This window comes from Pipistrellus kuhlii, unplaced genomic scaffold (genome assembly GCF_014108245.1).
Source record: "Pipistrellus kuhlii isolate mPipKuh1 unplaced genomic scaffold, mPipKuh1.p scaffold_m20_p_21, whole genome shotgun sequence".
NCBI lineage: Eukaryota > Metazoa > Chordata > Mammalia > Chiroptera > Vespertilionidae > Pipistrellus > Pipistrellus kuhlii.
Genome location: NW_023425520.1, coordinates 4,297,221 through 4,439,879, shown reverse-complemented (window position 1 = coordinate 4,439,879; position 142,659 = coordinate 4,297,221). Strand labels below are relative to the sequence as shown.

The following is a 142,659-nucleotide window of genomic DNA, read 5'->3' as shown; positions in this document are numbered from 1 at the left end:
ACAGTTCTCCACACCTTCACAGTTCCTGAGGTTCAGCGTGCCTTCTCTCTCCTTCCCAGATGGTAGAGCCTCCTCTCAGCCAGCCGTCAGGTGCTTCAGGGCAAGGTTTCCCCTGTTTTCCAGTTCTAAATTCAAATTTGTTGTGGTAGGCTGCATTCAGGTGTCTACTCTATGCCACCATCTTGGTTTCTCCAGATTGTTTTGTTTTTATTGTTATTATTTTTCAGGATATTTTTAATTTCTTCTTTGATCTCTTTGGTAGCCCAATCATTGTTTAATAGCATGCTGTTCGGCTTCCAAGTGTTTGAACTTTTTTGGATTTTTAAAATTGTAGTTTATTTCTAATATTATGCCATTGTGGTCTGAGAAGATGCTTGATATGATTTCAATCTTCTTGAATTTGGGGAGACTTTGCTTGTGACCCAATATGTGGTCTATTTTTGAAAATGTCCCATTTACACTTGAGAAGAACATATATTCGGTGGCTTTGGGATGAAATCTTCTGAAGAAGCCAATTAAGTTCATTTGATCTAGTGAGTCATTTAGGATTGCTGTTTCTTTGCTGATTTTTTTGTTTAGAAGATGATTCCAGTGATGTCACTGGTGTATTAAAGTCCCCTACTATGATTGTATTGTTGTAAATCTCTCCCTTGATATCTTCCAGGAGGGTTTTTTTGTTAGTTTGTTTGTTTATGTATTTGGGTGTTCCTGCATTGGGTGCATATATGTTTATCAGGGTTATATCCTCTTGTATCAATCCCTTTAGTATTATGAAGTGGCCTTCCTTTTCTCTTGTTATGGACTTCACTTTGAGGTCTATTCTGTCAGGTATGAGTATTGCTATCCCAACATTTTCTTTCATTTCCATTTGCCCAGAAGGTATTTTTTCATCCTTTCCCTTTCAGTCTGTGTGAGTCCCTTGTTCTGAGATCAGTCTCTTGCAAACAGCATATATATATATATATATATATATATATATACACACACACATATATATATATATGTGTGTGTGTGTGTGTGTGTGTGTGTGTATATATATATATATATATATATATATATATATAATGTCTTTTTATCCATTCAGCCACTTGATGTCTTTTGATTGGAGCATTTAGTCCATTATGTTTAAAGTTATTATTGATAGGTACTTGTTTGTAGCCACTTTTATTTTTTTTGTGCCTGTGTTCCTTCTTACATTTTTATTTCTTCTTTTTACACCAGTCTCTTTATTTTATTTTATTTTTTTTGAGGGTCAACTGTTTATTTATTGAAAATCCAGGTATAAGTGGACCCATGCTGTTCAAACACATGATGTTCAAGGATCAACTATAGTTTACCGTAATTTTTTTAAAAAGTAATAAATATTTTTTATTTTATTTTATTTTATTTATTTTTTTTAATATATTTTATTTATTTTTTTTGCCCCCCACCCTCCCTCCCATACATACCCTCCCTCCCCAGAGTTTTATGTCCATTGGTTGTACTTATATGCATGTATGCAAGTCCTTCGGTTGATCTATTATCTCCCCCCGATCTTCCTCCCCTCCCCACTGTAATTTGACAGTCTGCCTGTTGCTTTATTTTCTCTATATCTGTCTCTTGGTTCATCAGTTTATAATGTTCTTTATCATCCACAAATGAGTGAGGTCATGTGGTGTTTCTCTTTCATTGATTGGCTTATTTCACTCAGCATAATGTTCTCCAATTCCATCCAAGTTGCTGCAAATGATGAGAATTCCTTCTTTTTTATGGCAGCATAGTATTCCATTGTGTAGATGTACCATAGTTTTTGGATCCAATCATCTGCTGATGGGCACCTAGGCTGTTTCCAAATTCTGGCTATTGTAGATTGTGCTGCTATGAACATAGGGGTGCATATATCCTTTCTGAGTGGTGTTTCTAGTTTCTTGGAATATATTCCTAGAAGTGGGATTACTGGGTCAAATGGGAGTTCCATTTTCAGTTTTTTGAGGAAACTCCATACTGTTCTCCACAGTGCTTGCACCAGTCTGCATTCCCAACAGCAGTGCACGAGGGTTCCTTTTTCTCCGTAACCTCGCCAACACTTGTCGTTTGTTGATTTGTTGATGTTGGCCATTCTGACAGGTGTGAGATAGTACCACATTGTTGTTTTGATTTGTACCTCTCGGACAATTAGTGACTTTGAGCATGTTTTCATGTGCCTTTTGGCCTTCCTTCTGTCTTCTTTTGAAAATATTCTATTTAGGTCCATTGCCCATTTTTTAATTGGACAATTCATCTTCCTTTTATTTAGTTGTATCAGCTGTCTGTAGATGTTGGAGATTAAACCTTTATCAGTGGTATTATTTGCAAATATGTTCTCCCACACCGTGGGCTTTCTTATTGTTTTGTTGATGGTTTCTTTTGCTGTAAAAAAGCTTTTTATTTTTATGTAGTCCCATTTGTTTATTTTCTCTTTAGCTTCCATTGCCCTAGGGGCAGTATCAGTGAAGTTCTTTTGGCATACGTCTGAGGTTTTGCTGCCTGTGGATGCTTCTAGTATTTTTATGGTTTCCCGTCTGATGTTTAAGTCCTGCATCCATTTTGAGTTTATTTTTGTGAATGGTGTAAGTTGGTGATCTAGTTTCATTCTTTTGCATGTGTCTGTCCAATTTTCCCAACACCATTTATTGAAGAAACTGTCTTGACTCCATTGTATATTCGTGCCTCCTTTGTCAAATATTAATTGAGCATAGTGATTTGGGTTGATATCTGGGTTCTCGATTCGATTCCATTGATCTATATGTCTGTTCTTGTGCCAGTACCAGGCTGTTTTGAGAACAGTGGCTTTGTAATATAGTTTGAAGTCTGGTATTGAGATCCCTCCTACTTTACTCTTCTTTCTCAGGATTGCTGTGGCTATTCGGGGTCTTTTATTATTCCAGATGAACTTTTGGAGAGTTCTTTCTAGGTCAGTGAAATATGCCGTTGGTATTTTAATGGGGAGTGCATTGAACCTATAGATTGCTTTAGGAAGTATGGACATTTTGATGATGTTGATTCTACCAATACATGAACATGGTATGTTCTTCCATCTCCTTACATCTTCCTCTATCTCTTTTTTCAGTGTCGTGTAGTTTTCCGCAAATAGGTCCTTTACTTCCTTAGTTAAATTTATTCCTAGGTATCTTAATTTTTTTGGTGCGATGGTAAATGGAATTGCTTTTTTAGCCTCTGTTTCTGTAGTTTCACTGTTGGTGTATAGAAATGCCATGGATTTCTTGGCATTAATTTTGTATCCTGCTACATTGCCAAATTCATTTATTAAGTCAATTAGTTTTTTAATGGAGTCTTTTGAGTTTTTTATGTACAATATCATGTCATCTGCAAATAAGGATAATTTTACTTCTTCTTTTCTAATTTGAATGCCTTTTATTTCCTCCTCTTGTCTAATTGCAATGGCTAGTACTTCCAGTACTATGTCAAACAGGAGTGGCGAGAGTGAGCATCCCTGTCTTGTTCCTGTTCGTAGAGGGAATGGTTTTAGTTTTTGCCCATTGAGTATGATGTTGGCCGTGGGTTTATCATATATGGCTTTTATTATTTTGAGGTATGATCCTTGTACTCCCACCTTGTTACGAGTTTTTATCAGGAAAGGATGTTGGATTTTATCAAATGCTTTTTCTGCATCAATTGATATGACTATATGATTTTGATCTTTCAATTTGTTTATGTGATGTATCACGTTTATTGATTTGCGGATATTGTACCATCCTTGCATTCCTGGAATAAATCCTACTTGGTCATGGTGTATGATCTTTGTGATGTTCTTCTGGAGTCGATTTGCTAGAATTTTGTTGAGGATTTTGGCATCTATGTACATGAGGGATATTGGCCTGTAATTCTCTTTCATTGAGTTGACTTTATCTGGTTTTGGTATTAGGGTGATGCTGGCTTCATAGAAGGAGTTTGGAAGTGTTCCTTCCTCTTGTATTTTTTGGAATAGTGTGAGGAGGATAGGTTTTAGTTCTTCCTTGAATGTTTGGTAAAACTCTCCTATGAAGCCATCTGGCCCTGGGCTTTTGTTTGCTGGAAGCTTTTTGATGACTGTTTCAATTTCTTCCCAAGTCACTGGTCTATTGAGATTTTTAGATTCTTCCTGATTGAGTTTTGGAAGTTTGTATTTTTCTAAGAATATGTCAATTTCCTCCAGGTTGTTCAGTTTGTTGGAATAGAGTTGTTCGTAGTATTTTGTAACAATCCGTTGTATTTCGGTGGGGTCTGTTGTTATTTCACCTCTTTCATTTCTGATTTTGTTTATTTGGGTCCTCTCTCTTTGTTTCTTGGTTAGGCTGGCCAGAGGTCCATCTATCTTGTTTATCCTTTCAAAGAACCAGCTCTTGGTTTTGTTGATCTTATGTATTGTTTCTTTGGTCTCTATGTCGTTTATCTGTGCTCTGATTTTTGTTATTTTCTTCCTTCTGCTTACACTGGGCTTTTCTTGTTGCTCTTTTTCTAACTCTTTGAGTTGTAGAGTTAGATCATTTGTTACCCTTTTTTCTAGTTTTTTGCAATAGGCTTGTAAGGATATGAACTTCCCTCTCAAAACTGCTTTTGCTGTGTCCCATAGATTTTGGATTGTTGTGTTTTCATTGTCATTTGTTTCCAGGATGTTTTTAATTTCTTCCTTGATTTCTCTGGTAACCCAGTCCTTGTTTAATAGCATGCTGTTTAGTCTCCATGTGTTTGATTTCTTTGGATTATTTTTATTGTAGTTAATTTTCAGTTTTATGCAATTATGGTCTGAGAAGATGCTTGATATGATTTCTATCTTCTTGAATTTGAAGAGACTTTGCCTATGTCCCAAAATGTGGTCTATCTTTGAGAATGTCCCATGTGCATTTGAGAAGAATGTATATTCTGTGGCTTTGGGGTGGAATGTTCTGAAGATGTCAATTAATTCCATGTGGTCTAGTGAGTCATTTAGGATTGATATTTCTTTGCTAATTTTTTGTTTAAATGATTTGTCCAAGGGTGACAGTGGGGTATTAAAATCGCCTACCACGATTGTATTGCTATTAATCTCTCCCTTAATGTCCTCCAGCAGTTTTTTTTTTTTTTAAATGTATTTTGGTGCTCCTGTATTGGGTGCATATATATTTACCAGGGTTATTTCTTCTTGTTGGATTGTTCCCTTTAGTATTATAAAGTGGCCTTCATTATCTCTTGTTATGTCCTTCACTCTGAGATCTAATTTGTCAGATATAAGTATTGCTACCCCAGCTTTTTTTTCATTTCCATTTGCCTGGAAAATTTTTTTCCATCCCTTCACCCTCAGTCTGTGTGCATCTTTTTTTTTCTGAGGTGGGTTTCTTGTAGACAACAGATGTATGGGTCTTGTTTTCTTATCCAATCTGACACCCTATGTCTTTTGATTGGAGCATTTAATCCATTTACAGTTAAGGTTATTATTGATAGGTACTCATTTGACTCTATTTTAATTCTATACCCGTGTTCCTTCTTCACTTCCTATTTCTTTATTTTTACAGTAGATCCTTTAGCATTTCGCGCATTGCTGGTTTGGTGGAGATAAATTCCTTCAGTCTTTTTTTGTCTGTGAAGCTCCTGATTTCCCCTTCAATTTTGATTGATAGCCTTGCTGGGTACAGTATTCTTGGATTCAGACTCTTCCTTTGCATGACTTTGTATGTTTCATCCCATTCCCTTCTGACCTGATATGTTTCTGTTGAGAAATCAGTTGCTAGTCTGATGGGGGTTCCTTTGTATATAACTTTCTGTCTCTCTCTGGCTGCTTTTAAGATTCTTACTTTGTCGTTGTTGTTTGCCACTTTAATTATAATGTGCCTTGGCGTCTGTCTTCTGGGATTCATTTTGCTTGGGACTCTCCGAGCATCTTGGATTTGTGTGGGTTTTTTCTTCTCTATCTCAGGAAAGTTTTCTGTCATTATTTCTTGAAATACTTTTTCCATGTCTGCCTCAGTTTCCTTTCCTTCTGGAACCCCTATTATTCGAATATTATTTTGTTTTGTATTGTCCCAAAGCTCCCGTAGACTCTCCTCCTGCATTTTTTTTTAAACAAAACATGGATTTTTATTTTCTATGTAATATAAGGATGGCTTTTTGCTTCTGTTAAATAGAAGAAACCACCGTCAACTTGAGTTTAGGGCCCACCTTGGATGAAATCTAAATCCTTTATCATGATCCTCAAGGCTTTTCATCATTTGGCCACATTGCCTGCCATTCTTTCCCCATTCACTGTGGTCTCATCATTCCTTCATTCATTCCTTGTACACTTGCTTCATTCATTCCTTGTACACTTGCTTCAGCTTAAGGACTTTTTGCCTATGCCATTCCTTCTGTGTGAAATGCCTTTCCTACTGCTTTTCACTTTGAAGGCTCATTCTCATTATTCAGATCTCTGCTCAAATATCATATCCTTATAAAGCCTTTACTAGACCACCTTAATCAATGCTTCTGTTCCCCGAACCCACAATGCCATCTTTTGCACTAATCCGTAGTTCTCCTTCCTCTTCCTCCTGCTTTTTAATCTTTTTTTCTAGAAGCTGCTCTAATTGGGTATTTTTTTCTATCTTGTCTTCTAGCTCACTGATGCGGTCCTCTGCTTCATCTAGTCTACTCTTGATGCTTTCTATTGAGTTCTTCATGGTAGCGATGTCATTTTTCATTTCTTCTTTGTTTTTCTTCAATTCCTCATGGCTCTTCTTAAATTCCTCATGGTTCTTCCTCATTTCTTCTTGGTTATTGTCAAATTTCTCTTTCATTCTTTTTAGCCATCCTATGATCATTATTCTGAACTCTTGCTCTGGTAGGCTGCTTGCCTCTGACTTGTTTGCTTCCTTTTCTGGTGATGCCGGCTTTTCTTTTATGTGCGGGGTATATTTTTGTCTTCCCATGGTATCTCTTTTCAGGATTTCTGGTTATGTGGTGTTCCTTCTCTTGCATTGATTTAAAGGTCCAAAATACAACACTACCAGGTACAACACAAGAGGCACTTAACAGGAATATATTTACAATATTAATAACCGCTAATAAAGGTGACCACTAGAGAAAGGCAAATTAGGGGGTAGGAGAGAAGGAAGAATGGTAAAAATAAAATAAAGAAAAATTAAAGAAAATAAATAAAATCAGTAAATAAAAATAGAGGGATAAAGAGATAGAAAAAGAAGGAAAAAAGTAATGACAAAATGAAGTTGGAAAACAGGGAAAAAAGAAAAGAGAGAGAGGGAGGGAGGGAAGGAGAGAGAGAGAGAGAGATAGAGAGAGAGAGAGAGAGGGAAAGAGAGAGAAGAAGCAAACTAAAAGAGAAATGGGAAACAAACTATATATATGTGGAGAAAATTGCCATAGAACAACCACTGAACCCAGGCAATGCCAGTAACAATACTTGGATATTAATATAAACTACAATATCCACTATTATTAAGTAAGGCTATGATATACAGAAGTAAAAGAAACAAACAAAAACAGAGAATTTTTTTTAAAAAAATACAAAGCAACAATAACAACACAGGAATAAGCATAACAATTTCACTAAAAAGCATAAAAATTCACAATAATCAACCTTCACACAAACAATGAGAAAAGGATAGAGAGAACAATTTTTGTTTGTTTGTTTGTGTTTTTTTTTTTAACTAGTTATTATAGTGCAGAGAGTGGTATTTATACACTTGGATCAGGGGTTGGAACTTAGGTCTATAAGTATAGTGAGAGCTTTAGCAGGGGGTATACAGAAAGAATAGAGGAAAAACTAAAGCCGGAAAGGGATAGGATAAACCGGAGACTAAAAGGGTAAAGTTTAGTAAGAGAGTGATGGTGTAAAGATTGAGTTGAGATAGAGATGAATATTGCTATAATAGAGATTAAAATAGAATGAAGGTTACTCCCAATGTAAAATAAAGAAAAAAATAAAATGGTACTAGAGAGGAAAAAAAAAAGAAACAAAAATTGCAAAATAGCAGTAGTAATAGTGATGATAGAGACTGAAAAATGTAATAATTGAAAAGGTAAAATCAAGTAAGGAAAATAGAAAAAAATTTGTTTCTTAAGTAAAAGATGTAAAAAATGAAAATTAAATAAAAGATGTAAAAAATGAAAATAAAATAAAGAATAGTAAAATTAGCATAAAAATGTCCAGTAATGGTCATTCACTTCCTCTGTTATTGTATTTGACACGCTTGATTCTCGGACCAGAGGATCTTGCAGTTCCCAGTATTCCACTGCACCTCAGTTTTGTAAGGTAGTCCTCAATTTTAAGTAGGCTATATCTTAGTTATTTGTATCCATTTATTTTTGATTAATTAAAAGAAAAAGAAAAAGAAAAAGAAAGAAAAAAAAAGGCAGTTTGTAATTCAGCCCTTAGGTGTCAGTGTTACCGGTTTGACCTCCCAGTCTTTTTGGTTGCTCTGGCCTTCTTTCTCTATGGCTCTAGCTGGCAGAGTGCCAGCTGGCTCCCAGACTATCTCTTCTGGGTCCGATCCCTTGTTTCCAGGAAGGCACTTTCCCCCTGCAATTTCCCCGGATATGCCCAACTGGGCAGTCCTTCCCTAGTATTCAGGAGCAAGGGGGTGAAGGGGATCTGGCGCCAAGGTGTCCAGATGTTCCGCCCTCGGCGGGACAGCCGCAATTCTTAACAATCTGTCCCGTGTCCCCTGGCGTTTTAAAAAAGTCCTGCTTCTGGGGAAGATTACGCCAAACCCAGCACTGGGTGTCGCTGCAGCCTTCTTTGGGCACAGCTCAGGCGGCAGCGCAGCCAGGATACAGTGGGGGTTGGGGCATCGCGAGAGCTCTGGGGCTACCATCACTACCTGAGCCGCGGGACCCAGATCCCTCAGGCTATCCCCGCAAACTCTGACCTTTCCGTGGGTGGTTGAAGAACTCCCTTGAATCCACGTGTTTGCGCCGATTGGGGCCTGACAGCTGCTCGATGGACTCCTCCGCTGTGGGTTTTCCAGGCCTCAGAGAAGCTCCTCCTTTCCTGGTAGGTTGGCGCAGCCTTCCCTCCGAGCTTCAGGAGCGCCGCTGCGGCAGTGCTGGCTGCTTGGTCAAGAAATCCTGACCAGTGAACACTTCCTTACCTTCCTTGAGAGTTTCGCTGCCCCTTAGCTGCTAATCAACATTCCCTGAGCGACTCAGACGCTGCTTTTATCTGTTCTGGGACCGGGGTCAGAACAAGTCCGTCTGTTCAGTCGCCATCTTCAAGCTCCCTACACCAGTACCTTTAGCATTTATTGCTTTACTGGCTCAGTAGTGATAAACTCCCTTAGTCTTTTTTTTTTTTCTTTTTTTTTCTTTTTTTTGTCTTTGAAGTTCCTTATTTCCCCTTCAATTTTAAATGATAGCCTTTCTGGGTAGAGCACATGTGTCAAACACAAGGCCCGCGGGCCAAATCCGTCCCGCCAGGCCTTGCAATGTGGCCCACACCGCGCTGTCATCACTGCACTCCGCTGCGTTTCCATCACAATGACAGTTTATGACTGTTCAGTAAACCATTCAGCCCGCGATTTAGGCTGGATTTTAGATTTTGGCCCCTTCTCTGATTGAGTTCGACACCCCTAGGGTAGAGTATTCTTGGATTCAGTCCCTTGCTTTGCATCACTTTGTAAATTTCCTTCCATTCTTTTATGGCCTGATGTGTTTGTGTTGAGAAATTATTTGATAGTCTAATGGGATATCAACAATTTATGAAAGAATTATTTGATAGTCTAATGGGATATCAACAACTTATGAAAGTTGTTGTACATAACTTTCTGTCTCTCTCTTGCAGCCTTTAAGATTCTCTGTATGTCCTGAATATTTGCCATTGTAATTATGATGTGTCTTGGAGTGTGTCTTTTTGGATTCATCTTGTTTGGGACTCTCTGTGCTTGTGTGACTTTTCCCCCCCCTCACATCAGGGAAATTTTCTGACATTATTTCTCCAATTGATTTTCTAACCCTTGTTCCTCTTCCTGTTGTTCTGGTACCCCTATTATTTGTATATTGCCTCGTTTCATGTTGTCCCATAGCTCCCTTAGGTTCTTCTCCTGTTTTTTTTTTGTTTTTGTTTTTTTTTAATCAATCTTTATTGTTCATATTATTACACAGGTTCCTCGTTTCTTCCCCCCTCCACCAGGTTCCCACCCCACCCTCTGCCCCCTCATCCTCATCCATTGGTGCACAGTTTATGTTCAGTCTCTTCCTCCCTCCCTTTCCCCGATAGTAAATCCCTTTTCAGATAGCAAATCTGTTACTTAGCATTTTCTCATATCAATAATACGTCCACATGCCCAATGATACACTTCACACAAACGACATTTCCAAATAGGACAACCAGCCTCATCCAGGCCCCACCCAAGGCACTCACAGATCAACACCCCAGCACTATACTAACTCAACACATCCAGATATAAGCCTTCATCACTTGATTCAGCAGACCCTCAAGTTCCCGCAAAAGTTTCCAGCCATGTCTGAGAGGCAGCCGTGGGGCAGGGGCAGGTGAGGAGCGAGCTGTTTTGGGCCAGGCTGCTCCGGGCCTGGCCTCTGTTGCTCTGGTTCATTCCACAACCAGCTGCTCCGTGTCTGGTCACTGCCGCTCCCGACCCAGTTGCTCTGGACTTGGCTGTTGCTGCTACAGGCCTGGCCATACCCGACTCGGCTGCTCTGGGCCCAATTGCTCCGGGCCCGGCCGCTCCGGGCCTGGCTGCTCCCAGCCTGACAGCCGCTGCTCTGGGCCTGGCCGCACCTGACCCGGCTGCTCCGGGCCTGGCTGCTCCCAGCCTGGCAGCCGCTGCTTCGGGCCTGGCCGCACCCAGCCTGGCGGCTGCTCCGGGCCTGGCCGCTCCCAGCCTGGCAGCCGCTGCTCCAAGCCTGGCCGCTCCCAGCCTGGCAGCCACTGCTCTGGGCCTGGCCACAACAGACACGGCTGCTCCGGGCCTGGCCGCTCCCAACCTGGCAGTCGCTGCTCCGGGTCTGGTCACTGCCGCTTCCAACCTAGTTGCTCTGGACTTGACTGTTGTTGCTACAGGCCTGGCCACACCCGACCCAGCTGCTCCGGGCCTGGCTGCTCCCAGCCTGTCAGCCGCTGCTCTGGGCCTGACCGCACCAGACCCGGCTGCTCTGGGCCTGGCCGCTCCCAGCCTGCCAGTCGCTGCTCCGGGTCTGGTTACTGCCGCTCCCGACCTAGTTGCTCTGGACTTGGCTGTTACTGCTACAGGCCTGGCCACACCCGACCCGGCTGCTCTGGGCCCAGTTGCTCCGGGCCCGGCCGTTCCGGGCCTGGCTGCTCCCAGCCTGTCAGTCGCTGCTCCGGGCCTGGCCGCACCTGACCCGGTTGCTCCGGGCCTGGCCGCTCCCAGCCTGGCAGCCGCTGCTCCTAGCCTGGCTGCTCCCAGCTTGGCAGCCACTGCTCCGGGCCTGGTCGCACCAGACTCGGCTGCTCCAGGCCTGGCCGCTCCCAGCCTGGCAGTTGGTGCTCCGGGCCTGGCCGCACCAGACCTGGCTGCTCTGGGCCTGGTTGCCCCGGGCCCGGCTGCTCCGAGCCTGGCCGCACCCGGGCTGGATGCTTTGGGCTTGGCTTCTGCTGTTCTGGGCCTGGCTGCTCCCAACCCGGCTGCTCTGGGCCTGGCTTCTCCGGGCCCAGCCACTCCGGGTCTGGGTGTTCCTGGACTGGCCACCCTGGGCTTGGCTGCCTCTGCCTCGGGCCTGGCTGCCACTGCCCCAGGTCTGGCTTCTCCAGTGCTGGCCGTTGATGCTCTGGTTCTGGCTGCTGCTGCTCTGGGGCCTGGCCACTGCTGCTCCGGGCCCGGCTGCCACTGCCTTGTGCCTGGCCACTCTAGGCCTGGTCGCCGCTGTTCCAACATTCTGTCCCTTTTTCTTTCTTTCTTTCTTTCTTTCTTTCTTTCTTTCTTTCTTTCTTTCTTTCTAAAAAACGCATTTATGTTGCAATGTTGGCTGGTGAGTTGAGTTCTGACTTAGTCTTTGATTTTTCAAGATATTCTTTGCATTCTTTCTTAAGTAATTTTACTATCATTTGCTCTCACTTGATTTCTTCACATTGAGAACTTCTATGGTTTCTTCCTCCCTGTCCTGGAATCTCAGCAGGTTGGCCTGTGGCACCCCTTTGTTCTCCACGGGCTCCTGCGCTGCTTCAGCCTGTTGCTGGGGTTGGCGCCGCCCAGGAAGCATCCCCGTTCCTTGGCTCCGTTGCCTGCGCTCAGCGGTCGACGGCTCAGGGGCACCCCTCCCCCTGGGGGCCCCATCGCCCGGCTCCTTGCTGGCGCCCGGCTGGCCGGTGTCCAGCGGGGGCTCCTGCTCCTCGTCGCGATCCTCCAGTCTGGAGCTTTCTTTCTCTCTCCCGCTAGGGGAGTCCAGGATCAGAGTCAACAGACTATCCTCTGTGCGCAGTGTGCGCCACTCCGGGGGCTCGGCCTTTCGCCGTGCTCCCAGGACTCCACCTCACAGCCCTGTGTCCCCCTGCCTGGCCTGGGTCCCCAGGGACTGTCCCAGACCGGGGGGGGGGGGGGGGGGGGCCCGCCTTTCGCACCGTCCCCGGGATTTCGCCTCACAGCCCCGTCTCCCTGTGCCAGGGCCTGGGTCCCCAGGGACTGGCCCAGACCGGGAGTTCGGGGCGCTCCGTTCTGAGGCTCAGCGCTGCCGGAGGCTTTGTTCCTTCCGGCTAGGGTAATCCAGCATCAGAGTCTACATTCAGTCCTCTGCGCACAAAGTGCGCACGACTCCGGGGCCCCCCGCCTTTCGTTTTTCCCCTGGGATTCAGCCTCCCATCTTCCCCTGCCGGAGCCTGGGTCCCCAGAATCTGGCCCATAATGGGGCTCAGCGCTGCCGGTTCGGGGGTTCAGCCCAGGCTGGGGGTTTTATTTCCTTCCTGCTAGGGAACGCCAGGCAGCATCCAGCCCTCTCCTCCTCTCCGGCTGTGACCTCTCGGTGCGCGCGTACGTGCGAGCGCGCAGCATGTCTCCGTACCTTAGGCTTTTTTTTCAGCTCCTCTGATTTTCCTTCTGGTTTTCTCCCACCTTCCTATTGTAGAGTTTTCAGTCAGTTGACTACCTGTAGGTCTGGGTAATGTCCACTCTACATTTTAGTTGTATTCCATTGAAATTGTTGTGAGCTGCTGCGGTTAGGTGTCTACCCGAGCAGCCATCTTGGATCCTCTTCCCTTTTCGTATTCCTTCTCCTGTTTTTTAATTTTTTTCTCCAATTGCAGTTTAGTTTGGGTGTGTTTTGCTTCCCTGTCTTCTAATTCGCTAATTCGGTCCTCTGCTTCTCCTAGTCTATTGTTGAAACTTTCCATGGTGTTTTTTATTGCAGCTATATCATTCTTCTTTTCTTTTTGATTCTTTCATAAGTTGTTGATTTTTTTTCATTCATCTGTTTTATGAACTATATGACCCTTATTCTGAATTCTTTTTTTGACATATTGCATATCTCCATTTCACTTAGATGCTCTTCTGGCAATTCCTCCTTTTTTTTTTCCTTTGGGCATTGGTTGGCAAACTGCAGCTCTGTTGATTAATGAGTTTGCTGACCACTGTCTTAGAGAAAAACACTTAAAAAATATTTTAATAATGTACTGTCTTTAACCCGAAGTCAAAACTTCTGGGTAAGGGTAATGCCTTACAGCAGTGATTGGCAAACTTGTTAGTCAACATAATCAACAGAGCAGGAAACCACAGCTTGCGTGCGAGTTGCATGTGGCTCACGAGCTGCAGTTTACCAACCACTGCCTTTGGGGATTTCTTTGTTTACCTGTTTTTGTTCTCACCAATGAATCTAGATGTCGAGTCATGCAGGGGTTGCTCCTTGGGTGGCAGTGCCTCCTCCAGCTGTGGTTGCTCCTTGAGCAGTCATGGCTACGGCTGCTCCTCAGTTGGCAGCAGCTCCTTTGGTGGGTGCTGTTCACAGCAGTTGTGGCTCCTCTGCTGGTGAGAGGAGCCTGCTCACACAGCTGCTACTCTTCAGATAGGGGTGGGCTGCTCATCATACTGCTGCTCCTCAGATGGAGGTGGGATTTGCGTAGCTGATGCTCCTTGGAAAAGGGCGGACTGCTCACATGGATGTTGCTCCTTGGATGGGAGCTGGCTGTGTGTGGCTGCTGCTCCTTGGACAGGGGCAGATAGGTTGCAGGGCTGCTGCTCCTTGTTCTGGGGCAGGCTGCTCATGCAGCTGCTTCTCCTCAGAGGTGGATGGCCTGCTCACGCGGCTGCTGCTTCTTGGATGGGGGACGGGCTGCTCATGCAGCTGCTGCTCCTCAGATGTGAGTGAGCTGCATGCACGGCTGCTGCTCCTCAGATGGGGGTGGGCTGCTCACCTGACTGTTGTCGTTGGACGGGTGCAGACTGTGTGTGGCTGCTGCTTCTTGGCCTGGGGAAGGCTGTGCAGGGCTGCCGCTCCTCAGACGTGGGCAGTCTACTCTGGTGGCGGCTGCTCCTAAAATGGGGGTGGGCTTCTCGCAGAGTTGCTGTTCCTTGGATGGCAGCAGAATGCTCACACAGGTGCTGTTCCTCAGATGGGGGCAGGCTGCTTGCATGGCTGCTGCTCCTTGGATGCGGAGGGCTGCTCCTCAGATGAATGCTGGTGCACGCTGCAATGGAGCTGCTGTTCCTTGGATGGGGCGGGCTGCATGGGGCTGCCACTCCTCAGTCATGGGTGGGCTGCTTGTGTGGCTGTTGCTCCTAGGACAGGTGTGGCTGCTCGTGTGGTTGCTGCCCTTTGGATGGGGGGGGGTGGGCGGTGAGCCAATCACACAGCTGCTGCTCTTTGGACAGGGGCAGGCCACATGAGGCTGCCGCTCTTCAGCCTGGAGCAGACTGCTCGCAGGGCTGTTGCTCCTTGGGCAGGAGTGGGCTGTTCCCGTATCTACTGCTCACAGGGTCGCAGTGCCCTGGGCTAAAGCTTTGGGCCAGTCAGAGGGGAGCATGCTTTGGAACTCACAGGAGCCTGCACCTGGGGTGGCTGGAATCTCAGTGACTGTGGGACCATAGCCAAGGTAGCAGGTCCCTGGCAGGGGAGGCGGCTGAGTCCCAGGTGTTATCTGAGGGCACCCTGGGTGGAGGTGAGGCTGGCCTCCCAGTTACAGCAGCTCTACCCTTCAAAAAGTTGAGGCTTCTGAGGAAGAGCTGGCCTCCTGGGACTGTTTGCAATGGTAGTAGAGACTGACTAGTTAGGTGATCCCAGTTTGCCTGCCCTTAAAGGTCCTGTGGGATCTAACTGTGACACACACACACACATACACACACACCACATGACCATATACTCCCCCTTTGCTCCCTCACTCACTCACACTCTGTCCCTCACTGCCATCTTCTTCCTGCCTCTGTAGTTGGGTCTGAGATGTTACTGAAACCTTCATGGATGGAGTCTCCTCTTCAGGTGTCTGGTTATGTGGCTCACTCTCTAGTACATCGGCTGGACAGGATAAAATTCACCTCGACAAGACATGACACAAAGGAAACAAAACATGAATGTTTTCATGACACCGATAACCCCAATATAAGTGGTCACCAGAGAAAAGAGAATTAGGGGAAAAGAAGAGAGCACAAATGGTACTGAAGAGAGAAAAAATGGTATAAGAGATAAGAAAAGGAAGAAAAAGGAAGAAAACACCAGAGAACAAACAGGTAAACCAAAACAGGTAGACCAAAACAAAAAACAAACACCAAATACCCAATAAAAAGGGTGAGGCAGAATCTTATATACAAAAAATAAGGTTAAGAATTGGATTAATATGGGGAAGACCTTAGTTCAGTATAGCGGAAGTAAAAAGGGGATAAGTGAATAAGAAGAGAACAAGAAGAAAATAATAATAAATTTACCAAAAAAGATTCAAAAAAATGGTATAAAAATAACAAATAACAAAATAAAATAAATTAGAATGATGGAAAAACAATCCAAAAGAAATAGAAAAATAAAGAAACACACACACAAACACACACACACACACACACACACACACACACACAGAAAGAAAATAAAGCAAGGAGAAGAAGAAAAAAGGGATAACAAAATAAAAATAAAAAAATGAAAAAGTGAAGTGTTTCTTTGGCTGGCTTAAGATCCCAGTCTTCTGTACTGTCTGGGTTTCTGTTTCCTGTTGCTGGGACTGAAGGCCTCTCTTTAGGCCAGTCCCTGTGGACTCTCAGGGGCTATTCAGATTTTTTAATCCTTTGTACTATGAGGATATATTCTGGGTATGGCTGTATTGGTTGCCTGGAGACTGGAGGGATGGCCTATCTCTTCAGGAGAAAATGGCTGCCCAGGTCCCTGGCATCAGGTATGACTCAGCACCAGACTCACTGCCATTTATCCTGGACTCTCTCCTCTCCCCAGACACTCCCCAGACTCCACTAGTCCACACCTTCTCTTGTACCTCAGCCAGGGATGAGTGTCCGGATCCGAAAGGTCCTATGAACTAGGCTCACTGAAGGAAAGCAAAGGCCACAGAGAGCGGAAAGAGCTGTGCGAGCACCTCTCCTGCCAGCAATGCGCAGTCTGGGCAGCCCTTCAGGCTGCCCCCTCTGGGCTCAGTCTCTCGTGACTGTGGACCCAGATCTAGAATCCCCTGCCACCAGCAGTCCTGGGGACCTCCTTTCCACAGTCAGATGTTGTGTCTGTCCCAAGGGACATGGCTCAGTGCCATGCGGTTTCCCTCTGACCCTCTGGGCTCAGAGACCTGGCAGTTCTCTCCAGCCCAGATCCTTGATTTTATCTTCCTCCAGGTGAACTCTGCCCTTCCCGACTGCAAATGTAATGCCCAAGTGTCATAAACCCCAAAGACTACCAGGGAGCCGAATCCGATGCAATTGCAGAAAGCCTGTTTTTATTTCGCACTAGTCTGAGCTCAGTCCCACTTACACCCCCGAGGGCAGAGAGAATTTAACATATCAATGGGTTTTATAGGGGGGGGGGGTGCCACTACCTTGGCTGACCTGATTGGTTGCGTTAGGGCTAGGGTCCAGTTACCAGGAGCTGGCCCCGCCCCGCCCTGCCCTCTCACCCCGCCCTGCCCTCTCACAAAGTGTCTCACTAGCTGAGTCTCCTTCGCCAGTTTGAGGTGGATCTTATTCGTTTCAGCTGCTTATTCTATCTGCTCCAGGACAAGGCTCAGGACACATCCGTCTATTTTGCTGGCATTTTTCTAAAGCAAATCTTTGAGGTATTCCAGGGACCCATTGGAATAACCCAAAGCCATTCCCAAATTAAGAGTTTGTTTTAAAAATTTGAACCCTAGTTAGGTTGTCAAATATATTTGTCTAAAAAGATCATATATCATTATGAAACAATGTTAAATGATCTATTTACCCAGAGTGACAATAAAAGATATCAAACATAAACACTGGTTAGCTACTTGTCAGGGTCGCCAAAGGAGGAATGCATGAGGCCGAAAGGGGTAAAAGATTATGAAATTATTAGGTCATCTGGGTATCCTTAAAATGGCACTAACCCCCAAAGACTGGGAGTCAGAGGTTTTCAAAGGACTCTAGGTGGGCTTGTTCTGAGCAGGGAACTCTGTGAAAGTCGGATTCTGGGAAAGTCCAGAGGGGAGAGATAATGGTCTTAGCAAGTGGTATGTGGTCTAAGCAAATGGAATGGTCTCTGAGAAGTGGCCTAAAGGTCAGTTCCCTGGGGAGAGGGTATCAATCTAATGATTTGATCAGATTTAACATTATTGTTAGCAAAATTTTCTTTAGGATTGATATTGTTTTTTTAGTAATCAAGAACCTTATTAAGACAATATAAAACAGAAAATTACTTTAATAAAACATTGAATCTTTGTTTCTAGGAAAAACTTACAATATCTGGAGTAGAATACAAAAAACTTTTTTTTTTGTCAGTTGTATTTTTTTTTTAAATCAACCTTTATTGTTCATATTATTACAAAGGTTCCTCATTTCTTCCCCCCTCCACCAGGTTCCCACCCCACCCTCCACCCCCTCCCCATCCCCCATTGTCCTCATCCATAGGTGCACAGTTTATGTTCAGTCTCTTCCTCCCTCCCTTTCCCCGATAGTAAATCCCTTTTCAGATAGTAAATCAGTTACTTAGCATTTTCTCATATCAATAATACCTCCTCATGCCCAAAGATACACTTCACACAAAAGACATTTCCAAATAGGTCAACCAGCCTTACCCAGGCCCCACCCAAGGCACTCACAGATCAACACCCCAGCGCTATACTAACTCAACACATACAGATCTAAGCCTTCATCACTTGATTCAGCAGACCCTCAAGTTCCCACAAAAGTTTCCAGCCATGTCTGAGAGGCTGCCATGGGGCAGGGGCAGGCGAGGAGTGAGCTGTTCCGGGCCTGGCTGCTCCGGGCCTGGCCTCTGTTGCTCTGGTTCATTCCACAACCAGCTGCTCCGGGTCTGGTCACCACCGCTCCCGACCTAGTTGCTCTGAACTTGGCTGTTGCTGCTCCGGGCCTGGCTGCACCCGACCCGGCTGCTCTGGGCCCGGTTGCTCAGGGCCCGGCCGCTCCGGGCCTGGCCGCTCCCAGCCTGGCAGCTGCTGCTCCGGGCCTGGCCGCACCAGACCCAGCTGCTCCGGGCCTGGCCGCTCCCAGCCTGGCAGCTGCTGCTCCGGGCCTGGCCGCACCAGACCCGGCTGCTCCGGGCTTGGCAGCTTCCAGCCTGGCAGCTGCTGCTCCGGGCCTGGCCACACCCGACCCGGCTGCTCTGGGCCCAGCTGCTCTGGGCCCGGCTGCTCCGGGCCTGGCCACTCCCAGCCTGGCAGCCGCTGCTCCGGGCCTGGCCGCACCAGACCCGGCTGCTCCGGGCCTGGCCTCTCCCAGCCTGGCAGCTGCTGCTCCGGGCCTGGCCGCACCAGACCCGGCTTCTCTGAGCCTGGCTTCCCCGGGCCCGGCCACTCCGAGTCTGGCCGCTCCCAGCCTGGATGCTCCGGGCTTGGCTACTGCTGTTCTGGACCTGGCTGCTCCCAACCCGGCTGCTCTGGGCCCGGCTTCTCTGGGCACGGCCACTCTGGGTCTGGGTGTTCATGGACTGGCCTCCCTGGGCTTGGCTGCCTCCGCCTCAGGCCTGGCTGCCACTGCCCCAGGTCTGGCTGCTCCAGTGCTGGCTGTTGTTGCTCTGGTTCTGGCTGCTGCTGCTCTGGGGCCTGGCCGTTGCTGCTCCAGGCCCGGTTGCCATTGCTTTGTGCCTGGCCACTCTAAGCCTGGCCGCCGCTGTTCCAACATTTTGTCCTTTTTTTTTTTTATAAACGCATTTATGTTGCAATGTTGGCTGGTGAGTTGAGCTCTGACTTAGTCTTTGAATTTTCAAGATCTTCTTTGTATTCTTTCTTAAGTAATTTTACTATCTTTTGCTCTCACTTGATTTCTTTATATTGAGAACTTTGGTTTCTTCCTCCTTGTCCTGGGAGTTCAGCAGGTTGGCCTGTGGCACCCCTTTGTTCTCCGTGGGCTACCGCACTGCTCCAGCCTGTTGCCGGGGTCGGTGCTGCCCAGGAAGCAGTTCCCGGCCTTGGCTCCGTTGCCCGCGCTCAGAGGTCGATGGCTCAGGGGCACCCCCCCGCCCTGGGGGCCCCGTCGCCCGGCTCCCTGCCGGAGCCCGGCTGGCTGGTGTCCGGCAGGGGCTCCTGCTCCCTGTCGCATTCCTCCAGTCTGGAGCTTTTTTTTTTAATCTCCTTCCCACTAGGGGAGTCCAGGATCAGAGTCAACAGACTGTTCTCTGAGCGCAGTGCGCGTGTCTCTGTGGGCTCCGCTTTTCGCCACTCCCTTGGGATTCCACCTCACAGCCCCGTCTTCCCCTGCCCGAGCCTGGGTCCCCAGGGTCTGGTCCAGGACTGGGGTTCAGAGCAGTCCGGACTGAGGCTCAGCGCCGCCAGAGGCTTTGTTTCTTCAAGCTAGGGTAATCCAGCATCAGAGTCAACATTCAGTCCTCTGCGCACAATGTGCGCGCGACTCCGGGGGCTCTGCTTTTCGCTGCTCGCTTGGGATTCTGCCTCACAGTCCCGTCTCCCCTACCGGAGCCTGGGTCCCCAGGGTCTGGCTCATACCTGGGGTCAGCATTGCCGGTTCAGGGGTTTAGCCCAGGCTGGGGGTTTTATTTCCTTCCTGCTAGGGAACGCCAGGCAGCACCCAGCCCTCTCCTCCTCTCCGGCTGTGACCTCTCCGCGTGTGCGCGCATGTGGGCACACAGCATGTCTCCGTACCTTAGGCTCTTTTTCAGCTCCTCTGATTTTCCTTCTGGTTTTCTCTTTCCTTCTTGTTGTAGAATTTTCAGTCAGTCGACTACCTGTAGCTCTGGGCGATGTCCACTCTACATTTTAGTTGTATTCCATTGAAATTGTTGTGTGCTGCTGTGGTTAGGTGTCTACCCGAGTAGCCATCTTGGATCCTCCTCATGCTTATAAGATTTTTCAAGAATCTCCTAGAAAAGGCCAATAAAATAAACAAGACCTATGAAGATATGAAAAGGGGTCAACTAGAAATAAAGAATACATTCTCTGAAATAAAAAATATTATACAGAGTCCTAAAAACAGAAGGGAGGATCGCAAGAATCAAGTCAAAGATGTGGAACACAAAGAGCCAGACGACACTCCTCCACAATCCAGAAAGTTGAAGATAGTGTAAGAAACCTCTGGGAAAACTTCAAGTGAACCAACATTAGAATTATGGGGGTCCCAGAAGATGACAGAGAGCAAGACACCGAAAACATATTGAAAGAGATAGTGACAGAAAACTTCCCCCACCTGGGGATAGAAATAGACTTACAAGTCCAGGAAGCACACAGAACCCCAAACAAAAGGAATCCAAAGAGGACCACACCAAGACACATCATAATTAAAATTCTAAGAGCAAAAGACAAAGAGAGAATATTTTTAAAAAATATATATTTTATTGATTTTTTACAGAGAGGAAGGGAGAGAGATAGAGAGCTAGAAACATCGATAAGAGAGAAACATCAACCAGCTGCCTCTTGCACACCCCCTACCGGGGATGTGCCGCAACCAAGGTATATGCCCTTGACCAGAATCGAACCTGGGACCTTTCAGTTCCGCAGACCGACGCTCTATCACTGAGCCAAACCAGTTTTGGCCAAAGAGAGAATATTAAAAGCAGCAAGAGAAAAGCAGGTAGTTACCTATAAAGGAGCACCATATGATTGTCAGCTGATTTCTCAACAGAAACCATGCAGGCCAGACAGGAATAGCAAGAAATATTCAAGGTGATGAATAGCAAGAACCTACAGCCAAAAATACTCTACCCAGAAAAGCTATCACTCAGAATCGAAGGCCAGATAAAGAGCTTCACAAATAAAAAAAAAAACTAAAGGAGTTCATCACTGCCAAACCAGAATTATCGTATTTTCCGGCATATAAGACAACCCCCTAATTTTACAGTTAAAACATAGGTTTAGGCCTATATTCGCTGTATAAGACTACCCCCCACTTCAAAGAAAAGACTTACTTTGCCGTTAAGATCTGCAGGTAATTTTTGTGCAATTTTGGTCTTTTGCCCCCGATTTTTGGTTGACTTTTTTTCATTTTCAAAAGTCATCTTATACGCTGGAAAATACCTATATGAATTGCTGAAGGGGGTTCTTTAGGAAGAGGAAGAAAATAAAGATAAAAATTATGAACAACAAATAAGTAACTATCAACAAGTGAATCTAAAAAACAAGGGAAGTAAAAAACATGATGAACAATATTAACTGCTGAATATAATAGAATCAGGAGTATGGAAGGGGAGTGGACTGATGATTATCAGGGAAAAGGGGAGGTTGGGGGTGTGGGAAGAGACTGAACATAAACTGTGCACCTATGGATAAGGACAATGGAGGATGGGGAAAGGGCAGAGGGTGGGATGGGAACATTGACCTATGAAGCAGGAGGTCACAGTTAGATTCCTGATCAGGGCACTTGCCTGAGTTGTGGGCTTCATCCCCAGTAGAGGGAGTGCAGGAAGCAACCAATCAATGATTCTTTCTCATCATTGGCATTTCTGTCTCTCTTTCCCTCCCCCTTCCTCTCTGAAATCAATTAAAATATATTTTAAAACACATACAGCTCTAATAGTTTTGGCTCAGTGAATAAAGTGTTGGCCTGTGGACTGCAGGGTCCCAGGTTTGATTCCAGTCAAGGGTATTACCTTAGTTGGGGGCACAAGCCCCGTAGGGGGTATACAGGATGCAGCTGGTCGATGTTTCTCTCTCATCCAGTGTTTTTAACTCTCTATCCTCCCTTCCTCTCTGTAAAAAAAAAAAAAAAAATAAAAAATCAATAAAATATATTTAAAACACACACACACACACACACACACACACACACACACTCCCAGCAAAGAAAAGTCCTGGACTGGTTGGCTTCACAGGGGAGTTCTAGCAAACATTCAAAGAACTAATACCTATCCTCCTCAAACTACTCCAAACAATTCAAGAGGAAAGGCTTCCAAGCTCTTGTTAAGAGGCCAGCATTATCCCAATTCCACAACCAGATAAAGACACTGCCAAGAAAGAAAATTACAGGCCAATATCCCTGATGAACGTAGATGCTAAAATTCTCAACAAAATATTAGCAAATCTGATTCAATAATACATTAAAAGATCACACACCACGACCAAATAGGATATAACCCAGGGATGCAAGGCTGGTGCAATGTTAGCAAATCAATAATTGTGTTATATCACATTAACAAAATGAAGGATAAAAATTACAGATGCAGAGAAGGCATTTGATGAAATACAGCACCCATTGTTGTATTTCTCTGGGCTTTCTAGGACTTCACCGTAGCTGATTTGGTGATTGCTAGGTGGCCTACTTTGTGTAAATGTGTTGGTCTTTCTTCATGTTCGTTTGGGGTTTTATTGTTTACAAACTTTTAATTTTATTTATTTATTTATTTATTTATTTATTTATTTATTTTTGTATTGAGAAAAATAGCCGAAGCATCTTTGACAAAAGGTTCTGAACCAGGCAAAAAGAATCTGAAACATAAGCTTGGGAACACCTCTTCTTGAAGTAGGGGTCTTGAACCACCCTTTCTTTTGTGTTCTCTTCCCCTATTTCCTATTTTGGACCAGATCTTCTGTCCTTAAAACTTGACTCCTACCCTCTTCTATCTGCACCCCAAAAAGCCCATATACCTAAATGCATACACATTTAATGTGTGGGGTGTCACGCCATCTCTTAGATGATTTGTGCAAAAATCCTGAAGAAGTTAAGAATACTCCATCCCTTCTTCCCAATATCCTTGATATGTGGTTCATGTCAGCCACTCAGATTGCTATGTTTTAACCTCTAATCTAGGGGTGTCGAACTCAATCAGAGAAGGGGCCAAAATCTAAAATCCAGCCTAAATCACGGGCCGAATGGTTTTCTGAACAGTCATAAACTGTCATTGTGATGGAAACGCAGCAGAGTGCAGTGATGACAGCGCGGTGTGGGCCACATTGCAAGGCCTGGCGGGACGGATTTGGCCCGCTGGCCTTGTGTTTGACACATGTGCTCTAATCCTAGGGTAGAGAGCAGCAGTGATGGGGCCTTTCATTTTGAAAGGGGTTAGGAAACCAAAAAAAAGAGAGATGAATGTATATCCAAGTCACTCAGGGACTTTTATGCAGGTGCAAAAACTTTGTCAAAGTAGCCACAAGATTGTCTAATAGGAGACGAACGGACGGACGTAACTCCATGTTTACAGCTAGAAACCAAAGCTTTGTGTGAAATCTTGAATTTATGGGGTGGGAGGGAGGGAGGGAGTGTAGGAAAGCACGTACCTGTCTGTTCTTTCCCTGATTCCTTCTCCTCGTTTCTAAACTGCTGGGGACTGAGCGCCCTTGGGCTTTGGTGACCTCCATCACTGGGGACTGTTTATTTGATGGTTGATTTTGCTGTGCCGGGTACTTCCGCTTGCTATCATTTTGTAAAACACATGCTGACTTTTCCCCTTTCCCTCTTTTCTCTGAGAAAATAAAATGAATGAATAAAGACTTATTCCTACTGGAAAAAAAGAAAAAGAAAAAGTATGCTGGTGCAAAACCAGAGTTCAGTTCTTTTTCACTTTGTTAAAAGGAGAAAGTTTTTACTATGTTTGTTCTCCTCCAGATAAAACATTATGAAAGGTGTTCTTCCAAGAAAGCAGGGATTCTATTTAATCACGTCCTTAATTACTTAAGACAACAATTTTCTCAATCTAAAGAACTAAAGTTTTGCTAACCTGTATTTATGTTTAATACATTTTATTGTCACTTAGGGTATAAATAATTTCATATTGTTTTATGATGATACATGACTTTTTTGGTCAAGTATGTTTGACAATTTTCCAAGGGTTCAAACTTTAAAATGATAATTTTTCTTAGGCTGAAAATGGGCCCCTGAAGTCCCTCAAAGACTTGTACTCTCTTTATAAAAGAGCAATTTTAAACTAATTGGGCCTATTTGATATGCTTACATTGCATGGGAAGCTTTATCAATTTAAGAAATAATAATTATGTTATACTTATATACATATATTATTACTAAGGAGAATGTTCTAGAGATTATATAAAAACTCCAAGAATCTACAAAGTTCTGATACATGTTTATTTGTAGTTCTAATTGTTAACTTAAAATGTTGTTACAGAAAAAGACAAATTTTCTTGTCAATTTCATGATAATCAGATCTGTGTCTTTTTAAGCTTTGACACTTATATAGTCATTGTTTGACTCTGATGCTTTTACAAATATGTTTTTGTCTTCAGAAAGATCCATGGAGAAAATGAATTTATCCTAAAATATAGGTTTCTGAGAATAAGTGTTCAAACCATACCTTTAAACTGGATGAGGATTTGCAGAACTTTAAGGAATAACGGGATTCATAAAAGTGCTGGCAAATGATTGAGATAAATAAGAATTGCCTGGCTGGTGTGGGTCAGTGGTTGAGCGTCGACCTATGAACCGGAGGTCATGGTTTGACTCCTGGTCAGGGCACATGCCTGGGTTGTGGGCTCATTCCTCAGTGTGGAGTGGCAGAAGGCAGCCAATCAATGATTCTCTCTCATCATTGATGTTTCTCTCTCTGCTCTCCCTTCCTCTCTGAAATAAATAAAAATATATTTAAAAACAAAAACAAACAAAAAAAGAGACAAGCAAGAATTGATTATATGGGACTGAACGAACTGAGGGGACTATAATTTTTGTTTGCAATATTACTGATTTTAAAAGTTTTTTGTTTTTCAGATATAAGGAAACTTATTTTTATTAGGGCAATTTGATAAGTTATACCTTTGTAATTAGTACTGAAACATTTACGATTTTCTCCAAAGCCAATACCTCCAGAATTTAGAAACTCTTTTTTTTATTTTATTTTATTATATTTTATTGATTTTTTACAGAGAGGAAGAGAGAGGGATAGAGAGTTAGAAACATCAATGAGAGAGAATCATCGACCAGCTGCCTCTTGCACATCCCGTACTGGGGATGTGCCAGAATTTAGAAACTCTTGAGTGAGTATCATTTTTTTACACGACAATTATGTTTGTTTGCATAAATTCAATCAGAATCTGTTTTTTCATGACACAATCGGAAACTGGTTTTATTAACTACGTCTTTGACAGGAATGTCATGTTGGAGCGACATATGCAAAGGCTTAGATGTCACCAGAAAGCTTTAAAGAATTAAGACAGAGCAGCCCGAGTGCACCTGAACAGATGAGGCCTATTTCAGCCCTGTTCTCTACTACCACCACCTCTGTGCCAATCTACAGAGAAATCCTGCGCCCGAGAACTCTCACAGCTGACAGTGGGCCCCCTGGCAGGCTGCAGCTGTGCTAGTCAGGGTTGGAAACACACTTCCACCCCTGCCCCCAGCAGCCCCAACTGGCATACGGCCATAGCCATCCCCAATCGGGCTCAGGCTGGGCCCTCTGGGCTGGCTGGTTTCTTTGTAATCCTTAACCTGCCTGTCCCTCTCAGGGAGGAAGCAATACTCCAGCTAATGTTTGTGGGAAGACGGCCACCCTGTCCTACTCCTAGCCCAGCTTTATGGGGGGGCGGGAGGGTGGGGAATCCTGGGCCGGGCTTGCGCCCGTCCCCTTCTGCATGTCTGAGGCCACCGGCAGTTGCCGTTCCTGATCAGATTTAAAAGCCCCGTATTTATAATTTTTATACTTTGTCCAGACCCTGGCGCTTTCCTCATCCCCAGGTCTCACGGGGCAGGGGCTGTTTTTAACATGTCAGTTTGTATTAATTTTTGAACTGGTCAATAAACAATAATTTGCTAAAAATGAAATAAAATAAAATAATATAAAATAAAATAAAAATTAAGACATAGTTTGAAAACCATGGGGGAAAAACAGCTTGGTATCTTGCTTACATAATTCATAGAAGTCTTTTCAGGTAAAGAATGGGATTGCTTTTCTGGGAGATGGCAAAGGAACTACTTCAAGGCAATTTTGGGAATCCCCAAAACTTGAGAAAATTACTCAAATCTATGGGTATTGATGGCAACTATGTGGCTTAGCTTCTTAGCCTCAAAAGGCCAATTAAAGTTCAATCTGGAGAGTCCTTATGAAATTCCATCAAAACAGATTTAAGAGAGCCTATATGATCAGTTGCTATTCTTTTTTTTTTATAGTTATAGTTTTTTTTTTTTAAATATTTCATTGATTTTTTACAGAGATGAAGAGAGAGGGATAGAGAGTTAGAAACATCGATGAGAGAGAATCATCGATCAGCTGCCTCTTGCATACCCTACTGGGGATGTGCCCTCAACCATGGTACATGCCCTTGACCGGAATCGAACCCGGGGCCTTTCAGTCCACAGGCTGATGCTCTATCCACTGAGCCAAACCGGTTTTGGCAATCAGTTGCTATTCTTGTTGTATTTACACAAATCAATCAGGCCAAATTCATTGAAATTAGACATATGCAATCTTTGGTAAAAATGATGGTGATTTTTAGGGAGAGAAACCAAATTTTAATAGAAATTATAATAAATGTACACAGTTTTGGATATTAGATTCTAGTTAATTGTGACTAAAGTTATTGTTTACCTGTGTAAACTGGACTGGATCCTGAATTTTTCTAGTTTTCTTAAATATTTGGCTATAATTGTTATTGGTGCTTGGGCCCTTGGTTTCCCCAAAATAAAAATTAAGAGGACCCACCAGAGACATTTCTGGACAGATTTGATTAAGCTTATGCTTGAGCACAGGGGAGGCAGCATGGAGAAAAGAAAGGTCCTTCACAGTAACCCCTGTCTAACCTGTGAAAGGGATCAAGTGGGTGGTATGTTCCCCGATGGGAGAGAACACAAATGAATGGCTGGACTGAGCCCAGAGAACTCTTTGTTTCCTGGGATTACAGCCAGGAGCTTTTTCAAATAACCCACCAGCTTCCCAAGATTTTGTGGGCTTCTGATAGGTCCACCCCACTAGCCAGTGATCCCTTTCGACAGGCCTCTGTAGACATCTCCCTCCTGCATAGTTTTTTGTTTTTTTTTTAAAATATATTTTATTGATTGTACAGTGAGGAAGGGAGAGAGATAGAGTTAGAAACATCGATGAGAGAGTCATTGATCAGCTGCCTCTTGCACACCCCCTACTGGGGATATGCCCGCAACCAAGGTACATGCCCTTGACCGGAATCGAACCCAGGACCTTTCAATCCCCAAGCCCACGCTCTATCTATTGAGCCAAACCGGTTTCGGCCCTCCTGCATAGTTTGAATTCTAATGTGCATTCCTTACCATTTCCTATGCCTGCCCTTTTCCACCCCCAACCACCTGCACCCTTGATCTTGTACTGGAATGGGAAAGGGAAGGGTGTTAATTTCCTTGGAAGGACAATGGTGTGATTCCTGGGGCTGTAAAACTGTAGCTTACTGATAAGCAAAGAAGCTCAAGGTTCTCAGCTGACCACACCTTGCTCTCCTCCAGTTAACATTTGCCTACCTCCGGTAACAACGTTTTAAAAAGGTTTGTTGTTTTGAGCCATGTTAAAATGTGTATACCTATGTAAACCTTAATCATCAAGGATCACAGAATGGATTCTTTGACTTTGAAAAACTTTAATATTTAAGGGCATTTCTAGAGAGTCCTTATTCTAACCCAATGTTCTATTGGTAGTTTTGGAAGGATCAAAAAAAATTTTTTAGAGGTATTTTTATTGATTTCAGAGAGGAAGAGAGAGGGAGAGAGAGAAACATCAGTGATGACAGAGAATCATTGATTGGCTGCCTCCTGCACGCCCCCTACTGGGGATCGACCCTGCAACTCAGGCATGTGCCTTTGACCAGAATCGAAGCCGGGACCCTTCAGTGTGCAGGCCAATGCTCTATCCACTGAGCCAAACCAGCTAGGGTGGAAGGATCAAATTTTTATAGAAACTTAAAAGGACACAAAAAATCCCTTAACAAAGTTAAAGAGAAGTAATGTGACTCAGAAACCCACAAAAACAGCAATATGAGGCTGAAAAATGAAAGTGTCTAATTAAAAACAGACTGAACATTTTCTTCCCTCAGATGTGCTTTGGAGATACCCAGACACCTGCATGCTGTCTAATTCCTTACCCAAATTTTAGTCTCCAGTCTCACTAAGATTATATATCAGTGCAGAAGGAAATCGTAACAGTCTCCTCCACTAATACTGATGGAAAGCCTTATGGTACACACAAAGAAAAAAACTGTAGCAGACACAAAAAGGACAAAAAGAAAACAGTTCAAGTCTATCACTCCAAAAAATCCATGACATCACAAAGGAAGACAGCATGAGAGAAAGAAAGGAACAAAAAAACTACAAATAGAAAACAATTACAAAATGGTAATGCTATTACATTCCTTCTTAGTCCTTTTGCTGATCCATCTCCCTGGACAGACATGTGCATGTCCCAGTCCTCTGGGCTCTGTTGTGTCCTCTGTCTTCAGTTTCCACTGTCTCCTCCTAGAGGAACCCTCAGCACTCAGAGCCAAGTACCTCAGAAGTGCTGATGTCCCAGGATGTGGACCACTAGCCCTATAGACACCACACCCTCCAAGGCTCAATTCACCTGAGCATTTCAGTTTGGTGCCTCACTCCCCACACACAGGCTTGGGCAGAAGTAGGTTTATAGTTGTGAGTACGCGAAACACAGATGTTATTCTTATATTATTTACTAGAGGCCCATTGCATGAAGAGATTCATGCAATAGGCCTTCCTTCCCTTGGCTTCCGGCACTGGTTTTCCTCCGGCACCCGGGACCCAGGCCTTCGCTCGGGCCAGAGCCTGCCATCTTCGCTGCAGACACCGGGGTCTGCAGTCTTTTTTTTTTTTTTTTATAAATTTTTATTGTTCATATTATTACAAATGTTCCTTTCCCCCCCTTCTCACCCCACCCTCTGCCCTTTCCCCACCCCCCATTGTCCTCATCAATAGGTGCACAGTTTATGTTCAGTCTCTTCCCACATCCCCCTCTCCCCTTTTCCCCAAGAATAAACAGTTCACTCCCCTTCCATACCTCTGATTCTATTATATTCAACAGTTAATATTGTTCCTCAGATTTTTTTTTTTTTAGTTTCCTTGGTTTTTAGATTCACTTGTTGATAGTTACGTATTTGTTGTTCATAATTTTTATCTTTATTTACTTTCTCTTCTGAAAGAACCCCCTTCAGCAATTCATATAAATCTGGTTTGGTGGTGATGAACTCCTTTAGCTTTTTTTTATTAGTGAAGCTCTTTATCTGACCTTCGAATCTGAGTGATAGCTTTGCTGGATAGATTATCTTTGGCTGTAGGTTCTTGCTATTCATCACCTTAAATATTTCTTGCCATTCCCGTCTGGCCTGCATGGTTTCTGTTGAGAAATCAGCTGACAATCGTATAGGTGCTCCTTTATAGGTAACTACCTTCTTTGCTCTTGCTTCTTTAATATTCTCTCTTTGTCTTTTGCTCTTGGAATCTTAATTATGATTTGTCTTGGTGTGGTCCTCTTTGGATTCCTTTTGTTTGGAGTTCTGTGCGCTTCCTGGACTTGTAAGTCTAATTCTTTCACCAGGTGGGGAAAGTTTTCTGTCACTATTTCTTTCAGTATGTTTTCGATATCTTGCTCTCTCTCATCTTCTGGGACCCCCATAATTCTGATGTTGCTTCGCTTGAAGTTGTCCCAGAGGTTTCTTACATTATCTTCAACTTTCTGGATTCTCTGGCCTTCTTGCATCTGCGAAGGAGAGTCTTCTGGCTCTTTATGTTCCAAATCTTTGACTTGATTCTTGCGATCTTCCATTCTGTTTTTAGGACTCCATAAAATATTTTTTATTTCGGGGTCTGCAGTCTTATCTTCCCTGCGGCACTCAACTCCTGTAGATCCTTTCCCCCTACCCTGTACCCTGCCCGCCCTCCCTCTCATAGCAGACATCCTGCCCTGCCTGGCCACTCGATGCCTGGAGCAGCTGGGTGGCCGCCATCTTTGGCTTTCTAATTTGCATACTCACTCTGATTGGCTGTGGGCGTAGTCAAGGTATGGTCAATTTACATGTTTGTGTATCATTAGGTAAGATTACTGATTGTATAATTGTCCATATAAGCAACTGTAAACCTACTTTGGCCCTACCCTGTGTTATCCGTCAGCAAGTACTAACCACTCACCCTGACTGTGGCCCCAAACCTTCCTAATTTACTCCTAGCTCTGCTCACCATCCTGTTCAAGCCTACCCATCTCGCTCCCAGACCACACCAAAGGCGCCTGAAGTTCTCCTGCATGTGCATTCGTTCTGTGTGCCTGTTGGGACGCGGTCCTTCTCTCTCCATGTCCTGACACCTGGACAGGCTCACATGTACAGTGTGGACTTGCCCTAATGAAGGGTACAAAAGTCACTCCTATGATGCACACAGTAACAAAAGGAAATGGATATTCTTTGTTTTTAAAAATATATTTTATTGATTTTAGAGAGGGAGAGAAAGATAGAAACATCAATGATGAGAGAGAATCATTGATCGGCTGCCTCCTGCATGCCCCCACAACCTAGGCATGGGCCCTTGGCCAGAATTGAACCTTCAGTCCACAGGCCGACGCTCTATCCATTGAGCCAAACCAGCTAGGGTAGAAATGGATATTCTTAAAAGGAGTTTAAGTAACCTTGGGTACTACTCTTGACCCCTCTGGATGCCCTTGTTCAGGAGCAGATCAATTCCTAACTCATCCAAGTTAGGGGAAAGAAGGAAACGTGTGAGGCATATCCCCCAGTTAATCTCCTACCAGGCATGGTTCTGATGCCTTTCCTGTGCAGAGAACCACAGGGAACACAGACACCCCTCCAGGTAGAACACCAAGGGCTGCTCCTTATAAACATGCCCTGGAGGATCCACCAGGTACTTCCAGTCTTGCTGCCCTCCCCGCCTTTACACACACCTTTAATCCAAGAATGTGCACAGAAAATACACATCTGATCCTATCAGTTCTCTGCCTAAAGCTTTTTGGAGATGTCTCTCACTCACAACATGAAACCCATGCTCCCTACAGTATCCTGTGTGATCTTCTCCCACCTGCCCTTGTGACCTCTTCACACCTCGTTCACACCAGGTGACCCCTAGCTTTGCTCAAACAAGCCCAGCTCCTACCCCCTGAGGCCATAGTTCCTGTGGTGCTCTCTGAGGACTCCTCTACCGGGCTCTCTGCACCAAGGACAGTGGCTCTCTGCATGAAGGTCACCTTACTAACAGGCCTCTCTCCCACCCATCACTCAGTTATCCTCATGGTTCCTATCTCACCTTATGCCCTCCACTAGCAGTTGTATGGCACAAAGAATACATCTAATAAATACCTATGGATAAAGAACCAGGAGCTGCAGGATTCAGAGGGCCAAAAAGACCAAGAGACAAGAGGTGGAGACCAGTCTTAGAATATACCTGCTGGACAGCACTTGCCTGAGAAGCTGCCCTTCCATTCTTGTTGGGCAGCTAGTGGCTGGTGAACTCTGTCCTGCCCTGTGGTCATGGCTGAGGCAGCCAGGACCTGTGTTACAAAGCAGGGACAGCACGAGTGGCTTCCAGACTCTTACCCTTCCCAGGACGTTTCCCATTTTGTGGAGGTTATCCAATTTGTTGGTATATTTTTTTTTATTTGTACTTCCTTATAATCTTTAATTTCTATAAGATTGTTTATAATGTGCCCTCTTTCATTTCTGATGTTAGTTATTTGAGTCTTCTTTAGTTTTAAATTTTCTTTTTTAAAAATATATTTTATTGATTTTACACAGAGAGGAATTGAGAGGGACAGAGAGTTAGAAACGTCGATGAGAGAGAAACACCGACCAGCTGCCTCTTGCACAACCCCCACTGGGGATGTGCCCACAACCAAAGTACATGACCTTGACCGGAATCGAACCCAGGACGTTTCAGTCGGCAGGCCAACGCTTTATCCACTGAGCCAAACCAGTCCTGGCTAGTTTTAAATTTTCATCTTGGAGATTTGCCAATTTTGTTTGATCTTTTTGAGGAATGAATTCTTAGTTTCCTTGATTTTTTTCTATTATTTTTCAATTCCCTTGTTTGTTCATCTCTACTATTATCTCTAGTATTTCCTTTCTTTTGCTAGATTTGGGTTTAGTTTGTTCTTTTTATAATTTCTTTAGATGTAAAATTACCTTGTTGATTTGAGATCTTTTCTGTTTTAAAGTAAGCATTTCAAGCTATAAATTTCCCCTCTGGCACTGCCTTCACTGCATTCCATAAGTATTAATATGTTATGTTTTCTTAATTTTCACTGACTCAAGATATTTTCTTATTTCCCATGTAGTTTCTTCTTTGAGCTATTGTTTAAGAGTTGCTTTATAGCCACTATTTGTAGATTTCCCACCCCCAGTTTTTCTTCAGCTACTGAATTCTAATTGCATTTTATTGGGATTAAAAAAATCTATAATAATAAAAGCCTACGTGACCATTGCAAATGAAGGGATGACCAAACAGGCTGCTTGGGGTAACCAGGCCGGCAAGGAATTAGTGAAGGGCGACCAAACGACTGAGCAGCAGGCTGCGTGGGGCGACTGGACCCACAGGGGGCAATTGGGGGTGACCAGGCCGTTGGGGGAGGAAGCAGTGGGGGTTACCAGGCCAGCAGGGGTAGCAGTTAGGGGCAACCAGGCCAGTGTGCAGGGCAATTAGGAGCAATCAGGCAGGCAGGCATGTGAGCAGTTAAAAGCCAGTGGTCGTTCCCAGATTATGAGAGGAATGTACTGTACTGGATTGGAGAGGGTGCAGGCTGGCTGAGGGGACCCCTCCCCACCCAGTGCACAGATTTCATGCACCAGGCCTCTAGTAATTTGTATAATTCCAATTTTTTAAACTTATTAAGACTTATTTTGTGACCTAATATATGGTCTATTTTGGAGACTATTCCATGTACACTTTAGAAAAATGAGTATTCTGCTATTGTATGCTAAAGTTGACTGTATATGTCTATGTTTAATTGGCTTATATTTTTGTTCAAGTCCTATATTTCCTTATTGATCTCTGGTCTGGTTGTTCCATCCATTATTGACAGTGGAATATTGAAGTCTCCTGGCAGTACTGAAGATCTCCTTCTTCAATTCTGTGAATGTTTGCTTTATATATTTAGGAACTCTGATGTTGAGTGCATATATGTTGATAATTGTTATATATTCATGGTAAATTGACCCTTTATCAGTACATAAAGTCCTACTTTGCCTCTTGTAACAGTTTTTTAGTTAAAGTCTATTTTGTATGGTATTAATATAGCTACCTCTGGACACAGAAACCAAAGCAGGAATTTCAGAGCTGCACCAGATTAAATGGAAAGAAGCCATTTTAAGAAAACTTGTGCCAGGACTGGCCAGCAGACCTTAAGCAACGAATGAATAGATTACTCTGACACACATTGCTATGAAAGAGAGCCTAAGGGGCTGGTTGGCATCAAAACAGCCCCGTTCACCTGCCTCCTTAGGCTTTTATTGTATCAATAGCTTGAACTCAAATTAACCTCTAGATATTATAAGCAGGCTAAGCATCCTTGAGAAAGCACATGCTTCTACAAGGTCAGGTCGAAAAGACTAAGCATAGAGATTCCAGCAAAACACCTGGGGGCTCGGACTTGTTTGGCAAAGTCAAGGCAGGGGCTGCCGCCTTCAGCAAGGTCATCCTAAGAGGCCCCTGGCTTTTCAGAGACTCCTCCTTACAGATTTTCCAACAAAGTCCTGTGCCTACCCACAAATTTGTACATTAATCTCACTATTTTAACTCCCCCCTTAACTGGCATAATGGCTTTGCTCCTTCAAAAGCTTGCATAGTCAGAAGTCTCAGTGTCACCTGCAGATCATTTGAGGTACTTTTTACACTTGGAAGCATTTTCCTATATTCTGCTCTTTGCTCTGAAAGTATGGTTCTGAAAGAACGGGGGAAACACAGTGTGTCTCACCATTTGGGAATACTTCAGTGCTTCAGACAGACTTGAATGCAGGAGAGATGTTTCCAGCTCAGAGCCTCACTCCTCAACAAAAGCACTTGGTCCATCCTCAGAAATTCACATTGCTCACCGCCTCTGATAGCATGGCAGTCCTGACCCCCAAGGCTCTCCTCTGTGGTCCTATGGATCTCAGGGCCCACCTCCCAACCAGCCCCTTGCCCAGGCCTCCTTGACACCACAGGACACCCCAGCAAAATGCTTTTCTATAAGAGCAAAGAACAGATACATAGTCTTGCCCTGATCCACTGTGGAAGCAGACTTTCTTCTTATTGATTCTTTCAAATAGGCAAGTACTTTGGTGCTATTGTGAAGCATGAGGTTGGCCTCACTCCAATCAATTTTCATTTCCAATGATAAGGTCTCATTTTGTGAATTTACATGTACATCAACCACAGGTTTATTCACCCGGGAAAGTGCATCTGGTAGGCGAGGGCTCTCCTGTGTTCAAAGGCTACACAGTACCGTGTCCGAGTCCTCTCCCTGCACTTTTGTGAGGCAGGTGCTCAGAGTCTCTCTTCCGCCCCACGCTGGGTTCTCTGATGCAGGGAGCCCGAGGACATGCCTGTCTTAGTCCGTGGAAGGTCTTCAGTTGATCTCCATATGAACCTATTTGAGAATGACTCAGTGGTGACAAGCCACTCATAAGGGATCGAGGGCGACTTTACTTATGGATCCAGTATTTACAAAGCCCTCCCAGGAAAGCCAGCCTAGAGGGAACCTGGCATACAAGATCCCAGTCCTAGGTGGTCACGCAAGTCATTTGCTGGCAGGTCAGGAACCTCAGCAACTTTTGGGTTGGATGTTGAGTATCATGGAAGACGCAATACATAGAGGTAGGGGACAGTTAGGCCAATAGAAGATGAGCGGTGTACAGGTCAGCCCTTTGCAGAAGACCACATAGGAGTAGGTGGTGGCCAGGCGCGAGAGCCAGACAGCTAGACCCCCCAGCTCGCCACCCACCTGCCAAGCACCCACAGGCCACAGACACAGCCCTCTGGTTCTCTGAAGTCCGCTCATACCCTCTCTAGGGCATCCTAGGCCTTTTTCAGGACCATTGGCCCGCTGGACTTGCTGAAGGAGCGATGAGGCAGTGACTAGGTTGGGTTACAATGTGGGAAGCACCTCCGAGGTTATATATTTTTAAGAAGTCATAGGAGATCAGTAACAATTTAAAAAAAAATTATTGAGATAGATTTGTTGTTCCACTTATTTATACATTCATTGGCTGCTTTTACATGTACCCCCATGAGGGAATGGAACCTGCAACCTTGGCATATTGGGACCATGTTCCAACCGACTGAGCTACCTGGCCAGGGCATCAACTTGAACTTATTCAGTCTTCTCATCTGAGACCATTCAGCTTTGGCCGGATCCTGTAATCTTGGATGTAAACCAGGAGTCCTGGTTCTAATATGATTAAACATCACCCAGCTGCGTGAACTGCGGCTGCCGCCTCCCCTCTTGGGTCTCTATGGTAAAGGACAGAATCTCTCACACTGCATAACTCAACATCTGTGCCAGCGTTTACTCATATATGCAGTAAACGGCTCACTTGAGGATTCCACTTCAGCTCTGACAACTGTATACTCATATATAATCATCACCCAATCAGGACAGAAAGTTTCCACCCCCCCAGAAAATCCCCTTTGCCCCTTCTAGTCAATTCCCATTCATCCCTATAAGAGACAGTCACTTCCTCACAGGCTTTTAGTAAAACTCAACAGAGGAATATATATATGAGGGCACCTTGGAAAATCTAAATTAAAGGCTTATCCCAGAATGTGAAGGTGTTATGACTAACAATAATGTGCCATATTAGTAGTCTAAGTAAAACATCATCTAGTCCCAATGAAGCTGAAAAGGCACTTAGCAAAATTAAATACCTATTCTCATCCTCTCCCCTCCCACCCTCATTTTTAAACAAGAAGTTTATTTAAATAACAAGATGCCTGATTTGAAAGGAGGACTATTGAGGCTTTATTTCTTTTAGAGTAATTTATTCCTATTAAAAGAGAGATTACCCTACATATAAGCTAATTACAAAAAAGTTGTAACATTGTCCCTAGTTTACAATGATAAATGAAAAAAAACATAACTTGCTGGAACATAAAAATAAATGTTGAATGGGCATTGGTGCCAAGCAAGACACCACTTAGTAAACTAATGAAAGCCTGTTGTGAATGGCAGGGTTTGCAAATGAGGCAAACATCTTCAGACCAAAGAATGTCTTGGTCTGAAGGAACAGAGTTCTGGAGTAAAGTCGGAGCTCCCTTTTTACTGGACACCTCCTGTCCGCTACTGGAACATTACCAATTCTATCTTCATTCATTTCCAATGGTGCAGATGTGTGTGTTTCACTGAGTGGTTACCTGTCAAATTGGAATCTGACCTGCCTCATTTGCAAACCCTGACATTCACAACAGGCTTTCATTAGTTTACTAAGTGGTGTCTTGCATGGTACCACAGAACTATCCTATTCTGCCACTTTCAAATTAATATGAGAGTTGTTCTCAGTTTTGACTTTTTTCTTGGACTTTTATTGGCCATGGAAAGTGCTGGAGTCTCATTAACTGTCACTTCACAAAAAAAGGTACCAGATTCACACCAATCAAGCACAGAAGCAGCACCAGGAATGGCAGAAGAAAGAGGTGGCAGCACTTATTCTTAAAACAGATCAGAATAGGGGGATGCATACATCATGATAAAATTTTCTGTTGAAAAACAAGAGCCAGAGTCATTAATAATGGTGAAAGGCCTTCCCAATGAAACCAAATCAAAACCAAAATGCCTACCTTCTCAAACCATCATTGAACATTGTACTAAAAGTTCTAGCATATGCAATAAGACATGAAACAAAAATAAAAGGCAACATCCTTCCAGTCAAGATGGCAGAGTAGGTAAATGTGGTACTCGAATCCTCCCACATCCACATCAAAATTACAACTAAACTACAGAACCACTATCATTCAGAACCACCTGAAATCTGGCTGAATAAAAAAGTTATACAACTAGGACATTAAAGAAGCCACCTCAAGACTGGTAGAAGAAGTGCAAATGCTAGACAAGCTGGTCCCACACCCAAGTGTGAAGGATAAAAATTGGGAGGGATTTACCAGCTGCTGAGGTTCCCTCTGAGGATCCATCAACCTGGTTCACACTGTTTGCTCTGCCTTGGTGACTCCCTGAGGTTCCACTTCACCCAACTTTTAAGTCCACCCAGTGGCTTTTCCATATGAATGGCTTCAGATTTTTCCTAAAATCTCCTAAGTAAGCAGCATCGGGCTTCAGTAAGCCCTGCACTTCTTGCTAAAGTGACCCCACATCTGGTACACATAGTGGCAGCCCACCATGGTTCACAGGTTGGCCTTGCCTGGGCACCTCCAAACCAGCACAAGTAGCAACCATCTGCAGACCACTTTGTAGCTCTTGCTGAGTGGCTGTGGGAAGAACATAAGTGGCAATTGACCTTGGTCTGCACCTCCCAAGAGGCCTCGGAGCCAGCATATGGATGGACAGCTTCAGACCATTTTAAAGCACCACTACCTAACCAACTCCACAAGCAACATACTCAAGGGGCAGACTCAGTGGGCACCAGAGCCCCACTGATGTAAGTCCTGCTCTGTGGGGTGAGTCCCTGCACAGTTGATTCTCCAAAGTAGTTGGAGATCAGTGGTCCATGATCCCAATCTTTGCAGTCAATTGGCTTGGGGGTAAATCACTCTCATTGACATACCAACAGCAATCAAGACTCAATTACAAGAAGCAGGTGTACAGAGCTCACACAGGTGGTGCACCTCAAGTGCCAGCTTGTGTGATCGGGGAAGGCTGTGCCACTGGACCTACAGAACACTTACTGCATTAGGCCACTCTACCAAACTTGGCTCTACCTAATACGTAGAAACAAGCACAGGAAGGCTGCCAAAGTGAAGAGATAAACATGTTCCAAATGAAAGAACAGAACAAAGCTCCAGAAAAAGAACTAAACAAAATGGAGACAAGCAATCCACTAAATGTAAAGTTCAAAAGACTGCACATGTAAGGATGCATGATTAACTTAGGTGAAGAGTAGGGGAACTTAGAACTTCAACAAGAGACAGGAAACAGGAAAACACAGGTAGAAAACATAAAAGAGAACCAGTCAGAAACGAAGGCCACACTAACTGAAATGGAGAATCTATAATAATAAAAGAGTGTTGGCCGAAACCGGTTTGGCTCAGTGGATAGAGCATCGGTCTGCGGACTGAAAGGTCCCAGGTTCGATTCCAGTCAAGGGCATGTACATTGGTTGTGGACACATCCCCAGTAGGGGGTGTGCAGGAGGCAGCTGGTCGATGGTTCTCTCTCATCGATGTTTTTAGCTATTTCTCTCTATTCCTCTCTGTAAAAAAAATCAATAAAATATATTAAAAAAAATAATAAAAGTGTGTTATGCTAATTAGACCAGACGTCCTCCCGGACGTTCTTCCGGGGCTGCTGCTGTGAGCGCTGGAGTGGCAGCCGGGGCTGCTGCCTCGGCCCTCGGAGCTTCCTGCACGAATTTCGTGCATCCGGGCTCTAGTACGTAATTCATAGGGAATCATCAGTGGAGTAGATGGAGCCAAGGATCAAGTCAGAGGTTTGGAAGATAAGGAAGCAAAACACACCTGATCAGAACAGGCAAGGATCCCAGACTAACTGTAATGTGGCCTCTAAAACAGAAAAAAATTAGAGGAAAAACTAGTGGAATCCTAGGAGAGTCTGTGGTTCAGTTAATAGCATTAACAACAACAACAAAGGAAAACTAATTATATAAATGTTAATATCTTAGTTTTGGCGATGTTCCATGGTTATTATGTAAGATGTTTATATTAGGGAAAGCTGGGTGAAGAGTACAGGAGAATCCTCTGTACTGTCTTTTCAACTGTTTGAATTAAATTTTAAATTATTCCAAAATAAAAAATTTTTGAAAAATAAAATAAAAGGCAAGACTCTTGGAAGGGAGAAAGTAAAATAATCACAATTTCCCCCTCCGATATGATTGCATAGTTTAAAAATTCTAAGGTTTAAACTACAATAAATAAAATAAATTTATGTCTGGATAATGTTTGAAACCCTTAGCAGAAACAGCCAGTTAAAAATACATTTACTAGAGGATCTAATTCATCAGGGTTACAGAATAGTACAAAGAATTCACCTTGATAAGAAATACAAATATTATAATTTATGTGAAGAAAATCACACATTTTAATTGAATTGTAATAAAATGCTTGGATCGATATCTTCTTTGATAAGAAAAATATTGAAAAGAAACCTCTCAATTCTTCCTCTCTGACAGCAATGAAACTGCTCCTCATTGGTACTATTGTGCAAAGGCCTCTGCTCTCGATAATCTAAATTTAAGATTGTCCTAGAACAATAGCAGATTAAAGCATGGTGGCAGAGGGATTCTTAGAAGAAAGCCCAGAAAGTGTGGAGAATGGACAAAAGGGATGAACTTCCCTGCTTGGCCACACCTGACTTGTATCAGATAGAAATCTTTTTTCACCCTATCTTGTTCAATGGTGCTGCAACAGACAGGAATTGAAAAATTTGGAAAATCCAAAGATGGCTTTTTTATTGCCACCTCCTTGACCAGCTAGCTACCTTATATGGAGAGCCTGCTTGTTGGGGCATCTTGATGGAGCAGGACAGCTCTGTTCCCACAGGCAAAGGGAGCTCTCCGTGTTCCCAATGACCATGGGTAGCATCCAGGACCCTCCCTGGCACCGTGTGCATGTTCTGAGCGACAGAACTAATATGATCCTTCTTTCATTCATTCAGTTCAACAGGCAACGTTTACCACATACACGGGTTGTCAGGCGCTGGGCAAGGTTCTGTCCTTAGAACCCTGAATAAGGAAATGAAACCACAGGGGACTCCTCCCACACAGAGGGGACAGTTTTCTATGCAGAAGGGTGCAGCCTGGGCCCCATTGTCTGGGTGAACTTTTCAGTGATTTACCACCGTGGAGAGAAAAAAACAGAATTTGGGATAAGAAGAGGTTTACACTGGAGTTCGATGATTGAAAGGTAGGAACCTCAGCTGAGCAAGTGTCCTTGTCCTTTGGGGCCTTAGCTTCCTGCATTTGCAATAATGGGCTGCTAATGCCTCCTCACTGAGCTGATACAGGAACCCAATAAGACACTGATGTAACGCCTCTACACCAGTGCCACGTAAATATTAGGTGTCCAGCCGAAACCGGTTTGGCTCAATGGATAGAGCGTCGGTCTGCGGACTGAAAGGTCCCAGGTTCAATTCCAGTCAAGGACATGTATATTGGTTGCGGGCACATCCCCAGTAGGGGGTGTGCAAGAGGAAGCTGATCGATGATTCTCTCTCATGGATGTTTCTAACTCTCTATTCCTCTCTCTTCCTCTCTGTAAAAAATCGTCTATGGCGATTTTTTTTTGCCGTCATACCATTAGTCAAGGGGATTTTGAACATGCGTAGGAAACATGCACACAGGTATTTTCCAAATCCTTCAATACCTGTCTGTTGTAGCGAAAAGGATTTCTATTATAGCTGGTACAAGTCCGGTGTGGCTAAGAGAAAAAGGCTCTGGGCAGCCCTCCTTAACCCTCCTTTCGCAGCCAGGTTCCCAGGAAAGCGAGAGCTCAGAATTAGCCGTTCAACGACCAAAGACTTCCCTTGGACAGGATGCGAAAAGTTGGGGGAACTTCAGATATAAATAATGTCAAATGTCTCACTTTTTTTCATGGCAACTATCTAAATACAAATGGCCTAAAGCAGGAAGCAGCACAGAGTAAGGCACAAGTAGGAAGGGGACAATCTTGCCTAGCCCTTGCCTCCCATTTGCAGCCGCCAACTCTGGCCACCTTCACCGAGGGCCTTCATAATTAGAAATAACAGCACTTGGGAAGCCTAAATGGACTCAGTGAAGAAAAAATACATTGGGCTCGCCGCGTCGCCCGGAGCTTCGCCACCAGCTGCTCTTTTACTCTCCCTTCTCTCTCCTCCTCTCAGGGCTGCAGCCTGGGGAGGCAGAGCGGGAAGCCAGGACCCTGTTCCGCAGCAGGTTGACAGCCCTCGATTACCACAACCCTGCCGGCATCAACTGCAAAGATGAAACAGAATTTTAGAAACTTTATTGTTTGGCTTGAAACCAGAAAATCAGACGCTACAAGATTGAAGACAGAGGTAATTTAAGAAACATCCACAGCAATGACTGGCTCAAGTTCTTTGAAAAGTATCTCACAGATGTTAGCTGTCCTTTCAGGATTCAAGATCGACAAGAAGCAATTGACTGGCTTCTTGGTTTAGCCGTTAGACTTGAATATGGAGATAACGCTGAAAAATATAAAGACTCAGTATCTGATAATACAAAAAATGCTGACAGTGCAGCTAAAAATGCAGAGCCATTGATCAATTTGGATGTTAATAATCCTGATTTTAAGGCTGGTGTAATGGCTTTGGCTAACCTTCTTCAGATTCAACGTCATGATGATTATCTGGTAATGCTTAAGGCAATTTGCATTTTGGTCCAGGAACACCTGACACAGGATGCAGTTGCTAAAGCAAATCAAGCAAAAGAGGGGTTGCCTGTTGCTTTAGACAAGCATATTCTTGGTTTTGACACAGAAGATGCAGTTGTTTTTTTTTAATATATATTTTATTGATTTTTTACAGAGAGGAAAGGAGAGATAGAGAGTTAGAAACATCGATGAGAGAGAAGCATTGATTAGCTGCCCACACTGGGGATGTCCCTGCAACCAAGGTACATGCCCTTGACAGGAATCGTGCCTGGGACCTTTCAGTCCGCAGTCTGATATCCACTGAGCCAAACTGGTTTCAGCAAGATGCAGTTCTTAATGAAGCTACTCAAATTCTTCGATTGCTGCATATAGAAGAGCTCAGAGAGCTACAGACAAAAATTAATGAAGCCATAGTAGCTGTTCAGGCAATTATTGCTGATCCAAAGACAGACCAGACTGGGGAAAGTTGGAAGATGAACCTTTTAGGATTTTAGCCTCTCACCTATTTAGTACAGTTGGGAACCATGCACACCATGGTATGTGTTTCAAAATCACACATCACATTTTCAAGGGAAGAATCCTGGAAAATCGACTATGTTGTAGAAATTTAAAAAAAAAAAAAATATATATATATATATTTTTAATATACTTTATTGATTTTGTACAGAGAGGAAGGGAGAGAGACAGAGAGTTAGAAACATCGATGAGAGAGTCATCGATCAGCTGCCTCTTGCACACCCCCTACTGGGGATATGCCCGCAACCAAAGTACATGCCCTTGACCGGAATCGAACCCGGGTCCCTTCAGTCCCCAAGCTGACGCTCTATCCATTGAGCCAAACCGGTCTTGGCTAAATATATTTTTTTATTGATTTTTTACAGAGAGGAAGGGAGAGGGATAGAGAGTTAGAAACATCGATGAAAGAGAACCATCGACCTCCTGCACACCTCCCATGGGGGATGTGTCCACAACCAAGGTACATGCCCTTGACTGGAATGGAACCCGGGACCCTTGAGTCCGCAGGCCAACGCTCTATCCACTGAGCCAAACCGGTTTTGGCTGTTGTAGAGATTTATCATCATTGCTTTTTCTTTAATAAAATTTGGGAAAGCAAAAGAAGAAGAAAGAAAGAAAGAAAGAAAGAAAGAAAGAAAGAAAGAAAGAAAGAAAGAAAGAAAGAAAGAAAGAAAGAAAGAAAGAAAGAAAGAAAGAAAGAAAGAAAGAAAGAAAGAAAGAAAGAAAGAAAGAAAGAAAGAAAGAAAGAAAGAAAGAAAAGAAAGGAAGAAAGAAAGAAAGAAAGAAAGAAGAAAGAAAGAAAGAAAGAAAGAAAGAAAGAAAGAAAGAAAGAAAGAAAGAAAGAAAGAAAGAAAGAAACATTGGGACAAAATTATGTTTCTATAAGATTAAGATTTATAGAAAAATTAATGATCACACTCTTTGTATTAAAAAACAACAACAACAAAGAGAGCCCTACCCAGTTGTTCAGTGGTTAGAGCATTGGCCCACACACCAAAGGGTCACAGGTTTGATTCCCGATCAAGGGAATATACCTCAGTTATGGGCTTGATCTCTGGCACAAGTGGGAGACAACTAATCAATGACTCTCTCTCTCTCTCTCTCTCTCTCTCTCTCTCTCTCTCTCTCCACCTCCCTTCCACTCTATCTAAAAGCAATGGAAAAATATCATTGGGTATAGATCAAAATAAATAAATAAAAGCAAAAAGACACATGAAGTCAAAAAACAAACAAAAAAACTGGGGTGAGGGTGGGTTAAGAATGTTAAGAGAATTGTCCAGTCTGCAAAAACATATACAGTCTGCAAAGGAAAAAAAGAAAAAAAAAGAAAATAGAAAGCCATAAATGTTTGTGTCAAGTGACTAGTATATTTCCAAGGAAGGACAAAACTTAGGGGATGATATGGAATAAAGAAAAAACTCTAATGTAATTGCAATAAGGATGGCAGAGAAGAAAAAAGAGGACATTCCCTTCAATGTGAGGCCTGGGACACAAGGAATGAGCCCAAAATAGCAGCCACTGGCTGGATTGGAGGTCAGGGAAAGAAAGAGTCTTCATATAAAAAAAAAAAAAAGGAGAGAAAAAGCTAAGGATGGAGAGGCTGGTAGAGGTGAGGTTACAGGAGGCAAAGACCAGCAAGTGAAGGCTTTCCTCTGTTGTAATATAAACAAGAACGTGTTAGAAAGATGTAATGTACTTCACAGTTTTAAACTCTCTTTCCATATGTTGCTACATTTGGGCAAGAAACCATTTCTGTGTGTCTCCTCAAACTAGAGATGCAACCATTAGAAAAGAATTTGCTACAGGGAGGAAAAGTGGTTGATCAAAATTTGGGGGGGCCCTTGACCGCATTTGTAATTATTTTATGTTTTAGGCAAAATTATTAAGACATTAAAGTCTACTCTATTATTTTCTACAGCTGTTGGTACGCCTGAAAAAATTTACAACATAAAAGAAAGATAGGAAGAAAGGGAGGGCGAGGGTACAGTCGCCTTATCATGCAGACAGTTGACAAGATGTCTCAGATGCCATCCTTCATACCAACAGGGATTTGGATCTGTGTGGTTAATGTCTTGATGGACCTTTAATAAGCCAGTACACCTGTAATAAGCCACCTCACACCTATCAGAATAGTTACCATCCACAAATCAACAAATGACAAGTGCTGGTAAGGATGTGGAGAAAAGGGAACTCTAGGACACTGCTGGCGGGAATGCAGACTGGTGTAGCCATTATGGAAAACAGTATGGAGTTTTCTCAAGAAATGAAATATGAAACTGCTATTTGACCCAGTGATCCCGCTTCTAGGAATATATCCTAAGAAACCCTAAACACCAATCAGAAAAAAGTGTTTGCACTCCTATGTTCATAGCAGTAAAATTTACAATAGCTAAACTCTGGTAACTGCCCAAGTGCCCATATGCAGATGAGTGGATAAAAAAGCGGTGGTACATTTACACCATGGAATGCTATGCAGCATTAAAAAAAAAAAAAATAAAAGAAGGATCTCTTAACCCTTTGAGTCAGCCTGGTAGAGACCTGGAGAATATTATGCTAATTGAAATAAGCCAGTTGGTCAGAGAAAGACAAGTATCACACAATCTAAGTCATATGTGGAATCTAATGAACAAAATAACTGATGGACAAAATAGATCAAGAGACATGGAAGCTTAGAACAGACTGCAGGAGAAAAAGGGAAGGGATCAACAAAAGACACAGACACATCGATACCGGTTTGGCTCAGTGGATAGAGCAGTGTTTTTCAACCTTTTTTGGGCAAAGGCACACTTGTTTCATGAAAAAAATCACGAGGCACACCACCATTAGAAAATGTTAAAAAATTTAACTCTGTGCCTATATTGACTATATATAAAGTAATTCTCTTGAATAGGAATCAAATAAACACAAAGAAAGTATTTTATAATTACTTTATTATGAAATATTAAGTAAACAAAATAGTGAAAAATTATAAAATTCTTGTCTTGTCTGCACCTACGGCACACCAGGCAACATCTCGCGGCACACTAGTGTGCCGCGGAACAGCGGTTGAAAAACGCTGGGATAGAGCATTGGCCTGCGGACTGAAAGGTCCTGGGTTCGATTCCATCAAGGGCATGTACCTTGGTTGTGGGCACATCCCCAGTAGGGGGTGTGCAGGAGGCAGCTGGCCAATGTTTCTCTCTCATCAATGTTTCTAGCTCTCTATCTCTCTCCCTTCCTCTCGGTAAAAAAATCAATAAAATATATATATAAAAAAAAAAAGAGAGAGAGACACAGACAATAGGGTGGTGAAGGTCTTGGGGGGGGGGCTGCTAGAAGGAGTCAATGGGGGGGGCATATGAAATACTTTCAACAATAAAGATTAAAAAGAAAAGAATCTAACAGGAAAAGAAAATTCAGAAGAGAGGCTGCAGTGGAGGGAACAGTAGGGTAGAGATGAGAGAGCATGAGCACCTGAGACCACAAGCCACAGGATGGATCTGGACTTTCCAGGGCAGGTGAGGTTGTGATGGGGGAGATGTGGAAGCCTCCTGGCGACCTGAATGCAGGTGCCCTGGCCGTCACGTGACCTCTGTGTCCTGCGTTCTGTCCACTCTTGGTCACTGGGGTTTTGCTCTGAGGTGCTAAGATCGAGCCCGTGGCCCAGAAACCTCCTCCTGCTGGACTGAGCTGCAAAGTGACTCTGGGTGCGGGAGGCCGGAGTACCGGTGCCTGAGCGGGAGATGGGGCGGGCACGGGGGTGAGGGGGAGGCGGGAGTGGAAGCTGAGAGTGGGCAGGAGGCCACTGCCTGGAAGGAGGGGGGCATTAGCCCTGGGCAGGGGGCGGGTCAGCACAGGTCCCAGGTGCTCCTTAAAAGGCAATAATATCCTGGTCACAGCCCAGGGCACAGCATCAGGATTGGTACCCCTTTTCTCACCCCACTTTGAATTAACCCCACCCCCGCTGGTGGCCAACGCCTAAGGAAATGAGTCAGTCAGCTCCGCTCCTGTTGCTTCATTTTATATCCAGCGATAGCTTAAGTCGGAGGTCAGATACAGCGCCCCGCTATGCCTTCGCCCCTCCCCTGAAATACGCAGAAGACCCGCGATCAGAAGACCCCTTCGCCCCCTCCCCTGAAGCACGCAGAAGACCCGCGATCAGAAGACCCTCGATCGCTGGGCGGCGGGGACCCGGGCGCCGGCCGACCGCACGTGGCCAGACCGCCGCCCGCCGCCACCGCCGCCCGCCGCCCGCCGCGATGTCCCCGCGCCGGCCCGGGCCCTGGGCGCCCGGCGCCCGGATCCTTGCGCTGGCCCTGCTGTGTCTCCTGCGGCCGGTGAGTGCCCTCACCCTCTCCTGGCGGGTGGGGGCGGGGCCCAAGGAGGCAAAACGGGGTCCGTGGCCCTTGGGGGGCATGCCCGGGCTTGCCCAGGCCGACAACGCCGGGCAGAGTCTGGAGAAGCGGGTGTGGGTGGGGGGCGGCCGAGCGGAGAGGGAGAACCGGCGCTGCTCCGGGTCGCCCGGAAGGATGAGTGATTTCAGGGGGAAATTCAAAAGTTCCCCAAAGTTGGAAACTCCCGGAGTTTTCTTTCCTTTCTTTTTCCTTCTTCTTCTTCGTTTTATTTATTTATTTTTATATTTTATTTATTCATTTTTTTTTTATGTTCACCTTGTAAGACTTAGCTGTGGCCGATCGGTCTCTTCCGAACCGACCTTGTTTGCTCCCCTCCTCCCCCGCACCCGCGCCGCGGGAGGCCGCGGCTGGAAAAACGTCACCCCGGGGCCAAGTCCAGATTCCTTCGGTTAAAAAAAAAAAAAGGCACAAACACCAAACCACTGATTACAGGTATCACAGGAAAGTTTCGATTTTATTTTAAAAAAGTAATCCAAAATCCAGAGAAGCGATATCTATGGTCACAACGTCATTTTCGTTTCCTGGAAATGGTGGGGCTTCACCTGTGTTAGACCAAGTGAAAAAAAAACAACCCACGAACCTTCTGAACGTGCAGGTTTGGGGAATGGGAGACCTCGGCCTCTGGCATCCCCACCTCCTTTTCGGATCCCTCTGGAGTGTTGCGGTTTGCTCCGGAGGACGAGTGCACGCAGCCTTCTCTTACGCCTTCTCACACCAGCATCCTGTTTGATTGTGGGGTAAAGCAGACGTGAGTGGACCAGTGCACTTGGCTGTGGACTCTTACGAATATCTCTCAAAATCTGTTTATGATTTTGCCAATCCCAACAGTGTGGTGGTCTGTTGTCTGGCCCGTATGCCCCCGGGCACCTCGTATGGCAGTGGTTCTCAACCTTCCTAATGTCCCGCCCCTTCTAAGATAGTTCCTCATGTTGTGGTGACCCCCAACCATAACATTACTTTCGTTGTGACTTCATAACTGTAATTTCGCTATTGTTTATGAATCGTAATGTAAATATTTGTGTTTTCCGGTGGTCTCAGGCTTTACAGCAGCGGTTCTAGCAGGGTCGCCTGAGACCATCGGAAAACACAGATATTTACATCACGATTCATTAACAGTAGCGAAATTACGGTTATGACGTCGCAACGAAAATAATGTGATGGTTGGGGTCGCCACAACATGAGGAACTGTATTAAAGGATCACGGCATTGGAAAGGTAGGGAACCACTGTTGCATAGCATAAATCCTTAGAAGTGAACTTGCTTTGTTGGGGGCTTCATTTTATACTTTTGTTTAGGTAATAACAAATTGTTCTCCAGAAGAGTTGATAGATTTTTTCCCTCAAACCAAGAGTCCACAGTTTTTCTGTTTCCCTACAGCTTTGCTACACTGAATTTCAATTCTTTGTAAAAAACGGAATACCATAGTGTTGTGTGTGTGTGTTTTGTCTTTTTTTCTTTCATAATTGAGATGTTTGTTTTAGGATGAGTACACAGACATTTCAATTCCTACACAGTTCTTAGCATACGTCCACAAATGTAACTTCATGTAGTTGTGATTCTTTTCTGAAGTTATTCCAGTGGCTTCTAGCATCAAATGTGGGGCTAATTTTCCTTAGTAGAGTGTCTACCAAGATCTTTAAATGCTGATTCCCTATTAGGTCAGTCCCACTAATTCACAACATAATATCATCTATGCTACATAATCAAATTTTCATTCTTTCACTGCACATAAAGTTACTAGGAAAACTGGAGTAAGTGTGTTGTACTGATTAGGGGCAGGAGCGTCTGAAGCGCAGGGGGGAGCTGTGCTGCAGGGGCCCCAGGAGCAAGTGATGCAGTGGTGGCCCCGCAGCGGCACAAGCCTGGCACGTCCAAATGCTTTCAGCCGTCCCTCTGGGGCAGTGTTTCCCAAACTTTTGACATATTTGTACCCCTTCTATAATTTTCATTGAGTACCCCTCGTACTCATGAGAACATAGAATTAGACGCAGCTAAGCACGGTGCAGTGCATATCCCCACCAAACTCTTCCCATACCCCTGGGAGGACGCGCACCACACTTTGGGAAACACTGTTCTGGGGGGACACCGAGGCCTCAGTCCCTGTCTTGGCCCACACTCCCTTTGCCAGGGCGGGAAGAGAAGCCTGGCAACACCTTCCAGGTAAGGGTGGGGGTGGGGGCGGGCGGCAGGAAAAGGCACTGAGCAGCTTTGGGCAAGCCTGTGTCCTGCACTCAGCTGTGTTCCCACGATTCCCTGTAATTTTTCTAACAGCCTGGGAGACAGGGACGTCTTTCTCTGGTGAACACAGGAAGAAAATGAGTCTGAAGGAAACATTTTTATTATTCTTTCTGGCCTGATTTCCTTTATAAAAGCAGCCACCTTGGACCTTTACTTTTTGGGGGGAATGTCTGCTTTTGTTGTGTTCTGGTCACAGTTAAGAAACTGCTTATTCATAGGATCTGCCGATATTTTGCTTTTACATTTTATGCCTGGGCTACATTTGCCTTATTTGAGAGCTCAGTTCATTAACTACGTTAGACTAGGCCTGTTCTGGGAAAAACAAAATGGCTGCTGGCCAGGTGCACGCACACTGGCCTGTGCCCAGACGGGACAAGGAAGTTAAGGGAAACGAAAGTGAGAGCCATAGAGAGCTCTGTTACTAATCCTAGAGAGCACTGTTACTAACCATAGAGTTTTTCCGGTAGCGATCCCGCCTCCTCTCGCCTCCTCTCGCGATCACTGAAGAGTGCGAGAACTTTCGGAAGCCCTATCTCTTCCCTGGATCTATCTTTAGATCCAGGAAGGAGCTAGGTACCTTCTTTAGGACTGGTTATGTTTTCTTAAGGTTCCAGTCAGATTTTACCAGCTCCCCCGTGTTGATCCAGAACATTCTCTGAAAGCTGATCAGCAGTCAGGTCTTCCAACCTCAGCGGCTTCTTTGCCTCTCTCCTGGGTGTTGCCTCTTCCCCCGGAGAGGAAGTGCGCCAGAGGAGAGGAAGTGCGTGTGTTCCGTCCAGGGTTGGAACAGGCTACAGGTGCAGATTGTAATAAGAATTAAAAATAGCATTAGGACATCGTAATAACCGAGTCTATATGAACTTAAACTAGGAGCTCAAACCTGTAGGTAAATGAAACAAAGACCATTATTATCTTGGATTGATCAAAGTTTTTTTAAAATTGATTTTTAGAGAGAAAGGAAGAGAGCAAGAGAGAAACATTGATCTGGAAGAAAAACACTGATTCCTTGCCTCCCATTCACGTCCGACTGGGGATCAAACCCACCAGCTTTTGGTATAAAGGACACTGCCTCCTGCACCCTCCACACCAGGGATTGGGGATCAAGCCCACAACCCAGGCATGTGCCTTGACCTCTGGTTCATAGGTCAACGCTCAACCACTGAGCTATGAACCAATTCTTAACCTCCCCCCCCCCTCCTTTCCACAATAGCTTAGGAAATGTAAACAAGGGCAAATCCCTTTTAAGAAAAAGAGAAACATTTAGATTCAGTCATTCTGATAATATGTTTCCTTCGGAAATCACCTACATTAGTTTTTGACAGCAGTTTCAGATCATCAGCTCAGTTTCAGATCAGACTGAAGAACATTCCAGTGGGTCGGTGCCTTTTTTAGGTCTGACTCATATCCAGCCTACCTCCCGGAGTTTAGCAGCACCCAGCTTAGTCAGCAGTACTTCGCAAGGGCCCTTTCAACAAGGCTGGAGGGAATCTATTTTGAGGTGTTTCTTTCAGTAAAAAACAAACTCCAGGTTGTTGAGTGTGGATTTTTGAGTTTTTCATTTCCTTGGAGGGTACTGTGAAAAGATTGCCCTCCAAGGAAATGATTATTTTCAACAGAAGCAATTAAGCCTTTACTACATTGGAATATATTTCCTTTGTATTAAAATATGTTTCCTTTATATTGATATATTTCCTTTACCATCTGTGGCTCCAAAGAAGCAGGAGCCAAACGCATCAGGTGTCCTGTAATTATCTCTAAAAGAGAAAGATTCTGTATCCCAAAAGGGCTATACCCGAGATTTAAAATGGCTAGTGGCAATGCTTTTGGCTAAGGTATTTGAAGAGTTTCTACAAGTTCTGCCAAATGAATCTTTTTTTTTTTTTTTAATGGGGATGGAGCCTACAATCTGGGCATGTACCCGATCTCGAATTGAACCCATGATCTCTCAGTGTATGGGACGACACTCAACCAACTGAGCCACACCTTCAGGGCTACCAGTTGGATCCTAATCATGCCGTTAGTGCGTTTGACTAACCCTGAGAATTGAGGATGGGAAGCCCAGTGAAAATGCTGTGGAACCAGCCGAAGAGCACAGACTTGTTGTAGCACTTGACCAATAAAATGGGTTCTTGGATCCCTGAAGTTCAAGAGGAGTCCTCCAAGTAGGAATAGTCTTCTCTAACAGGACTTTAGCCACGGCAAAGGCATTTGCTTGTCTGCCAGGGCAAGCTTCAGTCCGGTGAGAAAACATACAAATCATCACTAAAACCCACGAGATGGGGAAGCTGTATGAAATCTATTTGCCAAACCTCAAAAGGTCCATTCGGCCATCTCAATAGACTTCCCTGGGCTGTGCTTTGACCCTGAAGGTGAAGGCACTTTTTGCGGCCTTGTTAATATTTCCCCACCAATATTTGTTCACGAATGCTATCATTTTGTCATGGACCCATGGTTGAATGCGTGTAGAGTAGTCAGGAGCAGACATTTTAGAGTTCCTGGTAGGACTGGGTTGTTATTTAGTGCGAACCAGAGCTCTCTTACTAAACCAGCAATTGTTTGATTGGAAATCATGTTTTACCTTTTTTTTTTTTTTTTTTTTTAATATATTTTATTGATTTTTTACAGAGAGGAAGAGAGAAGGATAGAGAGTTAGAAACATCGATGAGAGAGAATCATTGATCAGCTGCCTCTTGCACAACCCCCCTGGGGACGTGCCTGCAATCAAGGTACATGCCCTTGACCGGAATTGAACCTGGGACCCTTCAGGCCAAAGGCTGCCGTTGCTCTATCCACTGAGCCAAACTGGTTTTGGCTGTTTTACCTTTTTTTGAAGCCAATTGTTGGGATTCTCTGGCCAGTTTTTCTAAGTTTTCAACTGGGGAAACATCTCTGAGGTTTGACTGCTGCTGACACCTTTAAGGGCGGCATTCTTAGCAGAAATGTCAGCAAGGTGGTTTCGTTTAGCTTTAGCTTCCCCAACGTCAAGTTTAGAATGCCGTAGACTCTTAATCACCTGGTTTCCCTGAGCCACTGGGACCATACTACAGTCACTGCTAACTATATAGCATCTTAGGGGTCTATGGTGACCCCGTGTCTTTGAGTGAGTAACCCAAGGGCATCCCCATCCTTCTCATGCACAAAACTGAAAGGGGGCCCTGGCAGAGTAGCTTAGTTGGTTGGAGCATCATCCCACGCACTAAAAAAAAAGTTATGGGTTCGATTCCTGGTTAGGGCACATATCTGGGTTGTAGGTTCGATCCCCAATTAGTGCACGTACGGGAGGCAACTGATTGATGTTTTCCTCTCACATGGATGCCTCTCTCTCTCTCTCTCTCCCTCTCTCTCTCTCTCTCTCTCTCCCTCACTCCCTCCCTCCCTCCCTCCCTTCCTCCCTTCCTTTCTCCTTCCCTCCCTAAAAATTAATAAAAATGTATTCTTGGATGAGGATTTAAAAAAATGAAAAAGGGAATCTGATAGTTAGGATGCCCAAGGGCAAGACCCACTAGGCTGCCAGAAAGTAAATGTGTCCTGACTTCCTGCCAGTGCTCACCAGGAAATAAAAGATATAGTGACTGTGTGAGTCAGTGTGGGGCTTACTGTAAGTTGTCACAGGTTTGTGGGAGGCGCACCCCTCACCAGAGCGTGAACACCCAATCATCACGCTTATCAACTACAAAAGGATCAACAACGGGGAGCCACTTAAGAGACCTAAACAAAAAGGAATAGGTTCGGAGATATGAGCCTGTTGAGTTTATTTGAAATCTCCACTGTTTGAACTGTTTTATTACTTCAAGGCAGGCCTGTTTTATGACAGTGGGTTGAGCAACAAGTGCAGCACCGATGCCAATTTGAAGAGAAATTTCTCCAAGCTGATGAGGAGGAAGGATTGGGAAAGTCCCTGTCATACCTCAGAGCACCATCACTGGCAGAATCATGAAAAGGCTGGCTGGCTGTGTTACCGCATTAAAGGGGTCTATTTGCCAGCATGCATCAAAGCCCAATAAGACGCAAACAAGTGGTTACCAACGTGGGGCACATGCCCCCCAGGGGGCAATCTGATTTTTTAAGGGAGGCAATACAGGAATGAGTTAATAACTGATTTATTATTATTTTTTTTACATTTCTTGTGGTTCTAGGGGCCTCATATACAGTATGTAAATATACAGTATAGTGACATTTAGGCATTTCAGTTCCCTATTATATATTTGCTATTTTTTCATATCCCTTCATATTATTATTATTTTAAAACGGTTTCTTAGTGGTTTCTTTCTCAGTACTTCAACTGTCCTTTCATCCTTTTATTTTTCTCTTTCATGGATGCCATGTCCTTTGGAAGCTTGTTTAGACCAAGTTAATGGCCTTCTAGGCTTCCTCCACGTGAATAGGAGTTCACTTTTGAATAATGAGTATTATATGTTACAGGGGGGCATCAGGATTTTAGAGATGCTTAGGTGGGGCATGGACAAAAAAAAAAAATGGTTGGGAACCATTGGTTTACAGCAAAGAAAGCAAAGATTTATTTTCAAGACGTGACCCTCACCTGGAGACACATGCGCTAATGTTCAAAGACCTGGCTCTCCAATGGCTTCCAGGGGATGGGTTGTATAGGGGGGAAATCATCAGTCATGTGACCAAGGGAGTTGGGGTCATGGTGTCTACTACTTGATTGGTGCAGGGGAGGCGGTTGTTGATCAGTGCATCTGGTGCTGATGTCAGCATGACGTTGCTTCTTCCGGTTTTGCTGCTTCTTCTGGTTTTGTGAAACACAGCCAGGCCCAGTTGAGATGAAACACAACTGAGGCCTAGATGTTATCTCTAGTTTGAAGGAAACTCTGTCTCTGGGGTGCACAGACCCAAGGCTTTGTTCCTAAGATTATTTCATGTTGATCAAAACTTCATTGTCCTGAGAACTTAATGATTTAGGGAGTAGACATGCAAGGGAGAAGGAAGCAGGTGATTTAGGATGCTGGATGAGTCAAAAGGAAGAAGAGAAGGAGGAGAGAGCAGGGGGAGTGGGGAGAGAAACATCGATTGGAGAGAGAGACACACATATTGACTGGTTGCATTCTGACCAGGGCATGGGATTAAGCCTGCAACTGAGGTGTGTGCCCTTGACCAAGAATTGAACCCATGCCGAAACCAGCTTTGCTCAGTGGATAGAGCATTGGTCTGCGGACTGAAAAGTCCCAGGTTCGATTCCGGTCCAAGGACATGTACATTGGTTGCAGGCACATCCCTGGTAGGGGGTGTGCAGGAGGCAGCTGGTCTGTTTCTCTCATCGATGTTTCTGGCTTTCTATCCCTCTCCCTTCCTCTCCGTAAAAAAATCAATAAAATTATTGATGCTTCAGTCCCTGAGCCGATGCTATAACCACTTAGTAAACTGGCCAGGGCAAACCAACACTTTTAAAGATAATTGTTTTCCCAAGGGAATGTTGATTAAATATGTGAGCCCGGACAGACATGGCCTGAGCAGCATTGAGCATGTGTGATTAGGCTGCATTGTTACGCCCAGATTTTGTGATACCCACAGACCACCAGGGTGCCGAGTTCAATGCAATTGCAGAAAGCCTGAATTCCATGCTAGCATGGACTCTGTCCCACTCACCCCGACAGTGTGGCAGAAGAGAGGATAAGCTTCCAAAGGTCAAGGGGTTTTATAGGGTAGTGATGTCACTGCTTTGGCTGATCCTGATTGGTTGGGTGAGGGCTAGAATCCAGTTACACAAAATGGAGGATAGCTCAGCCCTGCCCCACAGCACAAAATGGAGTCAGGAGTTAGCCCTGCCCCGCCCTGCCCTCTCAGCATCAAAAAAGGAAAGTGTGGATTGCATTAGGTTGCATCAGCCTGAAAGAGAAAACTGTGGCTCTGCCGGTCACAATAGCACTGGCAGATGATTAGATGGGTGTGGTGGTAAGAGGAAGCACGCGAAGTCTAGTTTTCCTGACTGAGAGTTGGTAGCGTCATTAAACAAAATCAAAGAGGAAATGCGGAGAGGAAATAAATAAGACTCCATCCTCCCTAACCAAAGGTATTTAAAAGCACAGTTTACATCTGTCCTCAACAAACAGAGCCAGTAGCTTAAATTACCTTGGTCAGGGAGTTAGATAACAGGGACCCAATTTGGTGCTATTAGTGCCAGGCAAACCCAAGAAAGGACAAAGTCGCCCTAGCTGGTTTGGCTCAATGGATAGAGTGTTGGCTTGGAGACTTAAGAGTCCTGAATTCAATTCCAGTCCAAGGTACATGGCCAGGTTGTGGGCTTAATCCCTAGTAGGGGGCGTGCAGGAGGCAGCCAGTTGATGATTCTCTATCATCATTGATGTTTCTGTCTCTCTCTCTTCTTCTCCCTTTCTCTCTGGAATTAACAAAATACATTTAAAGAAAGGGGGGCGGGGGGAGCCAATGTTAAAATATGTACACAGATAATCATTAAAAAAAAAAAATAGCCGAAACTGGTTTGGCTCAATGGATAGAGCATCGGCTTGGGGACTGAAGGGACCCGGGTTCGATTCCAGTCAAGGGCATGTACCTTGGTTGTGGGCATATCCCCCCCCGATAGGGGATGTGCAAGAGGCAGCTGATTGATGACTTTCTCTCATCGATGTTTCTAGCTATCTATCTCCCTTCCTCTCTGTACAAAATCAATAAAATATATTTTTTTAAAAAATATATATATAGGCAAAGTTTAACAAAACTACCTGTTCATCATATTGTTATAAGAGTAAAAAACTGGATAATCTGGAAATGAAATAACTGGGAAATGATTGTAAAAATTATGAGCTATATGACAAAGTACTATGTTTCTATTTAAAATGGTGTTTATAAAGTTTTTTTTTTTTTTTTTAACAATTTAGGAAAATGTTTATGATGTCATCTTAGGAATACAATGACCAATTAAATATTCACCTACAAAAAAAAAAAAAAAAAAAAAAAAAGAATGGACAGTCAGGGAAATAAATAATAAAGAAAAATCCAAGGTAGAGGTGAAGCTGACCAAAAAATGATCCCAAACCCCACTATAAACTCATTTTGATTTATCAACATACTAGAGGACTGGTGCATGAATTGATGCACCAGTGGGGTCCCTTGGCCTGGCCTTCGGGGATCGGACTGAAACCAGTTCTCTGACATCGCCTGAGCAGTCCCAGATTGTGAGAGGGTGCAGGCCAGGCCATGGGACCCTACTGGTGTGTGATCAAAGCCAGGGAGGGACCATGGGAGGGCTCCAGGGCATGTCCAGCCCTTCTTGGTTAGTCCGGATCTGCCAGACCCCAGCAGCAAGCTAACCTACTGGTCAGAGCATCTGCCCCCTGGTGGTCAATGCATGTCATAGCAACTGGTCAACTGGGAGACTGTCTGCCCCCTGGTGGTCAGTGCATGTCATAGCAAGCAATTGAATAACCTTAGCATATCATTAGCATATTATGCCTTGATTGGTTGAATGGGTGACTGGACACTTAGCATTTTAAGCTTTTATTAAGCTAATGAATATTCTGATTGAGACCCACAATTTCCACCTTTAGAAAACAAATAAAAACCCTTAGGACAGAGGCCCCAGTGTGCGCTCTCCCGTGAGCACCCTCCCTTTCCTTGATAACCTACTTTTACTTTCTCATAAGCTCTGAGGACCCTCCTCTTGTCTCACGTTTCTAAAGAGACAAAGCAGCTCCACCGAGGCTCAATCCTATTCCTGTGATTTTGCTTCTTGTATCCTAAACACTTCTTTTGTCTTACTGTCCCAAGCTTTAATAAACATACTCTCAAAATCACCCCAATTCATGTCTTGAATTTTTTCTTGCACAAAGTCAAGAACCCACACATTCCAAGATGTGTGGTCCCTGCCTGATCCCTTTCCAGGAACAAGTAGACCTAGACTATACAAAATGCTAAATAAAGATTTCAAAATGAAGACCATAGAAGCATGAATCTTAAGAAAAAAGAAATATCATTGGAAATATAAAAAAGATGTGGCTAATGTAAAGGATTGTTATTTCCCCTTAATTTTCTGAAATTGTACACTATCAAAAATTATACATCATTTGGGAGGTTTATAAACTACTAGAGGCCCGGTGCATGAAATTCGTGCAGGGGTAGGTGTTGTCCCTCAGCCCAGCCTGCACCCTTTTCAATTTGGGACCCCTTGAGGGATGTCCAACTGCCTGTTTAGGCCCGATCCCAGTAGGATCAGGCCTAAACAGGCAGTTGGACATCCCTCTAACAACTGCTAGCTCCCAACTGCTCACCTGCCTGTCTTCCTGATTGTCCCTAACCGCTTCTGCCTGCCAGCCTAATCACCCCCTAACCACTCCCCTGCCAGCCTGATTGATGCCCAACCAAATGAGCCACACCAGCTAGGGCTTAAACATTATTTAAAAAGAATTATTTTTCTTTTTAATTGATTTGAGGGAGAGAGAGAGAGAGAGAGAGATTTGTTGCCTCAACCATTCATGTATTCGTTGGTTGATTTTTGTATGTTTCTCTTGTATGTGATTCTCTCTCATTACTGATGTTTCTCTCTCTCTCTCCCTCTCCCTTCTTCTTTGAAATCAACAAAGAAAAACACGCTTCTCCAGCTATCTTTTAAAATATATATATATATTTTATTGGTTTTTTACAGAGAGGAAGGGAGAGGGATAGAGAGCTAGAAACATCAATGTGAGAGAAACATCAATCAGCTGCCTCTTGTGGGGATGTGCCCGCAACCAAGGTACATGCCCTTGACGGGAATCGAACCTGGGACCTTTCAGTCTGTAGGCCAACGCTCTATCCATTGAACCAAACCAGTTTCGGCTTCTCCAGCTATCTTAACAGGACAAAGAATATTGCCAGATATAGAGACTTTTTGTAGTGTTAAAGGATTAATTTATTAAGAAGTCAGAATAATTATCAATGTGTATATACCTAATAATAGAACTTCAAAATACATGAAGCAAAAATCTACAGGATTTAATGGAAATTATAACAAACCTTCCTCGGTAGTTGATAAAAATGTTTAGATGAATACAGCAACTCAGTAGAGGTATAACCTGAACACTATGAACCACTTTGATTTAATTGTCATTCATAGAAAAGGCTCAACATCTACTGAAGCTCAGTCCATATTGGAAAAATTATGATCACCTCTTGGGATGGTGTGGCAGATTAGGATTGCCTAGGAAAAGGCCCAAGGGGATGTTCTGTGGGCCTGCTGTGTTCTATGACCTAGACCAGCGGTTTTTGGAGACCTGTGGGTCGCGACCCCTTTGGGAGTCCAATGACCCTTTCACAGGGGTCGCCTAAGACCATCTGTAAACAGGTATTTATATTACGATTCATTAACAGTAGCAAAATTACAGTTACGAAGTAGCAACGAAAATAATTTTATGGTTGGGGGTCACCACAAGATGAGGAACTGTATTAAAGGGTCGCGGCATTAGGAAAGTTGAGAACCACTGATCTAGACAGAGGATTTGGGTTACATACCTGTATTAATTAATAAATTCATTGAATTATACACTTAAGAAATACGCATTTCATTGTGGGTGTTCATTGTACATGTCTGTAAATTTTACTGAGTGTGTAAACATTTTCTAATAAAATGATGAGGGGAAGAATTGATGAGAACAGAGCCAGTAAAAACAGGAAGACATACCACTGAGAGCAGAGAAAGGAGCCCGCACCAGGGAATGCGGGGCCTGGGAAAAGAAGGGCTGAGGGACGCAGGTGAGCTTACCTGTCATCAAACATGAGACCAGCCAGTTTGGCTCAGACCAGTCTGGCTCAGTGGACAGAGCGTCGGACTGCAGACTGAGGGGTCCCAGGTTCGATTCTGGTCAAAGGCATGTATAATACATTGGTTGCGGGCACATCCCTGGTGGAGGGTGTGCAGGAGACAGCTGGTCAATGTTTCTCTCTCATCGATGTTTCTAGCTCTCTGTCCTTCTCCCTTCCTCTCTGTAAAAAATCAATAAAATATATTAAACACACACACACACACACACACACACACACACACAAAAAAAAAACCACACAAAAAAACACAACACGAGACCGACTTTTCTGCGAAGAAGGCTGCGTTTTATCTCGTTTAGATACAGTCAACAATAGTTTTTATTCTGACTTTCTTTTCCTAACTTTATATTCTAAAAGACTCAAAATTACGGAAAAGTTGCAAAAACTATACAAAAATCTCCCTGAATCATCTGAAAACCAGTTGCTAACTGTATGTTCTCTACAAACAAGAACACGCTCCCCCATAAACACAATCCTCAAGTCAGAACATTAACACCAATAATTTACTGCTCATTTGCAAATTCCATTCAAATCCCTTCAATTCTTGTGTCATTTATAGCTCAAATTGTGATGCAACTCACTACATTGTCACTTTTCTAAGACTTTGGTATTTAATGGGACTCTGAGGGTTCCTTTAAGGACAGTTTGTAAGGCCCATTTTTTTTCAATTGTAGTAAAATAACATAACACATAAAATGTACCATCTTAATTATTTTTATCACATAGTTAAGTAGTGTTAACATTGCTGTGAAACCAATCTCGAGAACTACTTCCATTTTGCAAAACTGAAACTCCATTAAACAACTTCCAATTCCCTCCTCTCAACCCAGCCTCTGGCAACCACCATTCTTTTGTGTTTATATAGCCTGAAATGGAATTGCTGAGTCATATGGTAATCTTATTTTTAATTTTTTGAGAAACCACCCTGCTGTTTTCCATAGGAGTTTCATCCTTTTACATTTCCATCAAGAGTGCACAGGTCTTCTAGTTTCTCCTTGCCAACTCTTAGTTTCTTGCCTTTTCTTTTCTTTTTTAATAGTTGGCACCCTAATAAGTGTGAGGTGGTATCTCACTGTGGTTTTAATTACATTGGAGGTCTTTGTAGATCTTGTTATTGATTTCCAATGCATTACCACTGAGATCAGAGAATATACATGATATACTTTAACTCTTTTTACGTTTATTTGGAATCAAAAAGTACCACGTTCACCAGAAAAGGATGTGTCTTCTGTAGACGTTGCACATCTGTTATGTGAATGTCAGTCCAGACAAGATGACTGACAGTGTTCAAATCTCTTAGGATTTTACTATTTTTATCAGGTCATTCCATTGATTGTTGAAAAAAGGGTGTTATACATTCATTTTAACTCCATTTTTGCTTCATGTGTTTTGAAGCTTTTTTGTGGGCACGTATACATTTATAATTATTATGATTCTCTGATGCATTAAACCTTTCACACAGAAAAAGATCCTTCTTAAACCAACTTCATGTGACATTAAAATAGCATAGCAGTTTTCTTAGGCTTACTATTTGTATGATATATATCCTTTTTCCATCCCTTTGCGTTCAGTATATCTGTGTCTTTCTTTCTTTCGTTCTTTCTTTCTTTCTTTCTTTCTTTCTTTCTTTCTTTCTTTCTTTCTTTCTTTCCTTCCTTCCTTCCTTCCTTCCTTCCTTCCTTCCTTCCTTCCTTCCTTCCTTTCTTTCTTTCTTTCTTTCTTTCTTTCTTTCTTTCTTTCTTTCTTTCTTTCTTTCTTTCTTTCTTTCTTTCTTTTAAATATATTTTTTATTGATTTTTTACAGAGAGGAAGGGAGAGAGATAGAGAGCCAAAAACGTCGATGAGAGAGAAACATCAACCAGCCGCCTCCTGCACATCCCCTACCGGGGATGTGCCCACAGCCAACGTACATGCCCTTGACCGGAATCGAACCCGGGACCTTTCAGTCCGCAGACCGACGCTCTACCACTGAGCCAAACCGGTTTCAGCTGTGTCTTGCTTTCTTAAATGGCATCTCTAATAGACAGTATGTAATTGGGTCTGTTCTTCATCCATTTGAACCATTTCTATCATTGAATTGAAGTGTTTTGAGGATTTACTGGTGTGGTTGCCATGGTGCTTACCACTTATGATTAATGTTGTTTGCACATGTGGAATAAATATATTTTGTTCTAGTATAAGATAAAACAATACTGGAAACTTCTTCAGGAATGAGTTACTTGCTAGTCCCAAGGGCTAAGGGACAAACATGACACAGAAGAAGGAGAGTACCATGGGAGAGCTGGAAGAAAGGTCCAGTTCTTTCTGCTTTAGGTAGTTGGGGTGACGAGAATGTGAGAGGGGTCCTGGGCTGGAGGAGAGTCAGGAAGCCACTGACGCCTATCCCTGCTTTGTCCCCAACAGGTTCCAGTTGCCTCACCCACACTAACAAAGCTGGACAGAGTTCGCCAGCAACCAGCTGCCAGCCTCACAGGGAAGTGTCCACCAGGTACATTCTAACACTGAACTCCAGCCCTTACCCGACTTGTCTCCAGGTGTGCCCAGCCCTCTGATTTCCGAAGTTCCTGGTTCCTTATCTATGGGTATTTATTTATTAGATGGTTCCTGTGTGCCTTGCTCTGTACTGCTGGAGGGCAGGAGGCCCATGCCCTCCGGAGCTGTTCTTCTGAGATGGTATCAGACAGACAATTGAAGGTGACAGAGAGACAGATAGGAACCATGAGGATAATTGAGTGATGGGTGGGACAGAGACTGAGTTGGTGAGGCGTCTGAGGATGTGACCTTGATGCAGAGAGCCATGCACAGTGGTCCTGAGAGGGCACCCCAGCAGCTATGGTCCCAGGGGCGGGGGAGAGCTTGTTTGTGTAAAGCTGAAGGCCAGCCTGGGTGAGTGTGGGGTGAGTTTAAGGTAAAGAGGTCACAAGGGCAGATGAGAGCAGACACTGGACACTACTGAACACTGGAGAGAGCATGTTTCACTTTTTGAGTGAGGTATTCAAGAAAGTAAAGTATCTCAATATTTTGTATTGATTAAATGTTGAATTGATACTATGTTGAATGTTAGGTTAAAAAATGCATAATTAAAATGAATTGGACCCCTCCCCCCCTTTTTTTAAAATTAAATTTATCGAGGTGACATTGGTTAATATGATCATACAGGTTTCAGGTGTGAGTTTCTATGTTACAAGATCCGTATATTGCACTATGTGCCCACCACCCAAAGTCAAATCTTCTCCCTTCACCATATATCAGGACCCCTTTCATCCCCACTCCCCTTTCCCTCTGGAAACTACCACACTGCTCTTTGTGTTCACGTGTTTCAATTTTATATTTTACGTATGAGTGAAATCATATGGTTTTTAGCTTTTTCTGACTGACTAGCAGTCCTGGATTGTGAGAGGGATGTCCCACTGTCCATTTAGGCCCAATCTCAGTAGGATCGGGCCTAAACGGGCAGTTGGACATCCCCCAAGAGGTCCCAGATTGGAGAGAATGCAGGCTGGTCTGAAGAACACCCCCTTTGTGCATAAATTTTGTGCACCAGGTCTCGTGTGTGTGTGTGTGTGTGTGTGTGTGTGTGTGTGTGTGTGTGTATTAGAGGCCGTGTGCATGAATTCATGCATGGGTGGGGTCCAGCGAGCCTGGCCAGGGGGAGGGACCATGGGCGGTTGGCTGGCCTGCCTGCTGGTCAAACTCCTAGGTGAGGGACAATTTGCATATTAGCCTTTTATTATATAGGATATACACTGAGTGGCCAGATTATTTTGCATTCAGAAATCATAATGCCACTCAATGTATATATTTTTAACCTAAAATATCCATGTTAGGAATCGAGTCTAGTGAGGCATGTACCCTCACAAGGAATGGAACCGTGACCTCCTGGTTCATAGCTCAATGCTCAAACACTGAGCCATGTCGACCAGGCTCTTTTTACTCTTTTAACACGGCAACCATGAATTTGAATTTCATGTGGGGCTTGTAATACATTCCTGTTGGCAGTGCTGGTCTAAGATGTGAGTGGATTTTCCTGTTTGGATTCCACTGATGGCGGAAAGAGGCATCCCTTAGCCACCTCTGCCGGCCCCCAGGAGCCCTGTGGTCATTAACTCACCAGATTCTCTCTCTGTTCCCAGGATCCTATCTCTCTGAATATACTGGAGCTTGTATAGAATGCACTGAAGGAGAGGATTTCACCAGTCATCACAACAGCTTCTACTCTTGCCGACCCTGCTCTCATTGCCCTCCAGGTAGAGATGTGGACCTCATGCCTACCGTTAGCGCGCCGGGCAAAGAGATGATAATTGCATGGAACAGGGGATCATAAACCTAATTGCCAGCCCACCGTGACCTTCATCATATCCCGTTTCATGATATGACTTAGGCCAATAAAATAAAATGAAGACAAAATTATTTTTATAATGCATGCCACCCAGGAGGGGCATCTTTTAAACCATCAGATGAAAGTGGTGGGAAAATAACCTGCCACTCAAAGGGAGGACTCTGGCCACACCCTGAAAGGGGTGGCTGAGTGGAAAAGCACCGGTTTGGAGCCGAGATAAGGGACTTGTCCTGGCCAGACCCCTCTGCGCCCTGTGCGCCCTGGCAGGCGCTCCGTCTTCCTCAGCCACCGCGGCCTAAGGCCCCTCTGCAGGGTTAAGTCTGCGGAAGTCACCCAAGGGTTCCTCCGCACCCAGGGTTTCTCAGGTTACACACGACGCTTCTTCTTTTTTTTCCTTTCTTTTTTTTTTTTTTTTTTTTTAATATATTTTATTGATTTTTTTACAGAGAGGAAGAGAGGGATAGAGAGTTAGAAACATCAATGAGAGAGAACCATCAATCAACTGCCTCCTGCACAGCCCCCACTGGGGATGTGCCCGCAACCAAGGTATATGCCCTTGACTGGAATCGAACCCTGGACCCTTCAGTTCGCAGGCCTACGCTCTATCCACTGAGCCAAACCGGTTTCGGCCACCCGACCCTTCTTAATCACCCTGTGAGCCAAAAGATATTTCCTCCCAATCCTGATATATTAATAGTAAGTAAAGAATCATGGTCATCATGGTCATCATTTTATGCACGCGGCTGTGGCGGGCAGGTGACCAGTGGCGGTCCTTTTTGCACCTCACAGATATTGCTGCAGAAACTAACCCTCAAATCTATGGCCCACTGAGTGAAGCCGAGTGTGTGTGTGTGTGTGTGTGTGTGTGTGTGTGTTGGGGGGTTGGGGGGTGAAAAATGGTTTGAGGACACGTGACGGAAACATAACCCCCAAATCTTACCCTTTATTTCAGATAAAGTAGAAACAGCTCCGTGTACCAGGACCAAGGACACCCAGTGTCAGTGCAAGAATGGCACTTACGAGGATAAGGATTCTCCTGAGTTCTGCCTACCGTGCAGCCATCGGTAAGACATGGAGGCCTGCCTTGGCCATCTGCGTGGCTTCACGCCCCTCCCCCCCCTTCCCATCCCTCCTTTCCACTGGGCACAGGAGGCCGCTAATCAGGCCTATGAGCCTGTCAGTGGCCCATGCAAAGCTATAGATTTTCTTACTACCAGAAGGAAGGAATTGTGTACCCTGCAGACATACTTGCCATCATCTTTATAGAAATTCAATCACAAAAAGTTTTTGCTTTTTTTAAATTTTTTTGTTGTGTTTGTTTTTTGGTGCCGGCATGAGCCCATGAACACATACGCGTCCACAGCCAAGTCATAATGAACCGAGCCTATAGCTCCTTCAGGGGTGCCAGCTCCACCACCTTCTCCCAGGGCCCTGTTTTCCCTGTTATTGGGATTTAGGGGCCAATAGTAATGTGCTCTTTTACAGTGTGGCTGTGCTTGGTGGGGACAGTCAACAGGTGGAGGACAAGAGGGTCCTTGTATTGAGGGTTGACTAGAGAATGAGGCTCAGCTTGTGGCTGGAGTGAGCTGCTGCCTCACTCGTGCTCCCCCTGCAGGTCAGGGGAGCTCAGTGTAGGCCTTGTAGAGAAGGTCCAGCTCCTGTGGGCTCAGCTCTGAACACTTAACTGGAGCCCTTGAGGGCAGAAGGTGGCATCAGGTCCCTCCTGAACCTGGCAAAGGGGTGAGAGGGCCCATCGGGCAGACAGGAGAAGGCTGTTCTTTTTCCACTCTCTCTCCCGTCAGGGGACACTGGGTGCGGGGTTGCTCCTTCTTTCTCTTCCTCTTACCGCGCAGAACCCCTTCATATCCTCCTTGTGTTTGAACCCAGGTGCCCTGATGGCAAGGTCAAGGCCAAGGCCTGTGGCCCCTGGAACGACCTTGAGTGTGTGGACCAACGATCAGGTACCCAGGCCTATGGGGAGGCCCCAGTTCCTGGAGAGCCAGTGACCAGCAGCCTGGAGGCACCCACTGCTCCCTCTCTCTCCTCAGGCATACCATGGTGGATAATCTTTCTTATCTGCATCTCGGTGCTTATAGTCCTGGCGCTGATTGGACTATATTGTTGCAAGAGATATAACCTAGGTGAGGTTGGTGGGAGCGATGGGCGGTGCTGGCACTCTCTGCTGTTCCCTCACTTCCTGCCCCTCCGCCTTCCAAACCTCTGGGTCTTTCTGGCCTGGCTGTGATCTTGTTCGCAGGGATCACCCCTCTACCTCCCACCTCTGGAGGACTGAGATCATATCAGTCCCCCTCTCTTGGGGCTGATGATCACCTCCTCTCCCTACCAAGTCTGGGAGGGCAGGCCAGGTCTTCACGTCCACAGGGCCCCCAGCCGAGGCAGAGGGGTGGTCAGAGCCTCCACTGGGTGAGAAGAGTCAGGAGGAGAAGGTCAGGGGTGGGCTGTGGTACAGCTTTGGTCAGAGAGAACCCAACAGAGGTTTGCTATGTGCTTACTTTTACTTCTTTCCCTCATTTCTTCCCCTTCCTGAGGTTGTCCCAGAGTTGGATTGCCCTTCCCTGTCACCAGACCCAAGGCACCTTGTCAGTGTCTGAGCCCCAGCCCATGCCCTTCCCAGCAGGGCGACCCTGCAGAGAGGGTCTGCCCACGCTAAGACAGATACTCTTCTCTTCTAGGTTCCGGAGTGGCCACCAAGATCACGCGCAGAGTGAGTGGGTTTCTCCAGGCCCCGAGGAACTGCTTCCTGCCCAGAATAGGGCCTGGGTGGGCGTGGCCCAGTTTGTCCCGTGCTGCTATCCCCGCTCTCTAAACTTTAGAGTCTAAAGCAACCCTGTCTTTCTCGCTGCTCTTGACGCCCAGACCCACAGCCCTGCACTCTGGGCTGTGGGGGTGTCAGGCAGGTGTGCTGAACCCTCTTAGCACAGCACCAGGGTCCTGGTGCTAACAACAAAGTCCTGGAGGTGCTGAGCCTCTGCCAACCTGAGGGGAGGGGAACATAGGAGGGGATGGGCAGCAGAAGCTACGTGTCCCCTGAGACCCTTCATGGAGCCTGGGGGCGGACTCCTGAGTCAGCTCTTTCCTTCCCAAGGGCTGGTTTTGGCGCTCACAAACCACAGGAGATACTGAGGCTCTGGACAATGCCCACAACCAGGCCATAAACAACAGAGATTCGCTGTCCTCTGAGCAGGAACAGGAAGAGCTGGTACAGCCCACAGAAGAAGCACAGCATCTACTGGTGAGTGGGGGCGGCCATTCCAGGCCCTGGCCTTTGTGCTGGCCCAGGACTGTGTTAGAAACAGGGAAAGGCCAGTGCTGGTCAGGACTGCTGTCCTGGGGAAGGATGGTTCAGGACTGCACTGCAGGGAGCTGTTAGCTCTGTGGAATGGCTGGGTGTTCTTATCTGTCCAGATGTTACAATATCCCAGAGTCCGGAACAGGCAGGCACAGGATGACTGACTGAATGAGGGCTGCAGATAGTCCTCTGTGTCGTTGTAAAATAACTTAGTAAGCTTTTCCTTGTAACAATAGGAATATTAGACTTATTACAAAATTTTTATTACATTGAACCTATCTCTATATATAAAAGCCTAAGCGACCAGTCGCTATGATGTGCCCTGACCACGAGGAGGCAGACACTCAGTGCACAGGAAAGGCTCCCTCATGTCTGGATGGGGCTGAAAACAGCTCTCTGACATCCCCCGAGGGGTCATGGATTTTGAGAGGGTGCAGGCCAGGCCAAGGGACCCCACCGGTGCACGAATCCATGCACTGGGCCTCTAGTATGAGAATAAATCTTAGTCAAGATATCTAATCCTATTTGTATGGTGGCATTTAGAAATAGAATTTCTGGGCCCACACACGTGCATACAGTTTGGGTTCAAATCAGTTCATGAGTTTTAATATGACATTGAGTGGTAAACCTGTAGAAATAATTAATTTTTATTCCTCAGAAGCTTAGGAAGTCATTCCCCTTAACATAAGATGAAATTCACTAATTTTTTAGAGTTTTAAAATTTATGATCATTTTTAGCATATAGCATTGTTATCTAAATGGAATTGGTCTTGTGACCTGCTGTGACAGGCAGAGTGTGAATTGTTCTGAGTCATTCATTGTCTCTTTCCTCCAACCCCATTGCAGCAGATTCTCTCATTTCCCTTGGCTTTTGGTTCCTCCTTTATCAGATGTGAAATGTTTACAAAGACTTTCCTGTTTCCTTTGTTTCTTTCCTCCAATTACAGTATGCTCTTTTTAACATTTTTAAAAAAATTGATTTTAGAGAGAGGAAGGGAGAGGGATAGAGAGACATAAACATCAATGATGAGAGAAACATTGATAGGTTGCCTCTTGGGATCAAGGTCACAACCCCAGACATGTGAATTTTACATCATAAGATCTCTTGTTCATGGATCAACACTCAACCACTGAGTCACACCAGCCGGGCTACAGTATGCTCTTTTTAAATATATATATATATATATATTTAAATACATTTTTATTGATTTCAGAGAGGAAAGGAGAGGGAAAGAGAGATAGAAACATCAATGATGAGAGATTCATTGATTGCCTGCCTCTTGCACGCCCCCCATTGGGGGTCAAGCTCACAACCCAGCATGTGTCCTTGACCGGAATCGAACCTGGACCTTTCAGTCCACAAGTCGATGCTCTATCCACTGAGCCAAACCGGCCAGGGCACAGTATGCTCTTTTAAAATAAAGTAAAAAAGGAAACAAACAAACCAAAAAGGCCAATAACCCCTCGATCTTGATTAATCACTTTCACATTTTTTTAAAGTAGTGCTTATCCACTGTGAGAAAAAGTAAATCATACAGAAAGGTTCTCAGGGAGAAACCTCCTGCAGTCTTCCTTCCGCCCCCCTACTGTTTTATTTCCGATAATCATGAGAGACATTCTTTTCCCCCCGATGATTTTATTTTGAAACTTTTATTATTTTTTTTAATTAAAATTTTTTATTGTTTAAAGTACTGCATATGTCTCCTTTCCCCCCATTGATCTCTCCCTGGCCATTCCCACCCCCCCCCCCCCCCCACTCGTGCCCTAACACCCCTCTCCCTACTGTGTCCATGGGTTATGCTTATATGAAGGCATACAGTCCTTTGGTTGATCTCCTACCCCTCCTCACCACACCCCCTTGCCCCTGCCTTCCCTCTGAGGATAGATGGTCTGTTCGAACTTCTATGTCTCTGGATCTATTTTTGTTCATCAGCTTATGTTCATTATATTCCACAAATGAATGATATTTATCTTTCTCCGACTGGTGAGAAAATTCTTTGCTGAAATCTTTATGCATATGCTATCTATATACAATATTCTACCAAATGAAACTTTTTAATATCCGAGAGTGCTCATACCTATTCCTTACCTTGCTGAAATATGTTATTTTACGCATATAAAATTTAGAATTATTTTATAAGATTTTCTCCACCCAATCTCCATAGAAGTCATTGGACCTTTAAAAAAATATATTACCTTACATTAATTCAGGAAGAATTGAGATCTTTCAACATTCAATATTTTTCTTATCAAGGAAGATAGCATTTCAGATCAGGGGCTTTATTATGACTCAGTTAAGATTTACGTTTTTCTTCTGATTCATTCCTGTTTCTACTAAAAGCTGTTTCTTTGTATCTTATGTGTTTTTCGACCCTTACTGGTTGGATCCCGTTGCAATTCTGTTTTCTAATTTATTGTTTCTAGTATGTTTATTAACATTCACCAAGATATGCATTTATTTATTTATTTATTATTTATTTTTATCTCAGAGAGGAAGGGAGAGGGAGAGAGAGAGAAATGTCAATGACGAGAGAGAATCATTGATCTGCTGCCTCCTGCACACCCCACACTGGGGACCGAGCCCGCACCCCAGGCACGTGCCCTGACCGAGCATCGAACTGTGACCTCCCGGTTCATAGGTAGATGCTCAACCCCTGAGCCATGCCAGCGGGGCACACATGTATCTTTTTAGTATTGTAGCTTGTACCTTAGGGTTTTAAAAATTTATAATCATGTCTACAATCATGAGTATTTCTGCGCCTCCCACAAGTCCTGCCTCCTTTGTTTCCAGAACTGACAATGTTCACAGGTGCTTAGAGAAGGCGCGTGTCCGATCCTGACTGGATTTCACTGGGAAGGCCTTCAATACTTCACCTCAAGGAACGATGTTGACTCTTGTTTTCATATAGAAAATCTTATTATGGATGCAGCCCCCTATTTTAAAAAATATATATTTTATTGATTTTTTTAACAGAGAGGAAGAGAGAGGGATAGAGAGTTAGAAACATCGATGAGAGAGAATCATCGATCAGCTGCCTCCTGCACACCCTCCACTGGGGATGTGCCTGCAACCAAGGTATGTGCCCCTGACAGGAATCGAACCCGGCACCCTTCAGTCCGCAGGCTGACGCTCTATCCACTGAGCCAAACCGGTTTCGGCCCAGCCCCCTATTTTTGAGATGTTTTTTAAAATCAAAATTCATGTTTAATTTTACAAAATGCCTTTTCAGTCTCCATGGAGACAATCTATTAGTTTCATTTTCTTATTTAGATTATCAGTATGGTACAGTATTAGTGATCAAAGCACCTCCAGCTTTGTGGAAGAAGTCTTACATAGATTTTGCAAAGTGTCCTCATATATATTCTTTTTAAAAAATATATATTTTTTCATTTATTTCAGAGAGGAATGGAGAAGGAGAGATAGAAACATCAATGATGAGAATCATTGATAGGCTGCCTCCTGCACGCCCCCTACTGGGGATCAAGCCCGCAACCCGGTCATGTGCCCTTGACCAGAATCAAACCCTCTCAGTTCGCAGACCGATGCTCTATTCTAGGGGTGTCGAACACAATCAGAGAAGGGGCCAAAATCTAAAATCCTGCCTAAATCGCGGGCCAAATGGTTTACTGAACAGTCATAAACTGTCATTGTGATGGAAACGCAGCGGAGTGCAGTGATGACAGCGCGGTGCGGGCCACATTGCAAGGCCTGGCGGGACGGATTTGGCCCGCGGGCCTTGTGTTTGACACATGTGCTCTATCCACTGAGCAAAACTGGCTAGGGCTATATTCTTCATTTCAGTCACATGCATGCCTGGGAGGGAGTGATTGTCTCCTGATGGGGTGGGTGGGAACGGACTAGAAAAGCAGGAGGCAGCTGTGCAGGGCGCTGGGAATTTCCATGTGTTGAGTGGGTGATGGTTGCTCAGGTGTGTACAGTTGTCAGAGCTGGAACTGACACTTAAGGGGTGAGCGCTGCCCCAGGGGGCGGGGCCTGCAGGGAGCACACAAGGACACAGGCTGAGAGGCACAGCAGGGAGGTTCCTCTTTGTCTCTACAGAGACCGGGAAGGAGGGGCTGCCCCAGCTCACACAGCTGGCTGATGGTCAGTCTCACTCCTGGAATCCAGGACTCCTGACTAGAACCCAGGGGGTTTTCCACTCTATTTTACAGGGTCGGGCAGGCCCAGATGGGTCTCCGATGACAAGGAAGCTGCTGGTTCCAGCGAACAACGAGAACCCCATAGAAAGTGAGTGATTTGTTCCCCAACAGAGGAACAGTGTCCTAACTGCTGTCCCTGTAGCTGTCACGGCAGTACAGAGCCAGGGACGCTGGAAACCGGGGGGGCCTATGCTGATTGTCACTGGGCCATTAGGACAGTAAATCCCCTCCCCTCCTCTCTCCCTCCACACCCTTCTTCCCACTGCACCCCATCCCATCTCATCACAGCGATGTTCCTTACAGCCCTGTCCTTCTCTCCACCACCTTCCCCCTTCCCTGGCTGCTCAGGGCCAGGCTCACCGCGCTGAGGGCACCTAAGGGGCTGGCACTGTCCAGCAGGCCCAGGGGGCTACCGAGCAGCTGACCTCTGGCGAGGCCAGATTTAAAGAGCTGTAATTATAAACCACAGCTCAGGCTTTCCATACTAGAACAAAAAAGGGGATATAAAATATTCCCTGGTAATTTTTTTTTTTTTTTTGGTTATTGGTTGCCTGTAAAGATAATATTTTGTAAGTATTGAATTAGTACCAGATAGTATTAAAATTAATATTGCCTGTTCCTTTTTATCTTCTCCAATCTAGCTATTAGAAAAACATAAATAAGTGGTCCTGGCTCGCCTCATATTTCCGTGGGTCCGTGGTGTGCAGTGCGTTCCACGCACGTCTCATTGCACCCTCAGCACAGGCCCATGAAACGGGTGGAGTTTGCTCTGCTTCCGGGTTAGATTCTTGCTCAGAGTCTGCTTGTCCCCGTCTTACTCTGCCAGTTCGGTGGGTGAGGCGAGCTGGGTGTGGAGCCCGCGGTCATCCCCCTCCAAGCTTATTGATTTCAGAGAGGAAGGGAGAGGGGTAGAGATAGAAGGGACAGGCGCAGATGTGGCAGCCCCGGACCTTACGCTCAGGAGAAGTGCAGGCTCCCTCCTCTGAGGGCCTGCTGCACTACAGTCTGTCCCACTCTCTGTCTCCCACCACATACTCCTCTTTCCCTCTATCCATGATGTCCATCTCCCCTCCCAGGTGGCTATCAGCCTTCCCTTAAAGCAGAATTCTCTTGTCGATCTTGACTCCGAAGTGCCATGGCCACAAGTGAGGCCCAGACTGGCCTGATTCTAGTACTGTTTACTGATGGGGAGCAGGTAAGGGATGAAGAGCAACAGGTAACCAGCAGGAGGCACTCCAGTATACAGTTCCCCTTTTTGTTGTTAATCCTCACAGGAGGGTATTTTTCCCATTGATTTTAGACTCTAAAATTTAGATGGAAGGAAGAGGAGACAGAGAGAGAGAAACATTGATGTGAGAGAGACTATCAATTGGCTGCCTCCTACATGCGTCCTGACCAGAGCCTGGGATTGAGCCCACAACAAAAATACATGTCCTTGACTGTAATCGCACCCAAGACCCTTCCCTTTGTGGGCTGACACTCTAACCACCAGCTAGGTCTATATCTGCCCTTTTTGCTGGTTTTCCTCTGCCTCACCAGACTGTCTCTGTGGCTTTTCCCCATTTAGCCCTGAGGGAGAGCTTCTTGGTCTTCTCAGAGTTCGTGCCCTTGCGTCGCCAGAAGCGATTCATGAAGTTGGTGGGCCTCACAGAAAATGATATCTACATCGCCCAAAACCAAGAGTCGCACCCCCGGGATGCCTTGTATGAAATGCTGAACATCTGGCTCTACATCAACGGGAAGGCTGCCTCCGTCAACACCCTACTGAAGTCCTTGGAAGATATGAAGGAAATGCATGTGAAGGAGATGATTGAGGAGCGCCTGCTGAGGTCCGGAAAGTATGTCTATGAAGGAGGTGAAGCAGGTTCTGCTGTTTCCAGTGAAAACGATGACCTTCGGAGACCAGAGGTTTCCTAGTTTACCTTTTCTCCTGAAGGGGAAATAAGACTGGACACTACATGCCTGGCCAGTGCGGCTCAGTGGTTGAGCATCCACGTATGAATCAGAAGGTTGCGGTTCCATTCCCTGGCAGGGCACATGCCCGGATTGCAGGCTGGATCCCCAGTGGGGGCTGTGTGGGAGGCAGCTGCTCCATGATTCTCTCTTACCACTGAGGTTTCTATCTCTACCCCTCTCCCTTCCTCTCTGAAATCAATAAGCTTGGAGAAATTTCTCTTCAAATTGGTTCATAGGCCAATGCTCAACCTCTGAGCCACACCAGCAGGGCCTGGCATTTTTTCATTCTAATAGACTTGCACTTTTTTTTTTACTTGTTACTTAATGTTTTGTATAATTCACAAAACATTTGTGTTGTTATATGTCCAAGTTTTTGCCTAACTGTGATAGGGCTCTATTTTATTTTTGAAAACATGTTTTTCTATTATTATTGTATTATTTTTTGTGAACTTATTTTTGCCCTATCCTGTATATATTTATATGGTTACCAGATTGATCCCATGCATTAACCTAAATGGGAGAAGGGAACAAAAGTGCACAAGAATCACCGCACGTCTGGGGATGGTGCTCCCGGCTCCCTGCTCCCTCAGGTGCACTTTGAACTTGTCCAGCATTAGGTGACTGGCCATTTCTGCAGCAGGATGGGGAACGTCCGGCCCTCGGGCCCTGCAAGGCCGGCAAAACCATTTGGTCTGGCCCTGCCAACGGTAACCACAAGTAGAACTTGAAATTTAAGAAATCTAGCTTTTTCATAGCAATATACATTTATATTTAGTGGATCATAATAATAATGTAAATTTTTAGGGACAAGCAAGAATGTCCATTATGGGACGTTCATAAAATATACTTTAAGTGCCCTGCGAAGGTTCTAGAACATCTTAAGTGCTGTAGGCATTTGGATGATAGAACTCAAGAACTGGAAATTTTGTCCAGGACAGTATCTAGTACATGACGGGATAGACATGTATGCTTCCCGTCAGCTGCCCCTGGCCCGTCTGCCAGTATGGCGGGGACTCCTAGGACAGGCAGCGCAGGCAGCCTGGGAGTGCGGCTGTGAAAGTGTTAACACACTGTGGCTAAACTACTGCGATCAGGGATGATGAGGCGGGGTGCGATGAGACGATTCCTCGCGACGTGGGTGACCTTGCCTCGGATAATTGGCAACGATGTTGTCGACTTCCTTGCCGACACAGATGACATCTCCAACCTTTATCCACATGTCTACCATCAACAATTCTCAAAAAAAACACACCCAAAACTGAATCTCGGGGGAAGACTAAGGAGATTACTATACAAAGAAAAGATCTCTAGAGCCAATGATACAAATGCCGGATATGTTTCAAATCCAAGATGCAAGATTAGAAACAGCGATCAAAGCAAAATCATTGCGTTGCTGACGACACACCCACTGGGTAGTTATTACAACTTAAGGACGTGACGTCCTACAAATGGCGACTACAAAGAAAACAAATGTTAACGCAGAGTGTTACGACAGCGGACATAAGAGGTGCTGTCCAGCGGGCCGTTTTCGCTGGTGGGATAACTGCAGCGTTGGACCTGCCAGAGGAACTGCTGTCAGTGGAAGCCACGCAGGGCGCTACACGAGGGGAGGACTTGTGCGAGAGACTGTTTTAGCAATGAAAAGTTTTAAGCTGACATTTGAAAAGTTAAGTGGCCTCCCTATCGATGTAGGAGCTACAGCCATGGCTGGCTCCCAAAAAGGGAGAATTGGCATCTGTCAAGAAAGAATTGAACTGTCTCAGTCTTGATCCAAGTGGCTTAATTATAAGCCACTGACTGCATCCGACACCAAGAGTCTCTGCACAGTGGGTGCGGCTCAACAACGATATGTCAACTGCAGTGTCATGCATACGTGTTGTCAAAAGCAGAGAGTTTAGCCCTGGCCAGTTTTCCTCAGTGATTAGCACATCGGCACGCTGAGGGAACGGTCAAGGTTCGATTCCCAGTCAAGAGCATGTATCTCAGTTGCAGTTTCGTTCTTTTTTCTTTAATCCTCACCTGAGGATAGTTTTCCATTGATTTTTAGGGAAAGTGGGAAAGAGGGAGAGACAAAAGAAAAATATCGATGTGAGAGAAACACATTGATTGCTTTCGCCCAAACCTGCATGCGCCCAAACCAGGCCCGGACCAGGGAGGAGCCTGCAATTAGGTATGTGCCCTTGACCGGAATCAAACCCAGGACCCTTTGGTCCACAGGCCATCATTCTACCCACTGAGCAAAACAGGCTAAGGCCCTTAGTTGCAGTTTCAATTCCTGGTCCCAGTCAGGGTGCAAGAGAGAGATAACCAATAGTTGTATGTCTCTCCTCCTTCACCCCTCATTTCCACTCTCTAAAAAAAAAAAATCAATTAAAAAAAATATATATACATACATACATACATACATACACACATACACACACACACACATATATATATATATATATATATATATATATATCTTCTCTCCATGGGTGAGGATTTTAAAAAGCAAAGCAATAAATAAATAAATAAATAGCAGAGGGTTAAACAGCTGCCAGTTTAAGGAGTTACTAAATGACCTTGACTCTGAGTACGGTGACCTTGTTTATCACTGTGAAGTGTGGCGGCTGAGTCCCATGAGGTTTTATGAACTGCGGGAAGTCAGGCAGTTCTGTTCCCAACCTCGATCCTTGTCTTCTCATATATATGAATTTATTCGAGAGACCTTCACTGTGCTGTGAAAAGCCAATGTATTAAAGCGATGAAACCACGTGCCTTTCTTAAAGAAGCAAAGCAAGCAAACCTATGCATCTGGCTTAAGAAGAGCCAATCTGAAGAGCCGGTTGGGTGGGGGTCCGAGGCGCTATATATACAGCCTCCTGTTTATAGGTCTCAGAACTCCTTTGCGGATTGTTTTGGTACGGATTCATTCCTGAGGCCCTTTTTCCTTTGCTGTGACCTGCCCAGAATTCATTTCTTTTTAACCATTTGCTCTGCTGTCCTTGGCTGGGGAAGAAATTTCTTATTAGTTACAAGCTGCCGATTGCCCACACTGTATGGCCTTGTTTTAACTTTCCTGTCTCAGTTTCCCACCTGGAACCCTGTAACAGTTCTTTTCAAAACTTACCATTGCCCAGAGCTGACGTCACGCCAGACGAACAGGATGGAAATGTGAAAAAGCAGTTGCGAGGAGCAACATCATCAAGACCAGCAACACACCTCGCCCAAGAGAAGCAGAGCTAGCCATTACGTTAGGGAGCTTTGTTAAATGACCAAGGGTAGCAGGCTAATTTTTAAGTTGATAATTTTGTTCGGCTCGAGAATGATGTTCTAAATATCCACGTGGCCCTTGGCAGAAAAAAACAAAACAAAACACGTTCCCCACCCTTGCTCTAGACTCTAGACCACTCTTTTCCATGTGATAGCTGTTTGAATATTTATAGATAGATTTTAGTAAGTGAGAAGTGGTACGGCCCTGTGCGGGCCGTTCCTGAACTGGGCATCCTTTCCCTCATCTTCGGATGTGGGTGAGGAGGGTAGGAGATGTGCCCGGTACCTTCTACATCAGGGGTCCTCAAACTTTTTAAAGTGGGGGCCAGATCACGGTCCCTCAGAGAGCTGGAGGGCCGGAGTATATGAACTACTAATTCCTACTGTAACACCTCGGCTGCGCTCACTGCCCAAAAAACCTGGCGGGCCGGATCACATCATGTGCCATTTTCCATCATATTGGGGACGTTCAGCCCTAGCGTGCTCACTTGACCGTGAGGGGACAGGCTCACACTGTCTGCCCTGGTCTCAGAGAGAAGTAGATGGTGCTAATATTTGATAGCAGCATTAACGAGGCTCTCTCCCTCCTCCCCCCTATTTGGTTATTTATTGAAGCCTTTATTAGTCTGTAAACGTGAACTGCACCCATCATTTCGCCCGTGGTGCTATGCGGCAGGCCAGGTACCTCCTGCCTCTGCTGTCCTGTGTGGGATGCTCTGCCCGGGTATCATCAGATGATGTGAATAACTTAGTTTCAATCAGGTTCCAGTGTGAATGTGTCCTCCTTAATTGTATGATTGTCCTGTTTATTTAAAAGGTCAGCATGAATGAGAGCTTGACATTGTCTTTTTTTATGTCCAGTCCAAATAGCACCTTGCACTTCCTAGACACTCAGTGTTAATTAGCAGTTGGGTAGTTTTTCATGCTTCTCTCCAGTGAAAAGTGCCCCCTTTGACGTTTGTTGGGAATAGCAATAATAATGCAAGGGAAACTATGAAGTACAAAATATTCATGTATTTATGAATCCATGACCAAATTAAATATGAAACCTTATATAAAAAGAGTGTGGGTTTGTTGTTTCCTCCGCGTCCGTCCTCCCATTCTCTGGAACGCTGAGTGACGTGAGGAGTACTGGGCTGTCCTGTCCATTCTTGCTGTGGGACTCGCTCCTTCCTTTCCCTGGATGCTTTCACTGGCCCCACATGGCCGGGTTCCTGCTCTGACTCTGAATTTTCAAGTGTCAGGGCCACGGGGACTGGAATTGTAGCCCCTTCTTTATGCCCTTACTCCCGGGAGAGGGGAGCACCAGGCCTGACCCGGCCCCCCAACCTCCAGCCTCCTCAGGTGGTGTCTCTGGCTTACACCTGGGCCTCCTGGGTCCCTGGTACAGACCAGCTCTGACAGAGCAGTCAGGAGGGGTGGCGAGTCCCTGAGGGGTCAGCTGGTCCTGGTTGCTGTGAGGAGTCCGTGGTGCCTCTCCTGTGAGCTTCCTGCACCTCCTGGGCCACCTTCCCTTGCTCCCCCACTGGCCAGGGCTGTCCTGTAGGCTCATGGGCTCCCATTTCCCCTCCTCGTGGACTTTAGGCCTTGGCTCTCATTCTCACCTGCAGTTCCTGGGACACCCTGTGGCTCCTGTTTCCTTCCCCAGAGCTCTTCCCACCAGACATTAACCTACCCTGCCCCTCCCATTGCTCCCCAGCCTCCCCCGAGACCACAGACTGGCCAGCAGAGGGCAGCACGCAACCGGCATACCCAGCAGCCACCCTGAGGGGAGGTAGCCAGGGCCTTGGAGAAGTCTGGGGCTCAGACAGCATAGGTCATGCAGCTCTAGCCACCTCTTGCTTCTTCTTCAGACAGACTTAACCTGAAATCTTTAGGTCTTGGCACCACTAAGTAGTTACAAAGGCTTCCTTTGTGTCAAGTTTGTTCTCTCCCAGACCTGAAGCCTGACTCGGTGGTGGAAGCCAGTCCCTCCTCAGGCCAGGCTCCACCCTCATCAGAGAGACTCTGTCTTCTGTCTAGAAAGGATGTGCGAGTGAAATAGGACCCTTGCGACCCAGCTTCTCCCCGGAGGGGCTGCAAGCGCTGTCCTCATCCCTGTCTCATCCCGCCTCTTCTCTGGACCGACTTTGGAGCTGCTCCTGCTCCATCCTCCCTATTTCCCTTTATCCCAAACCAGCACTGAGGAAGGTCCTGTCCTAGGACACTTCATCACCGAGATTCCTGTTCCCAAGTCAGTGACCTTTTTCCTGGCCCTTGACCCCTACCCCAACCCTATTTTCAAAACACATTCTGCGGGGTCACCTCTGAAGGTGAGGAGGATAACCTGCCGCTCGTGATGGGCAACAGTAACCATCCAAGGCCATGGTCAAACCCTGAGGCCACCCTTCCCTCCCTACCCTCCCTCCCCCCAACCACGGGTCCCCAATGCCTACCGCTGGAGGCCTGGGATTGGTGCTGCCCCAGAGACTCCGGCAGCCAGCAAAAGCCCTTTCCTCAGGACTGGAAACACTTTCTATAGTCTAAGCCTTTGCCTCGTCAATGCGGGGGCCTGTTTGGTTTTATAAAATGTAAGCCCTACAGGGTCTTTTTCTGTCCTTCCTTGGAGGGAACAGAGGCTAGAGTGTTTCTGTTGGTGGTGATTGTTTGTTGCTTTTTCTTTTTTTCTTTTTTGCTAATTTTTGTCCCACCCTGCAAGAAGCCATGCTAACTAGAGGAGCCCAGGATCGCCGCGTCCAGACCCCTTCACCCCCTTCCTTCTTCCCCCGTTCTAGCTGTTTGCTTTGGATCCCATCTCGGAGTGTGAAGGAGAGTGGAGGGAGACGTTTCTCGTTGCACCGGGAGACCCTGCTTCCAGGCCCGGAGCTCTGAACAACTCCACACCCCTTTCCCAGGCCGGATGCTGGCGGCTGGGAGGCAGGCCGGCACCCCGGGAGGGGTGGCCTCCGGCAGCTGCACCCAGGAAATGGAAGCCTTGAGCGGGGCCCTGAAGGCTTGTCTACCCTGACTTCTCCAGTGAGGGTCTGAGTTGGCTCCGTGTGGAAATGCCCACAAAACATTTGCAACCCCCAAGTCCACTGGTAGAAAAATATGGGCCAAGAGAGGCAGGACCTCCCTGGGCACCGTGCTCACCGGGAGGGGGCTGCCTCCACAGACCACAACTCTCACGGCTGGACTCTAGGGTTGTCCAACCCAGAGACACGATGCCGGCACTCTCAGGAGCTGCCCCCAGCTCCCACCTCCCAGGAGCTGTCCCCTGTCCCGATTCACAACTGGGGACCTCCAAAGGGGGCCCCCGTTCTGACCCACGGGGCCCGGCTCCTCTCTGGCTGAGCTGTTGGCTGGGGAGAACAGCCCCACCTTTAGGGTCCTGGTTAGGTGGGTCCCCCGGTCCCTGGGAGGTGGAGGGGGCGATGCAGAGAGCGGAGGGGCAAGGGCAGGTGGGCACAAGAGCAGCAGAGTCGGAAGAGGGCGGCAGCATCTCAGACCACGGCGGAGGAGGAAGAGGGGGACGCGGAGGAGGCCGCAGGGGAGGACGGGGAGGAGGGGCTGTTCCAGAACAGCCACCGCCGCTTGGGCTGCCGCTTCAGGTGGAGATAGTCCTCCTTCTCACGCTCCTTCCGGGCCCGCTGGTAGTGGTCTTCCTCCTTCAGGTACCACACGGGCGGCCAGCGGTGCTTCTCAAAATACTCCTGGTTTTCTGGAGCAGAACGCAGGAGGGTTTGGTTAGAGGGAAGGCAGAAAGGGCGAGAGGAAATCCTGGGATGTGACGGGTGTCCAGGGACCTGCACCTCCGACCCTGATGCCTCAGGGACCTGTCAGCCAGGAGCACACGCCAGGCCCTGGGCCACGAGGGGAAGCCCCTGCCTTCACAGAGCCCCCTGCCCAGCCGCAGAGCTCCCTAAAGGAGCCCCAGGGGAAGGACTCAACGGCTGCTTCCTGTGCCTTGGGGATAGAACAGGCTGGGACGAAGGACGAGACAGGGAGCAGGTGCAGCACGGCGGGGCTGAGGTAGCAGCCTCTGGTGGGGCTGAGGCTCTGAGCTGAAGCGGCCATGGGACGCAGGAGGGTCAGCCCGAGAAGGCGTGGCTGAGAGGTAAGGACTGATTCCGAAAGGCTAGGGGGCCAGGGGAAGGATGGAATCAGGGGAGTGATGTGATTGGGGCTGCGCTTTAGAAAGAAAAAAACGCTCCAAGGGGGAAAGGGAGAGCTTGGGGTGAGAGACGGGCGCAGAGACAACCTGGGAGCAGGGAGGGGGGCCCAGCAGAGCGGAGGTTGCCCAGTGCGGACCTCCAGGTCACCGAGTGGCAGGAACTCCGGGAGGCCAGGGGCACCTCTCCCAGGTGCCCGTGCAGTTCCAGTTGGGCCCCAGGACCTGACACATACACGACGCAGAGGCTGAGTCCCAGGGCCTCAGAGGCCACCCGGATCTGTGCTTCCGAGCCATTCCTACCTTGTGAAACCAGTGCAGCATCATGAGCAGAATTACAAACAATAAGCGAGGGGTCAGCAGGCCCTGCCGGGGAAGCTCACCTGGGGACATGGCCTTCATGTCTCGCGGGAACTTGCGGCACACGTTGTTGTAGTTGGTGCAGATGTGGTGGAGACACCAGTCCGCCAACTGGTATGCACAGTGGAACTGGGGAAACACAGAAGAGCACTGTGCTGGGACCCAGGGCGGAGTCAGCACGGGCAGCTCAGATGCTGTCAGAGCAGAACCGTCAGTGCAGGTGGCAAAGGTCCTGCAGTGAGTGGGAAAGCCCACCTGGGGAGGCACACCACTCACGCTCTTGGCATCAGCATCATCACCACCACCACCACCATCACCTTCACCACCATCACCACCTCTACCACCTCGCCTCTGTCCTTGCCAGCATCCATGGAAATCCCTGGCCCTACATTGTGGCTTCCTACTGTGTCCGCCTCCTCAGATCTCACTCTGGGCGCTGTTCTCTCTTCCCCACCCAGGGCCAAAGCAGTCTACACTAAGGTGCTGACGACTAGGCTTAGAGCTCACGAATCTGCTCCAACTCCAGAACTGATCGTTAGTGCTAGAAGGACCGGCGTGGGGGGATGCTGCTAGTTTGTACGGGAATAAGGAGGTGGGCAGTTAATTTTAGAAGGGAGTCCTGCATGTCCTTTAACTGGCATCAGACAGGCAGCAGCCATGTCTACCCAGGAGGCTGGGGTTTGCTTCCCTACCCGATGGCTGCCTGAAGTCTCAGCCCCTTGTTCCCATGCTCCCATGCCAGCTCTCCTCCTGGCAGGTCAGGGTGCATCCTCTGGCCAGGAGGCGGAGAGGGACCCGCACACTCAGGGAACTGAGTCTGACAATGGGTTCCCCTCCTACCTGCCACCCCTTAGCCCCTCCCCTTGCACGGCCAATGGGCAGACAGAGCCCAGGGTTGAGCCTGTTGGAGAGACCCCTTCCCTGGCCATCCTACCTGAGCCAGTTCCAGGAACACAAGGACGTCCCCATCGATGTCCACCATCATCTGCGTGGCTTCCATCAGCCCGGTCACGGTGTACTGCTCTGTGACACACACAGCCGGGGATCAGCCGGAGAAGCACATGAGTGGCCATGTGCTCACTTATACCCCCCAGCAGGGGCCTACTGCCAGGCAGAGAGAGAACAAGGCCAAGGGCAAGTCCCAACAGGCCCAGGAAAGGCTGCAGGCGATTAGAGTCATCGGCTCCCACCAACGAGGTAACCGGAATTGGAGCAAGACTAGCCCAGCAGAGTGGGGTGGGATCCGAAGGAGGATGTTAGTATTGTCTAAGAGGATTTTTTTCAAGCTACATATGCTGCTTCAAATAGTCTGATACATGTAGGAGGAAAGCCCCTGCTGGAATCAGCCAGTGCCACTGCCAGGGGAGGGTATGAAGTCAGGTTTGCTGAGAACTATGAGTTAGAACTCCAGATTAAACCTAGCTGCTGGTAGTAACTTAAATTTTAGAACAAAACGTGTATTAGCATTGCATTTTAAGTTACTGCTTATACTGAAAAAGTAAACACTTTTAGTTTATACTGAATTTTAATAGTATCAGTATAAACTTCTGAGGTATTTTATCTTTAAAAATATATTTCCCAGCTCAGTCCTAGCAAAATGGAAACGACCTAGTGGCAACAGCCCTCGCCGCAGCAAAGAGCATTCCTGGTGCCCAGGCTGCAGCCCCGAATGCCATTTCTGGCTCTCGGGAACCAGGATCTCATAGAGAAATGGCTAATTCAGGGTCCGGAGCAAGAAATGAACACAAGGATCCTGGAACATCTCATTCCATAGAACCAGAAGCACAGCAACTCTGGAGACAACCTGAAGAGACTTGTACTGGTTAAAGTTTCAGTACAGTGTTTGAGCTTCAATAAGGATAAAAGCAAACATTTGAAACGAATCAAGTATGTTCAATCTAAGGGTTCATAATAATACTTAAAAAAAACCAAACATCTAATTGGTCACCCTCAAAGGATGAAAGGATAGGAAACAAATTTATCTTGAAATCTGGATAAAAGGAAAGAATCAAGCAGTCACCTCCTCTCCTATGTGAATTACACCACTGGTTAACTAACCAGTAGGTGAGGAGTTTTTCTCTTTTTAGAAATAGTCCAACAGATAAACAAAGGAGGAATGATTGAATTGGAGCACTACCATTTCACATCTAATAAATGAACGGGTCCAGGCAATGATACTCAATGGCTGGTAACATCACGGCAAGAGAGAAAAGCACAGAAACAAACTATGAAGTTGTCTTAGCCAAAGAAAACTGAATGTGAATGTGATCTGGCCTCTGTGTCTAATAACCAGTCTGTGGGAAGAACGGTGCTACATAGAAATACAATCAACTACATATCTACATTTTCTAGATCAATGGGCGTTTTCCAACAAATAATTGCAAGGGGAAATGTTTCTCTTTCTCTCTTTTTTTATCCTCACCTGAGGATATATTTTTGTTGATTTTAGAGAGAAAGGAAGGGAGAGGGAGAAAAAGAAAAACAGCAATAGGTTGCCTCTCATATGCACCCTGACCGGGGAAGGAACCTGCAACCTAAGTACGTGCTCTCACTGGAAATTGAACCTGTGGCACGGGATGATGTTCCAACCAACTGAGCACATTGGCCAAGGAGGGAATATATTTTTTATTAACAAGGTACCTATAGATGAAAAACCATGCTACAGTGATTAAGGATGTACACTTGGACGCTAAAACCATGAAGAAGACCAAGGAAGTGAGGCCATAAAAAGCACCTCCCAGAAGAGTAATGGGCAAAGAGGTAACTCCTGGGGAGGAGGGAAGGACTGTGATTGGGCGGGACGGCTGGAAGACTTCTAGTGTGGCTGGAAGCTTCTAGCTCCTGATATGGGTCATTATAATAATTCATCAAGCTGAACATATGTGTATTTGTGTTATCTATAATGATAAAAGGGTCTTCCGGACATCATTCCGACATCCTTCCTGATGAAGCCGGGGCTGGAGGGAAGCCAGCCTGGGTCCCGGGTTTCGAAGGGAAGCTGGTGCCAGCAGCTGGGGAAAGGAAGGCCTACTCTTGCACCAATTTTCGTGCATCGGGCCTCTAGTATTTAATAAAGATGGTTTAAGTTTGAATTTATAACTTCAGAGAAAGCATATCTCACAAAACATAAAGCATCACCAGCTATACCATACCCGGCATTTTCTGCTGATCCTTGACAAGGTATACACATTACATTTTTGTACATGATTTCTAGCGTGCATAGACCACTTATTTCATGGGAAAAGTCACTCAAGGTTATTTTCTATGAGCCTTTTTGTGCATCACTGCCATTTAACATCTTTAATGGCTCCCTGGTGAAAATTACCCATGTGTGCTTAACCAGTAGTGCCTATTTGACTTGTCTCTGATTGCCCGCCATGATGAAACAAACTTACAGAAGCATCTTTATATACGTTTTTCCTTTGAGTCATTTCTTTGGAGAGAGTCTTTCTAAAGTTGAATTACTTGCCCGGCTGGTGTGGCTCAGTGGTTGAGCGTTGACCTATGAACCAGGAGGTCATGGATCTATTCCCAGTCAGGGCACACGCCCGGGATTGCAGGTTTGATTCCCAGGAGGGGGTATACAGGAGGCAGCTGATCAATGATTCTCTTTCGTGAATGTTTCTATCTCTCTCTCCTCTCCCTTTATCTCTGAAATCAATAAAAATACTAAATAAATAAAAATAAATAAAGTTGAATTACTTGGCCCAAGGATGTGGACAGCCTATGTGCTCTGGGGAGACCGCACCACTTTTCGTGGACGCCATGCTGCTACAGCGGTGATCTTCAGAAGCCTCCTCTTGCTCCCTGCCCTTACGCCCTCTGTGTCCCCTGCTGGGGCCCCTGGACGCTCTCTGCAGCTCAGCCCTTACCATTCCGGTCTGATCAATGATTTCTGCCGTCTTCCTATGACCAAGCCTACCTTATGACCATTGCTCATTATAGGTTGATGCTTCCCTCGTATCTGAGACCCAGATTAGATTGTCTGCCCAGGGCCCCAGCTGCTCTGACCCTGAGATCTTCCCTGAATCTCGACCCAATGTCAGAGGCCCTGCCCTCTGCCCACCTGCCGACCAGCCAAGAATATAACCCCGATATCATCATCAGTCTAGGTACCAATGCCAACACCAATACCACACAGATCCCAATTCCAACATCACCAGGAGCTGTCTGTCTGCCTGCATTGCTGGCCCTGACTCTCATGGTCTGCCACTTGGCTTTCCTCTCGCCTCAGTTCTTGTTCCCTGAGGGCCTCTAAGGCTGGTGCCTTCCAAAAGCTAAGCTCCAGCCCTGGCGGGGTGGCTTAGTTGGTGGGAGTGTCTTCCCATACACCAAAAGGATGCAAGTTTGATTCCTGGTCAGGCACATACCTGGGCTGTGGGTTTGATCCACAGTCAGAGTGCATATGAGAGGCAACCGATTGATATTTCTCTCTCGCTTTAAAATCACTAAAAAAAAAAATAAAAAAAAAATAAAATTGTTGGGTGAGGATTAAATAACAATAAACAAACAAACAAACAAACAAAATAAAAGTTGGCTCCAGTTCTCACAGTTTTTTCAGTGAATTAGGAGTGCCAGGTCAATGCTCATTGTCTATTTTTGGAAGAAGAAAGAAAATACAGGTGGAAGAGAAAAGGGAGAAGAAGAGAAAGGAAAGAATACAGAATAAACTAAGCAGATTTATGTGACCAAACGAGACAAAGGAGAGGGAGGAGAAGCAAAGGGTGGAAATGTGGAATCCTATTCTCTCTGACCCTCAGACTCTCCTGAGGGAGCCACGCTGAGCGGAGCATCAGGCACTGGTTTTGTTGGGCGGGAATCGCCTTTGGATACGACCTACCCGTGACTCCATCGAGCATCTTTCGCACACTCACTTCTTCACAGCTGTGTCCTCGCCCAACCTCCATACATGTCAGCATGCTTCCTTTAGGTAAGTGGGTCCCTCAGTGCTAGGCTAGTGGTAGCGGTGTATCCCCGAGGAGGACACAGGCGAGAGGCCAGCACTGCTGGCGGGCGCCCCGCCTCCCCCACCCTCCCAGAGAGGTCTGCCCACTCGTCAGTCACCTGTGAGGGCCACCAGGTGCGGCAGGCAGAGGCGGTTGGCCAGGATGATGAGCTTCATGTCGTCCAGGTCGGGGCTGGAGGTGAACATGCCGGTGTACAGGTACTCCAGCACCGCCCGCATGCAGCTCCTGCTCGTGTGCGGGAACACTACCTGGGCAGGAGGAAGCCGCCGCAGTGAGGTGAGGTCGGCCTCAGGAAGAGTCCCTCAGTTCGGAGAAACGCAGAAGGCCCCGCCCCACAGGGCCAGTCTCCCCCACACGGGGAGCCACCCCTGTGCAGCCCCTGTACCTGCCGAGGAGCCCCCAAAGGCCTGTCTCCCAGAGAGACAGCCTGTGCTAAGGCCATCGGCTGGCCGCACCAGGGAGCAGAGCTCTACCAGCTTTTAAAAGGCCCTGGTTCTCTGCAAGAGGCAGCTGATCGATGATTCTCTCTCATTGATGTTTCTAATTCTCTATCCCTCTCCCTTCCTCTCTGTAAAAAATCAATAAAATATATTAGAAAAAAAAAAGGGGGGGGGGCGCTGTTTCTCCCTGACACCTTCCCAAAAGCATCCTGGCTTAGAGGATGCGGGAGGCAGTCCTCAGGTCACCTATACCCACAGCCTGACTCCTCCCAGCCCTGCCAGCAGCAGAGCAAGTGGGGTGTGGACAAGCAAGCCAACATCAGCTGGCTTCTCGAAGCTGCTACTTTGGGCCTCCGGGATCTGCTCCGAGCAGTGCTGCTTCAACAACTGCTTTCTCTTGAGACTGGAGTCTTAGGCTGCGCTGGGGACTGGCTAGAGCTTTGCAGCTGCTCCTATGGTAACTGAGAAGTGCTCAGGACTGGCTGGCCCTGGGGCTTCCGAGTCCCTAGTCCCTCACTTAGCAGATCCCAACCCCACGCCTACTTCAAGGATCAGAGAGACCCACTCAAATCTCAGCCTCGGCTTAGCTTCTCTTCCGAAAGGACTTCCTTCCCGGAAATCCTAGGAAACTCCTATTCCGTGTGGCAGGGGCCGTGCTGCATTGCTGTCAGTCCAGTTTTCCCTCAGGCACTTGGCTGAGGGGGCGCCTGGCCGAAGCAGAGCCCCAGTCCCTGCACTCAAGCCCTCCCAGACCAGTTGGGAAGCCGTGTGTGCACACTCAGCACTTTTCGCAGCTGCATAGAGGAGCACTTTGTTAACTGCAAGGCTGCGTTAATGAATAATTAATGTAAGAGAAGTTCGGGGAAGATGGAGAACACCGAGGCTACGGCCCAGGCTACTCTGCTGAGCCGGGAGAAAGCAAAGAACAGACCTGAGAGCGTGTCTCTGAGGACACACTGACGGCCCCTCCCAACTCTGCTGACTCTCTGTCCTAAGGTGAGCCGGGGTGGCAGCGATCAAAGGGAAAGGGATTGCTGTGAAGCCTTTTTTATTTCCTGTATTTTGATGCTGTGGCTCCTGCAGCCTTGCTGAGCCAGAGGGCCTGTCCTGCCCAAGGCTAGCCAGCTCCTACAGGCAGTAAGGGAACTCCTTTTGAATGCAAACCAAACAATCCAGAATCCCCAACACCCTGTCCCCCCTTCCCCCACCTCCTTGATCAGCTAGAACCCCTAGCCACTAGCCACTTGCCCTAATGGCCCTTAAGAGCCAGGCACAGAAGCCTAGGACAGCCCCTATGCCCTGGAGCCTGCTACATTAACCGAGCTAGCCGATCAGAGAGCTTACCCTGCCTCTCCTCTCCCTCCTTCCTAGGAAACCACAATAAAGGCCACTGCCCACAGCTTCCCTTGCTCTCCGTCTCCTGACCAACCCTGGTGCCTCCACATGCGCTCCACCCCCAACCCTTCATGTGCGTGCATTCTCTAATTAGATCTGAGCGTGTAAAAACATATCTTCTCAATGGCCGTCTCCTCCTGATCTGTTACGTTCGCCATGCCTCAATGAATAAAACTTACATTTGAAAACAGCGATGAGGTCAGCCGGGAACACACTGACCTTTTTTTTTCCAGTTGCTTCTTATGCGTCAGGGAGAAAGGTACACTGAAGAGTCAGAGGTTCTACATTCAAGTTCTAGCCTCTCCTTTCTGCGTAGACAACTTTGCATGTCATTAACTTCTGGGGCCCTCGCTTCCCTTCTGTATAAAAGCGGGAATGCTGAGCCACGTACAAGAGGCACGGGTGAGGCGATCTGAGATACTGTGTTGAGAGTGCTTTCTAAACTACAAAGTCAAGATGTTCCTATGATTCTTCCATCCTGACCTCTTGTAAATCCTTGGCGATGGGCACCACCTCATAAACGTCCCCCCCAGGCCCATCACACAGTGGGTGCGGAGGAAAGCACCACGACATGGCTCATCTCGGGTGCGAAGCAGCCTTACCTCCCTGGTGGAACTCTCCACAAACGGCCCCCCGAACATGGCAGCCATCCAGTCGCAGCTGGAAATCAACAGGGGCTTGTGGGCGCTGATGGTGCCGTCATCCAGGATGAAGGTCACGTCTGCCCAGGAGGAGACGAAGCATCACGTGAGGATGCAGTGAAAGCACCTGGGGCAGCCCACCCCGAGGGCCAACCCTGCCCCCAGGCAACACGCCTCCTTCTGAAGCCACAGCCGGGACGCGCCACGTGGCCCCACGCCCAGGCTCCAGGCAGAACCAGCGCCTCTCGGGGGCATCAGCAGCTGAGGGCTCACCGGGGCCCCCGGCTCCTCGGAAGGCTACCGAGAGGGCACCCCTCTGCCTTCTGGCCACAAGTTCCCTACCTGAGAAGGTGCCCTTGGCCAAGCACTCCTTCACCCGGTTGGTGCGGCGGACGTGGAAGGCCTTGGTGATCTCCTGGTTCATGAAGGCCTCGTTGTTGAGGATGTTGGCCACCATCATGCGCAGGTCGAAGACCTCCAGCAGCTCAGCAATGTGGGCGATGTGCATGAGGTCCCGCTCCTTCTCGTCCAGCTCCCCCGTGTACAGGTACTTGAGAACGGCCCGGAAAGGCCCCGGCTGGATGGAGCTGTCCATTTTGACCACCACCATCAGTCTGGATTTGTAGGTCAGCGGGTCTTCCGCCATCTCCTCCTGGATGCTCAGGAAAGCCCGGCTCCAGGAGGACAGCACGCGGCCTCTCCCCGGCAGGTACCCTGTCCCGTTGCCCCGTAAGATGCCGTCGCTGGTGGAGGCCCGGAGCCCGGCAGGGCCCGAGCCCGCCCCGTCCTCCACGCTCTCGCACACATCGAAGCTGGCGGCCCGCAGCAGGAAGTCCCGGCCGTGGTGGTGATGGTGATGGTGGTGGTGTGGATCGGGGTGAACCCGGGGGTCCTCTGGGCGGGGGCCCCCCGGCCCCGAGGGGCCCCCCAGCTCCCCGTCGCTCAGGTCCATGAGGAACAGGTCGTAGAACTTGGAGGAGGACGTGGAGAGGTAGATCTTGTGGGCGAAGATGCGCACCCGCTCCTGCAGCACCAGGATGACGTCCGCGCACAGCGGGTCCTCCAGGAGGTGGGCGGGGCACTCCTCGCTGCTGGAGGGGGGGTCGGGCACCACGATGATGGGGGGCGGCGGCTTGGGGGGCAGGAAGGGCGCCTGCAGCAGGGGCCGCTGCACATTGCGGAGGTGGGACTTCCAGAACTGCAGGTGGCGGCGGGAGATGAGGGCCGCGCGGATGGCGTTGTCGAAGACGTCCTTGATGCCGAACTGGGCCACCACGCTGGTCTCGTAGTAGGGGATGCCCAGCTCCTTGGCCACCTCCCTCCCCTTCTCGGGGGGGAGAATCTCATTGGGCTTGATGGGCCTGGACGTTCAAGAAGGTAAAGCAAAGCCATGTTGGGGAGGATGGCAGACGGGGAGAGGCAGGTCCCTAGGGCCTGTCTGTTCTTCACCAGGCTTGGTGGGGGGTGAGGAGGGGAGGGAGAGCCTCTCTCTGGCCTCACCCCTGCCCTGTCAGTCCTAATGAATCTCTGCCCTTTCTCCTTTGTCTGACCAAATCCTGCCGGTCCTCAAGGCCTGCCTCCAGGTCCCTCTTTTCCAGCACCTGTCAGGCCCCGGCGATTTCCCGCTCAGAGCAGTGTTAGCACTACCTCTCCCTCCGGCCATCAGCATGCGATTTTCCACACTGGCTTCTAACGTGTTCTCATATTGACACATTGCGGATCAGCCGTTCTACTGCTAGCTTTACCCAGCAACCAGGTACGTGTCTACTGAACAAGTACAAAGGACATTTCACATACATGCTAAAGGCACGCTTTAAAATGAAATGCCCACTGCGTTCTGAAGTTATTTACTACCTGTTCTTACAAGCCGTTATCTTTTTAAAGAAGTCTCGCGTGATTGGCCACAAGCCTTAGAACAGAAAACGCGAGAATTCTGGTGATCCGTCCGCAATGTGTTAAGTCCATCTCCCAGCAAGATAAGTTCCTTCCACGAAAAAAACTACTTCTCTCCTTCTCTCCTCATGCTGCTCAGTAGAGCAAACACAGTGTGTAAGAGGTGGACGGATAGACGAGTGAATGAAAGACAGCACACTTGGCTCCCTACACGGACTTGCTTCAAACAAAGGGAGAGATGTACAGCTAAGTGAATTCCCTCGGGATTCGGCAGGGAGCCATGGAGACACAACCTCCCGCTGTCTCCCTCATTGCCCCCTCCTGGCACCAGCCTCCCTACCTAGCCAAGGGCCGCCTGGCCCTGTTGACAGCCTCCAGGTCGGCGTAGCGCAGGTCCAGCTGGCAGCCCACCAAGATGACAGGTGCCCGGGGGCAGAAGTGCTTGATCTCTGGGTACCACATGGTCTTGACATGGTGAAGGGAATTAGGGTTGGCGATGGAGAAGCACAGAACCACCACGTCGGACCTGGGGGTGGGAGAGGGAGGTCTGGGGCAGAGAAAGCTGGCAGAGTCCCTGCCCCTGGAACCAGGGAGAACAGGCACACCCTCCCAGCCCTGCATGGCAGTCCCCCATCTGTCATGTGACCTGTGCACACAATCTTTCCCAAAATGTATAATAATAGTTCCTCTAATTTATATAGCTCTAATTAAGTGTTTTAGAGCTTTCGTTTTGACCTACTGGCTCCCTTGTCTTTGGTACCTAGAGACTGAGAAAAACCATCTCTGAACATCTCCTCTGATTGACCTAAGTCGCAGAGCTAGTCGGCAGAGGGGCCGGTACTGAAACCAGGCCTCCTGCCCCCAAACCCACTCCTCACACCTCCCGGCTGCTCCCCGTGAGGACCCACCAGGCCTGTCTGCACTACTCCTTCTTCCCAGTCTGACTACATTGAGTGGCCAGATTATGATGATCTCTGAACGCATAATGATCTGGCCACTCAGTATATATTAGAGGCCCAGCACATGAATTCGTGCATGGGTGGGGTCCGGCCAGCCTGGCCAGGGGGAGGGGACATGGGCAGTTGGCTGGCCTGCCTGCTGGTCGAACTCCTGGTCAAGGGGACAATTTGCATGTTAGCTTTTTATTATATAGGATGTACACTGAGTGGCCAGATTATTACGCGTTCAGAGATCATCATCATCTGGCCACTCAGTGTACATCAGAGCTTCTCAGCGTTGGGGCGAGCGGGGGAAGCCCGCCCCGGGCTCCTCCGGCAGCAGAGGCCTCCTACCTCCCATAAGCGAAGCGGCGGTCTTTGTGGTGGTCTCCGAAGGTGTCCCAGAGGCGCAGGGAGACGCTGACGTCGTCTACCACATCTCGGGAGCGCTCCAGAACCTGTGGGGGAGGGAGAGTGCAATGGGCGTCGAAGGCGGGAGTCCTTGGGGCCCGCGTGCCAGCTCAGGGTGGTGCCAGCTCACCCCGGAGGGTCCCGGGCAGCATTGGGGGGGGGGGTGAAGGGCAGAGTGAGCACACCCCATGTGCCCCACACAACCTTTCTATCCAGGTGCCTTCTCTACAGACTCAGTAACAAAGGGCACCTCCGTGCCGCCCAGGGGGAAAGAGAGGCTAAGCGGGCATGGGGGTTCCCAGCGCCACCTGCAGACCACCTGTCTGCCAGCCTCTGACCTTCTGGTATCAGCCAGCACTTTTCTTATCTCAGCTTTCACCCCTGCAAACCCTGCCCCACCCCGCCCGCTAGGGCTCCCCCTTCCTGGGACTGGGATTGCACCAGACGCTGTGCCCTGGCATCAGCTCAGCCATGCTAAACACTACCCCACACTGGGGTAGACTCCCCTCAGCCCTCCGTCCAGGGCTCCTTCCCTCTTCAGCTGCCCCACCCTCCCCCATGGGGCTTCCGTGAGCTCAGCACAGGCCAGGCCTGGAGACGCCAAGCAATGGTTTGGGAAGAAGCCCGGGGGCCTGGTGTGGACCCCTGCCCAGCGGCCTTGCAGCCTTACCTCCTGGCATACCCGATACTGGTCGATGGCCCACACCGTGGGCACATGGGTGGCGAGCAGCTGGTACTGGGTGAGGGTGGCATTGCAGGCCCGGGCACAGATGAGCCTGGTCTTGCCCACGGCGTTGTCCCCCACCACAACGCACTTGATGGTCTCTACGTTTGGCCTTTCATAATCCATGTCAGAAGCCATTAATTGGGACCTGAGGGAGAGGAGAGAAGGGGTCGAGGCGGCTTCGCACACCAGGTCCCACGGGGCCGGGGCCGGGGCAGGCAGCTCTCCTCGGTCGGGGCGCCCCTGTGCCAGCCGCTGAGCCGAGAGGAGAAAGGAGTGGGCAGCTCTCTGGGCAGCAGAGCCCACTCAGGCTGAGAGGAGCCTTTCCACGGGAGGAGCCACGTGTCTCCCTCTGCTGGCCGCCATCCTCCCCGTGGGCTTCTGGATGGAGGCGGCCTGGGAGGGAACTGGGGCGGAGCAGTCCCGGCTCCCGCAGAGGGAGGAGAGCCCGCCCGGGAGGCTCACTCATCGTCCACGCTCCGGCCAGCACAGCACCAAACAGCTGAGGGAAGCCGAGTCAGGGCCAGGGCCCACCCCTTCCCAGCACGCCCCAGGGCAGGGCCACTTTAAAGTTTAATGGACTTGTCAGGGCGGGAGGCTGCGCCCCTGGCCTCCACCTCCTCCTCTCTCCATCTCCGGTGGTGGATTTCCAAGCCCCCAGCTCCCTCTAGGGCGGCGCCGGAGCTTCCCTCCCAACTGGCCGGGTGGGAGGCTTCTGGACGCACCTGCGCAGCCCACGGGCCTCCCGGCCCCCTGTGGGTCTGTCACGTGGCCTGCGTGGCTGGCCCACTCAGCGGCAGGCCCAGTTTGGAGATGGAGGTAATGGGTAGCCAGGGGCCAAGGACGATACTCTCCATGGCCAGTAGGCCTTGCCATCCCCTACCCAGGCCTGCCCTGCACACATCCTCCAGCCAGCCTCCGAGAGAGCGAGCTACACCCCCTCTTGTACCTCCCATTCCTAGGGAGAGGGGTTCTCAGGCTAGGAGTCCCTGTCCCTTCGTCCCCCCCTCTTCCCCCCGCCAACAGACTCCTGACTCTCCTAGGAGACTCCCTAACTTAGCTCTGATGGCTATGGGGCTGCTGGGGAGAGGGCGCACAGGGTCAGAAATGGCCTGGGTTTCTGGTGAATGCTCGCTTCCGTTTCCTCCTGTGTTGGGCGGAGAGGGCTGGGTGTGTCCACCCTCAGAGGGGATGGCTCAAATGAACAAACAGAAGGACCCCTACAATGCACATGTCATGTTAGGGTTTAAAAAGCTGTCACCAGGAGGGGCCCTCAGCGGGAGGGGGCTGTCGCCGGCAGCCTATCAGCCGGCACCACCCTCTCAGAAGCTGGGCCAAAGCAGGCATCATTTGGAGGCGTGACCACCAGGCCTTGGTTTGGGCAGCATCGTTGGTCTGGCCCTGCTCACACGGCCTGTGTGAATGAAACCCGCTGGGGGCTGGAGCAACTTGGAGAGAACCTTCCGAGCTCAGAGGAGTCTGGAGGCTGTCCAGGTGCCCTCACTGCTGAGCCACCCAGTCCGAGCGCCAGGCCACCAGCGGCCGGCCCAGGGGCGCCATTCCTGCCGGGCTGTAACTGGATGCCAGCCTGCAGGAATGCAGAGTCAAAATATCCAAGTAACGATGGCAACTGGGGTGTGCGCAAGTGGATGCATCTCGGCGACCTAAGCAAAAAGTGCAGCAAGCACTTCTCAATGAGACACGTGCCTCCTCCTTGGAATTTTACAGGATCTGGAGCCGGGACAGCAGGGTCTCCATGCAGGCCCTTCCTCAGTGTCCATCTTCCTCTCCCTCCTCCATCCCACCCTCACCTTCCCCAGGGGGCAACCTTTACTGTAACCACCACGCCGCCTCCTCCCTGCTCTCCCTCCTTCCCAGCCACTGAGGACCAGGAACCCTGCTTTGACCGCTCCTGGACTCAAGCAGGCAGCTGGGAGGCTGTGCTGGAGCCGGGAGGGATCATCTGGGTTGTGGTTTCTGTTTCAATTGAAGAACAAAACAGACAGAACCCCAAATACAAACATAGACACAGCTGTAGGAGAGAAAGGAAAACATTCTAGCCAGGAGAACTTCTTTCTCAAATTTAGATGCTAGGGCGGGCGGGGGGTGGGGAGTGGGGCAGTGTGAGGAGGCACGGAGAAGGAGGGTCAGCTCTTAAGTCCAGGAGCATCCTGATGGCAGGGAGGATGCCAGAACAGCAGAGCAGTGCCGGTCCAAGATCGGCAAGTTTACGATAAAGCACTCAGGCACAAGCGCATCCGTCAGCAAGGCGGCATGGCTTCCGAAGGAGGTGGTGCTGATGCTGCGGCCTCCAGCTCGCATCCCCACAGGTCATCGTCCTGCTCTTTGTCCCAACGTTATATCCATCCCCTCGAGCCCTGGTTTCCCTTTTCAGACCATCCTGACCATGAAGAGCCTCACCGTCTGCCATGGGAAAGGAGTGTGCTCTTTACAGAAATGGAGCTGCGAGTCAGAAACACTTGCGTCCCAATCGCCTTACGCCTGCGGGGTCACGTAGGGACAGCCGCCCCAGTAGGAGAGCGCCTCGCGCTGGGCTGTGGGTTCGGACACCAGACCCCGCTGGCTGCTGCTCAGACTGGACAGCCCCCTCTTCACCCTTCCTCCCCCTGCTCCTCCTTCATGTCCTCCCTATTTCCATCCTTCCCACCCACTCCACCCCTGTCCCTGCTGCCCGCCTGGCAAACTTCTTTGTCCTGTCTAGGAAAGGGCAAACCACTTCACTTCTCCGGGTGCGTCAGTCTGCCCTGCTGGAAAATGGGTATGAGGGCTCTGGGCGCAAGTCTCCCAAGCCTTGGTGAATTTGTGCCAGTAGAGGCTGGGCCGAAAGAAGGCCCTTGCCTTCTTATGTAACGTGGGATTATATAAGACTAGATTACATATCTATATGTGTAATTATATCGCGCTTTAAGATATAGCCTGGCCCAATGGAGCCAGCAGAACGCTTAGTTTCACCGGGCCTGCCTGAAACAGATCCTGCTGCACTGCAGCCGGCCCGCCACCAGCCACAATGCAACTTTCACTCTAAAATATTGTTACTTTTATTGTGTCACTGATGATGGGTGACGCTATAGCCCACTCAATGAGCTCCTCAATTTCCCGTTTCCTTCTGGCACTCTCTCCTTCAATGACTCTTAACTTTTCTGCACAATTGCCTCATCCCCAGGCCTTCCGAGAATCCTGAATAACCTCCGTGAACGACAGCTCCCATGCCACCCTGGCCTGGCATCACAACACGCAATTCCCTCCTCTCCCGGTGGTCCCAGTCACCCAGATGCTCCCTCCGCACCCGGTCCCATGATCCCTGCTCCCTTTCCAGAAACAGCCTCCTGCCCACTGCGCTCCCAGCTCTTGGTACTCAGGGCAAACCAAAAGGCAAGGTGCGCTCAGATGATCTACAACCCTCCTCCCTGAACCCCAATCCCACCCCCACACCCCTACAAACACACTCTGCAGAGCCCGGAGAAGCCCCCCTTTCCCGTCCACAGCTGAGGGAGGCTTGTTCATCTGCGGCTGCCCTAGTCTGGTTGTCAAGGAAACTACAGAATCTCCCTGGGAGCCTGGCTGGTCTCCTAGCAACCAATATCCCACACCTCGCATCTTACCAAATGGGTAAGGCAGGAATATCCTAAAAATGAAGGTAAAGATAAAAGAGGAGGGATGGGAGGGGTGGATTGGGGAGAGATGAGCAGAGAGGGGGGCCTTCAAATGAAAGGAGGCTGCGACCAGAGCCTCTGACATTGTAACATGAGGGAAAACAGAGAGATGAGTCCCTGGAAGATCCAGCGGTCAGCAAGGCCCAAAGGGATCTTGAATGACCATCTTAACAGAAACGCAAAGCCTAACACAGACCAATCCTTCTCAGACACCAACGACCAGTGCTGGAGATTTCTCCCAGGAGTTTGCCAGAACTCAGATGCACAGACTGCAATGTGTCGGGTTGAAAAAATACATACATTTCTGGAACGACAAGCAAAGCACCCAGATTCCATTGGTTTTTAACGGAAACATGTCCACCACTCTGGACCTTCTTTCCTGACACACGCACACACATACAGAATAAAAATAAAAATAATAAATATAAAGCGGGCAGGGGACACACCAAGGCAATCAAGCTCTCTTCCTTTCCCCAGAAAAAAAAAAAAAAAAAAAAAAGGAAAAGATCAGTCCCTTGCCGCCTGAGACCCCAGCAGCTGCCACGATAGCCCCGGGGAGAGTGGGAGCCGCCGAGGGGGAGTCAGGAGGGGCGCAGACCCGGCCCGGAGGGCGCAGCGGCGCGTTCCCAGAAGCTGTTTGCAACCCGGCCATAACAGGAATTAATCATTTACTTACACCACTACATGTGACGGGGTGATTTCTAGTGTAAGGAACACATCGCTTCCTGCTAAGCACGCTCATCTTAGTGAAATGTCTGGGGTCACTCCGCGCGTGCAAGTTAGGGCGATGCCGGCGCCGCCGAGCTGCTGCCGGAGCTGCTGCCGGGGCTGCCGCCGCTGCTACAGGCCCGGGCCCTGGCGCGTCAGATCAGAAACTCCGCCCGGCAGCCGGGGCCGGACGGCGGCCCGGGAGCGGCCGCGCGCGCCACTGCAGCCCTCGCCCCTTCCGGATCAGCATCGCCCCGCGCCCCGGGCGCCCAATGTCATGGAGGAGACGCCGGAGCCGGGCTGCGCGCGGCCGCTCCCACCTCGGGCGGCCGGGCCGGGCCGCGCCGCCGCCGCGGGTCCTCGGGCCGCGCAGGCTGGAGCGGCGATGGGGCGAGGCCGCCGCTGCTCCGCTCCGCCCCGCCCGCTCCGAAGGTGCCCGGGACCGCTGGCGACCTCCTTCTTTCATTCACAAAAAAAAGGAAAGGGGAAAAAGACAGAGAGAGAGACTCCGGAGGAAAAAAAAAAAAAAACAACGGGGAGGGGAGTGATGAATTGCACAAGAAGGCTGGGTGACAGACTCCGCCCACCACAGCGCGTGGTTGGTGAAAAGGAGTTTGGGGGGCGGGGAAAGAGGGGGATTGGGAGCCCCGGCGGCCCCGCCCACAGCGCACTCCCTCCCTCCCTCCCTCCCTCCCTTCCTCCCTCCCTCTCTCCTTTCCTGCCCTCCTCCCTCCCTCCCCGTACCTCTCCTCTGGGAGTGGCAGGGCGCAGGTAGTCTAGGCTTGCTCCAAGTGCCAGGTTGCGTCCCTCTACCTGGTGAGGCTAAAAACCCCTCTGGTCTCCCAAGGGATTGGCCCCCTTCCCTCCGGGAAGCTGAGAAAGAATTCCAGGAGCCATCCTAGTGAGTCCGTCCTGGAAGAGATGCGAATTAGAGGAGGGGAACTCGACATTTTTTCCCTGTCCTTTATTTTATTTTTAAAAATATATATATTTTATTGATTTTTTTACAGAGAGGAAGGAAGAGGGATAGAGAGCTAGAAACATCGATGAGAGAGAAACATCGACCAGCTGCCCCGTGCACACCCCCTTCTGGGGATGGGCCTGCAACCAATGTACATGCCCTTGACTGGAATCGAACCTGGGACCCTTCAGTCCACAGACCTATGCTCTATCCACTGAGCCAAACTGGTTTCACCTTTTCCCTGTCCTTTAACCCAGCCCCCCACTGCTTGCCCACGAGGCGACGGAGACAGCGTTTCTGCCATTTCTGCCGATGCGGGCATTTTCCTGGCACCGAGTGTCTTCTCTCCATCACCACCCGGCAGCGGCAGCCTGGGCCTGGGACTGGGTGGGTCCCAGTGCCCCCTGCACCTGTTTCCCCCCCTAAGCCGTCTCCCCCTCTCTGTCCTCCTGCAATTTCTACTTCCTACTTCCATACTATTGCCGCCAGGAGTTCTCCAATATCTTTGACCTCTGAGAAAAATACCTCGAAGACACTAGTCCTGGAAGATGGTACCTAAGATGCCTCGGGCTCTCTGTATCAAAGTACTCCTCTGTAAAATGGAGATAACGTCTGTAAGATGAGGGGTCCTCAGAGGAAGTTTCCATGTTCGAGGCTAGTTTGCCTATCATGATGCTGACTGCTAATCATTACAGAAGTTAGCTCAGTCTGGTGTTCTCGGTCTTGCCGTTTACCTCCGGATACTTTTCAAAGCCCAGAGGGGCATGCCTTTCACTTAGCCCCCTCCATCACACCTCCAACGCATGCTCCAAAAAAAATGCAAATCCACTCTCATACTACTTTATGCAAAATATGATTAGGAAGAAAATCCATTGCTGTTGCCCCACCCCCATTCAAAAAAAAGCCAAATTTAAAAATGAATTTTGCCCCATCTGAAGCATGTTCCCCAATGGGTATAATTGGAAGTTGCCCCTCAAGGTGCTCATGGTAAACATGCTTCCCCTGCCTCCTTTGGAACCTAGCCGGAGCTGAAGAAGAGGTGGAGGATGAGTGAGGACGAGCTACTTCACACTTCTTTACAGTGTGGACTCACTTTCCATAAAACAGAGAACAGTGTCTTGAATACATGCTTAGGAGAGGAAACAACCACATACTTGTTTGAGGTTGAAGAGCCTCAACCCATAATCTCTGGCTGCTGGAAGTCTCTTCTTGGTGGTACCACGTGTGAGTGTGTGTGTGGGGGAGGGGGGTAAGGGGGGGGGGGCAGAGCGCCTTCCACCAACACCCTGTTCCACTCACCAGCTCGAGTGCCAGCCTATTGCCCTCACCTTTCACAGGTCAGGCAGCAGGCACAGCCCCGGACAGCGCAGACCAGGAAAACAGATGCCCTCTACCCAAAGCCACGGGACTACTGGGCCTGCAACCATGGAGCCAGGACCCTCTGGCGTTTTCCTTGTAGAAAATGCCATAGTGTTCAACAGGCTGGACTGTGGGGGTTCAGAGGGATAAGTTTGGCTGAGTGAAATTGCACCCCCTGCCCACACTCTGTAAACTGTCTTGGGCAGAGCCAGGTGCTCTGCTGGGGGGTGGGGGGTGGGTGGGAGGGAAGTGTCACCTTGATTCCCAGCCCTGCTTTCTGCCCACAATCCCCTTTCAGTTTTTCTTCAAAACAAAGTCCTTCCGGCCTACATCACCTCTCAGACATTCCCAGTCACAGCCCCTCTCGGCCCTCTCCCAGAGTCACAGTCCCCCCAAGTACACTCCTCCTCAAAAACCAGTTATCTCCCTCCACCCCTGGCCCTCCAGTCTTTCTCACTGTTGAACCATCACATCCATGGCCCACCCTGGCCTGTCTGGGGGCCTCTGCACACCTCCCTCGGGCCAGTCTACGAAGACCCTGCCTGGCGTTTCTCCCTCCAGGCACCAGCTCCCAGCATTTTCCTCACCCCAGGGCGATGGAAGATTCTGGATGCGAGGGGCAGATCACCAGCTAGCTCCAGCCCTCAGCCCCTGCTTCATTTGTGGCTGATGTCAGGTCTCCTAACCCAGGCCTGGCCTTCAACTAACTCACCCCTCCTGCCAATTTATGACAGTCTCAGAACCTTGGCTTCCGGGCCAAGGATCTGCCTGCCACATTTGCTCCATCTTTGTCCAGCCATCCAATACCAGACTTCTGGAAAACAAGAACATTCCCCGAGGCTGGATCCCTCACCAGCAACCAAGGAGTTATCAGAGCCCTGTCCCAGTCCCCAGTTTCCAGCCTTCAGCAGTGGGTCATGGCGCAGGTAGTTCCCCCCACCCCCTTCCCACCTCAGCTGCAGAGTCCATTTTCCTTGCTTCAGGCTACTTCTCAAGTCAGGCCTGGTGGGAGGCTTCTTCAGTCTCCTGGCCTCTTTCTCTGCCTCCTCTCATCTTCTGTTATTCATGCACGCACACCCCCACACACCAGCCTCCTCGCCCATTTCCTTAGAGGGCTGCAGAATCAGCTGTTGATTCTCCCACTAGCTAGCTGTCCTTCCACTGGTGGGCCTGGGCAGTGCTCTGCCATGGCCTGGCTTACTCACCCCAGGGTGGGCACAGGGGTGGGGGGTGGGCAATGTGTGGCTGCAGCCTGGGGGGTAGGGGCTATTGCAGCTTAGAAGCAGGAGTCTAGTTTCCCACCTCACTTCCATCTCTTCACTCATCAAAGCCCTCTTGTGATGCCTCCTTCTCGTGAACCTGTCCCCACATTTGTTTCATCTTTGTCCAGCCCTCCAATGCCATATAGCTAGGTCACCACCTATCTCTATCCCTAGAACCACCCTCCTTAGGACATCACGTGGCTGCCATCTTCCTGAAGCTGGAGGCCCAGTCTGGGGAAAGAACTCTCCATCCTGGTTCTCAGAAAGGTGCCTACACAGCAGGCTCTCAGCACCCAGCCCTCCTGTCCCCGTGTCACTGCAGATCCTTCCCCAGGGCCAAGCTCCCTATGCCCCCCTCCAGCCTGCCTGTTCCATTTGCTTCACAGGCAGCTCCAGCCCTTCACCTATTTGCAGGCTCTTAACCTCTTTTCTCTCCGCTCCTCTCCTGGACGAAGCCTACCCCACAGGCTTTGTGATGTGAGCTCTATCCCCGCCCCCAGTGTGCAGAGTCTGGGGCACGTGGCATTGCCGCCCTGTGCTTGGGGCAAAGTTCAGAACCAGCTGAGAGCAAAAGCAGAGGCCTCTCAGCATGCTGAGGCCCAGCAGGAGGAAGGCATCAAACCAAAAGCTGGGAGTCTCTCAGCCCCCATGCCCAGGGCTCAGCGGCATGGCCAGGTCTCCCCAAAGGGATGGAACCCTCCTGGATTTTTGCTCCAACAGTTCCCTCTGCCTGAACACTCTTCTGCTTCCCACCTCCTGGGCCTGGATAATGCTTAGTCATCCTTCACATCTCGGCTGAGATGTCACTTCCTCTAGAAAGTCTTCTCTGAATACCCCCTATAAATTCTGGGTTCTCTGCTCTTTCCCTGTGCTCCCCTAATAATACCAGTCTCACTGCCCTATCACCCTTCTCTAGGGTCTTCCCCTCCCCCTCAGTACTGAGAACACTTTAGGAAGGGACTATGCTTATTCAAAAGAGTATCCTTCAGGCTGATCTGGCAGCAAGCACTCAGTAGGTGCTCAGTAAACGCCTGATGGCTGAATGAATGAGGTGGGAAAACTTGATGGGGAGGGAATTCGCACCACCCAATGGCTATTCACATGTTGTCCAGAGACGTCTTTCACGGACTATACTGATCTTTTCTTTGGGTTGTCATTGATCTGTGCTTCCTCCAGGCTCCTGATTGGGCTGGGCCGAAGGGGATGGGACAGGGCAGGGGAGGACAGTGGAGGAGGAATGAGCTCCCTGTGAGTTACCCAACGAGGCACAACCATGTTGGTCAGCCCAAATGGAGGGTCTTCCTCAGAGCAAGAGCATGGCTCCTGCTGGCCAGGCCCAGTGGGCTGAGACACTCACCTGGGGCTAAGACAAAGGTCACCCCGGGGGTCTAGGGCTACTCCAGGGACAGGAACTGGGGTCATGGTCCATGCCATGCTGTGGGGCATTTACGCATTCTGAACTGGCTTGGTGATTTGGAAAGAGTGGTCCAATGCCCACAGGAGGCCTGAGGATTCTGTCCTCAGGCAGCTGTGTGATGTCAGACAATTCCCTCTCCTCTCTGGGCCTCACCTTCCTCTTGTACAAGAACAGGTGACCTCCAAGATTCATTCCAGCACTGACACCCAAAATAGCTCCCTAGCATGGGGGCCCTGTATTTTATCAGCCATCCTTTTCATTAGAGCAGCTCCTGACCCAAATCGGGACTCAGCAAAGTATCAGCTGATGGCTACCGAGGCTGAGAATGGAAGAAGGGCGTATTGGGGGGAGGAGGGATGGACTGAAAGAGAACCTGATTCTGCAACCATCCCTACTTTCAGTTTCCTTAAATGGTCACTCACAACATGGGGACTAGTTCAAGCCAAAGGAAATTCTAGAATTTCAGGAGAGATGGGGAATAATCAAGGATAGGCATGGAGAAGCCAGCCTGACCCCTCTGGGGCAGTTGGCACTGGGTTGTTAGAGGGTGATGAAAGGGCGTCTCTGTCACAACCCCCCAGGAGCAGGATGGTGACAAGCCAGAAGAAAGCCAAGGGAACAAAGACCCCCCAAATGTGGGCAGAAATGTGGGCAATAGCAGCCCTGCTAGTCTCTGCCACAAGGAACTGGCTGTGCAATGTTGGGCAATGACCTTGCCTCTCTGATCTTCCATTGGGGATGACAATGTGACTTGCCCAACGCTAGGGGGTGGCTAAATGGCCTTCTTACGGCACCTTCCAGAGCTGAGATCAGATGAGACTGTGCGATCCTTCTAACTCCCCTTCCACTCCTGCCTGCTTCTCCCCGCACAGACCCATGCTTAGCACCCACGTGTAAAGCGGGCCCCAACCCTATTTGTGTCTGTGCCACCTGGGCTGCCTAAGGGGAGCAGATGGCACAGAAGACACGGGCAAAACTGGGGTGGGAATTTCTGAGTGTCGAACTAAGCGGGGTTGGAAAATCTACGCCGACGCTGGCGCTGGAGCCCAGGAGATCTCCTGGGAAGTAAACAAACAGGGTGAGGCAGTCAAAGGAACACGGTGAGACTCCTGCTTGGGATCCTCAAAGCCCAGCTGGCCCCTTGCAGACCTGGGGCCACTGTGGGCCAGCAAGGCTGCTCCAGCCAGGAAGTGAAGAATCCACTCCCCGTCTGTCTGGCCGGAGCCTCCACTGGTAGACATAGGGCCCCTCTGCCCACTCACCCACACTCCTCTACCCTGGCCTTGGCTCCCAGGAGCCACCGCTGGCGGAGGCCTCCGCATACTCCATAGACTGCTCCTCTGAAGCAGGAAAACGTGAGCGCTCGGTTTATGTCTTTAAAGCACATGTGTCAAACACAAGGCCCGCGGGCCAAATCCGTCCCGCCAGGCCTTGCAATGTGGCCTGCACCGCGCTGTCATCACTGCACTCCGCTGCGTTTCCATCACAATGACAGTTTATGACTGTTCAGTAAACCATTCGGCCCGAGATTTAGGCTGGATTTTAGATTTTGGCCCCTTCTCTGATTGAGTTCGACACCCCTACTTTAAAGAGCTGAAACGTCACCATCACGAATGCCCTGGGGGAACACGTGGCCCACCGAGTCTGGGATGTGGCTTTCTTAGGACTGGACACTGGAAATCACCACCAGGTAGGCCTTCAGCAGAAAGAAGCCAGATGGTGTTCCTGCTTCTGCCTTCTTTTATAAGCAGAAAAGTGACACGAGGGAGGGGCAACTAAACCTTCACTTTATGCAAGCTGCAGACCTAGCGGGCAGGCCGAGCCATACAGAGCGGGGAGGAGGAGCTCCGAGGAGGCTGATCACCCCAAAATAGACTTGGGTTTTATTTTCACAACTTTTTCATGAGGCATTGGCATCTTGTGGCATGGAAAAAAAATAGCCCGAACCGTCAACAAATAAAGATTATAAAAAGCCCCAACTGTTCCCCGTGAGTTTCCACGTGGCCGCGGTGCTCTAGAGGGGGCTGGGAGGTGGGCGGGGGAGGGGGCAGAGGAGGTGTGTGTCCAGGAGTCGAAAGTCTCCTCTCTTCTAACCCATCCTGCCCCTCAGAAGCTGGTCCCCCGCAGCTCCCAGGGCTAAGGACTGATGTTAAGAGTGGGAAGGTCTGTGTTGCCCCCCAGAGGTGGCTGGCTGCGTGTGGATTGCTGTTTACTGCTCCAGGATGAGGAATGCGTGGCACAGGAGGGGCCGTCTTAAAAACACGCCCGGCGGCAATGAGGCCGCTTTAAATAAGGCCGCCCCACTGCGTGGACACGGCTTGTTTAGTAAACACTTAGAGGGCGCAGTGCTCTGGCCAAGGTCAGCTTACCCTGAACTTGAGCCTCCCCCTGGGCATTGCTGTGCGTCAGTAACCAGAGCTGAGTTGGGGGGGGGGGGGGTGTGCAGCTGCTTTTGATCCAGATGAAAGGCTTTTGTGGGTGATGCCAGGGAGGGACCTGGTCCTCACCTGCACCCTGATTTCCCCTTGCGGGGCTCCAGGCCAGACCCATTCCTGTACCCTCGGCCCCAAGCCGGGAGCCTTCCTGGAACTGGGACCCCAACATCACAAGGAAGAGAATGTAAAAGACGCTGGAGTGGAGTCTGGAACTGGGTTCCTGGTTCCTCGGGGTCCTGAGGACAGTCAGGAGGTTATCTGGGGAGCCTCCAGCCTCTAGCCCTGACTTTTATAACCAGAGGAGAGGAACGCTGATAGGAGTGATACACTGTGCTCCCCACAAAGTCTGGGATCCGTCAGGGACCCACTCCACCTGCCTTTACAGGCCCCCTTTCTTGTCTCCTCTCCTCCTCACCTCTCCTTCTCCCTTCTTTGTCTCTCCAAGTCTCTCCTCTCCTTCCCTTCCCTCCCAGGCAGAGATTTCTGTAAAAGCACACGCATGTGGCTCTGGTCATAGAGAGGAGGGTGGCAAGCAGGCAGACAGCCAGAACGCTGGGGGCGCTGATGCGCCTCAGGCAACCCTAGACGGGTAGGCGGGCGGAGAATGCTGACCAGACGTTTCCTAAGTTGCTGGCAGAGGAGAGGGGCCTATAGGGCCACTGCATTGTCTCTGGCTTCTCTGACTGAAAGCTCTCTCAGGCTCCAGCAGGAGACCCCAGGAAAACGGCAGTCCCTCCCAGGGACATGGCTGAGAGGAGGGAAGGGCTGTGCAGAGGGGCCCATGTCCCTGGGCCCAGCAGAAGCTCGCTCTGCAGGGCCTGGCCATTCGCAGTTTCCCGGGCCCTGGGGCATGGCATAAAACGAGCTGGGGAGAAGCCTGGCAGATCAGACCCCAGGGAGCCACCACGGGGACACAGAGGGCCAGGGAGCCGGTGCGCAGAGGTGGAAGCTTCCGAGGAACAGGTCAGCTCCTTCCACCGCTCGTGGCTCAGGTCCCTGGGCAGAGAGGCAGGGGTGGCGGGTTGCTGCTACCCAGCTTCTTGCAAATGCGGTCCAGGTTTCCACCAAGGCCTCAACTTAGTCTGGGAGTCTGGGCTAAGGGGTTCTGAAAGTTCCTGGTCGCCTGCCTTTCTCCCAACCTGCCCTTTCCTTCCTCCTAGGGGGCGCCCGAGAGCGCCCTGGGAGCCTGAGCTGTGGGTGGAGGCCAGGCCTGCAGAGGCCCCACTAGGAGACTCTTGTGCTGCCAGCTCCACACGCCACGGGGAAGCCACGGGGTGGCCGAGTGGCTCCACGCCCCTGAGCTTACAGGGCTCCAGCCGCCATTCACACGTGCATCGCCGAGGACCTGGGCCAAGGTACGTGGGGGTTTCAGTCCAGTTTTGTTCCTGACCTAGTCAGACCTGTCCAGGCGCTGTCAGGTTGTCAGTCCTGGCCACACTCTGCTCCTGGGCCTGCCGAGAGTGCAGCAGGCAGAGCAGTGGCCCACTGACAGCCCTGCCAGGTGACCCAAGTCAGACCACTTGTCCCGGGGCCTCTGGGAAAAAATGGACTCGTTTGCTCATTCATTCGTTTTTCTTTTCTTCCCTTTATCACATGCCTGTTAACATAATGCAGACAGATCACAAGAATTCTCACTTCATATTACACTGTTTTACAAAGTATCATACTTTAAAAAGGTATTAGCTTATAAGAACATCTATCTATATGGATATAAAACCCTAATATGCAAAAAGACCAAACAACCAGTAGCTATGACGTGCGCTGACCACCAGGGGCGCATGCGGAATGTGGTGAGCTCTGGCAGCAGGCCGCAGAGCATGGCATATGGTGGGCATTGGCCTCGGTGGTAGGATGGTGCAGCAGGTGAGTGGGGGCGCCAGACCAAGGCAGGGTGCCAGTCGCTGTCATTGGGGCTTGCCTCTGGTGGTTACTGAAAATTCTTTGCTCCCACATGCCGTAATCCCACATGGCGTTTGCACCTGTTGCCAGCACCGACCCCGCTCACACCTGCTGCTGGTGCTGGCCCAATGGGTCCCCATCTGTGCCATCAGCACATGGGAGCAGTGGAGGTAGGAGAGGGACTGCTGGCAGACAGGAGACCAGAGGCTGTGGCAGGAGGGACCAAGCAGGGGTGTGGAGGATAGGCCGAGATCCATCCCTGTGCCCATAAAACCCTCGTGGCTCACAGTTTCTTTCAAGGTGCACGAATTTGTGCACTGGGCCTCTACTGTAATAAAATAACTTCAAAATGCAATGGGTATTTAATTTTAAAGCATGCCTTTAACATTCAGGTAAAACGTTTTTTGTACTCGTTCAATAGAAACTTATTTGGCCACTGGGTAGAGCTAGCAATAAAACTACTGGTCCGCAGTGTGTTAAGTTCCACCTCATGCCAGACACTGTGCTAGAGACCAGTCATCAAGGAGCTTAAGTTGAATCATAATGATAATGATGATGATGATTAGAATAATCATTATTATTTATGGAGAGTGTTGCATGCCCAGTATTGGACGATTCGAACCACTGCATTTAAACTTCCTGACAATCCTATGCCGAGGTGCCATCCCCAGTTGGTGGATGAGGACATTGAAGCTTCAAGAAGGGATGTGAGCCACCAGGTTTGCAAAGTGGGCAGCCACAGAGCCAGATTCTAATCTGGCAGCTGGCTCAGAGCCGCTCAGAGGAAACTGATGCGCCTGATTTTGAAGCATTAACGTGTTGTTCATAATTCATAGAAAAACAGCCCTCCTTCCTTACAGATGAGAAACCTGAGGCCCAGAGCAGAAAACAGCCAGGCAAAGCCACACAGGAAGTGCGGGCTCCGTCAGGCCCGTGCCTAGGCCCCTGTGCCAGACTTTCTCTCTGGGTTTCAGTTTTCTCATGCTTGAAACTAGCGGGTTCTGTGGGACGATCCCCCCCAGTTTTGAAATTCTGACTGTGTGATGCTGTTGTCTGATGTCACGGTCTGCCTTCAGGGAGAGTCAACAGGAGACTCATGGCTGCATGGACACAGAGAGCAGAGAAACAGGAATGGACAAGCAGACTTGTCTCAAAGCCCTGTCCCAGCCCACACCCACCACAATCCTTGCCCCATAGGGAATCAGAATGTGGAAATGTTTTCATGCCTCAAGGCATGGGCTTCTAACTCAGCTGACAGAATATCTAATCTATAATAATAAAAGTGTAATATGCTAAGTAGACCGGACGTCCTTCGGGACAACCTTTTGGACAACTTTCTGGACAAAGCTGAGGCTGTGAGGGGAGCCTGGGTCCCAGGTTTCAGAGAGAAGCTTGTGCCGTCAGCAGGGAAAGGAAGGCCTACTCTTGCATGAATTTTGTGCACTGAGCCTCTAGTACATATACTAGTATAATATGTACACATGTGCATGTTATATATAATATGAATATCTATCTATCTATCTATCTATCTATCTATCTATCTATCTATCTCTATCCCTGACAGGTCTTAAAGATGGAGATGAGAACATATGTCTTAGAGGCAGGGGCACAGGGAGAAGACATAAAATTACTGGAACTTAGAGTCCAGGCAAAGGTTAACTGTAAACGTGGTCAACTGAATCCTCAAATGGTCACCTCACACAGTCCCTTTCAGCCAGGCTGACACTTCTGGGAGAGCTACACCCTTCTCTCCCTTTGCCAAGGCCCAGGCTGCCCACCTCTCCACCTCAGCCTCTGGTCTGACTTACCCCAGCCTAGCAGAGACACCCTCAGGTCCCAGTAAGCCTTGGTCTCAGCCTGGTCCCTTCCTAAAACAAAGGGAGCTTCCTCGCTTACCTACTCCTTTGCAAGGAGTGACGGCAGGCTGGCCGGGGATCTCTGCGGCACAGAGCAAGCCTGACAGTTCCCGGCAGGTGTGACTAGAAAGAGGGACAAACTGGGTGGGCTGGGGCAAGAGAGGGCACGTATCAGGGCTCAGTTTCTTTTTGGAGAAATAGATCCCACTGCCTGAAGGATAGGAGCGCTCCAGAGTCGGCGGGGGGAGCTATTAAGGGGCACAAAGGCCAGATGAGGATAACAGGAGAGTGGAGGTCCCTGGTATTGGCAGCTGCCCTTCAGGTTGGGGAGGGGCTGAAGACAGAGTGGGCATGAGGGCCAAGGTGGCCAGAATTACAGGCTCTTATGGCCCTTCACCCTGGCCAGTGGCCACGGGGATTGAAAGGACGAAATGGGTTGAGGAATGGGGTGCTTCCTCTCACTGCTTCCCCCTCTCTTCTGGCCAGATTCTGAAGGAAAATAGAAGCCAGGACATCTGTAGACACCCCCTCCCCCCCATACTCCCATGTCAGGTGGAGTCCCCTCTTCCTGTCCTGGGACGGGCTACAGTCTTGGGGCTGCTGCTCCTTCCCTAACCTAGTCACCCCTTGTTTTGCCCTCACATCTCCCTCCTTCCTAGGAGCTTGCATTCTGGCAACTGCCCACTGTACTTACTGAGTGCTGGGGGTGACCAGGTCAGGCAGCTGGGGCAGCTGAGGGGGCTCAGAGAACCATCTCTTGACCCAGCACAGAGAAAAGGCTGGGGGTGATCTCAGGTCTAGTCGTTCACCTTTGCTGCCTCTCCTTTGGGACCTGCTGGCCTGTCATGATCCCCCACCCAGAAACAGTGTCCTGGGCCAGGTCCGAGGGAGTGAATGCCTGAGGAAACAATACACGGATTTTAGGGGCTGGGATCCAAAGCCGGCCTATGGGGGGCCAGGTGGGGGGCATGATTACTGTACCCAGGAGTGGGACCCACAGGCTGGCCTCCTGGTCAGTTCCCTCTCCATCCAAGGCTGTGCACAGCCACCTGGAGGTCAGATTATCATCTTTGGACAGGTGCTCATTCTTGGAATGGCCCCACCACTTATTCCTCCCCACCCCTCACCCCTACACACTTGGGTCTGGCATCAGGCTCTCTGTCTGACTTCTGCCCTGGCCTCTCCAGCCCTGGCGACTCACACACACAGCTTTGGATTTCAAGCAGGGCTCTTCTGACGCACATCTTGAAAGCCTGGCCTGGAGCCAGGGAACAGCACTGTTGCTTCCACCCCACGGTGACTAGGGCTGGCCCCTGGGCTAGGGGCTCCCTAGCGTGTGGAGAGGGGAAGCAGGCTGAGCCCACAAGGTTGGTGTGCGGGGGCAGCTGCGGGACAGGCTGCGCTCTTCCTGCGTCTGCTCACGGCAGCAGGCAGCAAACGGAGGGTGGGAAAGCTGCGGCTTGCAGGAAAACCATGACCACTGAGCAGCGGAGTTCAAATCCAAGACAGGCTCTTGTGCTTTTAGGATGGATCTCTGGACTTCAGTGTTCCCTTTTGTGAGTTTCAAAGGCTTGCCGGCCCCTGATTTTGAATGTTAAGAATGGCAGCCTCAGTACTGGGTTGATGAAGTTTCTGTATCACTCCGATCAGCCTGAGCCCTGTTATCTCCCCCTTTGAATATTAGCGAGGACTGGCCCCAGGCGAGACTGTGGAGAAGAAGAGGGAGGGTAGTCAGGACGGTGCCTGGGCTGGGAACTGAAGACCTGGATTTACTTCCAGGTCTGCCATCACCCCACTTTCTCCCCATCAGGTCCCTCAGCAGTGAAAGGGGAGCAGATGCCCGCAGCCTGACAGCACTCACCTCCCGCAGGCAGCTCAAAGGGGCCCCCTGTCCTGTGTGTTTCTCCTACCTCCACTCCTCCAGCAGGCCACTGCTCTTTCCACCCCTTCACTGGAGTGTCCTTGACCTCTGACCTCTCCACACTGCCCAGGGCTCAGGACCCACAGCTCACCCTGCCCCTCCCAGCTGCGTGGCTGAGAAGTAAAAGGCTGTGTGCCAGCTGGCTCGACGGACCCCTGCCAGTGCACAAAAGGGGCGGAGCCATGGGAGATCCTCAGAGGATTCTGGAAGCAAAGTCCAGCCCCAAAGAGTGACTTTAGGGAGAGGACCCGTCGGCCAGGTCAGGGAGTTGGCCTGTCAGTGAAGGTGACGCCCTGAGGTCTCGCCGCTGTCTCGTCTTTGGTAGGGAGATCTGGGGTGTGGGGCATGAGGGAAGCATGCTTTCAGCACTCATCTCATCGCCCGCCTCTTACACATGTGGGGACCAGGGTCATTTGGGAAGATGCAGAAGAGTAAAGGGTGAGGGTAAGGAAATAAGTCTGTGCCTTGATACCCACACCAATGATCATATATATATATATATATATATATATATATATATGTATGTATATATATATATATATATATATATATATATTATTTCAAATTAAAAGCACCTTTAATAAGACATCATGACTGGATGGGCTTAGGAGTTTGGAATCCCAAGTCAGACTGTCAGAGTTCAAGTCAAAGGGACTCCCACTTAACAGGTTAGGATAAGCTGCCTGTTTCCTTTTGTAGCCATTGACGTTTTTGATAATGTACTACGTACTAGTATATGGTACAGTAAAATGTTACCTATATCTAACCTATAAAACATGCTAAGGACCCAAACAAAAGTGACCCTTTATTCAACTTAAAAATTATAATATAACCAAGGCACTGCGTGGTTGAAGCTACATGTGCATAGTCCCCCATCCCCACCTCCTACCTCTCCAGCAGAGGGACCCCTATTCAGCCTCCTGTTTATTTCCTTGATGATTTAATATTGTCTATATCTCCATCTGTAATTGATTTTTTATCAATTGGGGGTTTTTGCTTTTAAGAAAAAGAAAACACAGCATTTTCTTTTAGGAATATTTCCCTGGTTCTATAATTCACAGAATTTCATTAATAAATATTATTAAGAACTGCAACAAACTTGGAAAATATGAAAAAATTAAAAAACGACTACAATTTTCATCACCAATAGATAGAAATAGCTAAAATACGTAATCATTATTTTATGTGTATACCACTATATATATAGGGTTTTATTCTTTTATATATATATTTTTTTTCTGATCATATAATTCCATAGTAGAACATTTAGACAGTAGAACATAAAGAAAAAATATTGTGTTTCGCCCTGCTCTGAATGTTCCGTGTGCCTCCCAATATTCTAACTGGTTATTCAGGAGCAAACTTCTCCACAGGTAAGAAGATTCCAGATCATGTCCATCACCTTGGCCAGTGGAAAGGCTTTCTGGCCATATCTTTGGTCAGGAAGAGACTTATATACACCTGCTGGAATAAGCATATCATGGAGGGGTACTGTCTACAACTGTCAACAATGCAACCTAATTCCAAATGACCCCAATTCAACTTCCAGAAAAAACGATCGTGCTATTGAATATTTAGTGGAACCATCCAAGGTACACAAAATCCGTGAAATGATCAATAAGTCATGCCTCTACCAAAAACCTTGTTCCCTTAGGTAGAAAATAAAAGCTGCTTTCCCCCACATTTCGTTCATACTCTCTGTGGCCCAACCATCAACCTCAGAGTTCAGTTCTTTTTAGCAAAACTATTTGAACTCTGTTTCACGGGATGGGTGTACAAGTTGTCTACATATTGGTGCCAACACCTGCACGTTGTCTATATTCCCACTCATGCATGAGGCAGGAAGAGTCAAACAACCCCCCCCCCACCCCCCCCAAACTGAGGCCAGAAGGCATCTCACAATTGCAGGCCACTGTCCGTACCAGTGGACTGGAGTTTGCACAAAATCAAAAGTCTAGTTTGTTAGGTAGTTTCACCTGGAATATAAGAAGGACTTGGGGGCCCTAACTGGTTTGGCTCAGTGGATAGCGCATCAGCCTGCGGACTGAAAGGTCCCAGGTTCGATTCCCATCAAGGGCATGTACCTTGGTTGCGGGCACATCCCCTGGGTGCAGTAGGCAGTTGATTGATGTTTCTAACTCTCTATCCCTCTCCCTTCCTCTCTGTAAAAAATAAATAAAATAATATTTTTAAAAAAGAAGGACTTGGGAATCAGGGAGTGACAGGAAGGGCTGTGCCAGCTGGGGGAGAAATTCTAAAACAGATATTGCCATCTTGGCCAAGCCTTCCGTGGCCTGCATGCTGGCACAGCGGTGATGGCCAAGCCGGTGGCCTTTGAACTTCCTGCACCCGGGTAGGTGGGATGGTGAGAGGACAGGACCAGAGGTCACGGGAGCATGAGGAGGCTTCTCTTCTCCAGTTCTGTTGACGAAGTAAATGCCTGGCCAGGCCCCAGCACTTAGTCTCTCCAGGGACAGACACCCCCATTTATAGGCCAGGACCTTTTTAAAAATATATATATTTTATTGATTTTTTACAGAGAGGAAGAGAGAGGGACAGAGAGTTAAAAACATCAATGGAAGAGAGAGGGACATCGATGATAGAGAATCATCCATCAGCTGCCTCTTGCACACTTCCTACTGGGGATGTGCCCCCAACCAAGATACATGCCCTTGACTGGAATCAAACCTGGGACCCTTCAGTCTGCAGGCTGACGCTCTATCCACTGAGCCAGGGCCTTTGAGAGCCAGTGGGGAGGCCTGGGTCACAGGAGGCGCCGTGCACCTGAGTGGATGTGGTGTGGGTATGGCCGCCTGAGTTGAGCAGCTTGGTGCCGCTGCGGCTGGAGCTCAGCTGACTGGGCCCAGGGCCAAGCTTAGGCCTGGCCTCCTCTGGAAAAGCTGGCACTTTCCTGTGAGGGTGTGCCAGCCGGGGCGGGCACTGCTCATTCTGCAGCCTCTGTAAAGCAGATGGAGTTGCTTGAGGGGCAGGTAGGAGGAGGCAGGAGCTGTGGATGGGATGTACCTGCTATCTCTTATGCCTTTTACCCTCCCTCCCCTCCCCCACCCAAATCCTGGAAGGAGGAGCCTGCATCAGCCATGGCTGTGAATTCCTGGCAGAGGCTGCAGTGGTGACTGATTCAAATGAATCTGGTTAGGGGAAGACTCAGCTCTCAGCACCAGCCTACTAGGACCCATCTCCAGGGGTCTGTCCTAGGGAGGAGAGCATCTCAGGGCTCCATCTAACTGAAGAAGAGGGGGAGGGATGTCTATTGGCCATTTTATGTCCTCTTTGGAGGTCACTGCAGTCTTAGAGGCTCCTGAGCTCAGGGTAGCTCCTCCAGACTTGCCCCAGGCTCTGCTTCAGTCATCTCAGTCATAAACCGCAGCACAGGTTGAAAAACAACAGTCACAAAACCAGAATGAGAGACATTTCATTTATACCAGCAGGTGCATCAACTCCAGTCAACAGACACTCATGGAACTAGTTACAGCCTGCACTGTTTATTTTACCATAGGAAGTGAGATGGTAAGAAAAAAAATAGATTCTGACAAGCAGATCTTGTATATATCCTGCAGTAGAATTCAGGAAAATGCTTATAAATCGGTAAGTCGTTTAAAATCGGAAAAGTGGTGAATAGCTTCCTTTGCTTTAATCTACAAACAGATGATGTGTCCCCCTTGAAAGAAGGAGAAGCTTAAAGCCACTGAGTGGTTTCCTTTTATTGGCTCTGGTGAAAAGAGAAGGTTAAATATAGGAGAGCTGAACAATTTTTTAAAATGTTGTTTTGGGGTCATAGCTATGGAGTGAGATGCACTCAATGTAATTAAGTTGAATTATAAAGTAGTAATTTGGCATTTCTACAGTGTTTGAGACTTCACACAAACGTGTCAGAAGATTAGATTCCTTGGAATTTAGAGGTCCAATTTTCAATATCCACAGAGTTTGTTTTTTAAGAAAACTTGGTGTTGGACATTAGTTCCAACTTTTACTTTGAAGATAGATAGGATAACAATCAAAATTGTCCTGATCAAATGAGTTCTTATTTATCTTCTCACTGGTAAGATAAATACACAATTTTTCACTGTCCTAAAAAATATTCTAATGTAACAATTGAGTATTTAAAATCTGGAGGACTTTAATTTACAAGTAATTTTTTTAAGCAAATAAAAATAGGCAAAGAACATGCAAATATTTACTTTAGAAAACAAAATAAATATGGAAGCAAACTTTTTAAAATTTCTTTTTTAACTACAGTTGACATACAATATTATATTAGTTTCAGGTGTACAATATAGCAATTAGATATTTATATACCTCACTAGGTGGTCACCCCAATAAATCTAGTACCATCTGATACCATATATATAGTTATTACAATATTATTGACTATATTTCTGATTCTGTACTTTATATCCCCTACATTGTTTTCATAACTGACTATTTGTACTTCTTAATCCTTTTTATGTTTTCACCCATTCTTTCAACTCCCCACCCATCTGGTGACCATTAATTTGTTCCCTTTGTTCATGATTTGTTTCTGTGTATTTGTTTATTTTTTAAACTTTCACATATAAGGAAAATCATATGGTATTTGTTTTTCCCTGTCTGACTTATTTCACTTAGCATACTATGCTCTAGGTCCATCATGATGTCACAAATTACAATATTTCACTTTTTTAAATGCCTGAGTAATATTCCATTGTATATATGTACCACATCTTCTTTATCCAGTCATCTATTGATATACATCTATTGATGTACTATCTTGGCTAGTGCAAATAATGCTGCAATGAACAGAGGGGCACATACAATTCACTTTTTGTATTCATGTTTTAGATTTCTTCAAATAAACCCCCAGAGTGGAATTGCTTTTGTTCTATTTTTAATTTTTTGAGGAAAATCCACACTGTTTTCCATAGTGGCTGCACAAATTTACAATCCCACCAACAGTGTACAAGGGTTCCCTTTTCTCTACATTGTTGCCAACACTCGTTGTTTATTGATATACTAGAGGCCTGTTACATGAAAATTCGTGCAAGAGTAGGTCTCCCTTCTCCCAGCTGCAGGCACTGGCTTCCCTCCGGCCCCTGGGACCAGAGTTTCCTCCTCTGGCCTCCGGCCGGCTTCCCAGGGGCTGCCCGCAGGCACCTGCGACTTGGATGGCTTCCCTCCGACCTCGGCTTTGTCAGGAAGGACGTCTGGAATGACATCCAGAAGTTGTCCAGTCTAATTAGCATATTACCCTTTTATTATAGATTGATGACAGCCATTATATCAGGGGTTAGGTGATATCTGATTGTGGTTTTAACTTGTATTGATTTCCTTGACGATTAACAATGTTGAGCTTTTTTTCATGTCTGTTGGCCATCTTATGTCTTCTTTGGAAAAATGTTTATTCAGGTCTTCTGCCCATTTTTTAATCAAATTTTTTTATTTTATACGTTGTGGTATGAGTTTTTTATATATTTTGGCTATTAACCCCTTATTGGTTGTGTCACTGGTGAACATCTCCCATTTGGTAGGTTGTCTTTTGCATTGTTGATGTGGCAATTATTTTCAGTTCTTCTGTTTCCATGTTATATGCTTTTAATACATTTAAATTTTTAAAATTTATTTATCAACTAGAGACCCAGCACATGAATTTGCACTGGTGGGGTTCCTTGCCTTGGCTGGCAATCGGGGCTGATTGGGGCTGGCTACCAGAGGGAGGGACCTCGAGAGGTTGGGTGGCTGCGGGAGGTTGGCTGTGGGAGCGCACAGACCACCTGGAGGAAGCTCCTGCATGAAGTGTCTGCCCCCTGGGGGGTCAGTGTATGTCATAGCGACATGTCAATTGGTCGTTTGGTCAACCAGTCATAATGGTTGCTTAGGCTTATATATATAGATATTAAAAGACATATTTTCTTTTGTTTCTTCTAGCCTCATGGTGTATGATATATATATGTTTAATCTTTTTATTGTAAATATTTGTAAACATACCGAAAAATTGAACAAAAAACTTCAATAAATGCTCACATTCCCATTACCTCAATTAACAATTGTTAGCATTTTTCTTAATAGTAAATGCTTTTTTTAGGCCAGAACTTTTCAAAATAACTTGTTTGAAATATTTCATGGAATTAACCAATTCTCCTAGCACCAACCTGCAATTTGCTTCTTTCTTTGCAAATTTGTTCTTTCAACTAGTGTTTATTGAGCACCTACTAGTGCTGAGTACTGAGATTATGGGGTGAAAGTCATTTTCCTATGACAATATCTCTTTTATTGAGATTTTTTCCCATTCTATTTATTTATTTATTTGTTTGTTTATTTAATATATATGGTTTTATTGATTTCAGAGAGAGGGAGAGGGAGAGAGATAGAAACATCAGTGATGAGAGAGAATCATTGATTGGCTGCCTCCTGTATACCACACAGGATCGAGCCTGCAACCCAGGCATGTGCCCTGACCAGGAATTAAACCTTGACCTCCTGGTTCAAAGGTCAACACTCAATCATTGAGCCGCACCGACGGGGCTCCATTATTTTTCTTTTGGCATCTTGTTGGGTAGAAAATTATATTGCATTTTCTTTATTCCTTGATGAAGCAAAATGGATTTTTCCTCCCAAATTTTTCAATTGCCTCTGTTTGACTTCACTTCCACAGTCCTTTTCTTTGGTCCTTTGGTGCTGGCTTCTTTACTTCTGAGCATTCCTACCCCTGGAGAGAGGAGGCCCTACTCAAGTATTTTCTGCTGGGGTGTCCTGGGAGACAGTGTGCTCGAAGACTGGGAGCTGAGCTGGGTGTTGACAGCCCTTGTCTGTGGCAGTCTCAGTCTTAGTCCATGGAGGTTTACAGCTTCTACTGGGGGAGATGGGACATCCAAGATTTGGCATGCCACAGAGAATGGGAAGAAACAAGAGACAAGAGGAAGGAAAGGCTCACCCAGCTGGAATGACATGTTGGAATTCAAGCCTCCTCATGCTGTTTCACCTTCTTGTCCTAAACCACCCTTTGCTGTATCCCCAGATCACTCCACACACCCTGTGCCTTACCACGTGTGCTCCTCCTCCTCAGAGCTGTGTTCCTGCCTGGAATGTGCTATCCATTCTTTCCTCCATCCTCATTTTGCCACCCCTCAAAGCCAATCTCAAGTTTTTAAATTTCCTCTCGTTTGGCTCACACCCCCTTGTCTGGCTCTCCTCAGCCTCCGTAGCCCTCGGCTCTCTGTCCCTCTCCCTCCTCACCAATGACAGCTACCAACACCAGCCACCAACTCTCCCAGGGCGTCCCCTCCCTGCTTCTTCAGGTGCTCCCAGCCAGCACTGGCAGGAGTCACGTGATGGCTTCGGTGTGCAGGGGAGTCTCCGCATCTGGAGGGGGGGTCCTCCACCAACTTGATGACAAGGGTTTTGGCAGCAGGAACCCGGCTGTCTGTGGCACGGCACCAGGCCATGACTCCTTTCCAGCAGTGCTAAGGAAATGCAACATCAGCATTTTCCCAGCTGGCTGGAGGAGTCTCCACCATGGTCCGTTGTACCTTAAGGTAGCAATAACGTGGGGCTTGTGGACGTGCCAGGCCAGTAGCTGCATCCACGGGAGAGGCTGGTTTGGGTGTGGGGCAGGTGTGCCGTTCTGCTCTGAAACGTTTGAAAGCGCCATCTCACTGGGACAGCTGTTTGGAGACAGGGACTTGGACTCTCAGGAGAGAGGAGGCATCAGAGATGTAGGTTTTGGGGTCAGCAGCACTGGGCAAAGGTTTAGACTCTGAAATCAGACCTCTGTTTCCTGGGAGACGATTAGAAGAGGCTCAGGAGAGAAAACTGTGCTCCAGGAGACACCCCCCATTGACGAGGGACGAGTGGGGTGCTTAGTGGGTAATTTCTGTTGTCCTTTTATCCACGGCCCTCAAAGTGGTACCTGTTTGTGCACAGATGGCTCCCAGCAGCCCTTTCTCTCCCCCTGCTGGTCATATGATTTAATTATTAACTCAGGAAAGAGCATTCCGGATGGAGGGGGATTAAAACTCTGCTAACATTTCACAGGCCCGGACTCTTCCTGGCTTGCCCTGGTGGATTCTGGGCCTACAGGGACCCTACATTTCTCGCAGACCAGTGCTGCAGAGACCCCTGGGAGAGGCAAATCAGAATTGTGGAACAGGAAGGGGCCTGGTCCTGGGCTAGTTCCAGGTAGACTGTCCAAGCCTCTCATTTTCTGTCACTTGATGCCCTGGTGAGGCCCCTGGGCCACTTGAGCCTCAGCTCCCGAGCTCTGAGCACCTGCTTGTCTGGTTTTCTCACCCGTGACACTGAAAAAGCACCAAGAGCGAGCAGGCCACGCTGCACCCTGCAACTTGCCTCTGCCTTGTGACTGTGCTTAATATAGGTCAAATGAAAACAGCTCCCAAAATAGACGTTCTCTGAGAAGCAGCTGGCTTGTGAGCCACTCCGCAGAAAGGGAAGAGGTGTGGGTGACGGAGTGGAGTTCTCCTCAGGTGTTACATAACCTGGGCTGGAGAACTCGGGCCAAATATCTGCAGAGAGAACGTGAGCCCGCCCCTGCCCCCGCCTCCCACCTGCACCCCTGGCCCGGGAAGCAGCCCCAACCACGCACATCACAAACTCACAAAGAGTCGGTTCTGCCCTGAGCAGCAAGGTCACCCCTCAAAGCATCACTCCTGGGAGCTCGTGGTACACGGGAGTGATCACATGACTCCCCCCAGAGCTGGCTGGAACTGCCAGTCATGAGGTGGCTCCCCTGGGAGGCCTGGTGCACGGGGTGGGTTTCATCTGACCGCAGTGGTGGGAGGTGGAAGGGGTGGAGAGAAGTGGTGGCTTTGTGACTGAGGGGGATAACAACACCGAAGGGAGCAGGGTAAACCTGCCACGGGCCCCTCTTCCTGCAGCCTCTTCCCCACTGTCCTCACAGGAGCCAGCAGTGGGCCCAGCACTCCCCATAGTGGCTTCTTCTTTTTTCCAATTTTTCCCCTCAGCTAGGAGGAGGGGGGATTTCTATAACCAAAGAGAGTTGCTTCCCCCAGTATTTATTTTTACACTCACTCTATGACAATATAGTAAGGCCTGCTGGTGAAGGGAGGCAGGTAGAGGATCACGATTTCCCTAGAGAAGGGACTTGAGAAGGAGCAGGAAGTTGAAAGGGGCTAGCCAGGCAGGGGGAAGAAATAAAGACAGAGGAAGCCCAGGCAGAGCACACAACATATGCACAAAGGCCCAGAGGCGACAGGGAGAGCTCACCGCCATGAGAAGCTACAGCCACTGCAGAGGGACTGCTGACAGACAGGCAGAGAGAGATGAAGCAGGCGGGGGGCGGGGGGGGGGGGGGGGGAATGAAGCCACGTGGGGAAGGGCCTCGTGGGGGAGGAAGTGTGGACCTCATCCTGACTGAACTGGGAGGCTGATAACGCAGGGGCTTCTCGAACATAGGAGCACGCTGGAACAGCAGATCGCTGGGCCTCACTTCGCATGTGCTGAACCAGAGACTCAGAGGTGAGTCCTGCAGCCTGTGTTTTCATAAGCCCCCTCCACATGCTTCCTGTTCATGCTCAAGTTTGAGAACAGCTGAGCAAAGAGTGGCGTCAATAGTAGAAGTGAGACTGTGAGTAGAGGTTGAACTTCCAAGGAGTTTAGCTGTGAAGGGGAGAGGTTGGTGATGGTCAGTGAGGCATGGCGGTAACAGACTAAGACATTAAATCAGTTCCCTGGGAAACAGATGCCAGGTGGAGGTCTGCAGGCAGGAAGTGTTGGGGGATGCTGCCAAGAGTCCGGGCAACATGCCAGAATGGAGAAAGAAGTTGGACTGTGACACAGGGATACACAGGCCTCAGCAATGCTCTGGGAGAGATGATGGCTCTTCAGAGTTACCCCAGAATCCAGGCAAAGGGGGCTGGGCCTTTACAACATGTATTAATCATACCATTTTATTGCCTGATGTTTTGATCTCCGGGCCTTGCTGATCCTAGAGAGACCGCCCCTCCCCGGCCTAGCAGTTTCCAAGAGATAGAAAGGAACTCTCCTGTGAGCAGAACTTTCATTTACAAATCCATCAGTCCAGAGTCCACACCCCTCACACTCAAGGGGCACTTTCCCTGGGAGCCACTGTCCACCTGTTCCAATCACCCCAGGGTCAGGCACCAGACTAGCTTACACTAACCTGCTTACTCTGCCTTGCCTTGCTTTCCCCATGGAAACCATAATAGAAGTTCCTGTCCACATTTCCCCCTCATTCCCTCTGCCTGTGACCAAATCAGGTGCTTCCCTGTGTGGCCCTGCGTGATGTGCTGTGCATTCTGTTTCTAGGGATCTGTGAGTATAAGCTTCTTCCTTCATGGCAGTCATCTCCAGGTCTGCATGTCTTACTATACCCGTTTAAAACAAATCTTGAGCACCCTTACAATGGGTGTCACCTTGAGCAAGGCAGCTCTCATGGGCAATTCCAGAGCGGGACTGAGCTGAGAGCTGTGGGCAGCTGACACTCCTAGCAGCTTGGAGAATGAATGCCTCAGTCCAGAAGGGGTCTGAGGTTATGAATCGCAGCAGCCACTACAGAGGGATGTTAAGGTGGAAGAGACTTAACCATACTTAAGTGCTGGTAGAAAGTTGGAAGGGAGAGATTAAGGACATGGGAAAGGATAGAAGCAACTGATGGGCTGAGAGAGAGGACTGAAGTATAGTCGTGTGTTGCTTAACAACAGGGATACATTCTGAAAGATTCATCCTTAGGTGATTTCATCATTGTGCAAACATCACAGAGTGCACTTGCCCAAACCTAGATGGTAGAGCCCATGGCCCACCTAGGCTATATGACCTAGGAGTCATACTATCTCATTTCTTGTTATCTTTGCAAATATTTTTTTGGGAAACAAGGCTGCCTTGGGCCTATTCAAAGGTTATTTTGCCTTTTTTCTACATTCCAAGGTTTGAGGTACAAGACACGCAGGGCAGTCCCTCTGGCATGGCAGCTCTGGCTCCATTTAAAAGTAGCTCTATTGCCCTAGCCAGTTTGGCTCAGTGGATAGAGTGTTGACCTGTGGACCAAAGGGTCCCAAGTTTGATTCTGGTCAGGGGCACATACCTCAGTTGCAGGCTCCTCACCGGACCCTGGCCAGGGTGCATGCAGGAGACAACCAAAAGATGTGTTACTCTCACATTGATATTTCTCTCTGTCTTTCCCTCTTCTTCATCTCTCTCTAAAATCAATGGGAGAATATCCTTGGGTGAAGATAAAATTAAATAAATTGATAAATTAGTTAATTAATTTAAGTAGCTCTATTTAGGGAGATCCAAGATGGCGTCAGAGCAGGTAGAAGCTACATTCATCTCCTCCCAGAGCCAAACTAGAATTAGAACTAAATAGTAGACTAATCAACCTGAACAACCAACTGAACACTAGCTGAAGACAAGTCTTTTAACCAAATATTTACATTGAGACTGCTCTGAACAGGGTGGCAAGGGCCAGTCACAAGCAACATCTTACATTGGCTGGCTTCAGAATTACTCCCAAGAGGACCAGAACCAACACACAGTGGCCAGCTTCAGACAATAGCAAAGCAGGTATAAGTGGCATACCAAAGGGAGATCTTGGCAGGTACCAAACCCTGTTGAGGTGAATTCCATTTCATGTGGTCAGCACCAGCACAATAGTTCACATGCTGTGGTCATGGTTGAGCTTCACAGTCAGCCAGCCTCAGTATTGATTTCATGAATTTTCATGAATGAATGGGCCAATAGCAATCAAGATTCAATTACAACACAAGGGCTCATATAATCCATGCAAAGAACATTACTGGAATGCCCAGATAGGGTGTTTAAGGAGATTTCACCACTGGATCCCACAGAACACTGACTATATAAAGACTTGGAGTCATAGCAGGTCTATTTGATACATAGAAACAAACACAAAGAGTCAGCTAAACTGTGGAGACAAAAAAAAAAAATAAAAAATAAAAAATAAAATAAAAAAAAAGCCCTAAATAAGAGAACAGGAGAAATCTCCAGAAAAAGAGCTATGTGAAATAGAGGCAAGCAATTTATCAGATACAGAGTCCAAAGTAATGGTTATAAGGATGCTCAATAACATTAAAAGGGACATAGAAACCATAAAAAAGTCACAAATGAATAATGAAATATCTGAAATGAAGAATACACCGGAAGGAATAAACAGTAGGTTGGATGAAGTAGAGCAGTGTTTCCCAAACTTTTGACATATTTATACCCCTTCTATAATTTTCATTGAGTACCCCTCATACTCATGAGAATGTAGAATTAGGCACAGCTAAGCATGGTGCAGTGCATACCCCCACCAAACTCTTCCCATACCCCTGAGGGTACGCATACCACACTTTGGGAAACACCGAAGTAGAGGATTGAATCAGCAATCTGGAAGATAAGATAGAAAAAAGCACTCAATAAGAGCAGCAAAACATTTTTTAAAAAAAAAAAAATTAGGACCTTTTAAGGGATCTTTGGAACAACATGAAGTATAACAGCATTTACATTATAGGGGTACCAGAAAGAGAAGAGAAAGAGAAAGATATTGAGAACTTGTTTGAAGAAATACTGACTGAAAACTTTCCTAACCTGGTGAAAGAAAAAGACATAAAAGTCTAGGAAATGCAGAGTCCCAAACAAGAGGCCACACAAAGACACATCATAGTTAAAATGGCAAATGTTAAATATAAAGAGAGAATCTTAAGAGCAGCAAGAGAAAGCCTGTTAGTTACTGACAAGCAAGCTCCCATAAGACTGTCAACTGATTTCTCAAGAGAAATATTTCATGACAGAAAAGACTGGCATAAAATATACAAAGTAATGAAAAGCAAAGACCTACAACCAAGACTACTTTAGCCAGCAAGGCTATCATTTAAAATTGGAAGAAAAAGAGCCAAAATCGGTTTGGCTCAGTGGTAGAGCATCGGTCTGCGGACTGAAAGGTCCCAGGTTCGATTCCGGTCAAGGGAATGTATATTGGTTGCAGGCACATCCCCGGTGGAGGGTGTGCAAGAGGCAGCTGGTCGATGTTTCTCTCTCATCGACGTTTCTAGCTCTCTATCTCTCTCCCTTCCTCTCTGTAAAAATTCAATAAAATATATTTTTTAAAATTGGAAGAGAAAGAAAGAGTTTCTCAGATAAGAAAAAGCTAAAGAAATTTGTTATCACCAAATCAGTACAAGAAATGTCAAGGGCCTGCTTTAAAGAGGAGGAGGAGGAGGAGGAGGAGGAGGAGGAGGAGGAGGAGGAGGAGGAGGAAGAGGAGGAGGAGAAGGAGGAGGAGGAGAAGGAAGAGAATGGAAAAAACAAAACAAAAAAAAAACCAGAGGAACATAGTTAAAATAATAAAATGGCAATAAATATTTATCTATCATCACTTTAAATGTAAATGTCATAAATGCTCCAAGGGAAGACTCCCAAGCTTATTTTCTGAGGCCAATATTATCCTAATTCCAAAGCCAGATGAAGACACTACAAAGAAAGAAAATTATAGGTCAATATCATCGATGAACATATATGCTAAAATCCTCAACAGAATACTAACAAACTGAATCATTAAAAAGATCATACACCATGATCAAATGGGATTTATTCCAGGGATGCAAGGTTGATACAATATCCACAAATCAATAAGTATGATACATCACATAAACAAAATGAAGGATAAAAACTACACGATGATATCAATAGATGCAGGAAAAGCATTTGATAAAATTCAGCACCCATTTGTGATAAAAATTCTCAGCAAAATGGGAATAGTGTGAACATACCTCAACATAATAAAGGCTATATATGACAAACCCACAGCCAATATCATTCTCAATGGGCAAAAATTATAATCATTTCTCTTAAGATTGGAAACAAGACAGGGATACTGATTTCACCATTTTTATTCAACATTAGAGGCCCAGTGCATAAAATTTGTGCTCTGGTAGGGAGTGGGAGACTCTCAGCCGGGATTGTGAGAAGGTGCAGGCCAGGCCAAGGGGCCCCACTGATGCATGATTGGGGCTGCGGAGGGATGTGGGAGGTGGGCCAGCCAGGGAGGGACCTTTGGAGAGCTCCAGGGTGTGTCTGGCCCATCTTGCTCAGTCCCAATTGGCCAGACCCCAGCAGCAAGCTAACTTACAGTTGGAGTGTTTGCCTTCTGGTGGTCAGTGCATAGCATAGTGAGCGGCTGAGTGGCCTTAGCATATTATTAGCATACAAATTTGGTTGAATAGACTACCAATGACTGGACACTTAACATATTAGGCTTTTATTATATAGAATAATACTGGAAGTCATAGTGACAGCAATCAGATATGAAGAAAAATAAAAAGCATTCAAATTAGAAAAGTAAAACTGTCCTTATTTGCAGATGTCATGATATTGTACATAGAGAACCCTAAAGACTCCACCAAAAAACTACTAGAACTGATAAGTGAATTCAGTAAAGTAGCAGGATACAAAATAAATGTCCAGAAATCAATTGCATTTTTTATACACTAATAATGAACTAACAGAAAGGGCAACTAAAAAAATAATCACATTCACAATTGCTTCAAAAAGAATAAAATACCTAGGAATAACTTTAGCCAAGGATGTAAAACACCTATACTCAGAAAAATCATAAAACTCTAAAGAAAGGAATTGAAGAAGATGCAAATAAGTGGAAGCATATACTGTGGTCATGTATAGGAAGAATTAACGTCATTATAATGTCTACACTAACAAAAGAAATCTATAGATTCAACTCAATTCCTATTAGGTTATGAATGGTGTACTTTACAGAACTAAAACAATATATTCCAAAAAAATGTATATAGAACCATAAAAGTCCTGAAATAGCCACAGCAATCTTGAGGAAGAAGAACGAAGTTGGAGGAATCACTCTATTGGATATCAAACTATCCTACAATACCATAGTAATCAAAACATCCTGGTACTGGCATAAAAACAGACATATAGATCAATGTAACAGAATAGAGGGCCCAGAAGTAAACCTACACTTTTATAGTCCATTAATATGTATCAAAGGAGGCAAAACTATACAATGGGGTAAAGTCTGTTTAATAAGTGGTGTTGAAAATTTTGCAAGAAACAAAATTTGTGTCATCACACACAATAATAAACTCAAAATGGATTGAAGACTTAAATGTAAGAATGAAAACCATGAAAACCCTAGAGGAAAACATAAGCAGTGAAATCTTGGGCATTTCTCATAGCAATATTTTTGCAGAGATATCTCCTTGGACAAGGGAAACAAAACAAAAAATAAACCAATGGGACTAAGTCAACCTAAAAAGGTTTTGTTCAGCAAAGGAAAGCATCAACAAACCGAGAAGATAACCCACTGAATGGGAGAACATATTCACCAGTGACACATCTAATAAGGGGTTCATATCCAAAATTTATAAAGAACTTATACACCTCCACACCAAAAAAAAAAAAAAAAAAAAAAAAAAAAAAAAAAAAAAAATCCAACAAAAAAAATGGGTAAAGGAACTGAATAGACACTTTTTTACGATACGTTTTTTGTTTGTTTGTTTTTTATGTATTTTATTGATTTTGTACAGAGAGGAAGGGAGAGAGATAGAGAGCTAGAAACATCGATGAGAGAGAGTCATCGATCAGTTGCCTCCTGCACACCCCCCACTGGGAATGTGCCCGCAACCAAGGTACACGCCCTTGACCGGAATCGAACCCGGGACCCTTCAGTCCCCAAGCCGACGCTCTATCCATTGAGCCAAACCGGTCCCGGCAATAGACACTTTTTTAAAGAGGACATATACTAGTAGATGTCCAATAGATAGATGAAAACATCACTAATCCCCAGGGAAAGGCAAATTAAAACCACAATGAGGTACCATCACACACCTGTCAGAATGGCTATCATCAATAAATCAACAAACAAGTGTTGGCGAGGATGTGGAGAAAAGGGGACCCTTGGGCACTGTTGGTGGGTATGCAGATTGGTGCACCCGCTGTGGAAAGCAGTATGGCATTACCTCAAGAAATGAAAAATGGGACTGCCTTATGACACAGTGATGCCATCTCTGGGAATTTATCGGAAGAAATCCAAAACAGTGATTCAAAAGAACATATTTACCCTTATGTCCATTGCCGCCTTATTTACTAGTACAATAGCCAGTGGAAGAGCCCAAGTGAGTAGGTGAGTGGATAAGAAAGCTGTGGTACATTGACACGGTGGCGCACTATTCGGCTGTAAAAAAAAAAGAAAGAAAGCTTACCCTTATCGACCGCATGGATGGACCAGGAGAACATTATGCCAAGTGAACTAAACCAGTCAGAGGAAGGCAAATACCATAGGATTCCACTCAGATGTGGGATTTAAAGAACAAAATGAACTAACAACCAGAATAGAGACAGACTCGTAGATAGAGAGCAGCCTGGCAGCTGTCAGGGGGTGGGATGGGGGACTGCATTGTGGGAGTGGAGGAACTGATGAGAGAGAGAGGGGAAAAAAAAAAAAAACCCTCATGGACATGGACAACAGTGGATGGAGGAGGGCTGGGGAAGGTGGATGTACACAAATGGGACATAAATGGTATTGTCAGGAGACTTGGTTTGGGCTGGTGAACACACAACACACACAACACACAACACAGATGATGTGTTGTGCACCTAAAGCCTGTATAACTTTGTTAACCAGTGTCAGCCCAATTAATTCAATAAAAAGGAAAATAAAGTGGCTGTTTCTATTTCTGTTTGCAAGCCTGTTGCTCCTAAGCTACAAGCCTGTAGAGGGTGTGACTGTACAAAACAACCGGATAGTAAACCAAGCACAGGAGAAAAGATTTCAGTTGAGAGATTGTAGCTGCTGGTTTGGAACCTGCTCCTTGTGCTTCGTTCTGTGATGTTCTACTGGACATCTCTGAACCCCTTGGGTCCACTCTACCTTTTCCTGCTTTGCTGTCTGCCCTGGAGGATGTCTGTGGAGCAGTGTTGGCCTCTGGCTTCTAGATGGGTGTGGTGAGGAGAAACCCTGCAGGAGATCAGAGGATGGAGGACGGTGAGGGTAGTTATCTCAGGCAGCCTCCCTGTGGGGTCATCTTGGGCTATCTGTGGTCCCCTATTAAAGGTCCCTGCTCCTCTCTGAGTAGGCTTCTCTGCAGGATTATCTTCCAGTTTCTTCAACCTTCCCCCCGCCCCCCAACATCCCCCCTCCACATACACTCCCCGCAGTTTCTTTTAATAGCTTTCTCCCCCAAGGCTCAGATTGCAATGTATTGAGGGAGGTACATGGGCTGCAAAAATGCAAGAGGGCATGCTCTCTCACTTGCACAACCCTGAGGGTGAATGCTCCCTGGAATTTTGCATCAGAGCTGTCTCACTCACTCACCCTAGTCCCTGCCCTCCTCTCCCTGCAACCTCTGAGGACTGTGATGCTGCTGCTACTAGCACTAGGTTATTGCTGCCCCTTATGTTTCCCTCTGCACTCTGCCCTTAGCTTTGTAAGTAGCCCTTTTATTAATCCCTTCTAGATTTCTTCCCATTTGAGTGTGCCATGAAGTTTCCCTTGGGGCCCTGACTGCTATGATTGTGTGTATCTTCCTATACCATTAAGTATTTTTATAGTATTATTATTTGTTAATCCTCACCTGAGGACATTTTTTCCATCAATTTTTAGAGACAGTGGAAGAAAGGGGGAGAGACAGAGAGAAAATCAATGTGAGAGAGACACATCAGCTGGTTGCCTCCTTCACACACCCCAGCCAGATTGAACCTGCAGCCCTGGTACATGCCCTTGACTGGAATCGAACCTGCGACCCTTCAGTCCTAGGGCCTAGCCATTGAATAAAATCAGCTAGGGCTCATTACTAGAGGCCCAATGCATGAAAATTCGTGCAAGAGTAGATCTTCCTTCTCCTGGCTGCTGGCACCAGCTTCCCTCTGGCTCCTGGGACCAGGTTTTCCCTCCTCTGGCCACCCGCAGGCACCTGCAACTTGGGCTGACTTCCCTCCAGCCCTGGCTTGGTCAGGAAGGATGTCTGGAATGACGTCTGGAAGATGTCTGGTCTAATTAGCATATTAACCTTTTATTGCTATAGATTATTTTTAAAATATATTTTTAAAATTAATTTTAGAGAGGAAGGGAGGGGGAGAGATAGAAATATCAATGATGAGAGAGAATCATTGATCAGTTGCCTCCTGCATGGCCCCCACTGGGGACTGAGCCCACAACCTGAGCATGTGTCCTGACTGGGAGTTGAACTATGACCTCCTGGTTCATAAGTTGATGCTCAAATACTGAGCTATGATGGCTGGGTTTTATATTTTTATTATTATTATTTTTTAAAATATATTTTTATTGATTTTTTACAGAGAGGAAAGGAGAGGGATAGAGAGTTAGAAACATCGATGAGAGATCAGCTGCCTCCTGCACATCCCCCACTGGGGATGCACCCACAACCAAGGTGCCCTTGACCGGAATCGAACCTGAGACCTTTCAGTCCGCAGGCTGACGCTCTATTTACTGAGCCAAACCGGTTTCGGCGGTTTTATATTATTTTTAATGGTGCATTTTCTACATTTTTAGCTGTGGTTTCTCCTGTATAAAATACTATTGCTTAAAAAGTCTTATTTCTTCTCATTAGACTTATTTGGTTTCCTGATGTTTACTATTATAAATTACTTGAGGCCTGGCACACAAAATTCAGACCCAGGTAAGCCTGGCCTGTGATCAGGGCCGATCTTCCCTGGCTGCTGGCAGCTGGCCCTGCCCTCCACCACTGCCAGTCACCCTCTGTGTGTGAGGCAACCAGTGGGGTGATTGGGGCCCTAGCACTGCCCACATCTGCCACCACCCACACCTGGTTTTCCTTTTTCCATCAGGTGTTCAGGGCCTGCAAGCTGAGGGCTGCTCCTGCATTGAGTGTCTGCCCCCTGGTGGTCAGTGCACGTCATAGCCAACTGGCCATTTCACCATCAGGTCGAATTGCATGTTATGCTTTTATATATATAGCATAGAGGCCTGATGCATGAAATTCATGCAAGAAGTTCAGCCCTCACAGCCCTGGCTTCATTGGAAGGTCATCTGGACGGTTGTTCTGCTGTTTGGTCTAATTAGCATAGTATGCTATTATTATTATAGATACCACAAATATGTGGGCATTTTCTTAAGTTCTGGGTTAAATTGTATACACATTAAAAAAATATATATTTTATTGATTTTTTACAGAGAGGAAGGGAGAGAGATAGAGAGTTAGAAACATGGATGACAGAGAAACATCAGTCAGCTGCCTCCTTCTCACCCCCTACTGGGGATGTGCCCACAACCATGGTACATGCCCTTGACCAGAATTGAACCTGGGACCCTTCAGTCTGTAGGCTGATGCTCTATCCACTGAGCCAAACTGGTTTTGGCAAATTGTATACACATTTTTAAAGCTTTGACTATGCATTATGTGTCAAAATGTACCTAGTTTCAATTTGCATTCTTTGATTGCTAATAAGCTGGAATATTGGTGTAGTCATATTTTTATTTCTTCTTTTGTGAATTGTTTGTTCATGTAAAATGATATTTTTTCATATTAATATGCAATGAATCTCTATATATTAATCTTTTGTCATCTATTGTGAATATCATTTCCTAGTTTATTGCTTGACTCTTGCTTATTGGTATTTGATAAGAAACATTCATTGTTTTCTTTTTGGTTTCTTTCTTTGCTTTTAATTTAGCAAGGCCTTTCCCTCCTCAATATCATATGAATATTTTATATTATTCTTCTCTTTTTTTTTTTAAATAGTTTTGTATTTTTTGTTTTACTACTTGAGCTGTTGGAATTTTTTTGAATAGTCAGTTGTCCTAGCCTTTAAACCCCAATTTTATCTTAGAGTAAATATTTACTCATAATTGTATTTGTTCCTGGACTGCCAATTATGTTTGATGGGCTGCCAATTCTGTTTCACTGAGCTGTTCATTCTTGTGACAGGACTATGTTTTCATTATTGTAGCTTTGAAAATTAGGACATGCTCTTCTCCCCTTCACACCCCATTAACTTCCTTTTTAAAAAAATGTCTGGACTATTCAGCTACAATGATTTTTCCAAATGATGTTTATAAGAATGCAAAGATGTTTAGACTTATTTTGTAAACTTTCACTGAAAACTCAAACATTTTTATTGGAATTACTTGATACCTATAAATATATTTAAAGAGAAATGACATTTTTACATTAGACTATTTTAACTAGGTATATTGGTACTCCTTCATTGATCATTGATTCAGCTTTTTTTTTTTTTTTTTTAAACATCAAGACTTCTGCCCTAGCCAGTTTGGCCCAGTGGATAGAGTGTTGGCCTGCAGACCAAAGGGTCCCGGGTTCAATTCCAGTCAAGGGCATGAACCTTGGTTGCAGTTTCCTCCCTGGCCCCGGCCCTGGTCAGAGCTCATGCAGGAACCAATCGATGTGTTTCTCTCACATCAGTGTTTCTCTCTGTCTTTCCCTCTCTCTTCCCCTCTCCCAAAAATCAATGGAAAAATATCCTGGGGTGAGGATTAACAAAAACAAACAAATAAACAAAAAACATCAAGACTTCTTTAATATTAAAATTTTATCATTTTCTCTATATATATTTATGATTTAATGTAGCTCTCATTTAATTAGTTTAGAAAGAGCTTCCTGTTTTAAGTTGACTTAGATGTGTTTTTATGTTGTCTTTTTAATTGAAAATTTTACTTGTTTAGATTATGGTAAATCTGGAACCATAAAAATGATCATTTAAAACCATTTTAAGTGTATAATTCAGCAGCATTAAGTACATTCACATTATTGTGCAACTATCATCACCATCCATCCCCAGAACACTTCTCATCTTGCAAAACTGAAACTCCCAATTAACCAATAACTCCCCATTCTCCCCTCTCCTGGCAACCAGCATCCTCAGTGAATTTGACTACTTAGTCTAAGTACTTCATGATATGTCTCTTCAAGTTTCTGCTTTCAGTAATTTTTATTATATATACAGAAGTGGAATTGTTAGATCATATAATGACTAGAAGCCCAATGCACAAAATTCATGCAGGAGTACACCTTCCTTCCCCCAGCTGCTGGCACTGCCTTCCCTCTGGCACCCAGGACCCGGGCTTCCCTCGAAGCCCCGGCTTCGTCCCGAAGGTCATCAGGCCTGATTAGTGAATTATGCTTTTATTATTACAGATTTCATTTTTAATTTTTTGAGGAATCTTTATACTGTTTTGGTTTTGTTTTTAAAGAAAATTGAATGTATTTAAGGAAGGGAAATGGGGGATGGGATATCCAAAGGGAAGGGCTGCACAGCACCCAGTCAAGGGGCCATCGGGTTGATGGTGGCAGCCTCCAGGAGCTGCAGTTTCATCCTTATAGGCAATCACTGGTGAGAAACTTGTCCTCAGTGGATCTGGGGCTGAGCTGGTGAGCTTAGAATGTGGACGAAATGCAGGTGTGTGATCAGGTGCCTTCAGGTCAGTTTCCATTCCTTTTGTGGTCTGACTCCTGGTAACATTTAAAAAAATAAAATGTTTTATTGGTTTTCCGCCACCATGTTTAATCTCTATACTGTTTTTCATAAGGTCCACACCATTTGACATTTCCATTGCACTGAAGTTCCAATTTCTCCACATCCTTGCCAATACTTGTTATTTTCTGTTTGATAGTAGCCATCCTAATGGATGTGAGGTAGTATCATATTGTAGTTTTGACTTGCATTTCTCTAGTGAACCAAAGATGTTGAGCATCTTTTCATGTATTTATTGGCCACATGTATATCTTCTTTGAAAAAAAATGTCTACTCTAGTCTTGGGCTCACTTTTGAATCATGTTTTTCATTTTTTGTTGTTATTGCTATTAAGTTTTAGTAGTTCTTTATATTTTCTAGATAGTAAGCCCTTATTATATATGCAATTTATAAATATTTTGTCATGTTCTGTGAGTTCTCTTTTTTATTTTGTTGACAATAAAAATGTCCCCTAATGCACAAAAGTTTTTTTCATTTCCAGGAAGTTCAATTTCTCTATTTTTTCAGTTGCTTGTGTCTTTGGTGTCATATCTAAGAATTCATTAACAAATCCAATGTCCTGAAGAATTGCCCCATATTTTCTTCTAGAATTTTATAATTTTAGCTCTTACATTAAGATCTTTGATCCATGTTTAGTTAATTTTTGTTCATATTAGCTAAGAGTCCAGCATCATTCTTTTGTTCATTTGTATAAATATCCAGTTTTCCCAGTACCATTTGTTGAAAAGGCTGTTCTTTCTCCATTCAGTGGTCTTAGCACCTTGTAGAAAATTATTTTATCATATTTGCAAGGTTGTTTTCTCAGCTCTCTATTCTATTCCTCTGGTCTATATGTCTGTCTTTATGTATGCCACACTGTTCTGATTACCACAGCTTTGTAATAACTTTTAAAATAAGGAATGTGATTCCTCTAACTTTGTTCTTCTTTTTCAAGATTGTTTTAGCTTTTTAGGGTCCCTTGAGATTTCATATTAATTTTAATAGATTTTTCTATTTTCTCTAAAACTATTATTGGAGTTTTGAAAGGGATTGGATTGAATCTGTAGATTACTTTGGATAATGATGGCACCTTAACAACATTGTCTTCCAATCTAATAAGGCCATTCCATTATAATGTGCTTTTATGTTAAGAATGTATACTAGAAATTATCAAACAGCCTTTTGGCATTGAGATCATTTTAAAGGGATAATTACGTTAATAGATATATTAATATTCAACTTACCCCTATATTCCTTGGGTAAAACCAACTTGGTCATGGCCTACTATTCTTTTGTCATGTTGCTGGATTTGACTTGCTAGGATATTTAGGATTTTTCTTTTCTATTCATCAAAAGGTTGGTAACTACTCCCCTTTTTACTTTGGGAAGTTTTGCTATCACATTTATGCTAGCTTTAAAAATGTATTAGGAAACTTTTTATATATTTTTCTAATGGTAATATTTTTTATGGCATGGGGAATATTTGTACCCATTATGATTTAATAGCAGGTATGAACTTCACACAGGTTCAGAGATACAGATATGTAACTGTCTTTATTTCTCTACTAGAGGCCAGGTGCACAAAATTCATGCACTTGGGCTGGGGAAGTGGGGGGAGGTCCTCAGCCTGGCCTGAGCCCTCTCGCAGTCTGGGAGCCCTCAGGAAATGTCCAACTGCCATGGAGGTGGGAGAGGCTCCTGTCGCTACCACTGTGCTCACCAGACATGAGCCCAGCTTCTGGCTGAGTGGCATTCTCCCTGTGGGAGCACACTGACCACCAGGGGGCAGCTCCTGCATTGAGCATCTGCCCCTGGTGATCAGTGCACATCATAATGACAGGTCATTCTGCCCTTCAGTTTATTTGCATATTAACCTTTTATTGTATAGGATAACAGAATCTTAGTTCTGCTAATGAAAGAAAACATACATCTTGCCACTTTTGTACCAAAAATATGTCAATCCAGAGAATAAACAAGTAAATCTAGTATTCGCCCCTCTTTCCTCTCTCTTCCCTATGGTGATCTGAATTTCAGAGGTTTACTTGTCTTTCTAGCCTGAGGAGAGTTGTTTGGCGTTTGTGCCAGCTCCTGTCTCTGAGTCCTGTTGCCGTTGTCGTGTGCCCAGCCCAGTTGTAGAGTCAGATTGGCAAAGGGCCAGTGAACACTGCGGATCCTTGTCCTGATGACATCATTCCAGGTTTGTCCACCTGCCTACTCACTACTTCTCTTTACCCCTATGGCTTGGATGCTTTCCAACTGCCCAGGATTTAGGGAGCAAGTAAGGCTTCCGTTCACCCGGACAACCCCCTCAACCATTTGATTTACCACCCAGTTCCTCCAAGGCTTGAAGGCTCATGGAAAGCCAGCCCGTGGGCCTTGCTGCTCTGGGACTCCTTTAACACTAGCAAGGGTTTCTCTCACTCTGCCCTCCGTTTCAACCAGGAGAGAGCTGGGTGCTGAGCACTCTTAGAGACTCTTGGTTTGCTCTCTCCCAATACCACCTTCAAATCTCCTTTCTGCCAGCTGCTTACCCGCATTCATTTTGGGATGAGAAAACTGTCCTTCTGTGATCATAAACTATATTCTCTTTTGTTTCATTAATGGCCATTGATTTTCAAAGACAAGTTTTTTTTAAATACAAAACAAAATAAAAATATTTCCCCCCTCAAAAATATGGCTCTTAAAGACCAAGTGTTTCTGGCATTCAGGCGCTGTCTTTTCAATAAGGTAAAATGTGCTTTGAAACTCAAAGCTGAGCAAGAACTTTCTGTTCCCCTGTCCTTACTGTAGTCATAAAGTGGTGAGCGCCTTTGAGTTAAGGATGGGTGATGAGCTGCTGGTGAAATAGGAGAAACCAGGAGCTACTTAAAAATATATATATTTTTTAATTGATTTTTTAACAGAGAGGAAGGGAGAGTTAGAAACATCGATGAGAGAGAAACATCGATCAGCTGCCTCCTGCACACCTCCTACTGGGGATGTGTCTGCAACCAAGGTACATGCCCTTGACTGGTATTGAACCTGGGACTCTTCAGTCCGCAGGCCAATGCTCTATCCACTGAGCCAAACAGGTCAGGGCCAGGAGCTACTTTTATAGATAGATAGATAGATAGATAGATAGATAGATATCAGAAAGGGAGAGAGTGAGGGAGAGAGTTAGAAACATCAATGATGAGAGAAAATCATCGATTGGCTGTCTCCTGCATACCCCACACTGGGGATCAAACCCAAAACCCAGGCATGTTCCCTTGACCAGAATCGAACCCAGGACTCTGAAAGTCTGCAAGCCAATGCTCTATCACCTGAGCTAAACCAAGTAGGGCCCAGGAGCTACTTTAATGAAACAAAAAATTATTGTTAAATAAAAATATCCTGCTGTTTTAGAAATTATTTTCTCATAAAATCCTCTAGGTCTAGTACATGTCCAGAAGGTAATTATTCTTTGATAACATTTGCAAAATTTTCATTGTTATTTATCTCTTTGCATTTTAAAAAAATAAATTTAAATACCTTATATATTCTGAAAAGCTATCCATTTTACCAGTACATTCAAGTTGGTTAGCATAGTCTTATACAAGGTACTCATACTTTCAAAAATACCTTTCCTCCTACAATGATATCCCTTTCCTTACATTATTGGACGTTTTTCTCTTTGACCCACATCTGTCAAGGTTTACTTTCAGAAAATAATGTCCTTCTAACTAGGGTAAGCAGAAAGGAAACTATGTCAGTGTGGAAAATAACTTACAGAATTGTTGGGAAGACTGAAGAAACAGACAAGGCGAAACTGTCAAAGACAGCTTCCCACGGCACATGCAGACACTTAGGGATTCCTTACTTGGTATATATTCACTCCGCGCCCCCCGCCCCATCCCACCTTTTAGCTCTTTGCAAAAATCATCTCAATGATGTTTCACAAAACACCACGGGGTAGAGTAAAAACAAAAACAAAGACCATGACCACATACAGGCCAAGCACCAGGACCTGACATCATTCTCAAAGTGCAAGGTAACCACGAGTCAAAGCAGAGTTGGAATGAGCCACTAGGGTTTTTTTAAAACTTTACTTTTATGGTTGACACTATTACAGATGTCCCCCTGTCTCCTTTGCCTATCTCCACCGAATCCTCACCCACTCCTTCCCTTTAGCCATCACCACGCTGTTGTCTGTGTCTGTGGGTTAGGCATATATGATCTTTCGGCTAATCCCTTCACCCTTTTTCATTCTGTCCCTCCTTCTCCCTTCCCCTCTGACAGTTGCCAGTCTATTCCATGTGTCCATGCTGCTGTTTCTATTTTATTCATCAGTTTATTTTCATTAGACTCCACATTTAATTGAGGTCATATGATATTTGTCTTTCTCTGACTGGCTTATTTCACCTAGCATAATAATCAATGAACCACGAGTTCTTGGTGGCCATTGCAAGTAACTACCTAAGACCCTCTTCCAAGAAACTTGAATTGTGCACATCTATGGGTCAGTCTGGTGTCCTGAGGAATCTGGGCCTGAAGTCAGAGTGGGACACAGTTGGTTGTGAGGGAATGTCTGGCCTACACCATGTCTCTGGATTGCTTTGAATGGTTTGAGGGGCTGGTGCTCATCGGAAAGACACTGGAGAGGCATCTGGAGTGAACACCTGAGAGACTTGGACTCCAGCCTCTTCCTGTGGTTTTCCTTTCCTTTCTGCGGGCTTGTTAGTCTCCTAATCTAATGTGTAAGAGCTCTTCATGAATTTTGTATATGGAGGTGTTATTGGCTATATGTGGGGTCTCTTGATGAAAAAAAAATTTGTTTTCTTTTAAAAATAGTTAACTCAACCTTTTGTCATAAAGCTTGTGTCTTTTCTATCATATTTCCTTCCCTAGCTTGTTTTTGGTTAAAAAGATACTTTCCTGTATTTTCCTCTATTTCTATTTTAATGTTTTATTTTTTCCCCCCATTGATTTTTAGAGGGAGTGGAAGGAAGGGAGGGAGAAATAGAGAGAGAGGGAGGAGGAGGAGAAAAAGAGAGAGAGGGAGGAGGAGGAGAAAAAGAGAGAGAGAGAGGCCTATGTGTGTGTGTGTGAGAGAGAGAGAGATCTATGTGAAAGAGCCACATCAATTGGTTGCTTCCCACACTCACCCTGATGGAGGTGGAGATCCTGCAACCCAGGTACATGTCCTCCTCGGCCAGCAATCAAACCTGATACCCTTCAGTGTGCGTGCTGATGCTCTGACCACAGAGCAACACCGGCCAGGACTGTTTTACTTATTTATTTTTAATTCCCTTGAAATTTGTTCTATGCAAAGTATGGTGTCATAATCTAATTTAACTCAGTTGCCCCAGCACTATTGATTAAATAGTCTGTCCTTTCTCCATTGATCTCAAACATCACTTTGTAAAAATCAAATGAGATTTCTGAGGGTCTCAATGGGAACCTGCATAGAGGGCACCCTCCCAAGTTCTCTGATTCTGCGCCTTCAGTTCACTTTCAGTATTATACAACTCCGTAACTGTAGGTAACTAAAAGCAATGCAGAATCATTCTTGTCTGCAGACAAGTGAATAAATTCTGCCGGTGGAAGTTCAATGGCTTCCCCCTCCCACTGTGGAAGAAACCAGCTTTGCCACCATTTGCATGTTCCTCTCACTATTCCTGGTCTATCAGCCTGACCATTCTTTGGGTTCCTCTTTGATCTGGTTTGGTTGTAATAGCATACCGGTTCTCTCATTAATAATGACTTGGATAAGACTTTTTAACATGTGTTCACTTTAGGTCTGTATGAAAGTGACGATTGTACCCTTATTCACCATTATGCTTTAATATCAAGGACATATAACTTTAAGCAAACCCAAAGGGAAATGATTATCAGGTGATAATTATTCACTTATGTAAGTTTTCCCATATGAGCAGTCATCATAGGACCCAATTCACAAATATTTAGACTTTTCTCAGGAGCACAGTCCTGAGTACAGAGCACACGTACATACGACAGTGCTCTGGCTGGCCAGGGGGAAAACAGAATACACATTCTGATACTTTTCATCAGTATTACCGGGAACCTTTCCAACATTGTGAGGGGAGTGTAGTCAACGCTGAGCATCTGGAAGGAAGGCACCTGACTCAGAGAAGACACGGGCTTTTCGGAAGCTCCCATTCATCCATTCATCCCTCAACAAATATTAACCTGCAAAGTGCAGCCCTCGATGCTCACATGCAGCAGGGAAATAAAGACGTGAGTGTCTTTGGTCTACTTGAAACTAATGTTCTATTTCCACAGGGGGAACTGACCCCATGGGCCCTGCACAGAGGGGCACGCTAGGATAGGCTATAACGAAATGAGGCAAGGTAAGAGATGTGATATGCTCGCTAGATATGAACAGGTCAGAAAGCAAGTCGTAAGGCTGCCTCCTGTCTTAGCCAGGTTGGGGACAAGGGAGGAGCCCAGCCTGGAGGAGAGTGAAGAGCCCCACTTCTCCCCACTGTGGGCAGGGACAGATTGTCAGTGCTGGCAGAGAGGCGCTGGCACCTTCCCGGGCACCCCAGACTCTTGAGTTGGTCGTCTGTGAGGGCTCCAGGGGGTGTGGTGACTAGCTGTCCTGCAGAGGTGAACCTCCTTCAAGGGGCCCCTGGGGGAAGCATGGTGTCACTTATTTACAATATAATTCAAGGTCTGTGAGACCTACGAATTTAGTAGACAATTTAATGACTAAAGGAAGACAGTCTCATTACCAAGTAGCATTGGCCTGGGTACCCAAGCCCCTTAAAGGATGTTTTTCCCACATGTGGCTCATGAGCAACAGTTTGCTGCTCTATTGACTAATGAGTTTGCCAACCACTGGGATAGGGGCTTAATCACAGGGAACAACAGCAGCCCATAATTATTGGAATCGAGAGTCTAGGTCCGTGGTCGGCAAACTCATTAGTCAACAGAGCGGCAAACTGCAGCTCTCGAGCTGCATGTGGCTCGCAAGCCATAGTTTGCCGATCACTGACCTAAGGACTTTCTGTCATTACAAAAACACAGTAGCTGGTCTCAAGGTATTTAAGCATCTACTTGAGAAGACAAGACTTGTGCAGGTAGGAAGTCAAAGTATGACATGCCAGCTAATGAGTTATAGATAGGTCCAGAGGATCACTAAGGGAAGCTTGAAGAAGGAAATGGGCATGTGGTGGGCATTGGAGAGAGGTCAGCTTTGGAAGCAGGGTAAAGAAGGGCATTCTAGGGCAGGGCAGAGGGGAGTTCTTGGGACAGAGTGGGGAGTATGCCAGAAGGCTCACAGGCAGTGCACTGAGGGTGCCTGATTGTGGGAAATGCTATTCTCAATGCTATTCTCCCACAGTGGTACTCTCCCTGAGACGGGGCAGTCAGTTACCCCCATGTGACCAGTGGTCCTTCCTTGGCCAATCAGTGTAGGAAATCGCCCTACAGCCCCCCCATTTCAGAAGCCTCTCCCTCTCACATCCTATCAGAAATACCCAGACTGTACATGCAATGGGCTGGACCCAGGCCAGCCTTTCAGGAAGGCCTATCCCTTTCACCAGCTGCTTTCCTCTCCCACAGGATCAATGTGGGACGTCCCTGGTGGCCTGGAGGGGACCCCGAAAGCGGGACACAGGGTTTGTTAGAGGGAAGGCGCTGCCTAGGGTCAGCTGATGAAGACAGAGAAACCAAGTCCCAGTCCTTATGATAGGGGCAGAAATAGAATATTGGGGACCAGGTGTAATTGTAAGAAATATTCATCAAGCCCTAATAACAGTGCTTGTTTTGATCTGATTAAAGAAGGCACATTCTAACCTGGCTGGGAGTTGCATGTGGGACAGGGAGCTCACCTGGAAATTAGTCCCATCTTCTCCATCCTGAAGCTGCCTATTATCATGGAAAGATTAACAAGCTTGTTGCAGAAACCAGAGCCACCAGCCCTTTGCATTCGCCAGCCCTTTGAAGACCCCCAGCCATTGCATAACCGCAGGCCTTTGCAAATCTCCAGCCCACATGAACTGTAAATTGCCCATTTGGCGTACCCTTTTGCCTACTTCCCCATGTAATCTTTGTCCTTTTATCCAATATAAGCAGCTGGCTGATGGTGGGGTACAGAGCAGATTTTTGTGAATGACCTGCTGCTCTCCCATATTGCTGGCGGTATTGGGATAAATGCCCATGTATGATCAACCCTGTCTCTGCTTAATTGGCTCAGGTAGTGACAGGCAGCCCGGACCCATTGATTGTCTGATTACACTTAGACTTGGGGAAGATGAATCAAGAGCACACGGAGGGCAAGAACAGAGGCCTAGAGCCTCTGGCTTCAGGGGCAGTGCCCCATTCACGAGCTGTGTGCCTTGGGTAAGCTTGTTACACTCTCTGTGCCTCAGTGTCTTCATCTAAAACATGGGGATACAATTCCATACTTCCTGAAGTATTTGTGAGGATAAAAAGGGAGAACACATATAAAGAACACAGAAGAGCAGACAGCAAAGACAAAAGAGACAAGTTACCATCGATTGATCCAGTGAGTTTTAAATATTTACTTACAGAATCATTCCTAAAGCAGCTAGCTCCACAGGATGCAGGTGGAAGCCACTGCTCCAAATCCACCCTTGACCAGAGAGTGGAATTCCCTCTGCTGTGGCCCTAACCTGGCGCCATGGGTGCAAACATTCGCTGATAGGTCTCTGTGGTTCCCTAGGTGGCCCAGGCGAGGATGGGCCATCACATCCCTGGGAGCTGGCCTTATGCTGGGCAGAAAACTGCCTCTGGTTGCTGGATCCATCTCTCTCTAGAAGCATGGAGGTGAAGGCTTGCCAGCCTTTTCACCCGCATCCACCTGGGGTTGCTCTGAAAAATAATTACACTCGTATATGCCTGCATCTAGAATAAGACAGTCTGTATGAGTTCCCAAGAGGATCTACCTTGATCTTAGCAGGTACTTTCCTTACTAACAAGGCCCCAGCCCAGGTAGGCATCCTGGACAAGGCACAGGAGAAGAGGAAGGTGAGAGGCCTAGGAAGACACCCGCATTTTTCCTCTTAGGTCTCGAAAGCCACCCCATGTGAAGAGCAAGAAGCTGGCCTTGTCACAGGGAGAATTAAACGAGGTAGGGCTTTTTACATGCCCTCACACTGCTGGACACATACATCATCATGCTCAGTCCCTGGAAGCTGTCACTGTCATCGAGAAGAAACTTGACACTGGGGTACATAGACCTTTATGAATTAGTGTCTTTATATTTTTCATGTAAATAATACCAAAAGAGGAGTTTCTAGATTACATGGAAGTTTTATTCTTCATTTTTAAAGGAAATTTTATTTCAGGATCAACTCCCCACGAAGCCAGGTTCCCTCCCTGTTGAATATCCTCTTGCCTTCTGTCCAGCTCTTGGAGATGCCGTAAACTGCGTGACAACGCCAAAGGAGGCTGTCCCTGACATTTTCTGATCTGGCATGAGATCCGCATGCTGTTCCCATCCCAACTCCTCTCGGTCACTTGTGCTCAGCGCTCCAGCAATCCCATCCCGTTCTAGGGGGCCAGCCCCCTGGGGACCCTTCTAAGTCTCGGTGCCTTTGCCTGTGGGATACCCTTCTCCAGGTTCTCCCTCAAAGCTTTCGCCAATCATCACTCCTACCTGACAACCAGAGCCTCTGTCTTGATTGTACGAGTGCAATTTGAACATACAGAGGTGGCCAGATGATGACAGAGGTCAAGCCATTGAGAGAAGAATGTATTACTTATACACTGAGTGGCCAAATTATTATGCCCACCCCATTACTACTTCATTGGGCCACCTTTTGCCTTCAATACTGCAGCGATTCTTCTTGGCATTGACTCCACGAGATGTTGAAAGGTGATGTGAGGAATCTGACACCATGCCTGATGAATAGCACTGTCCAGTTCTGTGAGATCTGATGGTTGTGGAACCAGCTGCCTGATGGCTCTTTTAACTTCATCTCACAAATGCTCAATTGGATTGAGATCTGGTGATTGTGGGGGCACCTAAGCAAGATAAAGTCTCCCTCATGTTCTTGAAACCACTCCTGCACAATATGAGCACCATGGCATGGTGCATTGTCTTGTCGGAAGAAGCCATCTCCATTGGGATACGCCCTCATGATGGGATGAACTTTATCAACAATGATACTTAGGTATGTTGTGTTATTCAGACATTGTTCTACATGAATTCAAAGGCCCAAATCATGCCAGGAAAACATACTCCAAACCATAACACTACCCCCACCAGCTTGAAGAGTTGTACTCATACATGTGGGGTGCATGCTTTCATGCTGATTCTGCCAAATTCTCACTCTGACATCTGCATGATGCAACTGGAAACGTGATTCATTGGACCAAATGACTTTTTTCCAATGCTTGACTGTCCAATCCTTGTGTTCCTGTGCAAATTGGAGATGTTTTATCTTGGTAACTAAGGACAGCAAAGGTGTTCGAACAGGCCTTCGGCTTCCATATCCCATACGATGCAGTGAATGGCTAATTTGCCTACAAACGTCAGGTGGTCATAATAATCTGGCCACTCAGTGTTTCCAAGTTAAAGGAGCATACCACACCACAACACCCGAAAAAGTACCAGAGTCTACGGGGAGGCAGAAGGAATGAGGAGCATGCGTGTCCCAGAGCCGTTACTGTGTTTTCCACAGTAGGGAAAGGGCAAGGCAGGTTAAACAGCTGAAGAAGTGTAGGATGGAGTCTTTTGCATAATGTCACTGGGCTTTAGGGGTGACCTCTAGTTTTCTGGTACCTGGCCCTGGGGTGATTAAGATGGGGAGATATTGGCTGATGGGTGGGAGTTAGACAAAGGAGATGGTTAGGGTACAGACCTGAGATTGGTTGGTTTTTATATGAAAAGTGTGTTCCAAGGCAACCTGTTCACTATCTCTAGGCATCCGTTAACCCTGAGAAGAGCATGGTATCAGGCCAAGATAAAATGCATAAAATAAAATACATGATTAACATACCATTCTCTTCACCGTAGGGCAGTGGTCGGCAAACTGCAGCTCACGAGCCACATGCAGCTCTTTGGTCCCTTGAGTGTGGCTCTTCCACAAAATACCACGTGCGGGCGCGCACTTACAGTGCAATTGAAACTTCGTGGCCCATGCGCAGAAGTTGATTTTCGGTTCTCAAAAGAAATTTCAATCGTTGTACTGTTGATATTTGGCTCTGTGGACTAATGAGTTTGCCGACCACTGCCCTAGGGATGCTTCTGGGGCTGAACTCGGCACACTGTTGGCAATCTTGTTGTGGTTGTTTGTTCTGATGCTAACCTTCCTTGCTCAGCTGTGAGTTCTTCAAGAAGATGGTTCATCTTTGTTCCCTGGGCATCTGGCAAGTGCCTGCCCCCGATCTGTGTTTAATACAGTGATGCTCAGGCCTGACTGATCATTAGAATCTCACGGGAAGCATTTAAAAAATACTGCTGTCTAGGCCTGACCTGCAGAGATGCTGACTTAATTCACCTGGAGTGCATGCATTTCCACCGACTCCCTGGATTTCCCCGGAGAAGTTTTCCAGAAGGAAACCAAGGTTGTGGGCCCAGATCAGGTCATGAAGAACAGAGTAGGAAACCCAGGTCCTGAAAGCCAGGGACTTGCCCTGGGCTCCGTTGCCTGTTATAGGAGCACTGACTACCCGGTTCTGGTAGAACATTGCCTGCTGAGCCTCGGCAGGCCTGGAGGCCCTGGGCTCGAACCAGCGTTGTTCTGCGATCTTATGAGGCTCCAGGCCCCAGCCCTGTCTCTCACCTGCTGGTGACCAGGCACCTTTTTCTCTACACAGTTAAATGCTGATCGTCTCCCCAGACTCAGGTCTCCGTGGCTTCCCTGTCTGCCCTTCTGCATGTTCACTGTGTGCCTTTCCATGCCCCTTCAGCAATGTCTCAGTCTATCTTGAAAGGTGGGAAAAACGGTGGTAAGAGAACCATCTCTGTGGCTTTGGCTCTTTTCCTTAGAC

At 46.9% G+C, this 142,659-nt stretch overlaps 3 protein-coding genes, 2 long non-coding RNA genes, 1 other non-coding gene and 1 pseudogene across 8 annotated transcripts; 3 read left to right on the top strand and 4 right to left on the bottom strand.

Moving 5' to 3' along the window:
• Positions 1–34,133: 34,133 nt before the first annotated feature.
• FAM220A (family with sequence similarity 220 member A) lies at positions 34,134–34,827 on the bottom strand (the record flags this gene model as incomplete). The annotated part of the gene is given in 3 exon segments (XM_036450577.2): positions 34,134–34,302; positions 34,349–34,431; positions 34,516–34,827. Coding segments are annotated over 3 exon segments (549 nt in total), but the record flags the coding sequence as incomplete, so codon positions are not given.
• Positions 34,828–40,098: 5,271 nt separating this feature from the next.
• On the top strand, positions 40,099–42,440 carry LOC118726127 (annotated as a pseudogene).
• A 3,928-nt stretch (positions 42,441–46,368) lies between these two features.
• TNFRSF10B (TNF receptor superfamily member 10b) lies at positions 46,369–75,334 on the top strand. Of its 2 annotated transcripts, XM_045585904.1 has the most exons (10): positions 46,370–46,726; positions 61,220–61,304; positions 62,950–63,063; positions 64,108–64,219; positions 65,043–65,116; positions 65,204–65,296; positions 65,849–65,880; positions 66,262–66,408; positions 70,639–70,714; positions 72,194–75,334. In XM_045585904.1, the coding sequence occupies exons 1-10, from the start codon at positions 46,376–46,378 to the stop codon at positions 72,541–72,543; spliced, it is 1,434 nt and encodes a 477-aa protein (XP_045441860.1). In that variant the 5' UTR covers positions 46,370–46,375; the 3' UTR covers positions 72,544–75,334. The 2 variants fall into 2 exon arrangements, with proteins under 2 accessions (XP_045441859.1, XP_045441860.1); XM_045585903.1 differs by having other exon boundaries at positions 46,369–46,726; positions 65,043–65,296.
• On the top strand, positions 46,744–58,804 carry LOC118725854. The gene is made up of 3 exons (XR_004990150.2): positions 46,744–47,991; positions 55,074–55,088; positions 58,462–58,804. It is a non-coding gene; the product is annotated as an uncharacterized LOC118725854 (long non-coding RNA).
• LOC118726212 lies at positions 52,622–52,724 on the bottom strand. The gene has a single exon (XR_004990241.1). It is a non-coding gene; the product is annotated as a small nucleolar RNA U13 (small nucleolar RNA).
• A 1,496-nt stretch (positions 75,335–76,830) lies between the features above and the next one.
• On the bottom strand, positions 76,831–96,612 carry RHOBTB2 (Rho related BTB domain containing 2). 2 transcript variants are annotated; one of them, XM_045585902.1, is made up of 11 exons: positions 96,104–96,612; positions 91,700–91,901; positions 90,973–91,076; positions 90,021–90,206; positions 88,130–89,148; positions 87,749–87,867; positions 85,409–85,559; positions 81,279–81,367; positions 80,368–80,473; positions 78,250–79,534; positions 76,831–78,209 (listed from the first exon to the last, which is right to left on the bottom strand). In XM_045585902.1, exons 2-10 carry the CDS (start codon positions 91,889–91,891, stop codon positions 79,317–79,319), a joined length of 2,184 nt encoding a protein of 727 aa, XP_045441858.1. In that variant the 5' UTR covers positions 91,892–91,901; positions 96,104–96,612; the 3' UTR covers positions 76,831–78,209; positions 78,250–79,316. The 2 variants fall into 2 exon arrangements, with proteins under 2 accessions (XP_045441858.1, XP_036305886.1); XM_036449993.2 differs by having other exon boundaries at positions 78,253–79,534; positions 96,104–96,610.
• Positions 76,831–99,031, bottom strand: LOC123650990. Its single transcript, XR_006742432.1, has 3 exons — positions 99,021–99,031; positions 94,325–94,333; positions 76,831–77,819 (listed from the first exon to the last, which is right to left on the bottom strand). It is a non-coding gene; the product is annotated as an uncharacterized LOC123650990 (long non-coding RNA).
• Positions 99,032–142,659: the final 43,628 nt, after the last annotated feature.

What these genes read in the sequence shown, in the direction of transcription:
- TNFRSF10B (XM_045585903.1), top strand. Translation starts at nt 46,376, where the DNA reads ATGAGTCAGTCAGCTCCGCTCCTGTTGCTTCATTTTATATCCAGCGAT. An exon ending in CCACCAAGATCACGCGCAGA is followed by an intron (nt 65,881 to 66,261) that starts GTGAGTGGGTTT and finishes TTCCTTCCCAAG; the next exon opens with GGCTGGTTTTGGCGCTCACA. An exon ending in CAACGAGAACCCCATAGAAA is followed by an intron (nt 70,715 to 72,193) that starts GTGAGTGATTTG and finishes TTCCCCATTTAG; the next exon opens with CCCTGAGGGAGAGCTTCTTG.
- RHOBTB2 (XM_045585902.1), bottom strand. Translation starts at nt 91,891, where the DNA reads ATGGCTTCTGACATGGATTATGAAAGGCCAAACGTAGAGACCATCAAG. An exon ending in GCCAGGCGGCCCTTGGCTAG is followed by an intron (nt 89,149 to 90,020) that starts GTAGGGAGGCTG and finishes TTGAACGTCCAG; the next exon opens with GCCCATCAAGCCCAATGAGA. An exon ending in TGTTCCTGGAACTGGCTCAG is followed by an intron (nt 80,474 to 81,278) that starts GTAGGATGGCCA and finishes GTGTTTCCCCAG; the next exon opens with TTCCACTGTGCATACCAGTT.